Source organism: Sus scrofa, chromosome 8, assembly GCF_000003025.6.
Source record: "Sus scrofa isolate TJ Tabasco breed Duroc chromosome 8, Sscrofa11.1, whole genome shotgun sequence".
Taxonomy (NCBI): Eukaryota; Metazoa; Chordata; class Mammalia; order Artiodactyla; family Suidae; genus Sus; species Sus scrofa.
In genome coordinates, this window is record NC_010450.4 from 27,987,526 (window position 1) to 28,131,704 (window position 144,179).

Consider the following 144,179-nt stretch of genomic DNA (forward strand, 5'->3'; position numbering starts at 1 on the left):
TCCAAGTGATTTTTGGCAGACAGTTCAAGGCAGCAAAAGAAAGAGAACAACATGGAAGATGTGCTGAAAGGGAGAGGTAGGTGGGAAACAGGGCCAAAAAGGGGATGCCAGTGATTATTTCATAATCAAAATGCCTGCCTAGGGCCAGCTATGGGTATTCCTCCCACCCACTGCCACTCACTGAGATCCTAGGGTGCCCTGAACCTGGTGATGAGAGCAGCAAGGAGGGAAAGTGAAGCAAAAGGAAAGGTTGGCAATGATTTTCTGATATCAGACCTGGATGGTATCTGAGGAGGACATAAATAACACAGCAGTTGACAGCATAAAATCAAATATTTCAAGATAATCATGGTCTAAGAGGAGAGAAGGTTGTAGTTTTAAGGAACTCAACACTTTCCCTTCATAATGGATTTTATTTCTGAGCAACAAAGACACTTGAGGATTCAATGTGTGCAGTATCTTTTTCCAAGTAATGATGGACACTGGTGGGTGGAGGTCCTGGGGCAGTCTCAGCTCACCCAACTTTAGTTGGAAGAATTCAATTACTTCTGAAAAGTAGCAAATTGAACACCTCTCTGCAACCTTTCCCCAATGTATAAAAGAGTGTCCATCATGCTGAGGGGGCAGTTCATGCTGAAGCATTTGTTTCTTGCAAATTTATCTTTGCAGTGGGAAGGATAAGACTTCTGAGGACAATTCGAATTTATTTTTTTTTCTTTTTTCTTTTTAAGGCCACACTTGTGGCATATGGAAATTCCCAGGCTAGGGGTTGAATCAGAGGCTATAGCTGCCGGCCTTTACCACAGCCACAGCCACAGCCACGCAGAATCAGAGCTGCATCTGTGACCTACACCAGAGCTTGTGGCAAGGCTGGATCCTTAACCCACTGAGCAAGGCCAGAGATGGAACCTGCATCCTCACAGATACCATGTCAGGTCATTAACCCCCTAAGCCACAATGGGAACTCCTCAACTTTAAAGATCTGAGTTCCTGCATGATGTGTCTAGGAATAAGGTCTCTAAGAGATGTCAAAGTATGGATAGAAGGGCCTTCTGTGGAGATGAGATCAAGAATACTACAGTTCATTTCCCTTGGTGGGTTTCCCTATGACTGTCCAGAGGAGAGGAGGGAAATGAGGTGAGCTTAAAGGTATATGTAGTGTCCAAATATATCAAACCCTCTGTTTCTCCTTTTTTTTAAAAAAAAATATTTTCCTTCTTTTAGTTTTTTTTTTCTTTCTGTTTGCCAGAAATACATGTCATATTTCTAATCACACCCTGATAGAAGTCAAACCATGAGGAAGTTATAGAAACACATCCTGATTGCTGGGACTCCATTCTGTGCACAGTAGCAATGCATCTGGCTCATCCTCATTTGAAAAACTGTCTCTGAAAATTTTGGCAGAGAAGAAGACTACCTAGTTTTCATTTCACATGAAAATTACTTCATTGGTTTCATGTCCTAGGCCCATGACTACATAAAGAGTCATAGTTTTCATAAACATAACAATTACTCAATAGGGAAGGGATGAAAACTGTAATCCAAATACTGATAGTAATTTCAGAGGCTGTTAATGTTGTTAAAAAAAGGGCTTTTGCCAACCAAAATAACTGAATAACACAATTCCAGACACCCTGAGCAAATCGTTTTTGTTATATAGTGACTGTAAAATCTTGCCAATAGAAATTTCAATCTTCCAGGTGTGACAAAACATATCAAAAACTATAATTACTTGATAAAGATTTAGGAATCTACTTTTAAAAAAGGAATGAAACCATCTCTGCAAATATGTATGCTATAGTTTTCAAATCTGGTGACTTAGTTTGCATCAACTCCTTTACCCCTGCTCTCATTAACACATAAAAATGACACAAATGAAAAATGTCTCAAATCTACAATTAATCCTTCACCATTTTTTTCCATCACCATTTTCATTGGCATATTATTCAAATGAGTTTTTCAGGTGTTTTGATTTGTATAAAAGTCATTAACAAGACATTTGTTGCCTAAGTGGAACTTATTTGTAGCATTTTTTTTTTTTTTTTTTTTTTTTTGGTCTTCTTTTGGAGCTGCACCTATGTCATGTCGAGATTCCCAGGACAGGTGTTGAATTGGAGCTGTAGCCACTGATCTACACCACAGCCACAGCCACAGCAACGCCTGATCCAAACTGCATCTGTGACCTACACCACGGTTCACACCCATGCCAGATCCTTAACTCTCTGACGAGGGAGGGATCGAACCCGCATCTTCATGGATACTAGTCAGATTTGTTTCCACTGAGCCACGATGGGAACTCCTGGAGCCCAATTTTTAAAACTTGTATAAAAAATAAGAATGTATTTATAACTTTTATTAGACAACTAGAAATTTGAATCCTGAGTTCCTGTCATGGCTCAGTGGTTAACGAATCTGACTAGGAACCATGAGGTTGCAGGTTCGATCCCTGGCCTCACTCAGTGGATTGAGGATCTTGCATTGCTGTGGGCTGCGGTGTGGGTCACAGATGTGGCTTGTATCCCAGGCTGCTGTGGCTGTGGCGTAGGCCGGTGGCTACAGATCCAATTAGACCCCTAGCCTGGGAACGTCCATATGCCGAGGGTGCAGCCCTAGAAAAAGACCAAAAAAAAAAAAAAAAAGAAAAAAGAAAAAGACATTTGAATCCTAATCAAGTATTTGATGACAGTAAGAAGGGTTTAACTTATTTTTTAAGGTGAATATTATGATGATGATTTAAGATGAATATTATGATTATTTTAAAAGAACATGTGGATTGTTTATTGCAATTCATCATCTTAGTTGTCAAACATTTGCTGACCTTCTGCTGTATCTGGAATACTGTGCTCTAGATGAAGTATTTGTTATTAGACCACTACCGGGTGGTAATTATTCCATCTTTATTTGAAAATCATGCCCAACTCATTTGACTGCTTCTAACTTAAGTTCCTCTTTGAACACTTGCCACTGAATTCCTGGCACTTCCAGCGATAAATTACTCATTATAAAGTCAATAGAATATGTGTTAGCAGTTCTGAATTAACTCATTTGATACAAATATGTTATGTCAACTTTAATATCATTGCCAAAAGATATGCAGTGAGTTTAACACTGGGCTTTAGGTCTTTTTTAACATGTGAATTTAGTTTATCTCAATGTAACAAATATGCATGTTTTAAACAGTATGAAAACACTTTGAGGTGATACAGCAGATGCCTTGCTCTCCTAACTGAAGTGCCCAAGGGTCTGTCTATGCCCTCCAGCCAAAGGCCACTAGGAACACACCTATAATGGATCAGGTAGGGATTATTACTCATTTCAGTGAGGGAGAACTCACACCGTGGGGAGCCATGGAGTGTCTCAGTTAAGGGCTGTTAAAGGGACTTATAGGATTCAGTTGTGGAATTTGGGGAATTTGGTTTTGGGATTTGGGGGCGATGCTATGATTGGGTATCTCAATAAATCTTATCTATAGGGTGGGAAGACTAGAAAGATGCTCAAGTTTCAGTTGGGAAGAAGCTGATCTCCCTCATATTAGCCTGATATGGGGGATGTTAAGTATTTTGTGGCTTGCATAATGGCTCATGTCTTATCTGGGTTTAACCTGTAAACAGAATGATCTTTGCTTTTAAGGGTCATGCCTGCAGCATATGGAAGTTCCCAGGCTAGGGGTCGAAATGGAGCTGCAGCTGCAGGCTACACCACAGCCGTAGCAGCACTGGATCCCTAATCCAGTGAGTGAGGGCAGGGATCGAACCTGAGTCCTCATGGACACCAGTAGGTTCTATTACCACTGAGCCACAATGGGAACTCCAGAATGGTCTTTATTTTGCTTTGACCCATCATAGTCACAGAGGCCCTTGCCTGGTACTGAGGTTCTATGAAATTCTTTATGTTCAGCAGGAGATCGCCAAGGCCTAGCTGTGAGTGTCACGCCAGCCCAGAGCAACATCAAGGCCAAGTTGGTGGTACTGACCTAGCTGGTCAGGAGTTGCTTTCCTCTTTTCCACAGATTTCCCTAGACATAATCACATTCAATTATTGTAGCAGTTTCCTGTAGAACTTACCTCCAAATTCCTAAATATTAATATCCTTTTATTTGGAAATATTTATTTTTAAATACTGACTTCCTCCTGAAGAAATAAGCCTTGTGCTCTCACATCCACCCCAGTATATTCATTCTCCTCATACATGCTGTCTGTGCCTGTCCTGACAATGTATTTACATCACCAGTTTTAAATTATAGATATTTTCTTTATTATGGCTAAGTAAATATTATTCATAGTAAACAGTTCACTCTGGCTATAAAATATTTCTTTTAGAATTTAGTTTTATCAATTGTCTCGTTTTTGTTATTTGGTCATGTATCAATAACTCCTTTTCCAAATTCACTAAGAATTGCAAAGCTTCTCTTAAATGGTTAAAACATCAGATAGTTCTTCAGTTCCACTCTCCCCCTTGCAGGTGGCCTCCTGGACTGCTCAGATGATGGGTATCATCTGATGTGGGAGCACTTGAGGCCCACAGCCCTGCTGTCACCCTGGGACTTCATTTTAGGCATCGATTTACTTCTCTCCTTGGCTGGCTTTTCTATTTTCTGAACTTTTTCTTGTGTGACTCCGTTATTTTTGGCAAAGCTACACCCCTTAGTAGCTTCCCAAGAAAAGGTACATAGGAGGCAGAGTTTGTAATATCTGTACACCTGAAAGTGCCCTTTCTCACCTGCACAGTTTAAAAAAATAAAGTCTTACTTTTGAAATATAGTTGACTTATAACATTGTGTAAACTAAGGTGTACGATGTGTTGATTTGACGTACTTCAATATTGTGATATGATTAACATTATTGTCTTAAATAACACCTCTATCTCATCACATACACATCATTTCTTTCTGTTCATATGCACGTCAATGAGGCTTTGGGGAAAACAGAATTCTGAATTATAAAGAGGGGGAACCAGAATGTTGAAGTCACAACTTTGATATTTTCTAGGCCTTAGTGTTGTTGTTGAGAAGTCCAGTACCTTCTGATTTACATGTGACCCTTCTTCCCTCTTTGGAGGCTATTAGGATTTTTGTCCTTGATGTTTTTAATATTCATGTTAACATGACCAGTTATGATTTCTTCTTTCTTTTTAATCTATAGTTCTGATCCCCATCTGGAATATCAAGTCCTTCATTTGGGAAATGGTCTTTTAGCATTTCTTTGATAATTTCCTTCTCTTTTCTTTCTCTAGCATTCGTATCAAGTGAACCATCTAGACTGAAACATTAATTTTCTTAACCTCCTTTTTTCTTCCTTATTATCTGTTTTGTTTTGTTTTGTTTTGTTTGACCTTCCAGAATATTTCTTCAACTGCTTCTTTCTACCCATATACAAATTTTAAAAAGTTTCTGTTGTGTTTTAATTTCTATGAGGTCTTTTTTTTCATTGTCTGAATGCTTCACCCCATCCCACCCCCGCCCCTTAAAAGAAAATATTTTTCTTGTTGGAGTTCCCGTTGTGGCGCAGCGGTAACGAATCCAACTAGGAACCATGAGGTTGCAGGTTCGATCCCTGGCCTCGCTCAGTGGGCTGAGATCCTGCATTTCCATGAGCTGTGGTGTAGGTTGCAGATGTGGCTTGGATCCGGCGTTGCTGTGGCTCTGGCGTAGGCCAGCAGCAACAGCTCGGGATTAGACCCCTGGCCTGGGAACCTCCATATGCTGCAGGTGCACCCTAAAGAGGCAAAAAGCCAAAAAATAAAATGAAAATATTTTCTTGTTTTATGGGTGCATTATCTTCTCTTATTCCGGATTTTGAAAGTGTTAATTACAGACCTATTTGATATTTTTTTCTTTCCTTCATTGGATCTCTCTCTCTCTCTCTCTCTCTTTTTTTTTTTTTTTCAATTCCTTATTTGTGTTTGCTTTAGTCTTCAGTGTTACTTAAAGGCATATTTCAAATGCTGGAACCCCTTGACTGTTATTCCATACTCAAGTGTGAAGCATTAGGGGCGTTGTTTGGAAACTTTACATATTGTCCTTCACTGTTGATGATCTGACAGGGCAGGGCCATCTACTGAGGGTGGGGATTAAGGGGACAGATGATGAAAAGAAAGGTTCACTATGAATTAAGTTTTTTTTTTTTTTCTTGGGGTATTAGTTTTTTTTCTTGTACTCTAGAGAACAAACTTTGAATGTACCTGAGATGTTATACTTGCTGGCCACTGTTCTGAGAGCTACGCGGAAAAATAGAGGGGGACCGCCTTTTTTAAAATTTAGAATTTCACTTAACCCTTACTGTCAGAATGGCACTTCCTTCCGGTTTTCTGCTCAGTGCAGGCTTCCTGCCTTTCTGCTGCACTTTTTTTTTTTTTTTCTTCTTCAGAGAGAAGCCTAGTTTTTGATGGGCGGAAGAGAGACTTTTGCCTGGCTATTTGGGGCAGAGGAGAGGGATCTAGGAATCTCCCTGCTCTCCAAATCGAATTTGCACAAAACTTGTTTACAGCCTCAACTTCACCCTTTGAGTTACTAGTTGTTTCTAATTCCTCAGTCCTCCTGAGCATCTATGTTAAGAACCAGCCTATTTTCTACCATGTAGGTACTCTCATTGCTTGACTAGGCCATTTACAACTTGTCCATCTGCTTTTGATCTTCTAAAAATTTGTTGATATCTTTTCTCTGTCATATTATCACCTATTTTCTTTGTTCTTTGCTTTATCTTCCTCAGTGATGTTTAAGAGGGAAGCACAGCTAGAATATGCATTTAATCTACATTGTTTAACCAGAAATCTTAGCTTTGATTTTTACCACCTGCTTTTTCAAAACAATTTTAAATTGATATGCACATTGAGAATTCTGATATTTAATTTGTATTTTCCCAGTGCAATAAGTTATTGGGGAAAACAAAAATGCCACAACTATTTCTGCTTCTCTTCCCACTTGCCCAGGTGTGTGAGCTTGCTCTAAGCAGATCAAAGATGAACAGACCTTCAAAAAGCATTTTTGGATGTGGCAAAATTAATCTGGGTGGACTGCACCAAAGCCTGATGTCAGCAAATACACAGAACTCAAAGAAAACAACAAAATCAGATAACAGAACTAATAATATTGCCTCATCATATCTCAAGCTTATGTAACTGTTTTGGTAACATTTGACCTACCCATTAGTACCCACCATAAACTTCATGGAAAGTAGCCCAGTTCCTTACACTCCAAAAATGTACTCTTCTGGAGTTCCCACTGTGGCTCAGTGGAAAGGAACCCATCTAGTATCAATGAAGATGAGGGTTCAATCCCTGTCCTCAGTGGGTTAATGATCTGGCATTGCCATGCGCTGCGGTGTAGTCACAGGCATGGCTTAGATCTGGCATTGCTGTGCTATGGTGTAGGCTAGCAGCCGCAGCTGTGATTTGAACCCTAGCCTGGGAACTTCCATATGCTGCATCTGTGGCCCTAAAAAGAGAAAAAAAAAGAAAAAAAGAAAAAGAAAAAAGGTATTGCTCTCCCCTTCTGTTGAGCATCAATAAGTAAGCTGTCCAATCTGTCGCAAATTTTGCTTCTTCAGATAACAAATGAGTGACTATCCTACTTACTGGAATTTTCTCCCTATTTACTTTGATACATTTAACATGGAGAATGTTGCCTTTTCAACCATGCAGTGTTTTATATGAATCAAGACTGCATATTAATTCCATTAACGTTCTCCGTAAAGAGGTACTAGTAGTCGAAATAATGAGTAGCCACAACGAAGATGCTAATCCAAAGTTAAACCCACCAAGACGAATTTTTGCTGTTAACTGCTGTGGGTGTCACAAACCTTGACTGCAAATGTCAGTTCCTTCCATGGTTAGTGACATCGATTAACTGAAAACAAGGTGCAGGAACGTGCAGATACTTGTTTTAATGAGTAAATGTGGCGTGGCCTGTGGTAGGTCTTACTTTACAAATATTACATGTTCTTAGGAAGCCAGACAGAGAACAAGTTTAGACTTGAGGGTAGCAAATGTCAAAGAGGCTGAGGAGGAATGTTTGGGTTTTTTTTTTCCCCCTGATCCGAGAAAGAATTTTCCCACATCTCTAGAAGGGAATAAATGTACATTGGTCCAGTGATTCAGTATGTTGTTATCAGGTTTATTTAGTACTTAAAATGTACATGGTGAAAATTCCCCATTGATCTCTTTTCCTTCCAGGGATTCATTCACTACCTATTGACTGATGACATTCTCTATGCCAATATTTTCTGACTTCTTTCCTAAATTTCTGACACATTCCAAAGAATTGTCTCAACTGCAGCAAGTCCAAATTAATCAAATAATCTACCTATCAAGACTAATGTTTTCTCTAAATTCCTAAACTCAACTGTTTTACTATCTATTCAGTCACCTAAACCAAAATTTTTAGTCATATTCCATTACCAAGCACAGTAAATAAATATTTACCAGCAGCCAATAAATATTCTCAAATAAATAGCGTATTTTTTTTTCTTTTTTTTTTTTTAAGGGCTGTACCTAGAGCATATGGAAGTTCCCAGGCTAGGGGTTGAATCAGAACCACAGCTGCTGGCCTATGCCACAGCCACAGCAATACCAGATCTCAGCCTCAGCCACAGAAACACCAGATCTAAGCCACATCTGCGACCTATGCCTCAGCTTGCAGAAACACCAATTGCCGCTAGGGATCAAACTGGCATCCTTATGGATACTAGTTGGGTTCTTAACCCACTGAGCCACAACAGGAACTCAGATGGATTTTCATTGTTTTCCACTCCAATTTGACTAACTGAAGATTTAGCAATTTCCAGTTACACTACTTCGAACCCCCTCTCAAACATCCCCTTCTCTTGCCTGCACTGTTGTTGCTCTAATTTAAGCCTTCAAGCCTATTAATTCTTGTATCTCAGCCCTCTAAACCATCTGCATCCCTACAGCACAGCTTTGGTTATTTTTTCATTTGGTTGAAAAAAATACCTAATTTCTCTCTTTCGTTTACAAAACAAAATTCTAACTTCTCCTCTTGACTATCCATAATTATTAGATTCTTCTCTTTCCACTTCCCTTGACTCATAAACCCTCCACTAAAGCCATACTTTCCCATTTTGAACACAGTGTCATTTCATGCCTCCCTGCCTGTGACCATATCATTTCCTATGTTGGAATGTGCCTTCTTTCTATGGTCAAGACTGCTCAAATCCTGCTCAGCTTTTAGCTCCTAATTTAAACATCTTTCAAGCCTCTAATCAGAATGAAATTTTTACTCCTCAAAGCTTTGGTGATAATTTTAATTCATACTTCTGCTCTAGCTCTCAACACACCCTAAGCTGTTTTATAAATAACCCGTTCATGGGTCTGCCTCGCTTTGAGGTCCTAAAATGCCCCATTCCTAACACAGGATAGTACCCGGCCCACAGAAAATGCTATAGAAAGCTTTCAGAACTGGTATTAAATTAAAGCCATATATACATTATTATGAAATCACACCTATATTTCAGGAGTTAAAGGAAAAGAGGTCCCTGAAAAACAAGATTTCTAGTAGATAATGAGCCTGCCCCCGCCCCCACCCTCACCCTCACCACCGCTCCCTCCTCATGCTGCTCGTTTCCTTTTCCTTCAGCCTCTTCAGACCACAAGCAGGTTCAGCAGCGTTTAGGCCTGTGATGCATTTGTTCTCTAGTCCCTATTCACTGGGCTTATGTTTCCCCATCTTGTCTTCCAGCTGTCCTGAGTGTGGCTCTAAGAACCCTGGTGCTTAAGATAAGATAACGAGATGCCTGTGGGAGAGAAGCATTCGGGCTTTCCTTTGGAAAGCTTCCATTTCATTCCAGTACTTCTGAGAGAACAGGAGCCCGTCTGAAGGCACTGCCCCCTCCCTCTGGCGCCGCGTTTCCCCATGTGAGAGGAGGGAGCAGGCTGTTCTGGGTTTCTCCGCATAGCCCCAGGCCCTCCCCCCTCCGCCCCCAGTATCAAGTCCAGTGTTGCCATGGCCTCATATACAATGTACCCACGGAGGGCCCAGCAGCACTGAGAACTTGCTGTCACTGAAGTTTACTTATGTATGGTGAAGATTCCCTGTTAGTTCATAGCCACTCTCTAGGTTTGCTTTCTTTTAGTGAAGAAGCAGTTTATTCAATTAGAGAAAAATGGTCAGAGAATAAAGAGGCCAAGGTCCTATTTCAGTCTGCAGACTTGACATAAAAGAATGTGCTAATTAAAATTTACCTAACCAGTGGCAATAAACTCTATTCCAGCAGAGGAATTTTTTAAACTCTCTATTATAGAAAAATAATAAATATATGCTGATTGAAGAGAATGGTGGAGACTCCACGTGAAACCATACCCAGCTTTAAGAGTAATTAACTTAACAGCCAATCACTTCATCTCTACACCATTCTCACACTCTCAAGTTATTTAGAAACAATTCAAACACCAGATTAGTTCCTTCATAAGTATCTTTTAGCATTCACATAGAAATCTTATTAGCAATAATATTGAAAGTATTTACCTTTGTTTAATATACTTCTCATCCTATTACAGAATTCATATTTTGTTGCCATAAATCTTGAAAAGTATACTTTAGAGATTAAGCCCTTGTCGGTTACATCATTTGAAACTATTTTCTCCCATTCTGTAAGTTGACCATGATGTACAGTAGAAAAAAATTGTACTGGGGAAATAATAATAAAAAAGGTTAAAAAAAAAAACTTGAAAAGTATATGAGACTTCCATAGTATATTGAAAATGTGAAACTTCCACGGGAAAAGGAATTGTGTGAGCTAACTCCGTCCCTGTGGTTAATCTGTTCTGTACACAGTGGCACCCATTGTGCAGGAACGCCCCTCCTTTGGTCACCTAGTAACTTTTCACTAGTCAACAAGAAGCTGAATAAACTATTATGTTGCATGAAAGTGCTGGCTAGCTGACTTGGATCATCTCCTGGACTTTTAGAAGCAAAAAACCATACCAAGTTTGAATTTGCTAAACCTTTAGGCTTTGCTGTCAGAAACATTCCACTCTTGGAGCATAAGATGGATACAGAAGACATAGGCTCAGGGAAACTAGGCCAAATATTGAAGCAGATTTGGAGACAAAACGTGATGCTAAAGCAGGCGCTCCTGGGAGAAGACCATTGTGAAGGGGCTGGTGGGGCCACTTGGATAGCCACAGTGGTCTTTCTGGGTCAAGGGCTCAGTAGGGCCCTTCACCAACTCTTGGAGCACATTGCAGGGACTCTGCGCTCCACCTGCCAGCAGCTGTGTGTTCTGCTTGACAAAGAGAATCACTGTACCTGGACACAAGGCAAGTGTTTCCTTTACTTGTACTTTTTCTAAGAAATATTGATTGGGTAGCCACTCTGAGAGGGCTGAGGAGCATGCAAACCCTCTATCCATAAGGGACTAATAATTTAACATGAGAAACAAGTTAAGACAAATGCACTGAGGCCAGTTCCACTGGAGACATACAAATGAAGTGTGCTAAGTCTTCCGCAACAGGCAGGATTCCATTTTTAGGGTGGGGAATTGGGAATTTCACTAGCACAAATGCAGTATCTAACCTGGAGTTTAAGGAATAGATTGGATTTATGCAGCCAGAAATTGGGCACCTTGAGAGAGCATTCTGGGCAGAGGTCTTGTTAGCAGGATCCAAGACTTAGAGATAGGAAAACATAGGCTTAGTTTGAGGCATAACAAGAAGTTTTCCCATATTGGAATATGATTTTCTATTTTTAGACTTGTTTGAACTTGAACTTAGTCATTTCAAAAAATCACTGGGAAGACGGGGGTGGGATGGATATGGAATTCGAGCCCCCCGCCCCCCACCACATACACACACACTAAGGGGATGAAGTTTCTTGGGAAGAGGCCCGGTTCTGGATGCTAAGTATGGTGTGGCAGGACGAACATGGTATGCAATGTCTAGGATCTCAGACGATCTACAGTTATTCTAGTTAAGAAGATGGTGGCATCTTGATATCCAATTCTAAATAATATAGAGTCAAGGCAGGTGGTCAGTTTTCAACAATCAAGAATCCAGGGCACATCATGTTAAGAAATTCAGTCTAGAGGGCAGATCGTGAACATCAGGGAAATGTCCGAAGGCAGCATGACCCAGAGACCATCAGCTGGAGCTGATACCAGGAATCAAATCTCTGGATAGAATTGCACGTGGTCCTAGGAAACATATGAAGACAAAGGATTATTCATGGAAAATAATAAAGACTCAGTTACTAGAACAGGAATTTAAAATAAAGACAGGGTCTCAGATACAAGACAAAAAACAACAAAAACAAAAAAACAAGTCATAACTGTAGCCTGAAGAAAACGGCTAGACTAGTAAAAAAAGACGATTTACTGATGATTCTGAAAACACTGAGCTCTGGGGCCTTAAATGATATATTCCTGAGTTCAGAATTAAATTCTAAAGATTGGAGATCTGCTAATCCTGCAAAAAGCCATTAGTTGATCCCACCTGTAAGGAGAGGAGGGATGAACAAACAGGAAAATAATAATTAGCAACGGGGATGGAGTGAGAGATTATATCAGATCAGATCGTGGTGAAAGTTCCTATCCGAGTGAGGAGGCTCCACTTGGCTTATTAGTCCTTGAGTGTTCAGGTTCTAATCATAGAATAGGTATAATTAGAGCTATTCTTTGAAAGATTCATTTGAAAATTGCCAATGATCACAACCCCAGCAGGAGGAATAGTGTCAACACAATAGCCATCATAACAAACACAGTAGCCAATAAAAAAACCTGCTACCCAAGTCTCATCTGGGGAAATTTGCTACAATTTAGGCAAATAATTATAGGTGGATTACTGTTAAACTATATAGTACATTCAAAGAGGAAAAACAATTCTCAAAATCACACCAAATGAGGAACCATTGAGGGAGATGTTGACATCAGCTGAACAGCATTTTATGGAAGGGGGTCACAATATCTGCTTTCAGGTGGCATTTTCACCCCGAAGAGGAATTAGATTTACTCTTTGCTTTTATGTTGAAAAAACAAGTTGTCCCCAATTCTTAGATGTGATAAAGAGTTACAGTTGTAGAGTTGTACAAATGACTTCTTCAGGATGGAGACAGGCTTACATGCCTAGTAAAGGGGTTTGTAGATTTCTAGGGTGATCTCTCTATACTTCATTACATGTCAGTGGAAAGACATAATTTGGTTCAATTTGTATTTATTCTTTTTATGTGTCTGTCTCTGTGTGTGTAGAAATCGTGACTTTCAGAGAGTGCCTCATGAAAATAAATGAATATTTGGGGGGCACGGCTGCATTTCTAAAGAAAGAAGAAAAGGAGATGTGTAATTTATGCGGCATGCATGATGAATGTGCTCCACAGCAGACAATGTCCGCCATTCAAGATATCAAAGCCACAGACATTGCTGCAAGAGAGGAACAAAATGTCATAGAAACAGCTACTGTGTCTCCCACAAGTAGAGAGGAAAGTCATTACCCAAACCAGGTCCAGTTAAAAAAAAATAAAACATATAGGAGTTCAGAATTAGTGGAAAAAGAAAACAATACATCATTGAATGGAGATGTAACAGGGCAAGAAGAGTCACAGAACAAAATGTTCCCAGATAATACAGAAAATGAAAACGATAAACAAACAGAACACATGACTGTTGAGAACATAAATGGCAACAGGCGAGAGACACATGACATAATCCAGACAACAGAAAGAGAAATTCAAGAGACCTCAGAAAGCCAAAGAGAAGAGATGATCATATCCTCAATAACATGTGATATCACCAATAAATATGTGACTAGTCTTCTTCCCAGTGATCCAGAGAGTTTAAAGCAAAAGGAAAACATAATGGAAAAGGAGTAAGTAAATACAATGTGAGAGGTGCTTTCACATGTGTGTTTCTACTTATATATAAAATAGTATTTATCATGAATAAAATGTTATATTTACATTTCAGATCTCCAAAAGATATTATAAATCAATAATTCAGTTCAAATTATTCCCATAAAATGTATATGGCTGCTATTTCCAACATTATTTGTTTCTTATAGATTCAGAAAAAAAAATTACATGTTTCTTTAAAGGAAGAAGGAATTGACTATATAAGAAAGTAGTTAAAAATGAGCTTTGCCCAGAACATGAACACTTTCCTAAAGCACTACTCTTTAAATTATCATTAAAAAAAAACCTAGGGGGGGTGCAAATTTCAAATACTAGAAGAGAATTTCCCAGCCTCAGATTTATTTTATTTATATTCTCAAGTAAATTCTCAGATTTATTTTATTTATAAATCATCATGAATTCTTAATCTGTGTCTGTAGAACTCTGGGAGGGCTTTTGGATAAGTTTTGGGAGGTTCTTAAAATCAAATGTATATTTTCACACCTATTTTATGTCTTTGGAGATGGTCCAGAGCTTTCACCGATTCCCAAAGAGCCCCTGAGTTTAAAAAAAATATGTTGAAATTGACTGATCTATTTTATGAATTATATCCCCTATATATAGGGCATAATAATCCATATTTGCCCACATAAAATAAAATATTCATGTCATATTTTCCTAGTAAAAAATAAGACCCTTAGAAGGCAATGGGGAATAATAATAATAATAAATCATTGGTTTGAGAGTCAGACTTAAATTTATCTCCTGTTTTATTGCATACTAGTTCTGTGACCCTGGGAAACTTGTTTCACTTCTTAGCCCCATTTTCTTATTTGTAGAAATTATATATACTTTCTGGGATTATTTAATAAGGTCAAATGAAAATATCATGTAAATAGCCTAGGACCTTATTGCTTGGCAGATGTTTACTCTTAAATAAATATTCACAGGTTGATTTATTTCACCCTCAAGAAGGTTCACTTTCTCCACCTCCCACACACCACCGAACTTCACTTATTCTCTCTCTGGTCTTTCAGATGTACAATACCATTTCTAAGACAACACCACAAATGAGTCTATGATCTCAGGCAAGTTATTCTGTTCACTTTGACCTTAGGTATCTCATCTGTAAAATGAAGAGGTTGGTCTAAGTTTCTTTCCATGTCTGAAAACTGATGAATCCCACAGATGTCACAGGAGTACACTCAATGTATGAAAGACCCCCCCCCACCCCCGCCAGGTTTGAAAGACTCACTGCCCCTGCAAAACAACTATTAAAGTAGACAATATATAGTTGCCCATTTCACTTGAGCAAAACATTAACACTTCATATCCTCACATTCAGAAATGACTCAAAGCATCAACTAATGAGTCATTGCTGAACCACTCCCTCTATCATCTCCTTTAGGTAGGTGTTCCCTAGTTAGTGATTTCCTCTTTGTGGCATGCAAACCAATTTTGCTTGGCTTGCATGTTTCAGAGAATGACTACTCATGGCAATTCCCCAGGCTAGGAAGCCATCATGCTACAAGAAAGATGAGTATCATAAACAAAACCTAGCTCAGAATCTGTTGTGATTCCTTCCTGGAGAGCTTTTTTGGGGAGAAAAAAAAAAAGCCCTATGTGTTTCAGGGTAGTTGTCCTAGTGTGTACAAACTCAAAGGGAAACAACACTAGACTAAACCAATGTGATTATTTTAGTGGATGGAACAGATCGATTTGATTAGGTCTAGGGGAAATGGCAGGATTTATAGGTCTCCTCGCCCTATTTCACCTGTCAGTTTTGTAGAAGAAGAGTGTATTGAGTTGATTTTCCATGGCATTAAAGAGAGTCACTTTTGAAATTATTGAAGGCTGGATTATTGTATCCTCTAGTAAACAATGTATCTCATTTTCTGGAGTACCATTATCACCAGATCAGAGAATACTCAAATAGATCCATGTACTGTGTAATTTTGCATTCCTTTTAACTTTATGAGTTCAAAGTTGCAAATATACATAAATAGTCCTTTCTGTAATTTCAACATTTTTTATATTTCTAAAATGCACTGTAATATTCAATTTATTAATTGAAAAATAGTTAAAAACCTGATTATTCTAGAACTGAGTATTAATGCCACATTTTACAAAGATCCTCTTTTTTCTCTTTGAGATTGCTTATATTTCAATCGTTTCACTCATATGAAATGAGAAATAGCAAGAAGAGGAGAAACCTAAGTTGATAATTTTAAGGCAGAGATATAATATTTATTTAGCACTCCCTTTATGTTAATCCATTATTTAAAAAGTTGAAATTTTTTATATCATTCAGTTTTCACACTGTTGTGGATTTGGTATTCATTTCAATTTGTCTGGATAAAGAAACCAGTCTTTTGGAATGATTTGAGGAAAAATGATATTAGAAAGTTAGGGCTTTTGTGTTAATGATAGATGGATTCAGTTATTGACTATATAGCTTACCATCTGTATGATCTTTAGCAAGTTAAATTTTCTAAACTTCAGTTTCTTTATCTCTAAAATGGTAGTGACAGGAGTACCTGCCTGACCATAGTGTGAGGAGTAAATGAAGTAATCTTTAACCTTAAACCTTGTTCAGAGAAAGAGCTAAAATGTTACATATTTTGATAATAATTATCGATGTTAAAGGCCAAACAAGTAGTAAGTGACTGATCTCAAAGTTGAATTCCAATCTATAAGATTCTAAAACCGGAGTTCCTGCCATGGCTCAGTGGTTAACGAATCCGACTAGGAACCATGAGGTTGCGGCTTCGATCCCTGCCCTTGCTCAGTGGGTTAAGGATCCGGCGTTGCCATGAGCTGTGGTGTAGGTTCCAGACGCGGCTCGGTCCCGTGTTGCTATGGCTCTGGTGTAGGCCTGTGGCTACAGCTCCAGTTAGACCCTTAGCCTGGGAACCTCCATATGCCGCAGAAGTGGCCTTAGAAATGGCAAAAAGACAAAAAAAAAAAAAAAAAAAAAAAAAGACTCTAAAACCTTTGGCAAAGGTGATGGTACAAAAACCAAGAGTAAATCCAATTGTCAAAGTAAACATTTGGATTGATACTCTGAAGATTGTAGATATTATAAGTATGTTGATCAATCATATATTCACAGTATTTTTGCAACTTTCTCAATTTTTCTTAAATAATATAATAAATATCATCATTTAATTTAAGGTGTTTAGACATTTCTAATATATATACATACGTATATTCCCTTTCCTCAAAATATAGAAAACTATTAAGGTATTAGTACCTGGTTTATCAAGAAGATTTAGCAATCTTCAGATTCATACTGAAGTGAAGAAAAGTGAGGAATGAATCGACTGCTTAAGTAATAATAGTTATAACAATAGTAACAGTAGCTAACACAGATAGTACTTACTATGTGCCAGGCACAGCTTTTTAATTACCATACCATAGTTCCTTTAATTCTCACAGCCTTCCTGTGAGATAGGTATTATTTTATCTCTATTTTACAGTTGAGGAAACTGAGGCACAGAGAGGTCAAGTATCTTGCCCAAGGTCACAGAGTAAATGAGAGAGCTGGAATTCACATTGCAACAATGTGGCTCTAGAGCTTGTACTCTTAGGCAGTTCTCTATGTGGTCCATATATCATAATTGAAAAAATGATGTCCTTTTTGTCTCTGCAGGTATCTTGATGTGCTGAATGATAATACTCTCCCCCAAGTGTCTTGTTACATTACAGCACCATCCTCTGTTCTACAGCATCTAGAATGCCGGATAATTAATAGTATGAGTTCTTTAGTAGTGAGTGACAATGAGGAGTTGGTCAGCAATGTCATCACTGTTGAGTGCTCAGAAATGGAAAAGAGAATTCCATTTCCAATATGCATTGCAATTCCATTTACTGCACGTTACAGAGGAAATTACAGAGACATCATGGTGAAAGTGTCTGATATAAACTTTCAGTCAAGTTACTTGACTCCAAATTCACTGGAAGGAATGAGAGGAAGTTACAAGGTTGGTAAATTTTTGGCTACATCTACATTTGCTATTTGACTTCTGTTACTGAGACTACCAGATTGCAACATAGATACAGTTGTTCCATTGGTAACAAATGGAAGGGTTGATAAGATTTATGCTAGTCAATTTATGTTTTGTTTTGTTTTGTTTTGTTTTGCCATCCATAAAATATCAAAAAGCAGAGCTTAGTGGTTAAATTTAGGATTGAAGAACTTGAGTCTAGGACCCAGCAAGTGTTATATTTTTGCCTGAGAAGCAAAACCAACATCACAGTTTAATTAGGTTCATGCCTTAGACTGCCTTTAGACTAACATTTCTAATGTGAAAGACCTCTTTCCAAATTTAAGAAGTTTAGAATCTCCAGATGATAGTAGCTTTATTTTTATCATTCATGGGTTGGGAAAATATGTAAAAACTAAACACTGTGCATGTATGTGCACGTGTGTGTACACCTTGAGATAGTTATTAAGTTTATAAATCATGTTTAGTCTGTACATGGAAAAGAGCATATAAAGTACTTAGTACTTAGTTGTGGAGGAAGACTGGCTAAGTCTGAAGTTTGACTCCTACACTTCCTTGCTATGTGAACTTGAGAAAATTATGTAACCTTGCTATGGCTCAATTTCTTCATCTAAAAAATGAACAGAGTATTAGTGTCTAACCGATGAGGTCATAAGGATTAAATGAGAAAATACAATCAAGAAGATAAAAAAAGCTCTTAAATACATGTTAGTGTTTACTGAATTATCATTTTTCATAGTAAACTTTTTTTATAACTCTGAATCCCCTTATAGTGACAGATTCCTATGTTATGATGAAAGAATATATACACAATTATTTTAAATATAACGTAAAGTTGAAGGGAACTCAAGTTTAAAGTTCTTTTGTGGACCACTGAACTTATTTTTTAAAATTATGGTTGATTTACAATGTTGTGCCAGTTTCTGTTGTACAACAAAGTGACAGTTTTATGTACATATCATTCATACACACACATTCTTTTTTATATCCTTTTCCATTATGATTTATACCAAGAGATTGGATATAGTTCCCTGTACCGTATAGTAGGGTCTTGTTGTTTATCCATTCTAAATGTAATAGTTTATGCCTACTAACCCCAAACTCCCAGTCAATCCCACTTCCTCCCCCCTCTATCTTGGCAACCACAAGAATGTTCTCTACATCTGTGAGTATGTATCTGTTTTGTAGATAAGTTCATTTGTGCCATATTTTAGATTACACATTTAAGTAATATTATGTGGTATTTGTCTTTCTCTTTCTGACTTATTTCACTTAGTATGATAATCTCTAGTGGTATCCATGTTACTGTGTGAACTTATCATTAAATAATTAAAATATTTCTATTTCTTATCTTTATATAAGTGATCATTATTTGAAGAGAAGGGCAGGGAATAATGTGAAAAAAAAAAAGCCATGAATACAAAGTTATTTTTAGTTCATCTCTTCCTTTTCTGATTTGGGTCATTTCTGAGTTAAAAAGTTATACCCTTGAATATTAAGGCTAAGCCTGTTCTAATTATTTACTCCAGTCTATATGACTAAGACATTTTGTATTTAGTCTAGGAAGCCTGTAAGTATAATACAGGCTACTGTAAGTATAATACTTACTACTAATGTAGTAAGTATTGCCCTTGTGTGTGGCTTTTTCATCTTGACCAGTCTGTGTGACTGCCATAATAAAAACAAAAACCGACACAGCCATGTGCTTTTCAACAAATGGTGGCAAGAGGTTTAGTAAATAGATACTGCAAAAGAACAAAAAATAAGAGAACCATTGTCTACTGAAAAAAAAAAAGCATTTTTTTTATAGTTTTCTAACAGTAGTTATTCCTATTTTTAGCTCAAGAAAATTTAAACTCTGGATTCCTTCCAATTTTTTTATGTGGTTCACATAAGACATTTAAGAATTCTAATTCTGGAGTCAGATAAACCATCATCAGAGTTCTGTTCATGACATTCCCCAGCTTAAAACCCTTCCGTTTCCCTAGACTCTGCCAAAAGTACTCTAACTGCATGGCAACCCCCACGAGGTCCCCAAAAAACCTTTCTTTCTTACTTCTCACCATTTTCCCTCCAGCCAATTAAAGAACATTCATCATGCCCTGAATTTTCCCAGCGATGGATTGAGGCAGTGATATTGTGAAATCTCTTTCTTAGTCAGTTTTCAAATGATAGATTATTTTCCACTGTGACTGTCCCTGAGATGTTTGTGTGTGTGTCTGCCTGATTATCCACTCATGCCTGGGTGGAGTCCTGCTGGTGTTTGGGGAAGCCTGAATAGACCAGATTACTTCTAAACCTTCCTCTTCATTTTAAGCTTTGGTGATTATGTAAGTAGATAATTTTGTTTTCATTTATGTACTCAGTTCCTTTTTGTGTGATAAAAAAGCTTGAATATGTCCCTGCGTATATGCCTCCCAAATGTAAACGGCACTATATAAAGGAGAAACACAAATGGGTCTCTTAGTGATCATCTGCTCCCACTGCGTGGAGGAGAGAAACAGAGAAAACGACTTTCTCAAGAGATTGTGACTTGCCAGAAGGAAGATTCTGCTGATGGTACAGGTGCTATGGTACTTGTGTAAACTACCCAAACGGTGAAATTTCAGGCCTCAGAATTCCTAAACCGGTGTTAAATCATCTGGATAAAGGTCCATATTTAAAGTCCATTCTGGTAAAGGAAGATAGGATTCTAAATATAATCAATACTTGTGAAAACACTACATGTGATTGCCCGTCATCCATTTACCTTTTGGAGGGAATACAAATACATTTATTTCTCTCTTTTTTTAAAATGAAAAGAAACTCCTAATATCTACTTTTATATAGTTCAGATTTGGGACACTTCTAATATATACTTTTACTTCATCTCATAAAAGGACCATCTATTTGGGATGAAATGATTCTCCGTAGTGGGGGATTACAGGGGCAGCAGAGAATTTTGTTTTGTGTTTTTCCACAGCTATAGCCTGTGTACAGCATGTAGTCCCCAATGATGTGGTATTAATGTCCCTTAATGTCATTGTCTCGATGTCCTTCGATCCATACAGGGAACCTATGCTGAAGTGAAAGTTTATAAGCTGGGTATCTTTTCTGTTGTGTCCTGTTTAAAGAAAGAGTCCTTTACAGTAACAAAGAAAGGCCTTACTCTTAAACCAAGCATGGATTCCCGGATATCCTTAAATTACCCTCCAGGAGTTTTCAGCTCACCAGTGCTTATACAATTAAAGGTAAATATAAAAAACTGGTGAGTTTCTTCTCCTAGATTTTGTGGGTAATCAAACATGGCCTTGAGAGAATGATGAAGATACAAATATGTAATGTAACAATAAACAAATTTCTTTCTCATGCTTCTAATGACCTAACTTAGAGTCTCATCAGTGATATAGTGATTTGAAGCATATTGAATATCATTTCAAAATGAATCCCTGCCTTATCTGAAAGGCTTTCTAGCTATTTTTTGTTTCTTTGTTTGGCTTGGTTTATGTTATTTGTTGACAAGGATAAATGTTGAATATCTATGATAGAATTAGTACCAGACATTGGGACTTCTGTATGATTCAAGATTTCTACCTAAGAGGATGGCTAAAAAAGAGGCTAATCAATTAAAATACATATGGTTATATTTAATTGTAAAATCTTTTTGGGAAGAGGATTTAATACATACAAACATTATTTACAAGTTGTAAGTGATGAACCAATGTACATATTAGAAGTCATACTTCCTCAATATTTCCTGTTCTTCTGGCCTCGTCTCCCTCGTGCTTTTCTAATTTCTCCCAGTTGTTATTATAAGTGGTAAGCAAAAAAGAAGAGTTAGGAAGAAAACATATTATAAATAATTTATTCATAAATATTTCCATAAACTTTGACATTTTTGAATTATACTAGCTATTTTTATTAGCCATTCTTATGTGAGAGGAAACAAATAAATATAGTCTTGTTTTTCTAGTTTCTGAAGAGCCCTTGTTCTAACAATAGTTCTAATTAGAAATTATATAAAATGTCTATTTTGTTTTCTAGGTCATGTTGTTGCCTACCATTAAGAATGTTTCTCAGTTATTTATAACATAGGACAGGGAACTAAGATTTCAGAAAGGCTTTGTGAAAAGAGGACCAAATGCTGTAATCTTTTATAAATTCTGTCCTGTTGATTCCAACCAACAATATATAGAAATATGTATAAAACTATGTTCTATTAAGTTTTCAGAAAATTAATTTAGAAATGTGCTGATAACTTTGCATCTTTTTGTGTATATATGTATGTGTGTGTTTTCTTTGTTTAGGTCCAGCCAATTGACCCATCTTTGGTGGCATATTTAAAAACTCAGCAAGATATTTCCTATTCAGTACTATCCACAAGTCCTGTGATTCACATTCAACACCCATCAACGCATCCTTTCCAGAAACCAGTCACTGTATTCCTACCTTGTTCGCCACATCCTGATAAAAAAAATCTTGGGTCTGAGGTAGATCATAAAGGAAGAGCTAGTACCACAGCAAACAGAATCATACCTTTATACCTCAACTGGTGAGTTAAGACCCTAATGTCTCTAACTGATCCTGATGGTAAACAAGGAGATTTAAATGATTAAAAATGTAATCAGAGGTATGTAAATATAAGTATTGAAATACTATGAAATATTTTAACATAGAAATAAAATATTGTGGGTTGAGAAGGGTAATGATTTTAGCTGTTAAGGGGTACAAAAGTATGCTGTGTTAAAATCTGACACAAAAGAGATAAAATTAGGAGTTCCCATTGTGGTGCAGCGGCAACAAATCCGACTAGGAACCATGAGGTTGTGGGTTCAATCCCTGGCCTCGCCCAGTGGGTTAAGGATCAGGCATTGCCGTGGAGCTGCGGTGTAGGTCCCAGATACGGCTCGGACCCTGCGTTGCTGTGGCTGTGGTGTAGGTCAACAACTGTAGCTCTGATTCAACCCCTAGCCTGGCAGTCTCCATATGACATGGGTGTAGCCCTTAAAAAAAAAAAGGTAAAATTAATACCTGCTTTCAAAAAACTTATGATATGTTTAATTACAAAGACATGATATAATGATTTTATTTTCCATATTTGAGTGTTCTGTTAATGTGGGAAAAAGATTAACCTGTTCTTTTCATAAACAAATTAACATTGAGTCTATATTTGTCATATAGGCAGTTTGCTTTATCTCATTTTTATAATTAAAGAAAATCCTCACCAGTAAGACTAAAATACATATTGAGCTACCAGCCAAAAATGAAATTGAAAATGAAATGCTAACCACAAATAGCTTACACTGCACAATAGTAATCCTGACTTTAATTCCTACCCTTTCATTTAATTTTTCCTCTTTTTTTTTTCTAATAAGAGACGTAGAAGAGAATCTATTCTTTTATTTTGAAGGGAATTTTTTTTTCTTTGAAAAACCATTGGAGGGAAAAACAATTTCAGACAGAAATAATAAGTACTATTCATTGAGAAACTACTATTTGCCAAGTTTCTTGTGTACATGACCTTATCCAGTCTCCTTCCCACCTTAGCATCATTTGATCAGTAAGAAGACTGAACCTCAAGGAGATGAAGAACTTGCACAACTGGCCGCAGGTTCCACATCTGAATCTTCAGATGTGGGTTGAAAGATTATTGTGGGTTGAAAATATTTTTTAAAAAATTCCAAAAAGTTCCCCAAAGCAGAACTTGAATTTGCCGAGCCCTGCAACTATTTACATAGCATTTACATTGTATTAAGTATTATAAATAATCTTGAGATTGATTAGAAGTATACGGGAAGATATGCATGGGTTATATGCAAAAACCACTCCATTCAACATAAGGGACTTGAGCATCCACAGATTTTGGTATCTGCAGGCGTCCTGGAATGAATCTCTCACATCCAGATACTTAGGGAGCACTTTAACTAAGAAGTGCACGAGCGTGGTCTGGACTCACATATCTCTATTTCTAATCATGACTCTTAAGTAGCCAGTATCTATTTAGTTTGAAATTGCAAGACTAAAAAATCGAGAAGTGGATTATTTGGTCTTTCCCACTGTGTTTCTAATTTAGGAAGTTGGCAACAGTAGAACATTAGGTTGTGGCTAAGTATTAGGTAAGTGAGAGAGAACATAGACATAGACGCAATCCATTTGTATGTGCTTTTGCTACTTGGAATATATATATATGTGTGTGTATATATATATATTGTGTATATATATATGTGTGTGTGTGTGTGTATGTATATACACACACACACATATATATATATATCAATTGGCATTGCATTAGGTCATGTTCCTGTATGTCATGGTAAAATAAAATTTAAAATAAGAAATGTTCTGGAGCTTCTTATTTATTTATTTTTTGTCTTTTTGTCTTTTCTAGGGCCACATCTGTGGCATATGGAGGTTCCCAGACCAGGCGTCTAATCGGAGCTGTAGCCACCAGCCTACGCCAGAGCCACAGCAACATGGGATCCAAACCGCGTCTGCAACCTACAGCACAGCTCACGGCAACGCCAGATCCTTAACCCACTGAGCGAGGCCAGGGATCGAAAACGCAACCTCATGGTTCCTAGTCGGATTTGTTAACACTGAGCCAAGACGGGAACTCCCTGGAGCTTCTTATTTAAATGTATTAGTCTAACAGATTAGGACATTCTCTTTCAAATATTCCCTAAAATACATAAACATATGTATTTTATACACACATATATTTGTATATATAAAGATGAGAGCTTAACTAAAAATTGATTCTGACTGTTAGATCATTACTAGAATCTAGTAAGTATTTCTACTGTCTATAGGATTGCAAAGGATTAATAAAAATGATTTGTGCCTGACCTATACTTTATATTATGAAACAAAGCAGCTCCACTTGACAGGAAGATGATAGAAAAACAATTTGCCTGTCCCTGATTATTGATCCCATAGTCTACATACACCAATGAGAATAAAAATGTATCCTTGCAATACACAAATATCATTTGTGGAAGCGACTCCATCATTGTTGCCCCTCTTTTACTATATTTCCACATCCCTCAGAAACAACGAGGCAGAATGTGGACATAAGTTGGAGGCAGCATATTGTACCGTCAAAAATGAAATTGCCAAAAGCGTAGGGATAAAGGTAGAGGTAATAACAGCTCTAATAGACATGCACGCTGACGGTGGTACCTTTTCATACACTTGGTCAAGGCAAAGCATTGGAAGTCCAGTCAGCACAGACAGAAGTTTACGCCTTTGTCCAGAGAAATTACACTGAGTGAAAAATGACTAGATACTGACAATCAGTTTAGAAATTATGCACATGGATCTGTCCTCTAGATCTGAGAAAGAGATTCAAATGGCTACCGAATTGAAAATGGGTGGACAAATATTCATTCAAGGATAAGAAAAAACCCAAGTCCTCCATGATGTCTTATTGAAAATAAAATCAATACCAATCACTACTAATACTTCAAAAGAAGAACAAAACTAACCAAAAAAAAAAAAAAAACCCAAAATATAGAAATAAAGAGAATATCATCCTGACATTTCACAGTAATTGAATAATGAGAACTCTAGTTATTGGCGAATATTAGAGAAATCTGTTTTGTAAGTTTAGTAGTATCCAGTAAGGAAAATTTCTAAGAAACAGAGAGTCATCATGGTAGAATAGGAAAAGAAAAAAGGACAGAAGTGAGATACAAAGATAACAAGCTGAGGTGAAATGTCACCCAGGTGTGATAAGGACTCATCTGAAGTGATGTAACCTAATAATTATAACCCGTTGAAAAGAGACTTAAACTACCACGAATGAAGCAATAATCAAAGGCATAGTCAGACATAATTTTCTGATGCTGATTAAAACCTTGAGTTAGAAAGTATGGATTTCAAAATTTATGAAAAAAACCCCCGCATACTCAGACATAACATGGCAAATTGAAATGTACATTTAAATAAAACTCTGTAAGCATCCATTCGGCAGAAACAGATTAAGTAAAAAGGAATAAAATCGGTTTAGCCCCAGGCTCATTCTTTTTTTGTTGTTGTTGTTAAATTATGGTTGATTTACAATGTTTCTTCAATTTCTTTTGTACAGCAGAGTGAGTGAACCAATCACAAACAATTTCCTGTGCTGTAAAGTACGAGTCCATTGCCCATCTATTCCAAATGTTACAGTTTGTACAAGGCTCATTCTTTGTGGCACTAAATATCAAGGAAAAAGGGACTCAAACCTTCAAATATTTGATGAGGAGATGTAGAATTAGTGTCTTCACCTAACAAAAGAATTTTTCTTTTAATACAAGGGCTTATAGAATGTACTACTCACTCGTTCTTAACAAAATAAATAAATAGATAAAATTAATGAGATCAATAATAGGAGAGCCATTCTTATTTTCAAAATCTGGAATTGATCATAATATAAAAGCAAAAGGAGAGTTCCCTGATGGGCTAGCGGTTAGAATTTGGTGTTTTCACTGCTGTGGCTTGGGGTGATACCTGGCACAAGAACTTCCACATGCCATGAGTGTGGCAAAAAACAAATAAATAAGCAAAAGGAAAAAAAAACAGTGAAAGTTCATATGGCAAAGTGATAACAGAAAGAAAACAGATAAATAGCATGGTGATTTTAAAGAGAAAAATATATATAATTAAAATCGAGTTAAATAAATATAAATGGATTAAACATAATTTGCCCTGTTGCCCCTCTTAATCTTAAATATTTTAAAATACTTTAAATGCTTTCCTTGTGAAAATTTCCTTAAATTTATTATTAATTAATTAATTAATTAGCTATGTATTTGGCTGTGCCTGAGAAATGTGGAAATTCCCTTGCCAGGAATCAAACCAGAGCCACAACAGGGACTTGAGCCGTAAAAAGTGACAATGCCAGGTCCTTAACTGCTAGCCCACCAGGGAACTCATTCCTTAGATTTATTATGTATTTTACCAATTTTATTGTCAGTTTTTCAAATTTTTCTTTTTAATAATTCTAATTCTCCTTTCTAAAAAGATATTGCTATTTTAAAAAAATCTTTTCCAAGGTACTCTAGTTTTTCAGTATGCTCCCTATTTCTTCTTTTATGCCTTTAATCATTGTAAACACTTTTATTTCCAGTCTCACTAAGATTATTCTATCACCTATTAGCATGCTATTAATAATAATGTCTATCATACTAATTCATTCTATGAGTCTCAGACTTAGAAATTCATTTCCAAGTATGTATTATAATTTCTGATCAGATCAACTTTTTAGCCCATTCCCTTCCACCCAGAGCAGCTTTTGTGTGTTTCTTATTTGCTTGAGCCAATGTTCAAAGGGATTTTGGTTGTTTCTGTTGTTTCTCATTTCAAGGCCAGTGCTTCCCTTTTGGGATTCCAGTTTTATGACTAAGTCAGTTCCAGTTAACAGCTGGAGGCTGTATTTAATGAGCTGAGTACATGTGAAACTCCAGCCCCCCACACATCTGGTGTATGTGTATGGCTGGTGGGGTGGGAACAGGCTGATGAGGATGGGGGTACGCAAGGCTGAGGCCCTCATGTTCCCTAGGGAGGAAAGAGAATTCTAGCTTTTGGAGATGATTTTTCCCAAATCTAGGGGATTTCCTTTCCAGCTTTTGAGTTTCCCTAAGTGTGTGTAAGTGTGTGTGACATTTCATCCAGCATTCTAAGATTGTCATTCATCATCAGTTCAATTGGCCAGTTTAATTTTTCTTTTCCATTTCTTTGCCTTAGTACGTGATGTCTCTGCTTTTTATACCACGTTTAGCTGAAGAACTTTTGTTTATTCTATAAATTGAAGCTCAGGTTTTCCTTCTCTGTCAAGACAGTCTATGATCTCCAGGAGGGACGGACCGTTCCTCTCTATACCAGCCCTTTCCTTGTGTACATCTTATATCACTCCATAGGGCTATTAAATCCCCTTGTCCATTTATCATCACTCAGCATCCTTACCACACAGTAGGTGCTATGTTGAATTAGATGAAATAAATAAATTAAGTGTGTAGAAATGTAAATTGTGTTATTAATTTTCTATATTTTCTGACGATACTAAATTGATGTGTTATAGCATACTCTGCTGCTATTAGTGCTAGACATAGGAGGTGCATTTTTCCCATCCAATGGAGCACAAAATAATGAAATGAGAACTTATATGAACTATTGACTTAACATTCTTTCATCAAAGGGTGAAGGCCAGTTGAACATTTTCTGTGGAAATAGAAACAGAATGAAGCAATCCATGCCTCATAAAATAAAAAAAGATAAAAAAAAGATGGGAAGCCAAAACATAATCTGAGTATAAAGAATAAAAGGTCTCTATTGCAGTACATTCCTTCATGTGTGAATGATTTTGTGTAAAAAAGATGAGAGCCATTTAATTATGAGCCAGGAAATATTTCTTGATAGTAATGAAAAGAGAAATTAGTTTATTAACTAGAAACTTACCCCATATTCTTCAAGACATATTTTGGAGAGTTAATGGGAAATTGGTTTATTTTGCATAAAATATGCCATTTCTATGTAATGCTATTGGTTTTAAAATCATCTTATTCCAATGTAACTTGTGAGTCATACACAAAAACACTTGTATGATATATGTGTCATATCACAAAAAAATAATAAAATGAACAAGCCAGTAAAGCTACCACATAACTTAAGAAATCAGATATTATTAAAAGGATTACATCTCCTTATTAATCTCTCCCCATCCCATCCCCTATCTTCCTATCATAACTGAGCTTTACCTTCACCAAAGTTCACCACTATGTGGAAATTTTGAATCAGTCCTTTGCTTTTATTTATTTTTTAGTTTTATCACATGAATTTTTATTCATCCCTATACAATGTCTCATTTGGTTTTGTCTGTGCTGGCTATTTGTAAAAACAGTACCCTACTATGTATAGTCTTAAGGTCTCGCTTTTCCATTTATATTTGTGTTAAGTTCATTTTCACTTCTATATAATATTCTATTGAATAGCTTCATATTTTATTTATCAATGATTTTATTGATGGACACGGGTAGTTTCAATTTTTTGTTAATACTAACAGTACTATTATGATTATTTCTCAAAGTATATTTGTGCAAGTACTTCTTTAGAGTATACAGCTAAACATCTTATTGTTGAGTCACAGGGTATGCACATGTACAATTTTACAAGTCTTACAAACTGGTAGAATTAAATTTCAACCTCCCACTATTCCTTATCTTTTCTAGCCTTGCATTGTGTCGGACTGTAATTTTGAATATGTAATAGGTACAAAGTGGATCTCATGTGGTTTAATCTGCAATTCTCTGTTTACCATGAAGGTAACATCTTTCATAATGTCTTCTGATAGTCCTTTTCTTATGTGTGAGATGTCTGTTAATTTCTTTCCTCATTTTTGAATTTTTTATATTTATTTGTAGGATTACTTATACTCTCAGTGCTAATCCTTTGCCAGTTTGTGACCTTTATCTTTATATTTATGTGCCAAATTTATCGTATTTTTCTTTTATGATCCATGTCTTTTGCCCAGGTCTAAAATACTTCTATCTCCTGAAATTATGAAAATGTTCTTCTTTATTATCTTATAATTTTAAAGGTTTGAATTTTATGTAAGTTTTCCATCCGTCTGAAATAGATTTTTATGTACAGTGTGAGGTAGGAATTCATTTTTTTCCATGTGGATAACATTTTACCAGCATGATTTATTGACTAGTTCTTTCTTTCCTTAACAGTCTGCTATGCCTCCTCTGTCATATAACAAATTTCCTTCTTCTGAGCTTGTCCATTGGTCAGTCTTTTTACATAGTTTTGAACTAATCTAACACCATTGTAATTATTAAGGCTTTATAATAAGTTGCTAACTGGTAGGTAAGTCATATCATACTTTTCTATGCAGGATAATTTTTTTTTCTTGAAACTTTCCCATTCATGTAAAATAGGATAAGTTTGTTAAGGTCCACAAGAACATAATGTATTGGGATTTTTCCAGTAATTTCCTTCAACACATGGGTTGATTCAGAGAAAAATGACATCTTTAGCATATTCGGTCTTCAAATATATTCTCTATAATATAGGCTTCAATTTGTGTAGTTTTCTAATGTCTTTCAATGAAGTATTGTAAAAGTCTCCACACATGTACTGCACATGCTTTGCTAGGCTTATTCCTATATACTTTATAGAATTAGCTGCTATCATAAAAGTATATAAATGTTTTGTTCTCTCTTTATTGGGGAAATATATATATATATATATAGTGTATTTTTCTACAATGGTATTGAAGCCAACCTTTCTAAACCTTCTCATTATTTCTAATATTTTTTGAGAGCTCCTTCAAGTTTTCCATATAAACTTTTGCATCATCTCTAAGCAATGAAAGTTTTTCCTTCTGGTCATCATGCTTATGTATTTAATCCATTTTGAGTTAATTTTTGTATATCGTGTGAGATGAGTTCAGTTTCATTCTTTGGCATTTAGATATCCAGTTTTCCCAAAACCATTTATTGAATAGGACAGCCCTTCCCCATTGTGTGCTCTTGGCATCCTTGTTGAAGATTAGTTGACTTATTTCTAGGCTCTCTATTCTATTCCATTGGTCTATATGTCAGTTTTTATGCTAGTACCATACTGTCTTAGTTACTGTAGCTTGTGATATATTTTGAAATTGGGACATATGATACTTCCAGCTCTGTTCTTTCTCAAGATTGCTTGCTCAAGGCCTTTTTTGGTTCAATATGAATTTTTTAAAATGTGTTTTTTAATAAAGACTGCCATTGGGATTTTGATAGAGTTGTATTGAATTGGTATATTACCTTGGGTAGTATGGAATATTAATTCTTCTAATACATGAGCACTTTTGTCTGTGTATCATTTTTCTTGAAATAGAATTTTGCTGGATCTTTCAGTTACCCATTTCTTCATGTCAAACTACTCCAAATAACAATCATTTTACTAGTTATTATGTTCTGTGGGTTGTTTGGGGTCTCAGATGGATGGTACTGTCATTCATCTTATTTAGAGTCTGTTATGCATTGCAGTAAGGTGGTGTATGAGGCTAGGAAGTACAAGATGGCTTTATTCACATGTCTGGAGTCTTGGGAGTGGTAGTGGGAAGCCTGGGCTCTGCTGGTATGCAGAAATGGTTGGGCCTCATTTGCACTCCAGGTAACCCCAAGGCCTCTTTCTTTCCATCTGACTTCTCCATATGGCCTCTTCCTGTCATTTACTTTTTCTAGAAGAGTAGCTGGATTACTGACATGAAGGATCAATGCTCTCAAAAGTCCAAAGGCAGATGCTGCCAGGCTTTCTTAAGTCTTGAGCCTGGAATGATCCGATCATCACTTCCATAATATCCTACTGACTGAAGTGACTCTAGTTTATTGTGGGAGAGTGCAGCACAAGGATGGGAACACTGAGAGGCATGGGTAACGTCTCTGGAGACCAGCCACCAATCTGGCATATGAGTCTAGATTTATGTTGATTTTTTTCTCATTTCTTTGGGGATATTATGCCACTGTTTATGGATTTTGTTACTAATGCTGTAAAGACCTCAGTGAATTTGATTCTCATAACTTTACGGGTGTCTTATCTTGCTGGATGATTTTCTTTGTACCTGGTATTTTGCATTTTTCTATGCTATATCTAGGTGCAAATTTAAAAAAACTTTTTTCTGAATTCAACACATCGTGCCTTCTAAATAAGTGGATTCTGTCCTTTTTTAGTTGTAAAAATATTTTTTATTACTTTTAGGCTTCTTGCAAATACTTAATCATTTGCATTTTTAGGATTTTATTTAAGTAAATAAAATATTTTTAAATTTCTGTAGTGCTTTACAATTTCCAAAAGTTTCACACACATGCATTCATATAATCCCATATTAACCAAATTTTTAATCCCCTCCCTCTACATTGTACCTCCCCTCTTCCGTCTCCCCACTAGTAACCACAAGTTTATTCTCAGTGTCTGTTAGTCTACTTCCTTTTTGTTTTATTCACCAGTTTGTTATATTCTTTAGTTCCTATGTATGTGACATAGTATTTTCACATTTCTGAAAAAATCCTATGTTTTCTAATCAAATATTGCCTCACATCCATTTTATGTGCTCTATTCTTCCGGATTTCCAGTGAGATGTATGTTAGACCACGTCTTTCTTTCATCTTTCTTTTCTTCTCTTTTACTTTGTCCATCTTCCTGTCTCTCTGTGCTATATTCTGTTGTTTTTTTTTTCACATTTCAGTTCAAATGACACAAATATTGTATACTTTAAAATATACTTTTAATCTATCACTGAGTTTTTGCTTTCGGCAATTATTTTTTTTATATCTTAAGATTCTATTTAGCTCATATTTAGCTTTCCCTCATCATCCTTCATAGTCTCTTGCTGACTGTTTATATTTTATGCTTATTAAACTTTTACCCTTTATCTTTTTAATCTTTTCATATATAGTTGTAGCATTCTGCAACAACTAATTCTGATACCTGCAGGGTTTTTTTTTTTTTTTTTTTTTTTTTGCCTTTTGTCTTTTTAGGGCCACACCCGCGGCATATGGAGGTTCCCAGGCTAGGGGTCTAATCGGAGCTGTTGCTGCCGGCCTATGCCAGAGCCACAGCAAAGCCAGAGCCACAGCAATGCAGGATCCGAGCCGCATCTGCGGCCTACACCACAGCTCATGACAACGCCAAGATTCTTAACTCACTGAGCGAGGCCAGAGATCGAACCCGCAACCTCATGGTCCCTAGTCAGATTCATTCCCACTGTGCCACAATGGGATCTCCTCATACCTGCAGTTTTTGATGGTGTTGCCTGTGCCTTCTGCTGACTATCATTCATGGTAGTTACCTCTTTATTTGGGGTGAACTTCTGTTTGTAATCATGTATACGTGAGATATCTAAAGGGTAATTGAGTTGCTTTCCTTCAGATGGCATTTATTTCTGTCTCTGCTGAGAACTGGGGGCTATTTACCCAGGACTACTTCAGCGTCTTTGAGAATCTTGGTCAAGGTCTCTAGCTCACATTTTATGATGAGGATCTCAAGAGTCACAGTTCCTTATTCTGCTCACTTGATTATCACTTACAGTTTTATTCTTCTGTATTTAAGTTATTGGAAAGTAATTTGTCCTTAGAGTAATCCCATAATTCCTAGCTGTTTGCCCCCTGATGTTCAATCCTGGTCTCACAGATGTTTTGATGGAGAGCTTGAGACATTCTCTTAAGATTCCTCCTGCTTATTGTAAACCAAAAAAAAACCCCAAAAAAACAAAAAACCAACATGAAAAAGTATATTTATCAAGATTTAGTTGTTCAGCCTTAGAAAGGGGGAGGACTTAAATGACTTATTCTTGCTTTGTTATTATAATTTTGTGTTTTGTATATTCAATTTATAATATTTAAAGGATTTCACCTAAAATGTCATTTTATTTATTTACTTTTTAGTTTTACAAAGCTAGAATTAACAAATAAATTTGTAAAATAAAGCATACATCATTGTGATTTTGTAGACAGATACACTGTGAAAAGATTCCTCCCATCTAGCTAATTGACACATCCATCACCTCACACACTAATCTTTTCTTTTACATTTTTGGCGACAACACTTAAATTCTACTCTCTTAGCAAATTTCGACTCTATAACAGTGTTATCAACTATATTCACCATGTTTTGGATTAAGAAGTGGTAATTTTATAAAAAGTAAAACTACCCATGTCATATTTTTCTTTGTACTGAATGAAATCATTTCAACAAGTTTTTGAAGCAAATGCTTACTGGGAAAATACAACTTTTTAGACTTTTAAACATTCTGGAAACACCAAAACTATGAAAACAGTAAAAAGATCAGTGGTTATTAGAGTTTGGTGTTGAGGAGGGATGAGCAGGCAGAGTACAGAGAACTTTTAGGGTGGTGAAAATACTCTGTAAGATACTATGGTGATAATATATGTTATTGAGTATTTTCCAAACCCATAGAATGTACAACAAAAAAAGTGGACTCTAATGAAACTATGGTCTTTGGGGGATTATGATGTGCCAATGACAGTTCATCAGTTGTAGCACATGCATCACTCTGGTGGGGAGAGTTAATAATGGAGGAGGCTATTCATGTCTGGGGCAGGAGATAAATGGGAAATTTCTGTACCTTCATCAGATTTGCTATGAACCTAAAACCTCACTAAAAATATGGTCTAAAATAATAAAAAGAAACTATCCTTAAAAAGTTCCCCGTAATGTCTATTTCTGCATAGGGACAAAATAGTGAGGTACCTGGGAACCGATCATTTTTATCTTGGGAACAATCTTAATTGTGTGGCATTAAGGCATGCTCTAGGAAAGATGCGTCAGCATGCTCTTAGATTTGAAAAAGGCAGCCTGGGGTAGATACCTGCTGGTTTGTATATCCTGCCACTTTATTTTGGGGTAATTGTACCAGAAATTCTGGATATTGCCTTTTCTATCTATGTGGATCTAATGGGAGCTTCTGTATTCTTCAGTGTCTCTGTTCATTATAATTTAATATTTGACCCCAACGGGCCAATCATAATTTCCTTAACACCTGGAATTTTCGACATGGAAAGAGTCTTGAACTCAAGAAATAGCATGGTCAGTTATTCCTAAATAAACAAATAAATTCAATAAAGTTTATGTTTCGTGGAACTATTAGTAAATCAAAATGCCTGCCATCTTTTGTGGAGTGCTAGTCATTGCTAGGAAATACTTAGCGGTCAAAGTTTGCTGATATCGTATATATAAAAAAAGAGGTTAGTTGCAGAGCTGCAAAAAATAGCTGGAATAAATAAAGATGCCATCAAGTTATTTAATTTCAATATGATTTGTATCTATTACATTAAAACCTGAACTTTAGGTGACAGATATTAACAAACCTTATTGTGTTAATATTTTACTATATATATATATATATATATACATATATATATATATGTATGTATCAAATCATCAAACTGTATGTACTAAACTTGCACAGTTACATGTCAATTATAACTCAACTGGAAAAAAATGAAGCCTAAATTTGACCTTACTATCATTAAAGACTGTTTTGATTTTAAGTGACAGAAAAGCAAACCCAAAGTGTTAAGAAAAAATGAATTCTTTGGTCCATTTAAATTATAAATCCGGGGATATATTTATCTTAATATTTATCTTTAGCCAACAAAAAACCCAGTCTCTTTTCTTTTCTTTCTGCCTTTTTCTGTGCAGTTCCCATTCTCTGACACACTTATTCCTCATACTGGAAATATTGCTACATCTTCAAAACTCCCAGTTCAGTAGAAAAGAGGAAGCTTCTTTTAGCCAAGAGTATACATAATAGCCCTAAGTCTTATTCCTACTCAAAATCAGATCACTGAGACCAATCGGAAGATGTACTACACAGGGTAGGCTAGTCTAGTTTATGGCATGATAACAAAAACCTGCCTCATTCATCAAAGACAGGCTGCCTCTTTGTCATCCTTACTCCTAGAATTAAGCTGAAGGGCAACCAGTTTGGTTGCGGTCATTGTGGCAGAAGAAAGAATTTTGGACAGACCTGCACTAGGAATTCAATACTTAGCCTGAAAAATGACAAAATGACATTGTTCACTATTAACCAGAACTAGTCCCATGGCCCCAGTCAACCACAGGGGCCAAGGAAGTATAATCCTATCTCAGAAACGGGGTACCTTGGATATTTTGGCAAGCAGCACTAATGAGCGCCGAATGCACTATTTGGCTCAGGTCATACATCCACCTAGATCCAGGAGTAGGTCAGCCCCACCAGAGTTGAGAACATTTAGGTCTTCACAGAAAACTTAGGCTATTAGCAGGAAAAAATTGAGAGTTGTCATCAGAGAAAAAATTAATATTACATATAATTAAGTCAATTTCTAGTAAATGACAAAGTTCTGGATTCAGTATGAGTATATCTTCCTGGGTTAATAGATAATTAACTTTCAAGTGTTAAAATTTTTAACATGCCTGTGGTTATAAACCAAAAGCCAAAAACTGTTATGTTTTCCCCTGTACTCTTGATTTTAGTCTGGTTGATCAATGCAGTCTAAAATTTTGAGAATAGGCATTTTAAATTTAGTTCAGTTCCTAATTTACGGTTCACAGGACAGCTCAACCTGTGAAACAAAAGTGGTTTTAAACCTATAACTAATTCAGTTCACAAATAAAGATGTGGGACTCACACTGACACCTTTATTCTTAGTACCTAGCTAGAATGGGTCTGTCCCCTTGTGAGTTGTATCATCATTAGAACAGGATTTTTCTTTTTCCAGCAAGATGATCAGTATCAAGGATTTTTCTTATTGTCGTTGAGACAGATAGAAATCTAAGCGAATTTAAGACAAGAGTTTATTATAAAGTTGCAATAGGTAATCTCTATTTTCTCCATCTCTAAGACTACACTGATTCTTTCATATTTTTTTTTCCTTTTCTCTCTTAGTATCTGATCTATTTCTCCCTTCTTAATAATCTCTCTGACAATTCATTTTCATAGCCCAGGGCACTATAGCCAAAGGACAACAAGTTATAATCTCTGGGCCTCTTTCTTGGTCAAATTCCAAAGAAAGGAATCAAATTGGCTAGGTGTTGGAAACTGGTCTCCTGTTAGTGAAATCAGCTGTAGTTCCTGGAAAGTATCACAGGGTATGTACAACTGCCTCTTTCAAGGCTTTGGAATAGGGTGCATTAAGCAAGAAGGATAATAGTTTGTGAAAGCTCAATTAGCTAAGTCCTCCAGCCATCTCTGCTGGAGGAATTAGGGTGAGAATATCAATACCATTTATGCTTAGTACAATTTTAAGTGCTTTACAAATATTAACTCATTCCATCCTATAAAGTAGATACTATTATTACTCTCATATTACAGATAAGAAGATTGAGATACAGGGAGGTCTCATAACTTGCTCATGGTCATACTCTTCATAAGAACCAGGGCTGCCCAGAATTTGAAAGTAGGAAGTGTTGCTCCAGAGTCTATGGTTGCCATACCACAAGTCATGGCTATGCTAAAGCATCTGGGTTCATATCAGTGAGTTTATTGTTTTGGGATAGTCCCTTAATTTTTTTTTTTTACCAGTAAAATGCTTCTCATTCTCTAAACTTCATCTCAAATATTAGCATTTTCCCTTTGCAAGCTTTCCTGAGCACCTTCCTTTTGCTGTTGAACTATCCTGTACATCCCTTCACTACTCCACAGACCACCTTGTCCTGTGACTGTTTAACACTGTAATATTATGAACTTCTGTAGAACAAGGGCAATATATTTCTTATCTTGGTATTACTGGGTACATAGCATAATTACTGCCACATAGTATATATTTAATGAATTGTTACTGGATTATTCACTTAATGAAAGAATGAATGCATTAAATATGATGTATGCTATACAAATTTTGCCAATTTTTTTACTATTATCATAATATAGGACAAAACGAACTTCCATAAGAAAACCTGGAAACACCTGTGAATCTTTGAAATTATTGGGATTCAGAAGCCGAGACAGTGGTTGGTTTGTGCTTGATGGTGTTATGGTGAGAACCACACAGAGTGGCTTGATATCATTTGAATTGTGTGAACATTTAGAGAGGTAATGCAACAGTAAACAATAAAAGTTGATGATATTATATCCTGATGGTTGGTAATTGATGTTTACAGAGGTAGAATCATAGGATTAGGTTTTTTTATTCCTCAAATTGAAATATGAATAGTCCTTTAGGGTGTGTTTAAAATGCAAACTAGATCCAACATGAATACACTATCTGTAATTTCATTCATGATAGTTTAATAGGTGTTGTTGGAAACCACTCTTAACTTAGATTTATTTTTACAGTTTTCTTCTAACTCTAAAATAGCTTTAAAATAGCACTTTCATTTCTGAAATTCCATGAAGATAGTAATTAACTCTTCATATCATGTTCATCTCCTAAGTATGTATATATAAACTGAATTTACTTCTGTATCCTCATTTTGCTCTCTCATTTCCATGTGTTCTAGACGGCTCATTATGAGAAGAGGCTTAGACATTTTAAGCTTCATGAGAAGTAGACATTCATAAAGAGAGGTCAATTGCATGTCCAAAGATAGCCTTTATCTCATTAAGAAGAACTTACATCTATAATTGTCTTGGGTCAGTTTCCCTAGAAAAAGCATCTAAGATGAGAAGGCAGGTGACACATAGAGAAAGCTCTCAGGTGACTCCTGTAGGGGAATAAAAGAAGAAAGTTATGGAAGGGAAGAAATGGGAAAGATTATAGCTTGAGCTGAAGTTTTACCTCAGCCTGATACGCCAAGGGAGCTTCTAAGTGTGAGTACCAAGGAGGCTGGCTTTATACCCCTGTGTCAGTTAGTCTTTGTCTGAGGATGTGGAGCTCTTGTGAGGGAGATGGCTCTTGTGGAGCAATTTTCTGGAGGACAACTGGGTGATGGCTGGTCCAGCCCAGGGAGAAGGATTTGCATTCATTTGCTAGACTGCCATGATAAAGTATCCCATACTGGGTGGCTTAAACAACAGAAATGTATTGTCTTACAATTCTGGATGCTAGAAGTCCAAAATGAATGTGCTAGCAAGGTTTATTCCTGCTGAGGACTCTAAGGACGTGTCCTGGGCCTCTCTCCTGGGCTTGTAGATGCCCCTTATCATGTTCACACGGCATTCTCTCCTTTTTATTGCACCAGACATACTAGATGAGGGTGTTCTCTAATGATCTCACATTAATGTTATCAATTCTATAAAGACCATAACGCCAAGTGAGGTCCCATTCTGAGGTATTGGGGATTAGACCTCCAACATACGAATATGGGTGCAGGGCACACAATTCAACCTGTAACAGGATCTGCCATAACAACCCTTTTCACATAGTGACAGAGACGAATATTTCAATCCCCACTTCATTACGACATCTCTCCCATGTCCTATTGATGGTAAATGGATGATCTTGATCATCTTTCTCCTTTTGAAGTAATACCTTTTGGTAACGTGAGTTAAAATGGAACCTAAAATATACTGCCATATTTAGAGCTAAGCCAAGACTGAATCATTTCTTTGTTTATGAGTATCTATTTGAGAACTTGGTTTGATTTAAGCTGGTTTCCTGACTGTTGAGAGTTTCATTAAAGGCGTTCATGATTTTAATAAACTGGCCATTAGATGCTTGGTTTTAAAGGAGGTTGGGATAATAATGTCTTTGGGGGGGGTGTTTTTAGTTATCTCTGATGTTTTAGAGACTGGCTGTTTCCCTCAGGTCACCCCTTTTCTCTTCTGTGCAGGTTTATTGTGCTTCGTCTGTCTTCCATTATGGAAAATAGCCATTTGCTTTCTTTTGTGAAGTCTTTGGAGGAAGCCATGTTCAGCACCACTGCCTGCATTGTACTTTACCACCAGAAAGACAACCCACATAGAGTTGTTATTTTGGTGGTGCCTTCTAAAGATTTAAACCAGGAGCTCAGGCACTTGCGCTTGGGAGGACTCAGTGGTCCTCCAGAGCCATCTCGCCATTTCCAAGTGAAAGAAGGAGAACAACTTCTTTTAAGGTTTACTGGAAACATATTTGCTTCAAGTAAGTATAAAGAAATATTTTAGCATAGTCTATGAGCTATCCGCCACAAACTTTGGGAGGAGATCATGAAACACCAAGGAAATCTTCGAAGGACGGAGAGGAGCTTTGGAAAAGTAGAAAGAGAAAAAAAGGATTTCTTTCTCCCTTTCTTTTCAGTCTCTTTCTTCTCTTTTTAGGGCATGTGTGCTCCTTTATGAGCAAACCCTAAGCTGTACTCTTTTAGAAATAGTCATCTCCATAATTATGATAGCTGACTCCATGCTAGGATCATCTCTTTCCTACACCAGTGCCTCTTAAGCATTCCTTTGCTTTCACTATGACCCACACGAGATGTATTTCCACACAGTAACAACAGTAATAATTTAAGAATATAAATCAGGAGTTCCTGTTGTGGCTCAGCAGGTTAAGAACCTAACTAGTATCCATGACAATGCAGGTTTGATCCCTGGCCTCACTCAGTGAGTTAAGGACATGGCATTGTTGCAAGCTGCAGCACAGGTTGCAGATGTGGCTCGGACCCAGTGCTGCTGTGCCTTTGGCATAGGCCTGAAGCTGCAGCTCTGATTTGAGCCCAGGAACATTCGTATGCCACAGGTGCAGCCATAGAAAGAAAAATAAAAATTCTATAAATCATACTTTATTACTCCTCTGATTAAGACTTTATAATCATCTCCTATTCTACTGAAAGTAACATCTGAACTCTTTATGTTGTCCTACAAAGACTCTAACCTGGGGCCTGTAGAGTCCCAAGGAATATGTAGATAGAACTGTATTCCAGTATAATCATCTTATTTATAATTCCACTTATTGTATTTTATATGTGGTAAGAGACTATGGTGAGAAGGAATCAGTAAGTTTCACCAAACTCCAAAAGGGTCTGTGGCACAAAAGAGATTAAGAACCTTGGATCCTGATGAGACAGTCCTGTTTACCTCTTATCTTTATATTTATCTAGTGATTTTTAATTTCCACTATAAATCTTACAAATCAAAATTATTTTACTTATTTGTTTACTTACTTTTCATTCCTATACTCATGTTCTTCACTGGAATATAGATTCCATGAGGGCAATGACTTTGTCTTTCTTTCTGTGTATCCTTGAGCCTAGGATCATGCCTGACATTGAGGGCCTTTAATAAATATGTAGTGCATGCATGAATTTATGACCATGATGAGAAAAACGAACAGTGTGAATGAAGATGAGAGATGGCAGGAGACATGGGAGAAGTGGGGGAATGGATGAGATAGAAGAGATAAAAGGAGAGAGAAAGAAAAGGAAGCAAAAGGAGAACACAGAGAGGAAACAGCTGTGTGAAAAAAGGGAGAGAAAGAATTTTGGGGGAACATCACAGAAATTTATTTTTTATTAATTGATCCCCTTCCCCTTTATAACTCCTTTCCTTGAGGTGGAATAAGATCTAATGGGTGTTCATGTAAAGGTGAGATGTGAGGGGAATTCAGAAAGAGGTTTTGTGGGGATTTCTGGCCCAAGAGTCTTGTGATAGACTTGACTTGAAATAATACTCTCTTATACTTATAAATTAATATAGATCCCCTTGATTTTTAAATGGTACCTATTTTCTCCTAATTCTGAAAATTACTTCAAGGTCCACTGGCTCTTTGGTTTTTATTTCTTGAAAAATGATGTGGCTTAAAGCTGAGGCTCCCCTCCCCCCCCTTTTTTTGATTTCTTAGGAATAAATAAGATTCCAAGTGTCTCAATTTGAAGAATCTCTTCCACTTTCACATGTAGAGTTTCAGCCATCTGCTCCAGCTAAGTGGACCTAGTGAGTGAGTGACTGAAAGTCAGAAAAAGGGGGAAGAGACAGCAGAGGAGAGGAGGAAGGAAGGGTGGGAGGTACCCCTTCCTTCTTGGCTTCCAGAGCAGAAACCACCCTAGGAGAATCCCTCTAAGAAGAGATAGTCAAAACCTGGAAGGGTCCCACCCAAACTAATGATGCAAATGATTTCCTGTAATCCTTGGGATAGCAGCTGTGTTTACCTCCTGCCCTAAACAGGAAAAAGTCAGGCTGCTTCTCATAGGCAACAGTTGAGTGTACTATTGCCTGTAATGAGGAGTGGGGAATGTGTACAAAAGAAGAGTGCCTGGGGATAGCCAAGTGTGTGCAGTTCTTCCATAGAAGAAAGGAGAAGAACTCGTCGTTGCTCAGGAAAATGAGTCAGGTGGGATGCCAGGATCCTTCCTGCCTTGCCTTTTCTAGAGATCTATGCTTGGATCCAGGGTCTCACTGCATTTTCTCCATCTAAGAGGAGCAAGACCCTTACTAGAGAATTGATGCCTCATCTTTCCATCAGGGCCTGCGGTAGCCTCTGGGAATCTCAGAGGCAAATAGCCAGAGGTTGTCTGTCTGGAGAGTCCTCTCCACCCATCCTCATCCCCTCCTCCAGTTATGTCCAAATGCATTTTTATATCTCACTTTTCATGATCATAACTGGAGAAGCCTTTCCTATCTTTCCTGATGATGTCAATTCTTATTTTACTTTTTCAGATCTTTATGTAATTCTCTTAGTGGACATGGCCATAGAGGTAATCTTTTATTTATTTAATTGTTTAATCAATGTCAGTTTCTCTGACTGTAGTTCCATGAACGGAGGGCTGGTCCTGTTGGTAGGAAAAATCCCCAGCACCTAGGACAGTGCCCAAAAAGCTAGAAGAATTTGTTTGAAGAATAAAGACAAAAGCTTGGGAACAAACGTGACATTATAGTATTATTTGATTAAAAGTATATAAAACTCAGATGACTGGCCCTCTGAGAAATATCAAAATCTCCATATGCATTATATAGAATACAGATGATTCTTTTGATTGAGGATCTTGAGACACGGACATTATTTCTACTTCTAAGAAAAAATAAGATAGGCGCTCCTCTTGTTTTTATATTGGGCTTTGGCATTCTTCTGCACACAGCTAGAATCTTATTTCTTTCTCTACATTAGAGCTGTTGACTCAGCCCTTAAGCTTTCCACTGGATCACATTTAAGACCCCCCCCCCCCGCCCCCGCCGTGCTTCTAACATTCTTAAAGTGCTGGGAAACAGGCAGACAAAATTTTACATAATGATACCTTAGCACCACTCATAACATCATGTAATGCCCTAAAGAGACCTACATGTATCAAATTTGCCCTAAATGCCCTTCGGCCCAGAGAAGTGGTTTTCCCAGACACATATGTAAAATGCCAGAATGACCATCTTTTTATTCATTTAAAGATTAAAGATTCTGTTATTTCACTGGAGAGAGAGAAGTAAATAAGTAAATAAAATGTACGGGTTAATGAGGTTGAAAGTTCCTTACAGTAGAATAAGCAGGGAAAGGAAACAATCTCAGAGAGAGTGGCAGATCTACAACTTTAAATAGACTCATCAGGGAAGGTTTTTTCAAAAGATGCCCTTTCAGCAGAGATGTGAAGATGAGAGAGCAAGCTGTATTCCAGGAGCGTCTATCCCAGGCAGAGGGACTACAAATGAAAATGAATTGAGGCAGAAATGTGCCTGATGTGTTTGAAGAAGCGTTAACAGCAAGGAGGCTGGGGTGTCTGGATGAGAGGGAGTGCAAGGCGAGTTGAAGGAGATGAGAGGAGTACTAGCCATACCTTAAAGACTATTTTGAGAACTCTGTCTTTTACTGTAAGTGAAATGAAGAGCTATGAAGGGTTTTTAAACAGAGGTGTCACATGATCTGGGTCAGATTATATCTATGTTGAGATGAGATGGTGTAAGTCCAGGGAAGAAACAAGGAGATCAATGAGCCACTGCAATGGATCAAGCAAGGGATGATGGAGGCTTAGATGCAAAGGTGCCTTAAGCATCTTTGTCATAGACATCTTTGCTGCAAACATTCTCACTGCATAACTAACTGGCCATGAGGCAATTTTGCCGCAAAAGATATAATAACCTAAAATAAAAGAGGGACATTTAAAGCACATAATGAAACCTGAGAAATGAATAACAAAACTATAAACACTTCATTGCAAGATATAAAGTATTTAAATACAATTAAAATATGTGGAGATTCATGGCAATCCTGCACAGATATTGATTTTATTTGGTGGGTTGTACCTATGCACGTGTCTTCCGAGTTTTTTGCTCATAGTATTTTATACATTTTTTAAAAACTTGTTCATTCATCTTATTGTTCAGCATGACACTGTTTCTTACTCACTAAAACTTCATTCTTCATAAGAGAGGTACCGGTTTTCACTGTGCTGGGATGCATGTTTGTAATTGAGCTTTGTGTGGCATTACAAAAACCTCCTACACTGTTTGTTCTTGGCCTATTGTCACATGTCTATTGATAGATGTTCCAAAGTTCTGTGGGAAAATTGGGCTCAACTTCTGGCCTCTATGGCCCTGAGTCTCTGCCTCTTTCTCCTCCAGTGTGGTGTGTTTCAAAATAAGAAACCACCTTGAGGCCAATCATTGTCATTTGTCATGATTTTTTGAATAATCTATGTTAAACTGTTGACCAGTTAGTTTATTTGCTCACAGCAAAATTGCCTTTTATGGAAAACATGTTTGTGGCAAAGATGTCTACAGCAAAGATGCATATGGTGAACTGGCGGAGATGAGTTAGACCACAGATATGTCCCACACCAGTGGTTCTCATGCGAGTCTTCTGGGTCTCTGTGTTGGCAACCTGTTACTTCCTCATCTGACTTTTCTAAGCAAAAACCCATGTATTTCTACATTTGCACTTCCTATGTCTTCAACGAAAGTTATTCCAATACTCATTACTGAGAAGAAAATGTATTGCTATAAGAAATATCTAGTAACTCACAAAATAGAAATAAATTTTGTAGTTCTTTATATGACAAATATTTATTACAGAGCTACTACCCTACCTTCTCTGCTAGTAACTATATCCATAATATGTTGAGGAGAAAGAGGTTCTCAAAAGGTCAACAAAAGTTGCTTCCATAATTTTGGTATGTAATGAATGGCTTTAATTTTAAATATGCTGAAGTGGGAGAAAAAATAAAATAGTGTAATTTCTTTGTGCTACTTGTACTTTCTTGGGTTCTAATTGTTTGTTTGTTTTCTCTAACAAGAGGTCTTCAAAATATAGTGTTATGTCTTCCAACAATGAAATTCCAACTTTAAAATAATCTACATAATGCTTCCTATTTATAACACTAAGATCATGTAATTTATTACTGGTAAATCATCAATAAATTCATCCTTATTTCATATAAAAATGAGATTCTCAGAGATTTTCATTGGAGAGCTTTATTTTTTAAAATTAACTGCTAATAAGAGGTAGATAAGTTTTAGATCTAATTTGAACAAATTTGGCTATGCCCATCCTCAATCTTGATATACTGTATATAAATTATTCCTTGTAATTGAGTACCTGGCAGGGAATATCTTTCAAGAGATGGAAGGAGAAATTTACTAAATTATATTCTATTGGGACCAAAGTAGTAACATTTTTCTTGATAGTACTCTAGTGGTTTGGAAGTAGAAGTATGCCAAATATTAGCCCAGTGATCCAGAAATTCTAATTTACTATTTACTAGATGACATTTCAGTGACTCCAAATTATTTATCTTTTCTTTTCTTTTTACCAGAGTGAAACTTTGAAGAAGGCAGACCCCAGCTAGTCATGTAGTCACATCTGTGTCCTAGGAATCTGTTTTGTTCAAGGTGCCAGGTTGCCTCTAAAATATAGACTTGTGCAAAAGGACATACTCCTATACCTTCTGTAACCTGGAGTTATTCAAATTGTAGATAACAGTTCTTTAGACATTTACCAACATGACTTCTAGCAGTTGCAACAGAATATTTCTTTCACTGGGCAGGATGGGATGACTAGAGAGAGAGAGAGAGAGAGAGGTCTGGGCAGTAAACTCTCAGTCCTCACAGAGCAGCAGGAAGTTGCACTTTAGACATAAAAGCTTCATATAGACATTTAAAAAAAAATTAAGTGGGTTTGTTTTTGTCATACAAATTCAGAATGATGTAAGAATCCTGCTTCTTTCTTCTTATTTGTGCTCATTGCTATTATTTAATGAGTTTTTATTATAAGGCAGGCCTTGTGCCACCTTTCATATTATCTAATTTCATTCCCAGAACAGTGCTAAGAGGTAAGTTTTATTTCTCTTGTTTTAAAGGTAAGGAAGTTAAGGCTCCAAGCAATTCAGAGATGTGAAAGAACTGGATAAATATCACGGTGTTGATAAATACTAATGGCTGAACTTGGGTCTAGATCTGTATATCAAAAACATATAACCATTACATTGTAGCTTACTTTTAACTTTTCGTAAGGGTAACATACACCTGCCTTAGGCAATATGGCAGTGTCTTTTTTACCATTGCAATGAGAAGGTGAAATATCCTGATTGTCATGGTAAAACCCCCATGAGTGAAATGTTACATTTATTAAACCTCCATTATTTTCAGCGGACAGTTGAGAAGATGTTTCCATATCTTTGTTTTGGGAGAATTCACCAGGTTTTAGTAGAAATTTCAGTAAGTATCATTAAATCTAGTAATTATTCCATTTGAAAGTTCTAGGAGTTTCCATCATGGCTCAGTGGTAATGAACCCAACTACTATCCTTGAGGACGTGGGTTTGATCCCTGGCCTTGCTCAATGGGTTAAGGATCTGGCATTGCTGTAAGCTGTGGTGTAGGCCACAGCTGCAGCTTTGATTCAACCCCTAGCCTGGGAGTTTCCATATGCTGCAGGTACAGCCCTAAAAGACAAAAATACATTTAAAAAAATAATAAAAGAAAGTTTTAGAACTGCAGTGTATTTCTGCAATTGTGAAAATGTTTGATATCTGTACTGTCCAATAAGGTAGCTAGTAAACAAATGTTGAACATTTGAAATGTGGCTAGACTGCCTAAGAAATTTTATTTTCAAGCTTTATTAATTCTGACTTTAATTTAAAAAGCCTCAGGTTGCTGGTGGCTACCATATAGGAGAGTGCAGATCTAGAATGTCTATTGTGAGGTCTTGATAGTGTGCAACATGAGAGGAAGAGTTAAGGGAAAGGAAAAATATTCTTAAAAAGTAAACATTTTCTGTGTAAAGAAAGAACTGAATATTTCCAATAATTTCTTGTTGTAGTAAAATGGAATAGAAAAAGAAAATCAAAGATTATTTTATCTAGAAACAACCAGAGAGTACCTGGTCCAACTATAGATGAGAATCATTTTACTAATTTATACAGTTTCAGCCTGTGATTTACACAGTACTGCTTTGTCAGGTTGTTGTGACTAGACATAATGACACCAAAAAGACACATTTTTAAAAAATGAGTTAATTTGAATTTTTAAGAATTAAGTCTCTTAATAGTAACACATGCATCTTACTTCTATTTAGGCAATGGGAAGGATTATGGAAAAGACTACAAGCTTATTTTTCATTTACAAAGGAAACCTAGATTGGAACTCCAAATCAAAGAGGTGGATGAATTTGGAAATTACAGCTGCCCTCATTACAAGGGTACCATTATAGTTTATAAAGTACCTAAAGAAAAGATAGTTCACAACTCGGATCAGTGTCTTATACTTAATGAAAACAATTATCAGTTGCCAATTTGCAAATTACCACTGAGATTGCCAAAGGTAAGTAATTTTACTTCCCCAATTACTATATTTTATTCTTTTTAATTCTCTACCAAAGTCAATATTGGCAGACATATGGATACTTATAGTTAAAAGGAAAGATAGGAATAATGTTGATAAAGAAAGAGTAGCTACAATTTTAAAGTTAGAGAATGTTTTCTACTTTTTTCCATATCAACTTTCTAATAGAAGCAATTCAAGTTGGTCTTGTCCTAACAGTATATTGTTAATGACTATTGAAAAAATATCATTCATTTTTTTGTAATTGCATTTGAGTAACTAGAAAAATCATGTATAAGAGTACTGAATAGGAAGTTTCCTTGTGATAGTGGTTTAAGGATCTAGCATTGTCGCAACTATAGCACAGGTTGCTGCTGTGGTGTAGGTTTGATTCTTGGCCTGAGAACTTTCACATACCACAGGTACAGCCCAAAACAAAACAAAACAAACCCTGAATTATATTTCAGAATACGCTTTAAGAAAAATCATGTGGTAACAAAGACAGTGACATCAAAATATTTTCAGTGAGACTTATCAAATCCTGAACATTTGTTTTGAGTTAATTACTCTTTTAGTTTTGATTTTGTTTGAGTTCTTTTTTCTTGGTTAGTCTAGTTAAATTTTTGTCAATCGTGTTTATCTTTCCAAAGAATGAGCTCTTAGTTTCATTGATCTTTTCTACTGTCTATTCAGACTCTATTTCTTTTATTTTCTCTATCTAACATTTATTATTTCCTTCCATTTTTAACTTTGAACTTTTTTGTTCTTTATTTCTAGTTTCTTTATGTGTAGAGTTATATTGTTTATTTACTATTTTTCTTTTTTCTTGAGGTAAGTTTGTATCATCATAAACTTTCCTCTTAGGACTGCTTTAGCTTTATCCCACAGATTTTGGTATGTCATGTTTCTGTTTTCATTTGTCTATGTATTTTTTATTTTGTCTCTGGATTCCTAATAACACATTGGTTGTTCAGTAGCATGTTGTTTAATCTGCACATTTTTGAAATTTCCTCAGCTTCTTCTTGTCGTTGATTACTAGTTTCATGCCATTGTTGTTGCTGAAGATGCCTGATAGTATATAAGTCTCCTTGAATTTCCTGAGACTTGTTTTGTGACCTAACATATGATCTTAGAATGGTCCATATGCACTTGAGAAAAGTATATATTTCAGGTGGAATGTTTTAAATATTTTAGATGGAACATTTTATATATACATGTTATATATATGTGGTTCATTTGGTTTAATGTGTTGTTTAAAGTTGATGTCTGCTTATTTTCTGTATGGACAATATATCCATTGATGTAAGTGGGATATTAAAGTCCTTTATTCGTTTTTTATTGCTATAAATTTCTCCCTTTAGGCCAGTTATATTTGCTTTATTTATTTTGGTGCTCCTATAGTGGGTGCATATATATTTAAAAGTATTACATCTAGAGGAGAAGCTACAACTGATACCACAAAAATAAAAAAGATCACAAGAAATTACTACAAACAATTATACACCAAAAAAAGCAGGCAACCTAGAAAAAATGGATAAATTCCTAAAAACAATCTTCTAAGACCTAATAATAAATAAATAGAAAATATGAATAGACTGATTTCTAGCAAAAGGATTGAAATAGTAATCAAAAACTTCCCAACAAAGAAAATTCCAGGACAACATGTTTCATGGGTGAATTTTACAAAACATTCAAATAATATTTAATGTATATCTTTCTCTAAACCTTCCAAAATACTATAAAGGAGGGAATGCTCCCAAACTCATTTTATGAAGTCAGCATTACTCTGGTACCAAAACCAGACAAGGATACCACAAAAAGAAAAAATATATATGGTTAATATCCTTGATGAACATAGGTGAAAAAATACTCAACAAAATATTAGTAAATTGAATCCAATAATACATTAAAATAATCATGCACCATGATCAAGTGGGATTTATTCCAGGGACACAAGGACAGTTTTGCACCTGCAAATGAATCAGTGTGATACACAACATGATACACTGACAAAATGAAGGATTAGAATCATGTGATCATCTCAATAGAATCAGAAAGAATCTGACAAAATTCAACATCCATTTATGATAAAACTGTCAACAAAATGGGTAGAGAGAAAAGGTACCTCAACGTATTAAAGACCATACTTGACAAACCCACAGCAAACATTTTGTTCAATGGGGAAAAGCTGAAAGTATTTACCCTAAGATCAGGAACAAGACAAGGATGCCCACTCTTGCCACTTTTCTTCAGCTTAGTACTGGAAGTCCTAACCACAGCAGCTTGACAAGGAAAAGAAATAAAAAGGCATCCAAATCAAAAAAGAAAAAGTAAAACTGTCACTCTTTGGAGATGGTATAATCCTACTGATAGAAAATCCTAAAGACTCCACCAAAAAATTGTGAGAATGTATCAATTCAGTAAGGCTGTAAGACACAAAATCAGTATACAGAAATCTAAGACATTTCCATACACTAATAATGAACTATTGGAAAGAGAACTTTTTTAAAAAAAAATCCCATTTATAATTGTATAAAGCCCCTGTAGTAATAAATTTAAATAAGAACATGAAAGGCATATACACTAAAAATTGAAAGAAGAAATTGGAGAGGACACAAATAAATGGAAAGACATCCTATGCTCATGAATTAGAAGAATATTTTCAAAATGACCATAATAACTAAAGTAATTTATAGGTTCAGTGCAATCCCTATTAAAATACCATTTAAAAATAATTTTAAAATTTGTGTGGAAACACAAAATACTCTGAATATCCAAAGCAATCTTGAGAATGAAAAACAAAACTAGAGGGCTCACGCTCCCCGATTTCAAACCATACTATAAGGCTTAGTGTTCACAACAATATGGTATTGGAATAAAAACAGACACACAGATCAATAGAACAGAACAGAGAACCCAGAAATAAATCCACATATATGTGGACAATTAATTTATGACATTGAAGCCAAGAACATACCACAGAGAAAGGATAGTCTCTTCCACAAATGGTGTGTGTGTGTCTGTGGGGGGAACAGGACAGCCACATGCAAAAGAATAAAATTGGCCAGTATCTTATGCTATACATAAAAATTAACTCAAATGGATTATAGGCTTGAATGTAAGACCATGAAAACCCAAGAGGAAAACATAGGCATAACTTCCTTGATATCAGTTTTAACAATGTTTTTGTGGATCTGACTTCAAAGACAAAGGAAACAAAAAAGAAAATAAATACAAAACTACATCAAACTAAAAATCTTCTGCATAGTGAAGGAAATCATAAAAATAAAAGCGGAACCTAATGAAAGAGAAAAGATATTTATAGATCATATATCTGACAAGAGATTAATAGCCAAAATATATAATGAATGCATACAACACAACAACAACAACAACTCAATTATAAAATGGGCAGAGGACCTGCATAGACACTTTTCCAAATAAGATACACAAATGGCCAACAGGCAAAAGAAGATGTTCAACATTACTAGTTATTAGGGAAATGAGAATCAACAGTGCAATGAGATACCATCTCAAACCCCTCAAATAGAGAGGCTTTTATCAAAAAGACAAGAAAAAACAAGTATTGGAGAGGTTATGGAGAAAGGGGAACCTTTGTATACTTTGGTGTTTGTGGAAATTGTTTTTCTGGAATCCAACTAAAATCAATAGAAGTTTCATAGTAGTTGCGGTATTTTATCTGAGCTTCATAAGTTGGTAGAAAATCATGTTAGGCTGAAGAAATGGAATGAATTTGACTGGGAATGGTAGGCATTAGCTTAGCAGGAATTCTTAATTCATATAATGCTATTATAATAATTTCTAATGTGCCAAAAGTCTTCCAATTCTTCCCATGCGTTGTACCATTAAATCCTCACAAAAATCCTATGAGGCTTTATCACTGCCCTCATTTTATAGGAAACTGAGGCATAGAAATTTTAGGTAACTTGCCCATGGACCCATAACTTAGTGTCAGAAATGGGATTCAGACCCAGAAAATCTGCTTCACACATGAGCAACATTGTGCACTATTGCCTCTTTAGCACTTAACATTATGATTCTTAGTCATGGGTACAGGATGGATTTCAGGACATTCAGGTTCTCTCTGGAAATTGTTTGAAAATTTCATGTATACTATGTTTTAGTGTAGAGATATTAAAATTATTTAACAAATGATAGGACATGGGTTCTAGTCATTTGCACTGAAAGCAGCCATTTAAGCAGAAGTACAATTTCCCAGAGACATTAATTATTTACTTGCTGGTTTGGGGGAGATTTGGGGGTTCATGGGAGACATGGATAAGGTAGTAGAGTCTAGCAAACCACTAGATACGGAAAATTATAGTTTAAGAATGATATAACTAGATAGGTGTATACCCACTATCAATTTTCCTTCTGGACATTTTTGTTTCCATTCTAGGGCCTTTGCTGCTCCCTATGTTTGGGGAGTGGTCCTCTTCCCTCAGATGATCACATAGCTGGTTCTTCATCACGCAGGTTTCACCTCAAATATCACCTCCTTATTCGTATTCCTCCATCTCTTTATCTAAAGTTGCTCTTTAATCTCTGATCCTTTTATATTTATATTTTATTTATTTATTTATTGGTTTTTTAGGGCCACACCTGTGGCATATAGAAGTTCGCAGGCTAGGTAGGGGTCAAATTAAAGTTGTAGCTGCTGGCCTACACCACAGGCATAGCAACTCGGGATCCAAGCTGCATCTGCAACCTACACCACAGCTCACGGCAATGCCAGATCCTTAACCCACTGATTGAGGCGAGAGATCAAACCCTTATCCACATGGATATTATGTTCATTACCACTGAGCCACGACAGGAACTCCAACCCCTGATCTTTTTAAAACTTACTTCATAACACCATTAACTGAAATTTTTAGATTTACTTATTTGTTTGTTTAACTTCTGCTTGCTTTTTCTCCTTGAGGAAAAGCAAGTTCCATGAGTAAAGGGCCTTGTCTACCCTGTTCTCGCTCTGTTGTCAGTGATTAGAACAGTGCCTGGCACATTATAAGCACTCTAAATATTTGTGACTGGATGAATGCAGAGGGGTCTATAGTGTTCATTAGATGCTAAAAGTTTAGGAACTGTTGACTTAAAGGAATACTTGAGTTCTCTCAGATCAGTGGTTTAGAGCCTGGCTGCACAAACACTTAGCTGGCAGGCCAAGGAGTTGATTTGGATCAACATGAAGATTTGAAAACAGACAAAGGATACATCAGAGGCTCTTTAGGTAGCTTGACTTAGCAGTTTACTTCTTAAGATTGCAGTATTGTTCCAATGCTATGGGAAAATCATGGGCTTGAAGAATAGATTTGTGGTTGCCAAGGGGGAAGGGGAGGGAACAGGATGGATTGGGAGCTTGGGGTTAACAGATGCAAACTATTGCCTTTGTAATGTATTAGCAATGAGATCCTTCTGTGTAGCACTGGAAACTATGTCTAGTCACTTATGATGGAGCGTGATAATGTAAGAAAATAGAATGTGTACATGTATGTGTAACTGGGTCACCGTGCTATACAGTAGAATAAAAAATTTGTATTGGGGAATTAATGATTAAAAAAAAATACCTATGCTATACCAATGCAGAGGGAGACAAGTAAGGGGGTGGTGGGAACTGTTGGAATTTTCTGGCAGGAGGTGTTGAGAGCCTCACTCACTGTGATGAGGCTGATGGAGGACAATGAAAAGAAAGGCCCTGGGAGTTCCCATCATGGTTCAGTGAAAGGGAATCCAACTAGGAACCATGAGGTTGTGAGTTTGATCCCTGGCCTCGCTCAGTGGGTTAAGGATCTGGCGTTGCTGTGAGCTGTGTTATAGGTCACAGACATGGCTCAGATCCTGTGTTGCTGTGGCTGTGGTGTAGGCTGGCAGCTACAGCTCCGATTAGACCCTCAGCCTGGGAACCTCCATATGCTGGGAGTGCAGCCCTAAAAAGATTAAAGACAAAAAATGTAAAAAAAGAAAGAAAGAAAGGCATTTATGGGAGAAAGAGCAGACCTGAGGTACAAAATGTGACAAAAAATTCAGCTTCTAATTGCAGTGTCTTCTCTGTGGCTTGATTTGATGAATTAATTAGCCAAATTAGCCAAACTAGATAATTAAGGGGTTTAGATATATTTTCCACAATGAAAGTCTGTTCGATAATTGTCTAGATATTTTCATGAACTCTTCCTCTGCTTTGATTCTAAAACAGCGCTCTCCACCTGCTTGCCTGAACAATTCCTACTGGTCATCCATTATAGCTCTGCTGAAGGGTGACTTCTCCCAGGAAACCTTCTGTGATCTCCCTTTCAAAACAAGTTAGGTCTTTCTAGGGTGTATTTTACAACATTCTACACTTTCCCTTTCACTGGAATCATCAAATTTTATAATAATCCCCTGTTCTCCAACAGACAAGTATTTCTCAATCTCGTTGTCTGTTTTTGCCTTCCTAAGGGGTCCTCAGAATGTATGTCCATTTATGTATTGTATGTATATTTTATACATTAAAAGTTCAAGCCTTTTATCTTGCCCAAGAGCAAATTTTCTCTCATTGAGAGTAATGTTACTTTGGTTGAGGATAAGTGCAATGAACTGTGCAGACACATCCACTGTCCTGCTCAAGTTGTACTGTCAGTATCAGGCACTTAGTACATGTTTGATAATTATTTGTGAATGATTAGATAAGTGAGACAATTTTTCAAAGCTTAAAATTGTCAAACCTTGAAATTGATCCTCTTGAAACTATATCGGCATTTTAAAAAAATTACATTTTAAACGTCTGCTGCATTTTACATATGAATCTACTGCCAGTATGCCATCTGTTTTTTTTTTTTTTTTTTTTCTCCTAGATAGCTTTGTATAAGGCTTTCCAGACATACTCTTTTGGCCCTTTCTCATGATTAAACTAAATCTTTACAAGTAAGTTTGCTGGCATTGAGAAGGAATCTATAGCTGGAGAAAATTTTAAACTAACATACCTAAATGGAAATTGAAACCATGACCTCTATTTTTATGAGAACAGACTTCTTCCATAAAATTCAGAATTTTAAAAAAAATTCATCTCAGCTAGGCAGTATTAGAATGTGCTATTTTTCAGGAAATGGAAGTAGCCATATTATATGGAGCTTGGCATTAATAAACACTACATTATGCATACATTTATAGATATAGCATAAATTAGGTGAAGGCATCTGTCAAAATTAAAAGTGTTTTCCACAGAGAAGACAAGCAGTAAATATTCATATTTGGTATGTATATAGATATAGACACACACATACATTCACACACAAATACTTATAAGATGTGACCTTAATATATTATGTCTGTTTCCCAAAGATATGAACATATCACCTATTACTTCATGCTTGGGAGGATCCCTGTTAATCTTATTCTTCAACTTCCATATTCCATTTACTCATATGTTAATTCATTCAACAGACACTTCTTGTCTCCATGGGTATTCCTATGTATACTGTCTCATTTTCCCCTTGCTTCTTTATAGACTATTCTCAACTCAGAGGGCAGAGTGAGCCTTTAAACCATCAGTCAGATCACCTTCTGCCTCTGCTCCAAACCGTGCAACAACATTCAGTGTCACTCAGAGTAAAAGACTCTATGTGAACTTGCCCCCTAGAATCTAAGGCCTTCTTTCCTATAGTCTCTTCACTTATTCAACTACAGTTGCAATGCCCCCTGGCTGTTCTTGGAGCTTGTCACCCACAGGTCTGATTTAGGTCTTTGTGTTAGTGGTTCCTCCTTCCTGGAATGCTCTTCCAACCATCAGACACCTGCAAGGCTAACAGCTTCACCTCCTTCACTTTGCTCAGATTTCACCTTCTCTCTGAGGCCTACCTTTATTCCATTTCTTATTGCAGTCTTCTCCTACCCATGCAACCTGACACTTCTGATTGCTCTTTTTTTTTTTTCCTTCTTTTCTTTAAAGCATTGCTACCTTCAACCAACCTCTTTTTTTTTTTTCCTTCTAAGGCTGTGACTGTGGTATACAGATGTTTCCAGGCTAGGGGCTGAATTGGAGAAGCAGCTGAGGCCACAGCAATAGCAGGATCTGAATTGTATCTGCAACCTACACCACAGCTCACAGCAATGCCAGGTCCTTATCCAGCTGAGGGAGGGTAGGGATTAAACCCTCATCCTCATGTGTATCAGTTGAGTTCTTAATCTGTTAACCCACAACAGGAACTCTACTGAATGTCTATTTCCTCATTTATTGTTTTTATCGCAGGAGTGCCTCCACCCCACAGCGAGGACCTAGGCTCCTTGAGGGCAAGGATTTTTATTTATTTTGTTCACTGATGAATCGTAGGGACTTAGAATAGTGTCTGGTGTATGTTAGGTGGTCAGTGAATGTTTGTTGGATGGGTGAATTCATAAACAGAGCTTGCATTTCAAATACCAAGTGTAAAGAGGAAAATAAGAAGCATCAAGAAGCAAAGCAAATCAGCATCAGAAGGTTGACAGAATTTCCAGTGTACACTTATAGAGGGGATGGCTGGAAAGGGCTGCTCTGTCTGCAGAAGTGTCTTCTGGGCTGAGGAGTCACAGTGACAGGAAGCCTGTGTGCCTGTGTGGCCAGGGGAGCATCCAGGGAGGCAAACGGCAAGTACCAAGACTATGATGGGCACGAGCTTCTCTTCAAGGACTCCAAGGAAGGCCATCATGAGGAACAGAGAAACTGCATGAAGCTAGAAAGATTAAGAGGGTCCTGGTGATAGTTCACATTTCAATACAATTTTCTGAAAATGGTCACATAATTAGTATATGTAAAAATATATGGCTGAAAAGAAGGGTGATTTATCTCTAAATTTTTCTTAAGTTGTGTTTCAAACTTCCTCCTTTTACAAAATATTCAAGTCAGTTCAGTTCACATTTTGCCTCTTTGTGCTTTGGTAGATACGAGGCAAGTTTCAAAGAACCATCAAAGATTTTTGTAGGTGGCAGGAAGTGGTGTGCTTGTGTTTCTGAAATCACGTCACATAGGTGACTGCCTGTGCTCTTCCGTTATTTGTGCCAGCTTGAGTTGTGGCTGCCTTTGAGCGAGGACTCTTCCTGTCTGCTTGCAGGCTTTGCTTTGAAGGGGAGAAGGGCTCCAGGTGGCTGTTTCTGTGGGACTCTGTTCCAGGCTGCAGCGCCCCAGTTGCACCTAACCTACACATTTACGTAAGCTGTCCGTTGACCCACGTTTTGCTCAGCCTGAACTTCCTCTTTTCTTTTCTTTTTTTTAAACTGAACTCCTGACATGTGATTTCTAGTAAATAATGATACTGGTTCAACACTTACTTTCTCACCACATTAAATAAACTTGCTGTGTCAAACGGGGGAAGCCTGCAGAGGTGCAACAGTCAGTTTTTCAGAATCACCATTTTCTTACCACTTTGGATTTTCATTGCCATCTTCCTGCCTTATCAGGGTTGACTTTCTTTTCTCTATGATTTTCTCCGCTAAACATATGAACTACTAAAGAAGAATCTTGATGAAATAAATGAGAAGATTCCAAGCTATTGAAAAATTTTACATTCACAGGCACTTCAATGCTACCTTGGCTTTTGTAGATGTAAGTTTACAAAGTTATAACAAGGTTGAAGAATGAAATGGAACTTTTATAACCCTATAGGTAACTATTAAGAAAGCATAGTAGAAAAAATATAGACCTTAAAAAACAAAATACTCTTTAAGAGAACTCTCATCTGTTTGTGATATGTGTGTGTGAATAGTGAATTTAAAATAGTAAGAGTGAATTTAATTTTTTAATGATTTTTATTTTTTCCATTATAGTTTTACAGTGTTAGCAAGAGTGAATTTAAACTAGCAATTTAAACATTTTCTGTAACTTAGTTTCATGCTTTCTGCACTAAAGTCCAATACTGTGTATGTTGCTTCATACTCCACCCTCGACTAATTATAGAAGAAAATAGCTAGAATCTTGGTAAGTAGAGATATCATGTCAATTTCTTTAACCTGTGAAAATTTTAAAAGTCTCCTCATTCTTCCCAGTGTTTCAATTCTGGTGCACTTTGGCTTTACCTAGACATGCCTTCCCTGCCTCTGGTGTAATCTTCCTCAAAGCGACATCAGAACAATCCTCAAAGGGCAGTCTGAGTCTGAAAAATTGACTTTGTAGTGTATATGAGACGAAAAAGGGAGAAAATGAGCAGAACTGGTTTAGTCAGCAATAGGGTCCTGTACTCTTTTTTGGAAAGTGTTTTGCCACCAATTTAATCAGAAGAGAATCTTCTCTTTTCCATCTTCTTCCTCTTCTGCATCCCACTCCCTATCCTTGTCACTCTCCCCTCATCTATTGCCCTCTTGATTCTTTTTCTTCCTTCTCTATCCCTTCTCCTCCTCCTTCCTCCTTCCCCATCCATCTGTCCATAAAAGGTAAGGTTTTATATGCTCAGTGGGCAGTATAGCTAAACCAGGAATTGTGCATTATATTGATGTGTTTGTACTTATTCTGTTAAAATTAGAACATTTAATAAGTGAAAATGGTGTTCATTAATTCTAATAACTTTTTAGTTCATGAACTCCCACTTTTTCCCTGTATATATATATCAGTCAACATGTCAATTAGTAAATACTAATTAAGCGCCTACTATATATAAGACATTACATAGGGCCTAAAAAGGAAGTAATGTAGGTCAAAGCCCTAGCTTCCAAGGAAATTACAGTTCAGTTCAGGAAATAAAGGATAAACACTTTAAAAGTTATAAAACAATGCAAGAGATAAATATAATTGAATATAGCAATAAAGTAATATCACAAGACAGGAACTGATGATAAAATGCAAGTAAATGACCGAGATGTTAAGTGCTATGAAATTTCAGAGGAGGAAGTGATTTTGGTGGCTGGGGTGACTTGAGGACACTTCAGAGAGTAAGATAGTTGTAGAGAATGATTAGCTCTGGATAGGAAGAGAGAAAGAGGCAGTGGGTCCCACTTAAGAGGAATGCCATGAGCTGAAACTTAGAAGTAGCAAAGCTGAAGGTGTGTTTCAAGACAGGACAGTGAATAGATCTGACTGAAAGATTTGGTAAAATTATATTGCAAATAAGTTGGGGAAAGATTATGGAGGGCTTTGGATGTCTCATTTAGATTATCCAGATGTCTCTGTGAAATTGTCATGAGGGATCATTTTGTTAAAATTTGTCAAAAGAACATGATTGATTTCATGACAGAGAGAGTGTGTGCAAAGTAGAGGTTCAAACCAGAGATCCTCAGCATGAGTAAAAAACAAAGTCTCAGCCGTTGGTATTTTTGGAATGAGTCTGGCCATAACTGAGGATGGAGAAGCACGTATGTAGTTGATTCTCACTGAGTTCATCTTCTGTCCTATTAGTAGTGACAAGCCATTGTAAAAGGTTAACCAGGATAGTGACATGATCAAATCTTGTTAGCATATCATTATGACAGCCTATAAAGATAACTTAGAAATAGATGAGTTTAGCAACAGTATAATAAAGGGCTAGTGAGGTAGTCCATGGAAGAGATAGTGATGGTCTGATGTTAAGACCCGACAGTAAGGATGGCAAGTAGAGATTAGGGCTGGAGTGGGATTTAGGTTGGATTTGGGATCAACTGGATATATTAGGGTTGGGAGATAGAGGATACTGGGAAATGGAGGAAGTCATGGAGTGGGCAATTCCTAGGGTGACTCTCAGGACATTGCTTTGAGCTACTATTACACAAATAAGTGTTTCACTGACTTTAGTTTGGGTGTGTGTTCAAACTTGCATTTCATCTCTATTCCCCCTAACTGTCCTATACACTAGATGATTGCACCTTTCTCCTTGAAGGCCTATCACCAGTCCCCTTTTCTACTCTAGGCTATATGGTAGTTTTTCTCAAAAACAAATATGATTTTCACTGTTCTCCTAAAAGTTCTCAATTGGCACTTTATATCTATTGATTAAAGTCCAAGCCATTTACCCTAGCAGATGAGACCCTTTACAAACCTCCACAACTTAACCATCACAAACCCTTCATATTACATTCGCCCTGCTAACAGCTTTTGCTCCTATTCCACTTAAGGTCTCATTTCCGTTATACATTATGGTCTTAACTGTCTTAGAGGCTCTTTGCAAAGCTGGCCTTGTGTTAGCACTGACTCCACACTTAGCTCTATTATCATTTCTTTGTTTTTGGCTTTTTAGGGCCATAACCATGGCATGTGGAAAGTCCCAGGCTAGGGGTCGAATCAGAGCTACAGCTGCCAACCTATGCCACAGACACAGCAATGCAGGATCCAAGCTGCATCTGTGACCTACATCACAGCTCACAGCAATGCTGGATCCTTGACCCACTGAATAAGGCCAGGGATCGAACCCTCATCCTCATGGATACTAGTCGGGTTCATTTCTGCTGAGCACAAAACGAACTCCTATTATCTTCTCCTTAGAAGAAACTTTTAAATTTCCTAGACAGAAGTAGACACTACACTTTATCCATTACCAGAGCACTTTGAATACATATTAACTTATAGTTTGTTAAAATTTTAATTTATATAATAAAGATTATTCATAATGATAACTAATATTTTTTATTATTCCTTGCTAGTAATTTGATAAAGCATTTATACATATTAAGTCATTTATTGGAAAAGGTCAGTGCTTGAAGAAACTAAGGTAAAGAGAAGTTTGCTCAAGCTTGTGTGATTCCAGTGGTGGCACTCCCAACCACTCTACCCAGTATCTCTTTTTGTGATAGAGTTCCTCAAGGCTGGGAGCATAGCTCATTCAATTTTGTAATCTCATCTGTAGTACACATTAAATAATGCTTTGTAGAACTATTAAAGAATACATGAAGGCATGCTAGGGAAACTGATTAAACAATTAAAGGTGGAGTCTTAATAGCTGACAAAAGCTTTACCTGTTTCCTCTCCCAGCTAAGAGTAACATTTAGCAGAAGCCTTTCGTGCCTACAAAGGAATGACTAATGTGGGGATTTTACACACTGTAGCCAGATATGGGAAGAAGATGTTTGTAGCTATCGAGGCCTTTCCCAGCACATTCTCATCATCCCTTCTGTCAAAAAGGCTATTCCTATCTATAAGCCAAAAATAAAAAAGACAAAAAAAAATCTGTTAGATATTCTAGAAAGAATTTTGGTCAGAGTTGAATAGGAAACTTGACAGGTCTTTATGACTGCCAAAAACTTGTTGGATCCATAATTTAAAAGTTGAACAATAAAGAGAGAAAGTGGAAGCTTATGCAAGTGCTGTGTATCCTTGATGTGTTGAGTTGCTTTAAAATCAATGTGGTCTCCCATATAGCTACATTTATGGACCAAAAACATATGCTTTTGCCAGGATTCCTTGGAATAGTGAGCAAAGTTAACACTGACAGAGTGCTTGATAAGTGCTAGGAGTATTCTATATTTAATATGCTATTTAATCTTTACTGCAACCCCATGTGGTATGTCTATGGCTTTACTCTTTGGTAGATAAAAAAATGAAACTAGAGACATTAATTTAGAAATTAGGTATATCTATTCCAGACTGCTCTTGACATCTTTAATAATTCCATGTGTATTCCATTTTCTGAATTATCTACCACCCTGATCACATTATACATACAGCCATCCCTGATGTTACCTTCCTTCTCTCTCTCCAGATCCTTAAATTAGTTGGGATTTCTTAAATTGGTTTATCTAGCTTCCAGGATCCTAAAGCTTTCTTCTTTTGTGACTGACTCCTTCAAAGGCTGAGAGATATTTAATCCTTTCCTCTTGACAAAGTCATGATCAAATTTAAGCCTTAAAAAAGAGTTCTTTTCTAAGAAGCAGTTGAAAAAATAATGCATGATACAAAATGTAAGTTTGGTTAAAATCAAAGGTGCATAGATTTAAAACTAAGGAAGATCTAAGGTAAGCCAAGATATGGATGCATATTTCTTCTGGGATTGGTAAAAGCCTGATTTCATTTCTGAAAATCTTAATTCCTAGATTTATCTCCAAGTGAGACCACTCTGAGTCAGTTATTCTTGCTCTAAACTCAGTTTTTACTTTTTTTTTTCACAGTAATCATACTTCTCTGTTTGTGGGTCTTCAGACCTTTCTATGTAGAAGCCCTTCCCTTTATTGTGCGGACCAAGACTTCAGGAAGTTCTGCACTGAGTGTGCAGTTAAAATAATATCTGTGATGAAAACAACAACAGGATATGGATTGACTAGTGCTGGTGTCTTTAATCTGTATATATTTATTTCAAAAAGTGTATGTGGAAGTTTTCAAAGGCACATGAAAACAGAAACTATACAGTGCACCTATGTGGATCCATCACTCATCATTTTTCTGCCATTCTTATTTCATTTAATAGGGTATTTTATTTGGGTATTTTAAAACAAATCATAGCTGTTCTATCACTTTACTTATAAATAATTCTGTGTCTCTCTAAGAGGTGAGAAGGACTTTGAAAACAACCACAAAGCCATTACAAACCCCAATATAATTAGTAGTTCTTAGTAATAGCATCTGTCACCCCGCTTGTGTTCTGTATTCACCTACTGACTCCCTTTCTTCTTTTTATAGTTAATTTGTTCAAAAACAAGATATTTAAAAGTGTTCACACAGTGCATTTGGTTTGTGGGTCTTCTCCAACATTTGTTGAATTTTCAGTGTAGATGACATGCTTTTCAGACATCATGTTATTCTAACCTCGTAGTATACTTCAAAGGTAAGAACCATCATCTCCATTTTAACCAGTCTGAGATGTTGTCAGGAGTATTTAGATGGCTTCTCTCAACCTGCATGACTTCACAGGGGCAGAGGCCATGCGAAGACCCAGAATTCAAAGTCATTTCTCTTTCATTCCCTTCCACTTCCTCCATTCCTTACACAAGCCAAGTCTTTTGTCTCCTCATGTCTGTCATGTCTATCCTAATGTCATATTGCCTCTCACATCTTTTGTCCCCTTCAGGGTGTTTGACAAATCTAGATCTTCCAGAGAGTCAGAATGGTTGTACCTTTTGTTGAAACTCATAAGCAATCATAGCCTCAGATGGTGGTTTCCTTTGTTGCCCGGAATTTTTTAGCTCTTGAGGCCGAAGAAGACTTTCTCTGTCACCTTGTTTTTTAAATGCATAGTCCCTTCTGAACAGCCCAATAAGTTCCTCCATTTTAATCCACATGGTAACATCAGATCATAAACCCATGATTACAGAGCAGAGAAAGATACCATCCCTTTAACATGATGAAGGCCCCAGCTTTCTCTGGGTTAGGTTATGAGTTCAAGTTCTTTGCTTTTTGTTGATGATTTATTACTCAAATGCCCTCAAAATCTTCTTTGTGGCTTCAAAGGAACAAATATACTTTCTTTGCATGTTTACAGTAAAAGATATGATTCCTGGCAAATAAAAGGTGATGTTTAGTTATATTTTTCCCAAATTTTGAATTTCAAGTGCTTTTTTTTTTAAGAACAATGATATATCAGCTTTGAATAAAATGGATTCACATAATGAAGCAGTTATTTTTTTTTTAAATCTTTTTTAATCCCTGATCCTCTAAGTAGATCTTAGGTTGGTGTTTGCATGGGTTTACACCTATCTAACATTTGCTAAACATCCCTGTTACAACAAGCAGAGAGCAACTCTCAGACTCAGAGATCTTGGTGGGCAACAGGATTGAATAATATTGTTTTGTTTTAATTGTATTTATTGTTAAGATTTCCAAGTGTTTATACAACTTAAATGGTATTTTCCTTTATGATTAAAATATGAGTTTCTTTTAAAATGTATTTTTGTAGGTAAAAAATGATTTTAAAGAAAAATTTTAGGTAATAACAGCTCTTGTTTTGAACACTTATTACATATAATGCCCTCCTCTCAGCTCATGATTGACTGAATGTTTTCTTTAATAGCACTATATAGCAGATGCTATTATCATGCCCATTTTATAAATGAGGCAAGTGAGGCACTAGCCTGTAAGATCACAAGGTTAGTAGGTAATATGATAAGGAGTTTAACTCTTTCCCTCCATCTACTATGGCTTCCAAGTACAGAACAGTGATGTGAATATATTTGAATGGTGAGCATAATGCAAGAGGTTATAGAACAGCAAAGTGAAAGCCTTTTCTCCAGCCTTCACTTTATAGCTAAGTTTTAACTTACAGGTCATAAATAAAGGCTCTGTAGGCTTACAAATGCTAGTTTAAATGTTATATCTGTCACTTAGTGTGTATGTTTTGGTCAAATTATTTTACTTCTCTAACCTTCACTGTTCTCATTTGTAAAGCAAGTATAACAACCACCTTGCAAGTTCACAGATATACTAGACTCTGCCAAGGTTATATAATACATTTTCAGTTGGTAGTTACTGGTACATGGTAAATAACCAAAATAGTAGCTGATATTGTTATCTGGAGGCAATATTACTTATTGCTTAGTTAAGGCTTTAGATAAACCTAGATTTCAAGATTAGTTCTATGCTACCTTGCAGAAGTTATATCTGTATAATGGGAATGATAATTCTTCAAACTGCTGTTAAGAGTTTGAAATGAAATAGTATAGGTTACACATTTAGCCCAAATGTTGGCATCTATTCTGCCTGGTATCCTCTGAACTTCCTGGATCTGTGATTTGGTGTGTCTGACATTAATTTGTGGGATCTCATCATTTCAAATATTTCTGTTTCTTTCATTTTTCTTCTTCTTCTTCTGGATTCCAACTACACATATATTTTTATTGTTGTTTCATAGTTTTTAGATATTGCTTTTCTCTTTTTTTCCTTTGATTTTCAGTTTTGAGATTTCTATTGAGTTTCCTTTGGGGGGGGCTCACCTGTGGTATATGGAAGTTTCCAGGCTAGAGGTTGAATCTGAGCTGCAACTGTCAGCCTACACCCCATCCACAACAATGCCAGATCCTAGCTGTGTCTGTGACCTACACTATAGCTCATGGTAATGCCAGATCCTTAACCCACTGTGTGTGGCCAGGGATCGAACCCGCACCCTTACGGATACTAGTCTGGATTGTTAATTGCTAAGCCATAAAGGCACCTCCTTCTATGGAGATATTCTTAAGCTCAAAGTCTTTCCTCAGCCATGTCTACCTACTAATTAATAATCCTTTTAAAGATAGTTTTCATTTCTGTTTACAGTGTTTATGGCCACTAGGATTTCTTTTTTGTTCTTTTTAAGAATTTCCATATCTCTGCTTACATTGTACCTCTGTTCTTGTATTCTGTCTACTTTTCCATTAGAGTCCCTAGCATATCACTCATAGTTAAAAAAATTTTCTGGTTTGATGATTCTAACATCCTTGCCACATCTGAGTCCAGTTCTGCAGCTTGCTCGGTCTCTTCAAACTGTGTTTTTGGCCATTTGGTATGTCTTGTAATTGTTTTTATTGTTAGCCAGAAATGATGTACCTGGTAAAAGGAACTGCTGTAAACAGACCTTCAGACATGTGGTGGTAAGTGCTGGGGAGGGGAAGTGTTCTATGGGTTAATGCCTAGGTCTCCGTTTTCCGTGAGCCTGTACTTCTGACTATGCACTCCTCCCCACCCCCACATTTGGTGGGACAGGATGGCTAGAGGGGCCAGTTGGGTATTTCCCTCCCCCCATGTCAGTTAGGCTCTGATAAAGCCCCAGCCTATTAGCTTTGGGTTAAATAGTTTCTTTTGAGGGCAGGCCTTGGTCAGAAAACAGAGGGCTCTGATGTAATTCGCAATGCTTGCTTTCCTTTCTCCCTGCAAAAAGTAGAAGGGGATTTTTCTCAGATGTTCACTATGAGAACCAGGTTGAGCTCCTGGAGGTCAAATTCACAGAAACGTGGAAACTCCCCCCATGACTGGGTGCCCTGGAGTTTATAACTCTTGGACCTGTCCACACAGAGCTTCCAGCAATTTGTTGATTACAGTTCAGGTTTCCTTACTTCGGCCCTAGTTCCCCTGGTGGTTTGTGTTTGTAGGTTTCTGGTCTGGTAATTTGTGATTCTCTGTATGTGCCTGTCAGTCTCATCAAATTTGGCACAGAGTTTTTCCCTGTGACCTTATTTCTCTGATGGCTTTAGAAGAGTTGATGATTTTTCAGTTTGCTCGGCTGTTGACTTAGGACAGAGTGGCAACTTCTAGCCTCTCACATGACTGACTAGAAACTGAAACTCTAGCCCAGTTATTCCTGTCAGTGGGTCCTCATTCAACACTGATGTAAACTCTTATTTGATTCGTATTATTTGGGGCCCATAACTGAAGCACAAAGCTTTTCTGCTAGCATCAATCTTTTGTATCAGATTATTTCTTTGATCAATATTCTAACTAATTTACAATGTAAGACAACTAAGAATTTGATAGGAGTTGTACATTATAAAGATGGGGACTCTACACTTTATTATGATGTGATAAATGAACTCTGATAAACTAAATGGCAACTATTACTTAGTTGAAGAGGCCTCTATATGAAATAAATGCAGAGCAGAATAAGCAGTGAAAACTAGTGCTTGGATATGGTATCTTAAATTCTTCTGGTAAAATCTGTTAAAGATACATAGAAATATACTAACCATATATACTTCCTTGATGTATTATTCATACTACTTTCAGTTCTACATCTTTTAACTACAAAATAAATTAACCTATTTATCAGAAAAAGCTACAATAAGTGTGTGGGGGATGGGAGGATTATGGAGGTTAAGGCTGGATGGAGGTGTTGTTGCCATAAGATATCATAATAATTGCATGGGAAAATCTCTCCATCCATGAGTACCTTAGTGTAAGTGATGAAAATGATAATTCCAGCATCACCTTTCTTGTTGTGGGATGCATTACACTGACATTTAGACACAATGCTCTGTGGCACCCATGTTAGATGATGCTTCAAGTATCAGAAAATTCTTAGCATGTTACTTTACACAAAACTGGTTCTTCAGTGGAGACCCCCAAAACTAATAGACAGGTAGAAATTAAAGAAGAAAACTATCCCTTATTACTTGTATATCTTCCAAATAGCAATAGTATTAGTGTAGGTGCCCCGGAAATGACTGACCACCTGCCTTACAATTTCAAATAGGATATTGGTCTGGGAGTCAAGGATACCGTTTGAGGTTATTGTTTCCATTGAGCTTTTCAAAATATGTGTGAAATCATAGGAAGGATTTATGATTTTTCCAACTTCTTTTTTTACTTTCGTATTAGGTTTTATGGGTTATTGTGGTGAGCCTGCAGGAATCCCAGCCCTTAATCTTTGCTGAACTCCCTAATTCCATCCATTTTTGTGCTTTTAAGCTGGGGTGGGGGTGTGTGCAATGATAACAGGATGCCACCAACAAATCTTCCCTAAAGCCAGCTCATAGTGACAGTGTTTTCACAGCATTGTTCTTCATTCTATTTTCATGTACATGTTCCTAGAGGAAGGTTAACATCCTTAAGTGCAGCACCATCCTAAGCTTCCCAAAAGCACCATATAATGAGGGTGAGTCCTGGCCAAGACTGAAACTCTGAGCTTGTCTCTGTCAGAGCATCACTGGTCAGCAGCTGCTAAGCCCAGGTGGGCTATGAGACCACAGGGAAAGGGACAGTCTCCAGTGCCATTATGTCACGGTAAGACTTGGATCATGTCATGCGGTGCAGAAGGCTACACTTATGGGATTAGCCTTAGCTACAGATGGATCTTTGGATAGTCATCTATATACTGGAATTTGATTGGTGTCAAAAGCCTCTCTGCCCCCAAAATAGACTTTCATTCTACCAAGACTTACTTGTGTGACAAAAACAACTAAGTGACTTACTGAGAACCCACTCTGTGCAAGGAACTGAACTAAGCTATCCCATTTTATTTCATCCAAAGTGCATTACCCATTTTATTTCATGTAAAGCTCGCTATACACCTAGGAAGGAGATAAGGTAACAATAATGATTTTAAAGTTTAGGACACCAAGGTATGAATTTACTCAGGAGTCAACAATTGACAGAATGGTTTTAAGCTAAGTCTTAACCGAGAGCCTAGGTGCTCAAGCAGCCTTTATTAAGGAAAGATCTCTTTTGGACTTAATCAGGTTAAGGTTGAGCACTCTGCTCCCTCCTTTGCTCTGAGGTCTAAACACTCTTAAGTCTTGATATTCTTACTCATCTGAGAGGAAAAGAGTAAGAACTCCCTCATCTTCCTCACAGTATTTTAGAGAAAGACAGATGAGATAATCAAGAAGAAAACATTTTGTAAATAACTGAAGAAGGCTCAATTCTGAGACTTTCAGACAAGCCTCAGAAATGAGTGCTGAGGGTTTGCCAGCCCAGAAGATTATTTGCATAGAAGCTGAGGTACTTCCTGGGGCAAAAAATTAATCTGTATTCGCTAAGTTTAAAATAACAGTATGAGATATGACTTGACACAGTTCTATTTGCAGGGGCTTCAGGGTGTGTTTGCCTAAACATACACATATTTAATATGTTAAAACTGAGTAATTTTGTATTAAATACCTATAAATATGCATCAAACATTCTATATTAAATATATTACATATTTATATATTTAAATCATAGAGGCCATCAGATGTCTAGAACAGAGCACTAGAGTTAATAGTTAAATCTGTTTCTCAGTTCAGCCCCTTGTTCTAGGGAGAAAGATTTTAATAAGAAAAAAGACAAGACATTTCACTGAGCTCTGTGACACATCAAGGTAAAGTTCCTATTACTCTAATATTGTGTAACCCAAGAGGTAGGAAGCCACTTATTCCTTGTATCACATGTTACTACAATTGCTTTGCTTGGGAGACAAGTAAGAGAGACCATGAGCTCCATATAGAGCAGGTCAGAATGGTAACACTGTTGGGAGGGCAGCTGATTGGTGGCAGGGCAGCAGCAGAACAAATTTGTGGTAAGCCCTGATGCGGAATGACTGTGCTTCTGTGGTACCTTGGGAGCAAAAGTGCAGTGTGGGTAGAAACATTATGGCACATATGTGGTGGTGCACAGGATAGACTCCATGACAGACGCAGGAAGGGAAACTGTCATGCCCACAAGAAAAGTGGGCTGGCTGTGGTGCCTGGCTGAGAGCTCTGGTGTTCCTGGTGGAACATGAGGATGCTGAGAGATGCCTATGGGACTGCAGGGGATACCTGGAGAGGACTTTGTCAGAGCTGGAGTTTCTGCATGAGGAGGAATGGATCAGACCTGGGTCATCTGGGTGACACCTATAAGGCAATTTGTGAATCAGAAATTATTATCACTGTATCTCTATAGCATTAGGTATATAAGAAGGAATCAGAATTTCACTTTGGTCCTGACATAATATTGGAAATCTTCATCATTTCTTGCATAAAGATATTTCTTTCATTCTTCTATGCATTTGCTGGGCTACATTTGGAACGCAAATTGATAATTGGTGTAAATCCTACTTGACAGTGCTTTTCTGTGTAGCCACCATATTTCAGGATCAGAATCACCCTGGTTATAAATGTGGCCTTATCTGAGATGAGTTGAATCAAAGTGTTAGCTTAACTTTTTTTTGCCATTTTCTCAAGATTTGTTTTCATGACCAGTAAGGTTTGAAAATACTGCCTTATTTTCTCAGTGAGTTGAAGATAAACCCCCCTGCTGGGAGTGGTGGGTAGGGGTGAGGTAGAGATCTTGCAAGAGGGGTAAAAATCTGCTATATCTTCAGTGGGGAATGGTGGGAGAAATCTCCAGGGCTACATAAAAATATTGCTGAGCAGCCCTGGAACCCAGCTGAAGCTATAGGCTTTAAATCTGTGGTGATAACAATCTTCATAAGTGTCCACAGAGAGTCCCTGGAACTATCAAGAGTTGATTGAGGGTACAGTGTGGTAACTGTGTGGTAAATATAAGTACTAATATAAAAGAAAATACAGAAAATGATACAGTAGGTTCTACCAATGGTGTGGCTGTAAAGAGATGTTAAAATGATTAAAGAAGATAACTTAGGTGAGACAAGTAAACTTTACTTAAGACTTCATGAAGTGGACAGTTTTCTTTTGAAGAGCTACAAAATGGGACAGAAGGCAAGAAGCTTTTATAAGAGAAAGAAAAAAAGAATAAGGATGAGACAAATAGAAAATATCTGATTAGCTGGGGCCATGTAGTCAACCCTGTTTGGGGTGAGAAGGTGCAGAATTGGCTTTGCTATTGGGGACTGGCCAACTGGACACAATGAGCTTCTGGTCAAGCAGAGCATTTACAGGGACAAGAAGCTATCTAAGTTTCAACATTGCTGACCTGGCAGTTGGAAAGGAGCAAATCCATTTGGGGCCTGGAGATTTATTTCAACACAGGCACTGTCTTGTAGTGAAAGGGGGCACAACACTCACAACACTTGACCTTTGGGTCTTCATTGTGTTCACTGCTTCTGTGCTCATGTCCATACTGTAGTTCTGAAGTGGCAGGAAAAATGCACCTTCCATACATCATGGAGCAGGTGGACCCAGAGAAAGTGGAAGTTCTGGAGCCTGAGGAATATTTTGAGCAGTTCCTGTTTCCAGTCATCAGCGAGGTGCAGCAGGATATTGAGTCTTGCACAGGAGTGAGTCCACAGGAGAGCTTATGAATGGAAGAGGAGCAAGTTGCAGGAAATGGACTATGTCCTCCTCCAAATAAAAACCCAGGTGTAGGTCTCGGAGGAAGGCACTCTGAATCATCTTTAGAAACCAACTGATAGAGTCGATGGCAGAGTGACCAAAGGTATGAGAAGGCAGAGGAGAAGGCCAAAGAGGTTTCAAAGGTGACAGAGATAGATGTTGGCTAACCTAGTCCAGCAGATAAAGAAAAACAATTGTCTTGAAAGAGGTCTGGCTGTTTATAGCTAATGGATACTGGTCAAGCCATGGAGACTGGCTGACATCTTAATAGAAACTGAAACCAGAAAGTGCTTTTTTTTTTTTCCTTTTTTTATTACTCTTTTTCTGTCTACACATTGTCCTCACTTACACTAGGCTTCTGCTATGGTCTGTGGTTAATGACCTCAATATTGGTTGTAACTGTTAAATATCTTAGTTTGGGGAAGTAACTTATTTGGAAAATGCCTTCACATATGAGCATTATTGCTGAATGCTTCTATAGCAGTAAGAGACGCTGCAAGCTTCTTGTAAGTGACCTTGCAGTAGTCACATTTGTTCTGGAGCTTTTGAATTATTTCTAAATGTTGCGGTGCTTTGCTCTTTCTTGTGTGACTAGATAGCTCCCTGGGAAGCTGGCTCTCTGAGTGTGACACTTGACACTCAGAGCTGGAGTCCTCTAGCTCTGGAGATGCCAAAGGAGCTGCATTGCTTTTGGAAGATGATTCCATGCAGCAATGGCTGAAGATACTGAATAGACTTCCATTGGGGGTGTGAATGGAACAGACTTGGCTAATGCTGATAAATAAGGAGATGGGGGTGGAGGATGGTATAGTCCATAGTTGGGGATTTTAATTTCTGTGTGAGGCCAAAGGAGGAGAGATGTGTTTTTGTTGAAGATTTAAATTTTGTGTGGCACACTATCCGATGTAATCTGTCTGGGCAGTTTGTTTGGATAGCCTAACTCAGCTTTTTGACATGGAAACTAGTACGAGAGACATGATCTTGATATTCTGAACAAGTTGATGTTATACCCTGATGCATTTCAGGGGATTTTGGCCATAAAATGAAAGAAATATTTGCAGTGGCAACAGACAGACTGGGAAAGGAAAGTGAGGACTAACTGTAATGGATCTAACCTGGATGAGGAATGGGTATTTTCAAGGTTCCATAAATTTTCCAGATATGAGTCCATTTGCATAGGAGACCTGACAAGTATTTGAGATTGAAATTTTACTATGAGGAAAAAAATAATTTAATAAAAGTATCTGTTGGCTAGAAAAATAAGGATACAAAAATTACTGCAAGTCTAATTGGAGAGGGAAAACAAATATAAATGAATAAGCATGTGTGAAGGGCATTGGCAATACAAGACAACATTAAGTTAGATAAACATAGTGCATAAATTCTCAAATAATAAACCAGGGACTAGAGTAGTTGATAAATGTGTTAGAATTTGATCAGTGGCCTTGAAAATATGCTAAGATTTGAAGAAGATCATTCAGGTCAAGAGAAGGTATCACATAAATTAAACAGTTTTTACTACCCTGTATGTACATGTCAATACCATGTCAAGCATGGTGAGGAACTGATATAGGAATAAGATACCTCACTGGTCCTCGAAGAGATGACAGTCAAACAAGTATAGAGTCAAGACTGACCATGGCTAGTTCTTCAAGAGAAGAAAAATCACAATGAAACTTTTGGAAGTGCCATGGAAAATAATGTGTGATAAAATAAAGGATTTGCCCAAGTCCAATTTGGGGATTGTACACAAAAGACCCAAGCTGGTATACATATGAACTCAATGAAAAATGTTTTGCCTAGTATTAAGAATTCAATAACAGAGTTGTATTAAGGCATCATGGAAATAATGGTCAGTAATTAAAGGAGTCTTAAAATCTATGACCTGTAAATCTCAAGCCCCACTACACCCTTTTACAAGGCAGATATGTATGACAGAGAGCTTGAGAGCCAGGTTTACATTTGTCTGACAAACTTCCTGGGCCATGACATGTTGAAAGTGACATTTCGGAAATTGTGTTCAGCAAAAATAAAAGACAGAATATTAACATAAAAGCAGGTTATCTAAAGGAATAACAAAACTTCTTCCAGAAAATAGCAGAACCTGAGAAGATGCAATAGAATAGGGCTTTTTTTTTTTTTTTTTTTTTTTTAACAGATTACCTACTTGAATAGGGCTTTTTGATTGGAGAAGGGAAGAGAGGAAAGTAGAGAAACATTAGAGCCAGTCCTGCCAATAAAAGCTTCTCTGCTTGGCTTGGAGATGACCTTGAGCACCAGTGAGGTCTAGAAGGTGGTATGGAAGGCAAAAATAGTGCACAGAATTTTTTTTTTCTTTTTAGGGCCACACTTGTAGTATATGGATATTTCCAAGCTAGGGGTTGAATTAGAGCTGCAGCTGCTGACCTACACCACAGGCACAGCAATGAAGAATCTGAGCTAAGTCTGCAGCCTACACCACAGCTCACAGCAATGCCTGATCCCTGACTCAACTGAGCGAGTTCAGGGATGGATTGAACCAGCATCCTAATGCATACTAGTCAGATTCGTTTCTGCTGCACCACAATGGGAACACCAGTGCACAGAATATTTAAATACTAGAATCACACTCAGTCCATCAGGGTGCTATGAGACATCTGTGATGAAAGAATGACTGAGGGAAGGGTAAATTATTTATTTATACAAAGAAAAAATGCAATGTGTACCTCTTGTCCCAGGTTCAGTCTAGGTCATAGGCCCATGGATGGGAATGACAGAATCTGCTGCGCTGTTTAAATTGGTATTTCTTAATTTCTTGAGAGGTTTAACTACACAGTTAAAGTCTCAAAAATTCCATGCACATATTTTGCAGTGTTATAGTATCAATATACTTGAATTTAATTGTTCTTATTTTGATTCTCTTTTTTTTGGGGGGGGGGCACACCCATGGCATATGGAGGTTCCTGGGTCAGGGACTGATCTGAGTCACAGATAAGGAAACACCAGACCCTTTAACCCACTGTGGAGGGCTGGCAATTGAATCCACACCACAATGATCTGAGATGCTGCAGTCAGATTCTTAACCCACAGTGCCATGACGGGAACTCCTTTATGCTTATTCTTAATTTCCTCTCATTAATTTTTTTTAATGGAAAGGATATTATATAAATTTCAGGAGTTCAGCATTAGAATTCAACATATTTATACACTACACAGTTGATCACCACTACAAATCTAGTTACCATTTATCACCATACACTTCACCCCCTTTACCCCTTTCACTAACTTCCACAACCTCCTTCTCTGGTAACCACAATTCTGATATCTGTATGAGTTAATTTTTTGTTTCATTTTTTCCTTTTTTATATTAGACATAAATTAAATCATATGGTATTTGTCTTTCTCCATCTGACTTATTTCACTTAGCATAATACCTTAAAAGTCCATCCATATTGTCACAAATGGCAGGATTTTGTTTCTTTTTATGGCTGAATAGTATTTCATTGTGTGTATATACACATACATACACACACATAACATCTTCTTCATCTATTAGACACGTAGGCTGTTTCCATGTTTTGCTATGTAATATGCTACAAAAAACTAGGGGTACATCTATCTTTTCAATTTATTGTTCTTGTGTTCTTTGCATAAACACCAAAAAGTGGAAATACGGTAGAAAATTCTTACTTTTCTGAGGAACCTCCATACTGTTTTCCATATGGCTGCACCAATTTACAGTGACAGTTTTCTTTTCTCCATATCCTCTCCAATATTTGCTATTTCTTTTCAAGAATAGCCATCCAATTTGAAATGATATCTCTTTGTCGTCTTGATTTGCACTCCTCTAATAATGGGTGATGTTGAATATTTTTTCACGGGCCTGTTGGCCATCTCTTCTTTGTAAAAGTATCTCTTCAGAGTCTCTGTCCATTTTTTAATTGTTTTGGGTTTTTTGTTACCAAGTTGTGTGAGTGTTTTAAAATGTATTTTAGATGTTAACCCCTTATCAGATGTATGATTTGCAAATATCTTCCCCCATTCGGCACGTGGCCTTTGCATTTTAATGATGATTTCCTTCACTGTGCAGACATTTTTTTAGTTTGGCATTGTTCCAGTTTTTTATTTTTGCATTTGTTTCCTTTGTTTTCAGAGTTAGATAATAGCTAATAACAAATAGCTAATAACAATGTCAGTGAGGTTACTGCCTATGTCTTTCTCTAGGATTTTTATGGTTTCAGATCTTCAAGTCTTTATTTTTAGTTCAGTTTTGTGTAAGGTGTAAGATAGTAGTCTAGTTTCATTTTTTCCAGGTTTTTCAACATCACTTATTGAAGAAACTATCCATTCCCGTTGTATGCTCTTTGCTCCTTTATCAGTTTTTAGTATCGTTTATTCTAGTTCTGCTAAATATGACATGGGAATTTTGATGATATTGCACTGAATCTGTATAATGCTTTTAATAGTATGGACATTTAAACAATATTCATTGTTTCAATTCATGAACATGGAATGTATTTACATTTATTTGTGTCTTTAATTTCATTCATCAGTGTCTAATCATTTTCAATGTGCAGGTCTTTCACCTCCTTGGTCAAATTTATCCCTACATATTTTTATTCTTTTTGATGTAACTTAAAATAGGATTGTTTTTTTAAATTCTCTTTCTGATAGTTTGTTATCAGTGTATAGAAAACCCGCAATTTTTTTTTTTGTCTTTTGTCTTTTTAGGGCCACACCCATGGCATATGGAGATTCCCAGGCTAGGGGTCTCATCAGAGCTACAGCTGCTAGCCTATGCCACAGCCACAGCAATGTCAGATCTGAGCTGCGTCTGTGACCTATACCACAGCTCACAGCAACGCTGGATCCTTAACCCACTGAGTAAGGCCAGGGATTGAACCTGCAACCTCATGGTTCCTAGTTGGATTCATTTCCACTGGGCCTCAGTGGGAACTCCAAAACCTGCAAATTTCTGTACATTGATTTTGTACCTTGCAACTTCCATGAATTTTATTTATTACTTCTCATTGTTTTTTGGTGAAATCTTTAGGGTTTTCTATATATAGCATCATATCATTTGCAAATATGATTTGGATGTTTTTATTTCTTTTTCTTGCCCAATGCTGTGGCTAGAAATACAGCACTCTGTTGAATAAAAGTGGTAATAGTGAGCATACTTGTTGCATTCCTATTCTTAGAGGAAAAGCTTTCAGCTTTTTACCATTGAGTATGATGTTAGCTGTTAAGTTTGTCATACATGGCTCTTATTATGTTGTGCTCCCTGTCTACTCTTTTTATTGAGAGTGTTTTCTTATTATTATAAATGGATGTTGAATTTAATCAAATGCTTTTTCTGAATCTATTGAGATGATCATATAATTTCTATCCTTCATTTTGTTAATGTGGTGCTTCATATTAATTTGTGGATACTGAATCATCCCTGTGTTCCTGGAATAAATCCACTTGATCATGGTGTATGATACTTTTAATGCATTTTCTATTCAGTTTGCTTACATTTTGTTTAGGATTTTTGCATCTATGTTCATCAAGAAAATTGGCTTGGAATGTGTGTGTGTGTGTGTGTGAGATGTCCTTGTCTGGTTTTGGCATCAGGGTAGTACTAGCTTTGGTAGATGTTAATCTTTACATTTTTGTGGGTTTTCCAGTTTCTTCCTTGTGGTCAATTTCTAGTTTCATGCCACTGTGGTCAGAGAAGATGCTTGATAGTATTTCAGTATTCTTGAATTTCTCACGACTTGTTTTGTGCCCTAGCATAAGATCTATCATGGAGGCTGTTCTAAGTGCACTTGAAAAAGATGTGTATTCTGCTGATTTTGGATAAAATGTTCTGTGTATATCTATCAAGTTCATCTGGCCTAAGGAGTCATTTAAGTACAACACTTCCTTATTGAATTTATGACTGGATGATATATCCATTGCTATATGTAGGGTATTAAGTTACCCTACTATTATTATATTGCTTCAGTTTCTCAATTTTAAGTCCATTAATTTTTGCTTTATATACTTTGGTGCTTCTCTGTAGGGTGTATAACATTTATAAATGTTATATCTTCTTACTGGATTGATCCTGTTATCATTATGAATGCCTTTCTTTATCTTTTATTACTGTGTTTGTTTTAAAGTCTATTTTGTCTGATATGGCTATAGCTACTCCACTTGCTTTTCATTTCCATTTGCATGGGAATATCTTTCTCCACTCCTTGACTTTCAGTCTGTATTTTATCTTCTGAGATGAGTCTTTTGTAGGCAGCATATCAATGGGTTTTTAAAAAAAATTATCCATTCAGCCACTCTATATCTTTTGATTTAGTCTATTTACATTTAAAGTAAATATTGATACATATGTACTTATTGCAATTTTGTTCATTGTTTTCTGGCTATTTTTGTAGTTCTTTTTTGTTCTTTTCTTTTTCTCTTTCTTTCTTTCCTTGTGTTTTAATGTTTTTTAAAGTGTTATGTTTAAATGTCTTTCTCATTTTCTTCTGTGTATTCATTTTTTCTCCTGCGGTTATTGTGAGGCTCACATATAACATACAAAATAAGTAGAAGCCTGTTTTAAGTTGGTTGCAACTTAAATTTGAACACATTCCAAAGATTTACATTTTTACTTCTCCACCATTTTATACTTATTACATCTTTTTTATTATATGAACTCCTTAATTCTTGTAATTTTAGTTAATTTTATACTTTTGTTTTTACCCTTCATACTTGCTTTATAAGTAATTGATCACTATATTATATATTTAACTTTTCCACAGAGATTTTTCTATGTAACAAGTTGTTTTTCTCTTGCTGTTTTAGGATTCTCTCTTTATCCTTAACTTTTATGATTCTTTTTTTATGCTTAACTTAAACTTATCATTTTAGTTATAATGTGTCTTGGTGTGTGTCTCTTCGGGTTCATCTTATTTGTAATTCTCTGGACTTCCTGGACCTGGATATCTCTTTTCTTCCTCAGACCCAGCCACTGTCTCTTAAATAATTTTTCTGGCTCTTTCTCCCTCTTCTCTCTCTGGGACTCTCTATAATGTGAAAGTTATTCCATTTGATGTTTTCCCAAAGGTGTATTCACTTTTAAAATTCTTTTTTTTTCATTTTTCTGCTCTCTCTGTGTATTTTCAATTATTTTGTGTTCCAGATCACTGATTTGTTCTGCCTTATTCAGTCTGCTATCGAATACCTCTAGTATATTTTTTAATTCACTTATAACTTATGTTTGGGACATATATATATATATATATAGTCTCTATTGAAGTCCTTACTGTGTTCATCCATTTGTTTCTCAAGTTTGGGGAGCATTTTTATGGCCAGTATGCTGAAGTCTTTATCAGATAGTTTATTTCCATTTCATTCAATAATTTTTCTGATATTTTTTCTTGTGTTTTTCATTGGAACATATTCCTCTCTCTCCTCATTTTTCCTAAATCTATGGGTTTATTTCTATGTACAACTAGTTAAATTAGTTATCCCTCCCAGTCTTGAAGGTGTGGTCATTTTTAGGAGATGTCCTGTGGGACTCAGAAGCATGATCCCACCTGGCCACCAGATACAGCTGTCAAGGGATGTTCCTTCCTGTTGTGGCAGAGCCAAGCTGCTGCTACTGCTGCAGGGCCCTGGTTGGTAGAACTGGCCTCCCACAAGCTTCAAGGCCCGCCTGCTATTGCTGTGCATGCTGGTGGTAAGAGCTATCTGTCAGCTGGCTGTGAGGGCCAAAGAGCAAGCATGGATGGGGTTCTTAGTGGGATGCACCCACTGGCAGTAACATTTAGAGGGAAAATTCCAAAATGACATTTGCCAGTGTCAGCATTAGCCAAGTAGCCTGAGCTCACAAAAATGGCTCCTACCAGTGTCTCAGTCCCCCGGGAACATCACAACTGGTTGCTACCTCTCTGGAAGGTCCTTTAAGATTAGTAAGTCAGCCCTCTTTACCTATGGTCCATGTGCTTTTTAATCTGGTATTTTTGCACTGATTTTGCGTTGAGCAAGTCTTTGTGCAAACCCTTTAAGAGCTTTGCTGTTGTTGTTGTTCCTTGTGGTTCTAGTGTTTTCCTGGATGTATTCCCTGATGGTCTTATTTTGGGGGCTCATCTCTCCTGTGCAGAATCTAGAGTTTGACGTGCTGGATGTGGAGCTCAATTCCTTTACTCCTCAGGGAAAAGATCCATACTTTGTGATCCCTCCTGATTGTGGGTTGCTGTGGCTGGGTTTTGGTGAGGCCTTTACCAACCACTGTCTCTTCTACATGTCTCAATGCTGTCCCTTTAGCCTTTGTAGGGAAGCATTGCTCATTCAGTTTTAGGTGTCTTCCTGAGGAAATTATTCCATATGAGGCTGTAGATTTGTTGGGTCCATGGGAGGAGATGAGTTTAGGATCTTTCTTGCTCCTATGCCTTAATAAAGATTTTATATACTTTTTATATAATGTCTATGTCTACAAAATATTATATTCAGATTTAATAAACCTGTATCGAATGCCTTTTATGAACCACTGTTCTGTGCATTAACAGAGCATTTAAGTAATACTTGTATCATTGCTATGAATGGCTTTGAAAAAGTTTGTTTTCTTTTGAAATGATTATAGGTTTACAGGAAGTTGCTAAATATAGTACAGAGAGGTGCTATATTCTCACCCAGTTTTCCTCAGTGGTTACATCTTATGTAACTATAGCAAAATATCAAAGCCAGGAAGTTGACATTGATACAGTAACGGTATAGTATTATACCATTTTATCAGATGTGTAGATTTGTGTAACCGCTACGTTCAAGATACACAACTATTCTAGCATCACAAAGACCTCCTTTGTGCTACCTTTTTATGTCTTCCACCACCATCTTAACCCTTAGAAATCTCTTATCTGTTCTATTATATCTTCATATTTCTATAATTTCAACAATGTTATATAAATGGAATCATGGAATACATGACCTTTTGAGACTGGACTTTTTCACTCAGGACAATACTCTTAGTCCATGCAAGTTGTTACATGTATCAATGATTTATCATCTTTATTACTGTACAGAAATACAGGGATGTATTACTGTATACACCCCATCTTGTGGCTGTACCAGAGTTTGTTTAGCCATTTACATATTGCAGAAAGTTTCAGTTATTTCCTGTTTGGGGCTATCACAAATAAAATTGCTACGAACATTTGTGTACAGGTTTTTGTGATGTGTAATAAATCACATTTCAGGGCTGAGACTGAGGGGGTAAATAAGCTGTCCAGAGCACTCAGCAGGTTTATAAACCTAGATATTTTTACTTTTACCTCCTGTGCTGTTTTCATGTTCCCATATTAACTAAGAACAAACTGTTCTGCAGACAGTGTAGAAAAGTAATGATTTTATATTTGATTTCTTCTTGACAAAATTTTGGTTTCAGAATAATATCTGCTTAAAGGCCTGATTGTTTTTAGCATCATGTCTGCATATTGATTCACTCATTTACTCATAAAAACACATGTTGGAATACCCATTAGGTTCCAGCCTGGTGCTGAAGCAAAATGCCTAGCTCAAGAAGGCTTTTACTAAATACTATTTTTGTAGCATAGAAGTAGCTTGCTTTATGTTAGCTAGTATTAAATTTTTGAATTTTAGTTTTGAAAATATTTGTTCAGTGTTAATGTGACTACTATAATAATAAATGTGAATTCCTAAATTTAAATTTTCTGAAAGATTTGAGTTAATATACATTGCCTTATCTTAGAAAAGCAATGCTGAACATGTATGTATAAATACACAATCTAATTTTGTAATGCAGGAGATTCAGGACTTTTTTCATATAGAGGTGAGGTTTGGATGAATTTTTATGTGTAGTTTGTTCGCAGATTAATGATTTCTTCTGCTTATTCTGTGTCCCTTTCTCCCAAAAGCATGAAAATTTAATCAACCGTCCACAGAGTACCAAAAGAATTTCTACAGATCCTCTAGGTAAGGAATAATTTCTGTGTCCTCATTATGGTGGTGCTCTTTTCCTCTTATATTTTATATTTTATGTGACTCTTTTGATTAAAAAGAATAGAGAAATTTGCAAGTAAATAATTATTTTTTAATTATCTATTATCATAAGCCTAATAAATGAGTTTTCCTTCAGAAGTCATGGAGATATAAGCAAAAAACTGTTGAATGTAGATGCAATTAAAATTTTGTTAAAATTCTATGAGAAGTATGAACTCTATTAAGTATTATTTAACTGAGATAACTAATAATTCCTTTGTTTTCTAAATAGACTACTGTGGTTTGTTCTGAAATGTTGACAATTAGGTTTTAAATCTTAAAATAAATTTTAAATAGAGGTATATATTAGAGGTATGAAACCACAAAGGAAACATATTTGATTGTGGTTATGGGTAACCTAATTGCATAACAATGATACATATTTCAGGGTAAAATTTGACACTTTTATTCTATTTTAGCCTTTGAAACAATTCATTTTTGTGCTATTGATAGGTACTACTATAATAATTTTTTGGTTTTCAAAATACGTCAGTGAATGTGTTTTAACTACTGTGTCAGTCTCACCCCTGATGCCCTAATGGTATAATATTCCATTCAGGGGTTATCTTTATGGACTTGTACAGAGAATGTACAAACTTTACTGAATTAAGTTAGAAGTGAGTAGGATGGGAATAAACCTTTGCATTATATCCTCTCTCAGAGGCGATAAAGTTATTTTTCAAAGAGAGAGCAGGTGATAGAGAAAAAACAAAAGAAAAAATACCAAAGTCCCCCCCCAAAAAAAGAAAAAGAATCCACTAAAACAACAGGAGCAGTAGATGAAACCCCAGCAAGTTTAATAATGTTGTTAACTTTTGAAGAACTTGATGGTCAAATAAAAGTCATCCTGTTACCACTGTCAACAACCACCAGAGAGGACAAGGTGATGGTAGCCGACATGAGAGCAGCATAGAACTATGACCAGTTTTAAATGACAAGATAAGAAGTCAAGACAATGAAGGAGCCTAAAAGAGGTTTATTAATAAGGAATGAATAAGATCAGGTTAGACCCTGACAACTTCTATTAGTTGTGCATGAGATTAAAGTCCGTCTACACTGATAGCAGGGATGTGAGTTAGAACTCTGGTTCCTGTAGTACTCCAGAAAATAAAAAGGTAGGGTATGATTAAAACAGAGTCAGGCTGGAAAGTGGGGGAGATATCTGAGATATTTTTAGAGTTAGGACAAATAAAACTTGGTGGAGGTGATAAGAGATAAGAAATAGACTCTGAGGAGTTCCCACTGTGGCACAACAGGATTGGTGGCATCTCTGCAGTGCCAGGAAGCAAGTCAATCCCCCGCTTGACACAGTGGGTTAAAGGATCCTGCGTTGCTGTAGTGTAGGTCACAAACACTGTGGGACAGCCAAAATGAAAAAATACATATGCTTTGAGAAATTGGAATAATATTACCTGCGTTGGCATTCTCAGCTGAGAGGTCACATTCACTAAGAAAGTGGGGGAGAAAGGAAAAGACCAAAGTTGATTTTTTTTTTTTTTTTTTTTTTTTTTTGGCATTTCTTGGGCCGCTCCCGCGGCATATGGAGGTTCCCAGGCTAGGGGTCTAATCGGAGCTGTAGCCACCAGCCTACGCCAGAGACACAGCAACACAGGATCCGAGCTGCGTCTGCAACCTACACCACAGCTCACAGCAACGCCGGATCGTTAACCCACTGAGCAAGGGCAGGGACCGAACCCTCAACCTCATGGTTCCTAGTCGGATTCGTTAACCACTGCGCCACGACGGGAACTCCCCAAAAGTTGATTTTGATTTTAGAAATATGGGATTTGAACTGGTTGTGGTATAAACTGGTAAATATAATTAGGAGATAAATATTGCAAATGTTACATAGGCATAACTCGAAGATATTGAAAGTCTGGTTCCAACTCACCACAATAAAGTGAGTATCATTCAAAGTAGATCATATGAATTTTTGGGTTTTCAAGCTCACATAAAAGTTAGGTTTACACTATACTGTAGTCTGTTAAGTGCACAACAGTCTTAAATCTAAAATAACAATGTTCATGCCTTAATTAAAAAATCCTTTGTTGCTAAAAAATGCTAATCATCATCTGAACCTTCAGCAAGTCCTAATCTTTTTACAATAGTAACATCAACAATCACTGATCACGGATTACTCTAACAGAAATTAATGGAAGAGTTTGAATACCAGGAGAATTACCCAAATGTGACATAGAAACACAAAGTAAGCAAATGCTGTTGGAAAAATGGCGCCTGTAGACTTGCTATACACAGGGTTGCCAAAAGCTTGAATTCAATTTGTAAAAAATGAAGTATCTGAAAGACAGTAAAGCAAAGCATGAGAAAATTGGTTATGCCTGTACTAGGATGCAGGGAAACAGAACCAAAGATGAAGATATGGTAGATCTGGGATATTCCATATACAGGAGATGGCTAAGGCAATTGCTAAGGGGGAAGGGACAGAAGTAGAAGGGGCCTGAGAGGAGAAGCAGTCACTCAGCACTATCAGGAGGAAGAGAGTCAGCAAAGGGTAAAGATAGGGAGACGGAACACCAGGGCAGGCCGTGGAACCCCAGGGAAGGATTAAATGCTCCATGGAAGTCAGAGAAGATGCAGAATGAGAATGAGTTGTTGAAAGCAGTATTTAGGAGAACTCTAGAAAGATCAGAAAGTAAGGCTTTAATAGAGCTTTAAAAGAGGATATATAACTCATAAGGTAAGGGCTTAAGGAGTGAGGTGATGGTGATGGACTTAAGGCAACAAGTTTACATTAGGCGTGAAAAGACTTTTTGGTAGAAAGAAGGGAAGAGAGAGCCTGAGAGCTTGAAACAGCATCAGAAATGGGAGGCCTAAGAGGGCTTGTGGGAACCATGGAAAGAACCTGATGGAGGAGGTGGTTAAGGAACAGGTGTGAAGGGAAATTTTTTGATGAAAAAACATGTGGGAGATGGCACCTGGCAAATGTGGAGGAGTGTGATTTTGTAAAGACAGTGATTTTGAAGTGAAAACAAGGTTAGAAGAATTCAGGTCAAGTGGCTTTAGGTAATGTTAGGAGAAACAGGCATTGGTTGGGTGAGAATAAGAGTGAGACTGGGGTTTAAGGATGGCAGAAAAGTTTTGTGTCATTGCTGTGGAAAATTTGAAACCAAATTCAGGAATCGGATGTTTTAATGGATTTGTAAGCTACTAAAGGCTTAAATTGTGTACAAAGCATAGAGTTTGTTGACCACACTCAGTATAGTTTCATAACCCTGGGCATCCCAGTGGCTGACTGCAGTGTGAGTAAGGCAGGATTGGTGACTGACGAATTGAGAACACTGAAAGCTAAAGAGGACAGCAGGCTTTAAGGTGGATGCAAGACCATTATTGAATCACAAAGCTGATCTTTAGGGGAAGTATGGGTACAGAGACAGATGATGGAATGACTGGGAGCCTTAAAGAAGGACTTGCAGTACTGGTGATGAGGCAAGAAGCATATGAAGCAGGAGCAAAGGAATAGAAGCTGTGGAATTTTAGGAGGTACTGGTTAGCAGTAATATTGATAAGTTGAAGCCATGGAGATAGAATAGCGGTAGCTGATCATGAAACATAAGGATTGGTCATGAAAGTTGGTTTCTCATATGGGGTTACCACACAGGTCATTGATGTGGACAGGATTAGGAAAGCATGTGGTCAGCGGTGTGACTGATTGTCAGCAGGGTTGCTGATGCTTCTGCCTGGCAACGGCAAGAGAGAAATGATGTGGAAGGGGAGAGGAAGGCTTATGCGGGCAGCAGGGACATTAAAATGAATATATGGCAAGATGGAAGCAGAATGTTGGTTTGAAAGTGAAAACAGGAAAGATGACTCCATTTCCTGGGTAGCTTTCATAGAAAAGTGGCATGATGTAAATGCAGGTGCAGTTTATGTGAGGAGATAGTTGGAAAGAATGGGTAAAAGAAGGTGGACATAGAATTCTTTCCTCATACCAAACCAGGGAAACTGCTGCAGGGGTTTGCATGACAGAGAGAGAAAGTGACTCTGAAGCAGCTTAGTGTTGACATATGGAAGGAGGGAGATAGTAGGACTTGGGGGACCTCTTGAGAGTGATGGATCTGAGCTAGAGAATGAAATAAAATGACAAGCAAACAGCAGAAGATTGGAATCATGAGTTTGGTGGTAGACAGGAGTCATGGAGTAAGGGAAGGGGTATGCTGAACATACAGGGTATATTCAGAGATGGTAGAGTTTCTCAATAGTCCAGAACCAGGCAATACAGGTTCTCTGTAAAGGACCTTCCAGAGAACTGCTCTTTGGGAAGTGGATCTTGGTGCGTTTGTGTGCATATGTAGTTGGGGAGGTTGGGGTGTGAAGATGGAGCAGCTGCTAGTATAATTTATACATTATGTTAGTACGAATTAAGAGAAGTATTTTTTGAGCCTAAAAAAAAAAAACTCTTTTAACATAGTGCTACTCAAAGTCAGGCCTCAGTATCAGCATCATCTGGGAGCTTGTTAAAAATGCCAATTTTTGGGCCCCATTCTAGTCTTACTTAAGTAGACTCTCTGGGGCGGAGGTCTAAAGCCCATTTTTAACAAGCCTGCCCGGATCTCAGGAAAGTTAAAATTTGAGAAGCACTTCTAACCTTCTGCAATGGGTGGGTCCCTCAGAAGACCCCGGAAAGCCCAGGGACTCAGAGTCTCTCAACTGTCCATCTGGGTGGTCCCCAATTATTCTGCTGCTCAGAGGACATACCAGAGATTGAGTAGATTTCCCATGACCAGGTGGAGGGCTAGATGAGCACACACCCCTTCCCCCCGACCCCTGCCCCCACTCCCGCCCCCGCGAAAGGGTCCTGACAATGAGTGTTCCCCGTGTGCCGGCAGAAGCCCTGTGGAACAGCTTGCTCTACTGGCTGTCGGAGGAGCTCTCAGAAGAAAACGCGCTGTGTCTCTCTGCATCCCTCCCGCTGCGCCGCAGCACCGTTCAGCTCATCAAACTGAAGGCCCCCAATGACCTTGCAGAACAGACCTACGAACTTCTCTGCTTCTGGAAAAGATCACTCCCAAATTCCACCGACAAACTTCGCCTTCTAGCTCGCCATCTCCGCAAGATAGGCAGGAGTGACCTTTCAGGAGAGCTCAAATTCAAGTGGGAAAATAAAGTGTTCACTGAACCACCACGGTGGTCTGATGGGGCAGAGGAAAGCCCTGTGGCTCCTTCTGCCCTAGAAGAAGGGCTGTAGCTGGCTTGAGGATGGCTTCTGTCAACGTGTTACTAGCAGTGTCCAAGTAATGTCTGAAGTGAATCTATGTGATAGATGTGTTATTGAGACAAGTGAAGAGGCGGTAATCAGACAAAACCATTTGTGGGTTGGCTTCCTCTTTCACGGTTCAGTGATATACGTTCTGCAGGTGTGACCGTCCAGAGTTCAGCCAAACTTATTATCAGTTGTAACAGAGCTTGCCCTGTTTATATTTTAATAGATAGGTTGCTTTTTATTTTTTTTAATTAAAAAAAAATTTTTTTTAAGGGTCGTAGATGCAACATTTGGAAGTTCCCAGGCTAGGGGTCAAATCTGACCTACAGCTGTCAGCCTATGCCAGGTCCTAGTGGTGTCTGCCACCTACACCACAGCTCATGGCAATGCCATATCCTTAACCCACTGAGGGAGGCCAGGGATTGAATCCGCATCCTTATGGATACTAGTCTGGTTTGTTTCTGCTGAGACACAACAGGAAGTCCTAGGTTGCTTTTTAAATATAAAGGAAAGGTGTAATCTACAGAATTCCTTTTTTTTTATTCTTATCTAAATAAAAATGAACATGTCATCCAGTACTCCAAGAAACTAATTCATGTAATGTGCAAACCATGGAACCCACAAGTAACAATACAAATAAAGTGAGCTGCAGAAACCTGATGTGAATGAGAGCAAATCAGTTTAACAGCCAAGGTTGAAATCAATTAAAACTAGAATGACCCTTCATCCATGTATTGTCACAAACCTTTCTTGTAAAATATAGCCTAAAATAGGGCAAACCTCATTTTTTTTTATTATTATTGGTCAGATGAGACAGCAGAGAGACAAGGATGCATCAGTGAAAGAACTCAGGGCCTTTTGTACTGAGGAAAACAACCTGCTACCAAATCAGTTTGACAGAAACCTTATTACATAAGCCCTTATGGGTCATTATTTTTTTTTAAAACCTGCCTGTAAAAAACACAAAGCTACAAGGAAAAAAATACTAATTACATAAGACTCTCTATCACTGATAATCCTCGTTAATGTTAAGTGTTTATGTATTGAGACTTGGGAAAACCTAGAGCACTTTAGTTCCCCAACACAGCATGACACGAATGGGCCATTGCATTAGCACCACCAGTTCACTCGTGGGGGACCGACAGGCCTTGGCTTGCAAATATTAGCAATGATGAGTCTCGGTTATTGAAATACCTGAAGGGTAATGAAATTACATGAAACAATAAACACTTTATATGGTTCTCAAATTTAAAGAAAGGATTTCCTCCTATAAATTAACCAGAGACTTAGATATCTATGGTTATGTTAACAAAGAGAATTCCAATTTTCAAACACATTCCTATGAAAAAGACTCTGAGGAGCCTTTCTGTGTTTCCAGAAAGGTATCATATTTTTAACGTGTTTTGGGAATGAAGAAAATAGACTGAGGAGTTCCCGTCGTGGCTCAGTGGTTAACGAATCCGACTAGGAACCATGAGGTTGCGGGTTCGGTCCCTGCCCTTGCTCAGTGGGTTAACGATCCGGCGTTGCCGTGAGCTGTGGTGTAGGTTGCAGACGCGGCTCGGATCCCGCGTTGCTGTGGCACTGGCGTAGGCAGGTGGCTACGGCTCCGATTCGACCCCTAGCCTGGGAACCTCCATATGCCGCGGGAGCGGCCCAAAGAAATAGCAAAAAGACAAAAAAAAAAAAAAGAAAATAGACTGAAATGTTCATTTTTTTTCTGATTGCAAAATAACCAAAAAAAAAGTCAAGAAAATAAATTTGCCTCTTATTCCATGACTAGAGATTACTATTAGGAAAATATTTTCCTCCAGTTTTTATTTTTTCTTTTTTCTGCAAGGAACTGTTTCTACTTCTGGGTATTTAGATGCATGTAAACACACTCACCTATGTGTGCACACATGCACACACACACACACGCACACTAACACACATTATCTCTTCACATATATTGCCTAACTTACCTCCCCTCTTCTTGCTCATTCACACACAACTCCTCACACCTCTTCTCCCTGTCCTCATACCTCCACACTCAAACTCACTCATACCAACACACACTTCCCCTCCCACACACCTCTCACAAACAAAACTGCACCTTACCTGAGCAAACACAGACTCTTATCCACCTGTACATCCTCATATGTGTTCATACGCTGTCATACACATATCCCCATGGCACCCCCGCATCCAAACACACTGCTTCACATACAACTCCCTCCACCTAGAGCTCCCCCCCCATACAGTCTCAGAAATACTTGTACATTCTCACACATGCTTTCACAAACACATACACACCTTCCTCCCGCAGCTCAGGCATACTCTCATTAACATGCATACCCCACAGACACACACACAAACACACACACACACACACACACACACACACACACACCATCTCACATTACCTGTATACCTTCACATATACATACGCAGCCACAAACCTGTGCTTGCTTTCTCTTTCACACACATACACATACACAACTCATTCACATTCAGAATGTGTTCTGGTGGTATGGCCATAGACCTCATTCACATTCATACCTTCATGGGCACACACTCCTTGGCACACACTCTGACATAAGTTTTATTCCCCAGAATTAAAAAATGCATATATTATTGCAACAGTAAAACATAAAGCAAAAAAGGGGGTCATCTCTGCAGCACCTCATCTCCTTAGGCAATCAAAGGAATCCTGGGTCTCATATGTGGTGCACCTGCCACATCTGCGTCCCACCCTTGTACATCCTGCTCTTTGACTGGTGGGCTGGCCAGTCGGGGTTACGTCAGTTATGCTCTGGCTTCTTTGTGGGCTTGTGTGATGGGGAGCCCCAGCAGGCACTGAGAGGAGGAGGAGAGTGAGTTAGATGTTCCCCTTTCATCCTCCCTTGAATTCTCAGTGACTCAACCCTGTGCCTCCCCCAGGGGCCACCTCCCCTCTCCTCTCTGGGCAGTTCTCTCCTGGGTGTAGAAACCACTCCTGCCTGTGTCATGTCCGTTCTGGGGTAGTGACAGCTCTACTGCTGCACTGTCCCTTGTGATCCCCCACACCTGCCCACTCTTTTAAGGCAAAGCCTCCTCTAACTATCCTAATTTGACTACATCACGTGCTTCCCACTGAGACCCTGAAAGATACTTCTCATAGCAACTTAAATATTTTTTTCGAGAATGGGGGTCCTATATACACAGTTTTTAATATCATTGACTATTATTCAATTATAAGCATTTTCCAACATTTAATTTTTTAATGGTTGTATAATATTCCATTTCATAACTGTAGCATAATTAATTTTAGTATTACCTACCTTTTACCTAAAGAGAGGTCATCTTTAGTATTACCTATCTTTAGTATTACCAGGTTCTTATGCTTAGCCCTTTACATGTATGCACTTCTTTAATTTTTCTGATGTCCTATGAGGTAGATACACTGCCCTGTTTTACAGGAGAGGAAACTGGAGATTAGAAAGGTTGTTTAAGGCCTTGTTTAAGGTCACAATGAGTGATCCAAAATTCAAAGGTAGGTTGATGGCTTAGGTTCCACCGTATCATGTTGCCACCGAGCAAAGGAGAAGAAGGTGGGGGGTGGATTGACACATCTATTTTCTCCTAAACTTTCTCTATTCCTATTTCTCATTTTGCAAAACAATATTTGTAATTCATATCAGTGGTACAAATAGATGTCAGTTTTGAAGATTGGGGGGTAGGGGCTGGGGAAGGGGTTGGGAGGGGACTGTGATCACTGATGATTTTCCCAGCTCAATCCATTACATGCCTTCCTAGACTTGTTTAAGAGGTGGACAGATTAGGATAACATTGTGAATTGACTGAACACAAACTGGTGATGCATAAATATTGGGGTATTTGCAGTATATGTCAGTAATTACCAATAATTAGAGCTACATTACCGCAACTCGGCTGCTCAGGCACATCGGATCCCTTCAAAATAGTGGCTGCAAAACAGGACCATTTATCATGTAAGCCATGGACATCATTACTGAGGTGCCTGTTTTATACCACAGAGGGGTAAGAACGCTTCTACCATTTAGAGCTGATTTACCTATTTCAATTAACATAAATTTCATCAATGACAACCCATTACAACCATCATTTTGCTAATGGTTAAGAACCAAATTCTACAAATTAAAAAATTTTAATACTTATTATTGTAATTAACAAAACCTACGATGTTATAGCACAGTTATCTTGATCAAATGCTTACCATATCTGGGGTATCAATTCATGACTAGAGAAATTGATTAGTCCTTAAAAATGTAGCTTAAATGAATATTACATTGTATATTCTGATATATTTTAAAGTGAAATAGAAACATCTTGGTAAATGTTAGGTAGGCTTTGAGGACATCATAATACATTTTTTCAAAATAACTAAATTTTCTGAGCAAAGTTCTATTTTCTTAACCCAGTGTTTCTCAATAGGGATGTTACTGGCATTCTGAATGGAATTATTTTTTTTAAGTGACCTGAACTTGCTCATGCATAATAAGCCATTCAGCATCCCTGAGCTCTGGCCACCAAATACACAGAGCTCCCCCTCCCCCTGGAAAGTGTGAGCAACAAACTTCATTCCACGTAATTCCAGGCCTGGGCGAGGGAGGTTGGGTGAGTAGAAGTACTCAGGGTGAGTAGAAGTAAGAACAGGGTGCCACAGACCTTGAGGGAGGGTGTTGAGAACTACTGTCTTAATCAACATTAATCTTGAAGCAGGTCATAAAAACAAAGGGGCAGAATAAGTTAAGAGAACTTAAGAAATGTATAAGCAAAAGTGGGCCCACCTTAACCTCTCCAACTGATATCAGTATTTGCAAGCAATGTCAATGGCTCTCTGATGACGTGCCCAGAAATAACCCCAATGAGTGTTCCCTCTGAGTTATAATCCAGAGCTGTGCTACAGAATGAGAAGTCTGCCTAAGGCACATGGTCAGGCTGCCTGAATTTAGAAGAGCAGTAGTTCAGAAGAAGGGAAATGTGGAGTGAGGTCAAAATGCTGGCTGACGCAGGTCTCGGGTTTCCCCTGTAACTTAGCCAAGCATGGCTTCTGGGACCTAACCTCATCAGAATGCCCCCATGCTATGTTGAGGCATTTTGACAGATGTCACATCCTTTTTCTTTAGCTCACCCTGTCTCTCTAATGTCCTGCACTGGTGCCTTCAATTTTCTCCACTATGCATTTATTACTTAACATACTAACTTATATTTCAATTAACTATTATTTATTTTTGTAAACTCCCCCATACTGCATGTTATGCAAGGGTCAGGGAGCTTGTCTCTTTTGTTCCTTGATGTCATCCTATTATTTAGAACTCTGTCTGGCACTCATTGAATGCTTCTCTGCATTGTTATCCTTACTTGACAATGAGAAAACTGCAGCTCAGAGTCTCAGAGCCCAGCCAGTGGCAGAGGCTGGATCAGAGCCCAGATGATTCTGTCTTCAAAGTCCTTTTTCTTCTGCTTTCAACATTCTGCCCCTGGCTCCCCTGCCCCTCTCCCCTCCATCATCCTCTCTCTCCTATAAATTCAGGTAATGTTCTTCCAGTTCCCTGAATAACCAAGACTGGGTTAATTGTTCTTGTAGTCCTTTTCCTAAGTCTAGTGATAACATTTCTGTACCTTGTTGCAATTGCCTATTTATCCATGTTTTTCTCCAATCAGTCTAAGTTTCTTGAGGGTAGAGACTGAGTTTTGTTCATCACTGAATTTTAAGTACTCTGTACTGGTTCCAGCACATAATAGATGTTCAATAAGTCTTTGTTGATTAATGCATGAGTAACATCTACCCACTGATATGCTAGGACTCTCTTTTCTTGGTCCATCTTCTTTCTGGAAGCAACACTGTGGGGGCCGATATTGTATATGGAAAGGTAAATAGTTTTGACTATAAACATCTGCTCTGTCATTCATGAGGCTGGAATAACAGACATATATGAAATGGCTGAAAAGTTAATAGGATTTGATATTTCCCCCCCAAACTCACTACAACTGTAAAGTGTACCCTTCTTTGAGTGACTGATGCTTTCTTACACAGTAAGAAGTTTTGTTCCCCCAAATCACAGACTATCAGAAACTTTGCTGTTTGAATTTGCAACAGTACGAATGAAATGACCTTCTCTTGCCTGGAGTATATAAGTCACTTTGACACAGAAAAACATTCTCAATTGATAACCTGGGTATAGAGTGAAAGACAAAGGGTTTCTGAATAAAGCACTGCACATATGTCTGAACATTAGTGTTTCCAAGGAAACAGGCCTCTTGGTTGTTTGCAGTGCAGATGTGACGTTAATCCCTTCACACAGCTCTGCTTTGCCTTGAGCCCATCAAAACATTCAGTTCCAGCCTACACTTAGGACCTAAAATAACTGCCTTTGCCTTTATGTAGGGAGACTCCACTGTTTCTTTGGCATGCAATCTCCCTCATTGCAATGAATCAACCAACCCAATTTTATTGAACTTTAAGTGTGTGCCTGGTGATCCTAGGCTGTTTGGGCCCTGACAGCCATACTTCTGTGTTCTAACCCAATAGTTCTCAAATTGGCAGTATGTTAGAATCAGCAGTGCTGCCTAGACCCATCCTGAGAAATTATGATTGAGTAATCTTGGCTCAGTCCTGGGAATCAGAAATTTAAAGCCCTCCAGGTGATTTTGCAGCCAAGGCTAAGAATCATCCTTTTGGCTAAATGGACCTAGAAAATTCTGGAAGGGTGTTAAAATTCAGTTTTACAGGAGCATAGCTCAGCCCTCTAAGTAGAAATCTTGGCTACAGACCTGAGGACTCTGTATTCTTAGAGAATATATCAAGTGATGCTTATATACATGGAAGTTGAAGCACATTGCTTTTTATATTTACTTCCTTCCTAAAGCACTCTCTCAATTATGATTTTTATTTTTCACAGTTAGCACGGACCCAAGAGTAACACAGGAGGGAAAGCGAAGGAAATAGAACAGGCTCTGTGCTGTGCTAAATATTAAAGTTTTTTGTTTTTCTTTTAAATATTAGTTTACAGCCTTCTTTTGAGGCAATTTATTTGCGCACAAGGCCAGGCAGGGTGGGATCAAGAACCGAGGTGGGTAGCTAACTAGGATAGCTGTGAAGGAGGAACATGGCCCAGAGGAACCCAAATACGGAGTTTTCATAATGTACCTTGGTGAGAATAGTCATGCCCAAATCACAGAGAGGTGAGAATAGTCATGCCCAAATCACAGAGAGGTGAGAATAGTCATGCCCAAATCACAGAGACAAACTGACTTCCCTGGAAGCTGGTTACTATACACTTTTAAATTTGGTCCCATTAATGACTACACACCTGATCATAGATTGTGAATTCATATTTTTTATTTTCTCTCTAATTTTAAAGAGAAAAATTATATTTCATTGTATTGTGTGCTAAAAATTTTAAAACATACTTATTTTATTATTTTTAGACTTCATTTTTGTCATTTTTATATATTCTGGGGGATTCAAAAATTCAAAATGTTTCAGGCCTTGCTTCGCCTAAAAGATCGTGTCTGCCCAGACAAGTTGAAACTTAAAAAACAGTTACTGCAAATGCCTAGATACCACCACAAGAGGGCCTCTGTGCCTTAGATAAAATTAAGGAAACCTTCAAGACTTAAGAGAGAAATCCCTGTATGTTGTCGAAGAATTATTTTGCTTGATACTTAAAAAAAAAAGTTTTATGTTATTTTAGGGAAGAGGGCATAACCTCACTTGCGTTCAATATATTGTTAATGTAATAATACATCATTTTTGTGGCTAAATTCTGCTCAAATATTCTGATATGTCCAATTTTCATTTGTTATAAAGAAACAAAGTGTATGGAAACTCCTGCATTTATAAAGGCCTTTATGTTACATTGTATCTTTTGTTTCTTCAGTCAAAGCAATATAAATAACAGCGTAGTCTATTACTTATTACAGGAAATGATGTGTGTAACTTCTTTGAAATTATCTGGAAATACAGATTAAAAATATAAACTATTGAAGGTACTATGGAATAAATGTAGTTTTGACTCCTTTACTTTCCAAGAAATGCTACTAACTTATTTGATTTCTAAATACCTTCCAGCTTTTGAAACTTTCTGGAGTGCTGCTATGCCTTATCAGTTAAAAAAATATAATTTATCTATATTCAAAATGGATTTCTGAATTAAGATTATTATTTAAATAATAAAGTGATGTTTTTCAGAACATTTTTAGTTGTGATTTTAAAATAATGTATTTATGAGATTAAATTCTAAGAAAAAATGAATATTACCCTTTCCATGAAGCATCACAAAACACACAAGCCAACGACAGTATGGTGGCAATAGAACAGCTCTTGAACACAAAGCAGAAATAAGCAAAACTGAAAATAGCCACTATAAATATGACAAGTAAAATGTGATTGATTATATTAAAATATTTGCCACTTCTCTTTGTGGGAAGACAATACATTCCTGCCCTGTTGATTTAGAGTGCCCAATGAAATATGAGTATCACATTTGAGCAGAAGCTACATGAGGGACCATGGAAGAGATTCACAACTTACTTGTGATACACAGCATAAAAAGTACATGTGAAAAATGGATTTCATGGCAACTCCCTATTATCCTGATTGATGTAATTAATTTACAAGCATAAGGAAGATGACACAATGATTGGTTATCAGTGCTATCAGACTTCACTAAATGGACTTTCTAAACAAGGTAAAGAGAAGAAAATGATGAGAAGAGCAGCAAAATGCAAAGATTGGAATCACTGGTGTTAGCAGCAGACTGCTACAGGAAATGGGGGAAAGTCAAAGTCAGTTGTTTTAGGAATGATAAGCCCAAGTGCTATGCCACTGAATAAAGATTAGTAATAGATACCAATTTACTGAATGCTGACTATGTGCCAAGAATTTTTATGTATAATTTTACTTTATTCTCATAAGTATCCTTCAGTTAGATGTTTTATTTTTCCTTCCTAGATGATGAAACAGGTTTTGAAATATTAATTCATTTACACAGGCCATTCTGCATTTGTTCACTTTTTCACGCATTCACCATTCAATCAATAAGTATTTGTTAAGAACCAGGTGGTGACGTTATTAGGTTTTTAAATCCCTCCCTATCTAATTTCTAAGTCTATGCTCTCTCATTCCATAAAACTCTGTGGTCAGCAGAATTCTAAGATCACCCTCAAGATTTCCCACTGTGTTGGCATACACACTCTGAATAATTCCCTGGATTACGTCTATTATGGATTTAACACCAGGATTAGGTTATGCTACCTGGCACAGTGGACTTTAAAATAAGCCAGTCATTTGATTGGCCCTGACCTAATCACATGAGCTGGTCTCAGGAGTCAGAGAAAATTGAAGCTTGAAATTGAAGTTAAAGAAGCTTCCCAATTCTTGACATAAAGGGACCCACATGGCAAAGATCAAAGTGTAGCTTCTAGGAGAAAGAAGCAGTGCCTGAGGATAGCTAGCAAGACAATGGCGGTATCAGTCCTACAACCCAAACAAGTTCTATCAACAACCTGCTGGAGTATATTGTTTCTTAGTCAGACTTCCAGCTGGCCAACATCTTGAATTCAACCTTCTGAGACTGAGCTTGAGTGAAAGACAAGCCAGACTCCTAACCCGTGGAAATCATAAGCATGTAAATATGTATTTTTCAAGTCATTAAGTATCTGATAATTCGCTACACAGCAAGAGAAAACTATTGCACTCTCCATTAGGCTGGTACCTTTGAATCATTAATAAAAGCAGAATTATTTGCTTGAGAAAATAGCAAAGTATGATGATAGAGTCTAGGAATATGGGCAATAAAAACCAAAGCCCCCCCCCCAAAAAAAAAGACAAGAAAAGAAAAAGCAACAAAAATGATTACAATAGGCGATTTCTAACCTTCCTCCTCAGTCCAGAGTTTATGATTTAATTTTCTGTGATTTCATGACCTCTCAAGTCCCTTCTCTTCAAATTCTATGAATTTCATTAATTTTGCTAGATACACTGAGTTATTTTTTGATTCTAGGTGAAGTTTTACAACAGTAGAGGTCCACTGGTAATATATAGCTTTGAACGTGAAATATTTTTCAGGGCTGTGAGTCATTTAATTTAGACATTTCTATCTTTAAAACTTTGTTATTACTACACAAGTCTCTGCAGCAATTGGACTAGAATTCTTCATTATTTCCTTTATGTGATACTTAGGAGTCTATGCAAAAGCTTTTCCTCTGAGCATAGTATGAACAAATATAACAGCACTTTCATTACCATAGGCTTTCACTTCAATGTATATAATTTCTATGATAACCTTGACCTCTCCTCACTTATGTTTTTCATATCTTCTTATTTATGTAGCATAGGTTAATAGTCTTTAACTATTTGAGATATTTTTGTACAAATCTCTGGAATTTTTACGTGAGATTCTATTTATTTATTTATTTATTTATTTATTTATTTATTACTTTTTAGGGCTGCACTTGTGGCATATGGAGGTTCCCAGGCTAGGGATCTAATCAGAGCTACAGCTGCCAGCCTACCTCACAGCTATAGCAGTGCAGGATCTGAGCCACGTCTGCAACCCATACCACAGCTCATAGCAACATGGGATCCTTAACCCACTTAGCGAGGCCAGGGATCGAACCCTCATCCTCATGGTTCCTAGTCAGGTTCGTTAACCACTGAGCCACAAAGGGAACTCCAAGATCCTTTTCTATTTAACCTTACCATTCTTCTGTAGCTAAAGCTTTATGAATAGTTTTAATTTTCCCTTTTCATAATATGGAATGAAATATCATCTAACTAAAATACATGGAAAATAAATGATCTTTATTTTAAGAGAATTCCTTCCCTATTTCAAGATAGTTGTGAAATATTACTCAAAATACAAAAACAAGGCACAAAAGCAGCAAACTGGTCCTCCAGTCTACAGCTTTATAAAAGGAAGTCCTCCATGAGTAAGTATTCTAAGATTCCTGAGTTAATGGATCTTCTTTGTATCTTCCTTGAAATGTCCCTCCTTATTCATTAGTATTTACTATCAGGTTGCCTTTCATCCAGGTTCAATTTCCTTTTCTTTCATTTTTAACTCATTACATTGAATTATATGTTTTCGTTCAGGAAAACAACTCCCCTCTTCTTTGTTCTTCTTCTGTATTTGGAAATGTAATTACCATTGGATTCAGTAACATTGTTTCAATTAATGTCTCAAATTGTCTTCCTAGAAGAGAATTGTTCATGTCTGTTTGGGGCCAGAAGTTTTGAATAACATGAAAAGAAACTTAACTGCCACTTCTACTCATTGAATAGAATACTGTAGTCAGCTCTAAAGGAGCTATTTACCCCATTTATAAAATCTTGAAGAGGAACAACTCTGCCTTTTGGAGAAGAGTCTGGGTTAGAGTTTATGAAAATTGTATACTGTGGGCTGTGAAGCTATTGCCTTATGACATATGTGAAAGCACCCGTATTAGATTATAGGTCAGATGTCCTGAATCTCTAGGTCAGGTTCTGAAACTAACTCACTGTTGACTTTTGGCAAGTCCTTTAATATCTTTGTCTCAATTTTTTTCCAGTTGAAGTTGAAAAGGATTGGATGTATTTGAGACAGCACATATACTGCTTGAGGATTGTTATTTTCCCATCCCGTGTATCCATAACACAGAGTTGATCATGACACCATTCATTCATTCAGGCAAATTCAACCAAAATCCTCATTTTTTTTCTTTTTCTTTTTTTTCTTTTTAGGGCCACACCTGCAGCATATGGAAATTCCCAGGCGAGGGGTTGAACTGGAGCTACAGCTGCTGGCCTATACCACAACCATAGCAAGGCCAGATCCAAGCCGCATCTGTGACCTATACCACAGCTCATGGCAATGACGGATCCTTAACCCACTGAGAGAGGCTAGGGATTGAACCTACATTCTCATGGATACTAGTTGGGTTCGTTACCACTGAGCCACAATGGGAATGCCTCCAAATCCTCAAGTTTTCAACAGACTTACTAACATTGAGTTATCATTGAATGTGAAACAATATACCACTCCTGGAATAGATGGTCCCCAAATTCTCTTCTATTTTTCTAGTGTTCTGTTTCTTGTTACACCTTCCAGTACAAAGAATTTTACATGACCTCAAAGAGGGCTCCATTTTGCTTCAGTTCTTGACTCCAGGCCTTGTTTGCTCACCCTTTCCTTAAAGCAGGGGCACACGTTGTTCCCGAGTAGAATGGACTGCTAGGACAGTGGTCCTCAAGCATTAGTGTGTTAGCATCATTTCAAACTCAGATTGTTGGGCCCCACTGCCAGTTAATAATCCAGTACCTCTGGCGTAGGACCTATGAATCTGCATTGCTAACAAGTGTCCAGGTAATTGTGATGCTGTCGGTCTGAGGATCACATTTTGAGAAACACTGCTCTCTAGAATTACATTTCTTAACCTAGAGTTCATAGATCTTAAAGGTATCTATGGTTAGGACTCAAAGAGTTAATGAAAAAAAAAAAAGATGGGTTAAAATTACATTTGGGGGAGTTCCCGTTGTGGCTCAGTGGAAACGAATCTGGCCAGGTTTGATCCCTGGCCTCACTCAGTGGGCTAAGTATCTGGTGTAGGTTGCAGACACGGCTTGGATCTGGCATTACTGTGGCTGTGACATATGCTGGCAGCTACAGCTCCAATTCAACCCCTAGACTGGGAACCTCCATATGCCGCGGGGGCAGCCCTAAAAAGACAAAAAAAAAAATTATTTGTATTTTTGCTCACCAACACTGAACACAGGAAATAAACCACAGAAATAGTAGTACCGACTTTGTCACAATAACAATCAGAGATGTTTTCTTCACCTTACAATTATTTCAGATTGTTTCAGATTTTGGCTTCTTTAAATATGGTTTATATACATCACTATCTTGAAAAACATTTTGATGCTTGTATTTCTCCTTTTTTTTTTTTTTTTTTTTTTTGTCTTTTTGCCTTTTCTAGAGCCACTCCCATGGCGAATGGAGGTTCCCAGGTTAGGGATTTAATTGGAGCTGTAGCCACCGGCCTACGCCAGAGCCACAGCAATGTGGGATCCAAGCCGCATCTGTGACCTACACCACAGCTCACGGCAACGCCGGATCCTTAACCCACTGAGTGAGGCCAGGGATCAAACCCACAACCTCGTGGTTCCTAGATGGATTCCTTAACCACTGAGCCACGACGAGAACTCCTAATTTCTCCTTTTTAATTTTACATAGTTTATTTTAAATTTAGAAAACATCAGTTTGAATGTGTGACTAGAAGACATAGCCTTCCTCTCTCTGCCTGAGGGTTCATGGCAAGACACATGAACTCTCTACCTAAAGGGTGGGTATAAATAAAGACTTTAAATCAAGTCATATTTCACCTACAGGATCATTCTGGTGGTACCAACACTGTTCAAGGATCTGGTCAGAACAGAAGATACTGGGCGACATCCATCTCTAATCATCTTGGCCACTGAGGAGGTCAACGTCAGGCTACGTGGCTGGATAAATGAAACTATACACTACATTTTACCTTTCCCACACTATTTTCACTATTGTAGATGCACTACAGTAGTGAGAGGGCACTGTTTCTCTCAGCTTAACTATCACTTGAGGCAACAGTACTCAAAATGCAGTGGTAGTGGTGGGGGTCCCTGAAACTCTTCGAGGAGATATGAGAAGAGGAGGTAAACATTTTTAGCCAAATTTATTTTCCCTTCTAATTCTTATTGTTTTATCAATATGCAGTGGACTTTTCCAGAGGCTACATAATTTCAAAAATTTAAAAACTGCCACTCCTCTCCATTGTTTGTTTTGGAAAATACAGTTATTTTTAGTGAAAATATGTAACGTGTTAATGTACAGTAGGTTTATAATTGTTACTTTAAAATGAATTCATCAGTAAACATTTCAGAAATCTCATCTTAATTTATAATATGGTAAATATAGCAAGATAATCAACACTTAAAAAAAACCATTTTGAGTTCTTCCATTTTTAAAAGTGGAAAGGGGTCTTGAACCAAAAGTCTTTTCTTAAAGAATTTATATCCCAAAGAATATGATTATTAAAATAGCAAAATGTTTGTCAGTGGCTATGTAGTTTTACCAGGTCTTAAACCAAGCACATAAGGCTTTTCCTTAGGAATATAAGGAAAGGCTATCAAAGGATATCAAAGGATATCTACTTTGATAGGATCTGTGAAAGAGAGAATAGATCACATAAGGAACATGAGTCATTTAAAGACATTTTAAAAAAAGGTTCAATAGCTTTAGGGAATGACAAGGTTAAATAGAAGCAGGGTTGGAACAAAGAGAATGAGTTTGTGGCCACACCTGTGGCATGTAATAGCATGCCAGGATGCTTTCTTTCCCTTCACGTCTCCTTTACCCGCTTGCCATTTTTCTTACCAAGAGAAATAGACAAAGTATAAATATTCCAGAGAGGAAATACATTGAGTTACGATTCTCACTAAAATATGAACAACTGGTATTAGATCTTTGAGGTTGTGGAAATCCACACCTGAGTCGGGGAATGTAGATGTGCGAAGCCCCCCTGGTGGCAATGAATACAGGATTGTGAGCTAGACTGGACTTTGTTCAGATGCTAACCAGGCAAAAGAGGCCCTGGCTACGCTCTTCACACATTTATATTGCATTAAGTATTATAAGTAATCTAGAGATGATTTGAGGTCTATGGGAGGATGTGTGTAAGTTATATGCAAATACTACACTACTTCATATAAAGGCATTAGTGAACTTTGGTATCCGTGGGGTCCTGGAAGCAATCATCCCTCAGGAATATTGAGATGACTATATGCTACAACGTGTGTGAAGCCAGCCTGTGTACAAGGACAACTCACTGACAACAGTGAGTTTGAGAGAATCATTGAAAATTAGTATAAAAGCTCTAAAGCCCTCCCTTTATAGGAGAGGATGCTCTAAATATCACCCTCCCTGTAACTTATGTGAGCTCACAATTCGCTCTATTACCTAAACTGCTTTGAATTAAATTTGTGTTTCTTCATTCAAAGACTCTTCCAATCAGCTTTTTATTAAATGCTCACAGAAAGGTTGGGAAGAGGTGAGAACAGAGAGAAAGTTTCATGGTCCAGGTCTGGAGAAGGGACAGGGCCACCACTAGGGGAAAGGCAAAAAGTCCACCCGGATGCTTCTTCACCTGGGAGTGGGGAGAGGGGGAGCCTTGAGCTACTGCGGGATGGGCAGCAAATCCTGCCACAGCCAGGCCACAGGCCAAGAATCCCTGTGGCTTGGAAAAAGGAAAAGGAAAAGACTCTACATCTTAGTAGGGGCAGAAATATCTTGGGCCCAGTCCATAAGAAATCTCTTGCAACAGAGGGAGGGGAAGGATCACTGAGAGACTTAAGATGAAATGCGATAGAGCCTATCTAAGACTGAGCCTGGATCAAGGCGACTGTTGGCCCTCCTTCCCTCTAGTGGACTAGCCACCACTTTGAAACAAGCAGCCATCTTCTGCTGGGAGATGGACTAGTCTTAGAGAGGAAGCCTCTCTCAACCACAGGTGCACAGGGAAGACCTAAAGCTGAGAGTAGAACAGTAAAACTGTAATCCAGCCCTTACCACAGGCACAAGGTAATTCTGCAAGAAACTGAAACTAGCAATGTGCTGAAAGTGCATCACTGTGATAAGCAAATCTCCCCTTTCCCACGCACTAAGAAGAGGAATGCCTACTTCCAGATGTAACTACTGCTAACTTCAGTCTCTTCTGTCTTTACACAGTTAAACTTTTAATAAAAACTACAAAACACACTATGAAATAAGCAAAAAAGCCACATACCATCAATGGACAAAGTAATAAATAGAATCATAGTTACATATAACCCAGATGTTAGAACTGTCAGACAGTAATTTTAAATAACCATGGTTAATATGTTAAAGGCTCTTGTGGAAAAGTAGAACAGTATAGATAAATGGATGCAGAATTTTAACAGAGATGTGAAAATATAGGAAAAAATCAAGTGTAAATGCTAGCAATAAAATTAGAATAATAGATATAAGAATGCTTTCAGTGGGTTCATCAGTGGACCCGACACAGCTGAGGAAAGAATCAGTGAACTTGAATGTAGATAAACAGAAATTGCCTGGATGAAAAGAGTAAAAAATGAATTCAAAAAATACAAACAGCCCACCAAAAATATGAACTGAATCCTACTAAGTCAGATGAGCTTGAAGTAAAAAATAAAATAGTTGATATTAATAGAGATAAGCCATATTGAGAGTATGTAACCTTGATGTGTTGTGATGAGAATGGTCCCTTTACCTCTGTGGCCTTCCTCACTTCTATAACCCCAGTCTTATAAGAGAAACAAACAAATCCAAGCTACCCAAGTTGAGTGACACGCTATAAAATATCTGACCCCTATCCCCATTAAACATCAGTGTTATCAAAACAATGGACATCTAAGAAACTGTCAAAGCTGAAAGGAACCTAGGGGGACTATGATGACTAAATGTCATGTGGTAACCTGCATGTATCTTGAAGCATAAAACAGAAATTAAGTTAAAACTAAGGAATTCCAAATATACTATGGCCTTTAGTTAATACTGATATATCAGTATTAGCTCATTAACTGTAACAAATACATCTTACTAATGTAAGATGTCAAAAATAGACGAAACTGGGTGTGGGGTATATGGGAACTCTTTTTATTATATTCATAATTTTCTTATAAATCTAAAGCTACCCCAAAATAAAATGTTTAAAAACAAACTAATTTTTTAAAAAAATACTTATTTTTATTATTATTATAGTTGATTTATAATGTTTCGTCAAGTTCTGCTGTACAACAAAGTGACCCAGTCATACATATTTCCCTGTGCTGTTTTTGAATGTCATTTAAATAATTATACAAGCAATATTCATAAATAATAAAACAATTGTGAAGGTAGTATGGGAACAGGTTTGGCAAACACTGTATTAAAACAGTTGATTGATTACACTATGCCATGCTATTTGCCAATTTACTTTAAAAATATGAATTTCTAAGTCCTGAGTCTATATTTTTACTCAGTTCCTTAATGGTGTTTTGTGGTTTCATAGCTGAACAGTATAACTTCCTTTCTCATTGGAAGCTTCATTAGGGCTGAACGTATGTCTTTATTCAATATCCTCAAGGTCCTATATGACAATGTTCTAAATGGAAATGAAACATTTATTCATAAGATCAATTTGTATGAAAATGAATGCTTCTTCATGCTTTTCTTTAACTTCACATCACTAATTTTCCCCAAGTGTAGAGAAACCCAGATTAGTCCTATATTTTCCTTTGGAGTGACTCTTAACATTTTAATCATTAATAATCACAAAATGGTCACAGGGTTTTTTTCTGTGATCATTTTCATTTCCTTATATTAAGATAAAGGTAAGTTAATCTCTTGATCTCTGCCAGTTCTCAGTAGATCTGCTTAGAGTAAGGAGAGCAAATAGGTATCATTTTTTTTTGTAGCTCAATTCCAATCCCTTGGTGATGGCTATCAAGAAATCTGTCTTGAGGATTCTAACACCCTGAGTACAGTAACCAATTTAAGGATGAAGGAGAGAGAATGATTTTGCCATGATGGCCATACATCACAACTCTGGCAAATTCAATTTAACTATTTAACACTTATAACTATTATCACTCTCATAAAGGACCTCTGAAAGCCTTAAAAAAACTTAAATATTAATATACACAGATTTAAATGGGCAAATTAAGACATATTGGCAGAAGGCAGGTCATAGAATGTGCTAAAGCCTTCCTAGATGCCAATTCTTGCCACAAAGAAAGTTACTAAATTTTACTAATTGTGAGGCTGCTCTTTTGGGGCAGTTTTTTCATATATTTCCACCAAAATCTTCTAAGAACCATATAAGAAACTCAAATTTTAGACAAAATTTTTAAGTAAAAAAATTGCTATCATTGCCGATGAAAAAAGAAAATAAATTCACATGAACATAGGTAAAAAAGTTCATTAAATAGCATATTTTTTTTCTTTTTTTTTAATTGGAAGAAGAGAGACAAATGGCAAGCTCTCAAATTAAAAAACTTTTCCCCCTTTTTATGGCTGAGTAGTATTCCACTGTGTATATATACCACATCTTCCTAATCCAGTCATCTGTCGATGGACATTTGGGTTGTTTCCATGTCTTGGCTACTGTGAATAGTGCTTCAGTGAACATGCGGGTGCGTGTGTCTTTTTCAAGGAAAGTTTTGTCTGGATATATGCCCAAGAGTGGGATTGAGTGAAGTCAGAAAAAGAAAGACAAATACCATATGATATCACTTATATCTGGAATCTGATATATGGCATAAATGAATCTTCTCACAGAAAAGAAAATCATGGACTTGGAGAATAGACTTGTGATTGCCAGGGTGAAGGAGTGGGATGGATTGGGAACTTGGAGATAATAGATGCAGACTATTGCCTTTGGAATGGATAAGCAATGAGATCCTGCTGTGTAGCACTGGGAACCATGTCTAGTCACTTATGATGGAGAATGATAATGTGAGCCTTGTATGTGTAACTGGGTCACCATGCTGTACAGTAGAAAACTGACAGAACGCTGTAAACTAGCTATAATGAAAAAAATAAAAATCTATATAAAAAATAAAAATAAAAACTGTTTCCCAATTAGTCTGGCAGTGATCCCAGCCCTGGTTTCTGGGAATGAGCTGAATCACCTCTGACTTACCACACATGCCAATTTAAGTATGGTTCATCCCAACTGAGGCCAAAGGCAGTCAGTTACCTCCCTATAGCACCTCACCTGCCACCCTGCTTATTCTTGACTAAGAAAGATGCTGTTGTGATCATGTATGAGTTACAACCTCTCCAAAAGTGCTTTAGTATTTCCATTATAGGAAGTGTCGTCAAAAGGCTAATTAGTGGCAAACTCTCCACTGAATCACTTGGCAGCTACATTGCTAAACTCTTTGAGCAATGGAGAGATCTTTTATTTAGCATTACATCTGTGGCCAACATCTGTTGGGCATGTATATTATCACACATAAAGAGATGAATACATCAATTTTGGTCCTCAAGAAGACCACACTCTAGTGCGGAAGAATTATAATATTAATACCCCTACTTCAGTTTTCTATAGGTAGATCAGAAGGGCAAAGAGTGTCTGCCCATCATTCAGAGAAATTTTTTTTTTAATAATAAAAAATGTAAATGTCAATGCTTTTATAAGAAACATCACTTTTGGGCTGGCTTTTCCTATAAACTGGGAGCCAAATTAGAGGGAACTTATGGCTGTCTATAAAGGGCACTACCAACTGAAGAATGATTTCTATTCAATAGGAAGCAGCTGGATCAACACAGAGGCCAAGTAGGTAAGAATAGGAATGCATCTTACCCAGAGCTCTGGCAGAAGTGTGAGACTGATGGATGTGGTCCTTGCTTTGGAGAAAGACACCCACTCTATTATTTTTTTTTCTTATTAGAAATATCTGTTCCATTCCTTAATCTTGACAATCTAACACTAGAGACATGCCTGAAAACACATCCATCTTTCCTTGGACTTGGTAAAGATACTTTTCTTGGCAGCTGAAAAGTCAGGGAGTGTACCTGTGGTACTGTTGCATCAAGAGCAACAGTAACAGATGCAGAGCCAAACCTGCCAACATTTTACATGGATCAATGAGAAAGAGCTTCTCATTCATCAGTTTGCAGCCTAGGACTTCCATCGTCCTCTGCTTACTAGGCAAACTGGGAATGTACTCATTTGACTGTATTAGGACAACAGAGGCAGTGGATAGTTGACAATTTTTGAATATCTTTCCTATTAAAGAAAAATGTGAGGCTGTATCCATGCCTTTTGAATACGCATGCATTTTTCAATGGAGATCATTTCTTGCATTCATTCATTCATTCACTCAAGATTAGTTTTTTCATCAAATTAGTTACTGAATATCAATCAGATCAGAGTAGCAGACTGTTAGATACTGTGACTTTAACAATTTGAAAAAAATATTTTTTCTCAAGAAGGTTTCATTCACAATATATTATGTGAATATGTGCCATATTCTGTGGATATAATAGCAAACAAAACCAGACATGGCCCGGTAGCTGCCCTCATTATTTTGGAGTTTTTCTTTTAATACCTATTGGATTCTCCGTGGCTTGTGGGTGGGGCTGCAGGCCAAATGATCCCAGCAGGGCAACCTAGTTTTTCAGAACTAAAGAATCAGGGAGAGAAAGACAGAAGAAGCCTGTTTCCTACGTGGAGGAGGAGTCACAGTTAATCCTTGCCTTGGAAATGACGGCTGCTAAATAAACGGATTAGTTTGATACTTATGCATCATATGAGTATATTATGCTTAAACCAATATTAGGTTCAATGTGAAATAAATTTTGGAAAGTACAATGAGACTGATAAAAATGTGGAAAAACAATAAATATGTCCTTTTTATACGGCATATGGAGGTTCTCAGGCTAGGGGTTAAATCAGAGCCGTAGTTGTTGGCCTACACCACAGCCACAGCAGTGCTGGATTGGAGCTGCATCTGCAACAAATACCACAGCTCACGGCAATGCACTGAGAGAGGTCAGGGATCAAACCCACATCCTCATGGATACCAGTCGGTTCATTAACCGCTGAGCCACAACGGGAACTCCGACCAATTTATTTATTCTTTGACATTTGGCATCCCTATATATCTGGGCAGAAAGTTAGAATTTAGGTTTCCTTTATCTTACACTGCTAGTAGAGGATAGACATTTAAAAATAAATAGATAGGTTTTAAGTAGAGGCCGCACCAGAAAAGTGACATGAAGAAGACAAAAGCTATGGCTGGTTTTTATGACTATTTCTGATTTTTTTCAGAAGAAAAGATGGAAGATGTGGTGTGAGATGACCAAAATAAAAGTCTACTATGTGGGGTTGAGAGGGGAAAATTCTCAGTAAGACTAGAGGTTACTCCAAATTTTCTCCTCACTAACACACAAACTCATCACACAGCACCAGCCTGTTACATATGCAAATTTTCTCTACCTGAAATAAACTCTTTCCTTCGGACCTGGAGCCAAATGAAGTATTTCTTAAATCTTTTCTCCTTCATGGTTTTTCCAACTGCAGTGATCTCCTTTGAACTCATTATTCTTGTATTTATCACCTCTGCCTCTATTTAACCATATTCTGCTTTACAATTCTTTTTTTAGACCACTCGTTTGTTATGACTGTTGAAGGATCCAGACTGAGCCCAAGATAGAGTTATTTATGCGAAGCTCAACAACAGCAAACCACAACTTAACTAAAATTTCTTATGCTCAGCTCTTCCAGAAAAGGAAGGCCTAAGCCAACAAATCAGTGTTTGCTGCTCAGCACAACTTTTCTGACCCGGCCACAGGACGGCCCATTCCCATGTAAGGAAAGTAACCCTGCTTTAACCAGTCAGCACATGCCCAGGAAAACTTCCTTGTTATGGAAATCTCCCTTCAGCAGACCTTCTTCTTATTATTATTTTTGGTCTTCTTAGGGCTGTACCCTTTAGTCTGGACACTTCATTCTATAAAGTTCTCTGTACAATGCTTTGTAGCTCCTTTCTATCTTGCACAATTTATGGATGATTGCTTCCCAATTTATGGATGATTGAATAAAGCCCACTGGATCTTTTCAAATTTTATGATTGTTGGACTTCTCCTTTAATATTATTTAGCCCTTCTGGGTGTACATATTTCATGATTTTTCCCTTCTCCATCATAAACTTTTAGGGATCAGGGATGCCTCTTTATATGTATTTATTGATTCTACACACTACATTTGGATCAAGTGGATTTAGGAGCCAGCTAGAGCAGCAACCAAATGTCTTTTGTTTTATTTTAGCTTCTTTTATGAATAATTTCTGGATGATCACAATAAATATTTGTTTACAATTAAATAAATGAATAAGTTGTGTCCCATCTGGCAGTCTTGTTATGGTTCCAAAGATGTGGAATATTTTGGATACCTGAGATGAGAAAAATCTTTGAGGAACATCTACTTGGAAGACTGGAGAGAGAGGGCAATTTCTCTAACCTCTCGACAAACATGAGAAATGTTGTAACTTAGCTTTTGCTCAAGATAATGCCTTGTCAGACTTCTGGAGAACTTAGAAGAGTATTCTTTCCTGTTTGCTTTAGACTCTCCCTCATGTTTTACCCATTCAAGCTACTCTAAATGAATTCCTTTTTTTTCTCTTGTAGAGACAGAGAACAGATTGGTGATTGCCAGAGGCAGGGGCTCGTGGGTAAGTGAAATGGGTGAAGGAAAAAAAAAGTACAAACTTCCACTTATAAAATTAAAAACTAATGGAGATGTAATATACAGCATGGTAACTGTAGTTAATAATATTTTTTAACCGTATTATATATTTGAAAGTTGCTAAAAGAGTAGATCTTAAAAATATTCATCACAAAAAATTTTGTAACTGTTTATGGGGACAGATGTAAACCTCACTTATTGTGGTGATTATTTTGCAATATATACAAATATAGAATCCTTATACTGTACACATGAAGCTAATAATGATATAAGTCAATTATACCTCAATAAAAAGGTAAAAAGGTAAAATATAAAAACAATAGCTAACGGGATTCCCATTGTGGAGCAGTGGAAAAGAATCTGACTAGGATCCACAAGGTTGCATGTTAGATCCCTGGCCTCATTCAATGAGCTGTGGTGTAGGTTGCAGATGCGCTCGGATCTGGCATTGCTGTGGCTGTGGTGTAGGCTGGCAGCTGTAGCTCTGATTTGATGCCTAGCCTGGGAACCTCCATATGCCATGGGTGTGGCCCTAAAAAGCAAAATAATAATAATAATAATAATAATAATAGCTAACATAATCAAGTACATTAATTCTCTAATTCTTTTATATGTATTATCTCTGTTTTTCTTTCAAACACCCAATGAATTCCTACTTTTTACTGCCATTATATAGATAAGGATTGAGATATATAGAGGTAACTTGCTCAAAGCACATAGATGTACAATGCAGAGTCAAAATTCAAATCCGGGCTTTCTGACTCTGCAATTCATGCACTCAATTCTGACAGCAGGAACTGGTTGGTCCTTCTGGCTCACTCACAAGTGCTGACTGCTAAGTTTTCAGGAATTTTCTTGAGCCAGATGATATCACATTGGTAGAGTGAAACTGGCCATGGTGCACACTGAAGGCAGAATAAGGACCTCCCAGTGTTGTCCATAATCTTCTAATCCCTGGAACAGGTGAACAAAATTACTTTTTATGACAAAGGGACTTTTAGATGCTATTAAGGATATTGACCCTGGGGAGATTATTTTGAATTATTCAGGTGGGTCAATTTAGATCACATATATCCTTAAAAGTAAAAAAAAACCTTTCCCATATGTAGTCAGAAAAAGAGATGTAGAAACAGAAGCAGGATCAGAGAGAGGAGTGTGAGTAGGGAACTGGTATGGCAGCAATAGAAAACCAAGGAGCTGAGTGGGAGTATTTATGCCACAGAAATCAGCAAATAGTATAAATTTACTTTTATGTTTTTCTTTTCCCCATGGAGAGACAAGCACTTACCAGCACATCACTGCTTTTAAACTTTAGATTATATTGCATCCTATTATATAGGTGAAGAAATAGAAATATCAAGAGATCAAGTAATTTATCCAACAAATGGAATGGAAATTTGATTGTCTCTATGCAACTATTTGCTATAATATATACAAAAGCATGTTATGAATCTTTGCAATAACTGGGGAGTTTATTTCTTTACTTCTGTTCAGTGTGTTTATGTTAAATGTACTTAAGTAGAATCCTTCTGCATCACATTACATCATTTCAGGGTACCCCGATTTTCCCGAGTACACATTAGTTGGTACATACCACCGTGTCTCCAAGAAGTAGCCAACATATCTCCAAGAAATAGCCAAGGATATGTTGGCTATTTAAAGAAAAAGAATCAGTTAGTGACTATTCACCCATTTATCCACCAATCCATTAATTTATGCATTCAAACAGTAATCCAGTTACTTCTTCAATTTAACAGATACTTATTGATGAACTACATCACACTCAGTTTTAAATATTGTTATTAGTAGGCAAAACAGTCAAAAACAAAAATTACCCTAATCTCATAGAGCTTAAGTTCTAATGGAATAATACACAAACATTACCCCCAGACACAGAACATTATATTCATCTGGATCAGGGGCTTTCACGTCCTTAGATGTAATCATTTTGGGAATATCTGTGGTGAAATAAGAAACCATATGATATCACTTATAACTGGAATCTAATATCCGGCACAAATGAACATCTCCTCAGAAAAGAAAATCATGGACTTGGAGAAAAGACTTGTGACTGCCTGATGGGAGGGGGAGGGAGTGGGAGGGATCGGGAGCTTGGGTTTATCAGACACAACTTAGAATAGATTTACAAGGAGATCCTGCTGAGTAGCATTGAGAACTTTGTCTAGATACTCATGTTGCAACAGAACAAAAGGTGGGGGAAAAAATGTAATTGTAATGTATACATGTAAGGATAACTTGATCCCCTTGCTGTACAGTGGAAAAATTAAAAAAAAAAGAAAGAAAAAAGAAAGCGTGGGGTCCACCGTTGTAGCTTTCTGACCTTTCATTGCCCTTTCTCTCCTTCTGTTTCTTCTCCTTTACATAAAGTGGTCTCCCTTAGAAAGGTATCACAAAAGGTCCTAGTAAATAAGCCTAGTGTTCAAAGAGCCATGATTGAAGCCACTACTTAAAGAGGCATGATCAAAGCATTGGAAATGATAAAGGATGGGGGCACACTAAGAAACTAACAATGGCAAGTTTGGAATCTAGGAGGAAGAGTTCTTGAGAGGAGTTATGCTCATGGAGAGATAGCTCCTGCCCAAAGCACAGCACCCAAGCAGTAAAAGAAGAAGGAAAAACACCATGGTATCTCACTTCTTCTTCCACCTGTCCTCCTGTTGGTGCCTCCCACTGGCTGGCCTAGCAGAGGCCAGCAGCAAGGGAGCCTGGGTGATGCAGCCTTCTGTGGTCCATGACTGGGCTTGCAGAGGTCAGAGATTGGACCCAGAGGAGAGGCACAGGGAGAGTTAGAAATACAAGTATTCAAATTATGTTGCAAATGGATAAAATATCTTACTGCATATTAAAAAGGGATATACCTTACACTAAAGAAATGATCTTCTAATAGTATAATTTAAGGTAATGTTAAGAAACATTTTGGGCAGATGAAGGGTTACATTGGCTCCCAGATAACTACTGATCTCGCATTAAGTGCTATTCCTTCCACACACCTTCTGTGTTACAAGAATTCACTGTTGCTTTCAATCATTCACTAAATTTTTTTTTAATGTCTTTTTGCCTTTTCTAGGGCCACCCCCTCAGCATATGGAGGTTCCCAGGCTAGGGGTCTAATCAGAGCTGTAGCTGCCAGCCTATGCCAGAGCCACAGTAATGGAGGATCCAAGCCGCATCTGCGACTGAGACCCACACCACAGCTCACAGCAATGCTGGATCCTTTAACCCACTGAGCAAGGCCAGGGACCAAACCCGCAACCTCATGGTTCCTAGTCGGATTCATTAACCACTGCGCCACAATGGGAACTCCAATCATTCACTAACTTTTAAGTTAGTTGCAGTTGTTGGTTTGCTAAATTAATGCGTTTCCAGAGGAAATGCCTATAACACTCAAGAAAATAATCAGATACAGGAGATGAGGAGATAAGTATGTCCCCGATTCTTTTATCCTCTAATTCATTAGGGTTTGCTTATGTGAAATGAAATCTTGCTGTTTAAGGAATGGATCTATGGAACACTTTTGGTAAAAGGAAGCCTTCTGGTCCCTTGAGCATTGTCCTTGCATGGGGAGCCTTGAGAAGTTAATTCACTGATATTATTTGGAGAAACACGCGCTTTTGCATCATGTGCGCTCTTGACCAGCAGATGTCATCATTTTCTGCTTGTTGTCAGCAGAACAACAGTGTATGACATCAAATAAAAATTCTCATATGCTTGAACACCAATAATTATCTATACTTTCTTTGAGAATAAATAGCAAGTTTAATGAAAAGAGTTTATAATTTAATATATTTGAAGGGAAGAGAAGCAATCAGACATTTAACATATTTCATGAGAAGATAATAAGGAAAAAAGTAATCAGATAGTTCTAGATTTGTATCAAAAAGAAAAATTATTCTAATTATTCTCCAGTGTCATTCTAGCTCTCATAATCTAGTAATCGTGCTGATTTAAAATTTATAGAGAACATCGTAAATTTAGAGTTCCTTTTTATTGGCATTGATTTTGTTCCTTTGATCGATGATCTGGGGTATTTTTAAAACTGTATAGATTTATAACACTGTGCTCTAAACTGAAAACATGCTATTCTTCCCCACCAAATCTGCTTGTTAAATACACATAGAGTAGCTTCTTCAAGTTACACAGTAAAGGACAATCACACCCTATTCTCAGGCTGCTCATATCTTACTGGAATATTTTTTTCCTTTCCTACTACAATGACTGGGAATTTTTCCCTACTGAACCCCTCTTTGTTCATTCTGTACGAATAAAATCCCCTCAAAGTATTTTACTTCATTTTCACCCTTTATAGATAGCTACATCTTTTATAATGTTTGCATCACTCACATATTTTATAGGTTTGCTATTCTCTTTCTCTCTTCCAGGTCGATGTCTAATGTCTTAAGACATCATTGGGCTAAATGCTGGGTTTGGTGGTACCCAATTAGCCATCTTTTACTTATTTGGAAAACAATACAATTTATCATTATACTCTAATACAGGCAATTTTGTTTTCATTCAGGCTAATGTGAAACATAATTTATACCCAGTGGATCAATAAACTAATTGCAGAAGAACCAATGATCCATGCTAAGCAGGCAGTGAATATTGATGACAAATGCTGAGGATGATAAGTTTTCATGTATTTCTTACATTTAGCCAGAACTTCAGAGTTATAGACCTTATATTAGTCAAATTTCTCCAGAGAATGGGTCAGGCAAATACAGAGGGTGACAAATTCTAGGATCTGCTATACACTACTATATATAAAATAGAGAAGCAGCTAGGACCTACTGTATAGTACAGGGAACTCTATTCAATATCTTGTAATAACCTATAAGGTACAATTCTGATATCTCTCATCTATCTGAATCACTTTGCTGTACATCTGAAACACTGTAAATCAATAATACTTCAATTCAAAAAAAAAGACAAAAACAAGAAACCAATGACACAAACAAAGTAAACCCTTAAACAAGAAAAAAAAAAAAAATCCAAGATCTTCAAGGTGGGAACCCAGGAGAGCCAATGATCTAGATTTTGCTCAAAGACTTTCAGGCTTGAAATGTGGGAAGTGCCCATGTTTCAGTTTCAGTTTGAAGGCAGGAAAAAGCCAAAGGCAGGGAAGAGGAATGCTCTCCTACGGGAAGGGTCAGCCCTTTTATTCTATGCAGGCCTGAAGAGAACAACTGATTTGATGAGGCGCATCCACTTTTTTTTTTTTTTTTTTTTTTTTTTTCCTGTCTCTCTTCCTTTTCTAGGGCCGCACACGCGGCATACGGAGGTTCCCAGAGGTTGAATCGGCGCTGTAGCCGCTGGCCTAAGCCAGAGCCACAGCAATGCGGGATCCGAGCCGAGCAGTGTCTGCCACCTATACCACAGTTTACTGCAACGCCAAATCCTTAATCCACTGAGCAAGGCCAGGGATCAAACCCGCAACCTCATGGTTCCTAGTCGGATTTGTTAACCACTGCGCCACGACGGGAACTCCACATCCACATTTTTGAAGGAAAACTGCTTTACACAGATCACCAATGTCAATATTAAATTCATCCCAAAACACAGAAACACCCAGAATAATATCTGACTCAAATAGTGGGGCATCCCATGGCCCAGGCAATCTGACACAAAAAATGAGCCCTCATAGGGCATAAGACACTGACTTCTCTGCTCTTTGTTCAGTTTCCTCACTAAGGAATGAAGGGTGTGTTCTGGATCAGCGGTTTCCAAATTGAGCTGAACTTCAGAAATGTACCTATGAAAACACAGATTGTTGGTGCTCCCTTGAGATCTACTGAATCAGACTTTCTCTCTATGAATAGAGCTCAGGAATCCAGTCATTCTGATTCTATACTTTGCATGTTGATGGTTGGAACTCTGTAAGTTACCTTTCTCTACTGCCATCTGGTTTCTTACCATTTCTTCCAACAGAGTTCACTAGGAGGAGACTGGAAGGCAGGAAAAGGAAGGAAGGGATTTCTTCATTCCTATTTGCTTTCTGTATCTGTCAGCATCGCTCCGAAAGTGGCATTTTCACCCTGGAAGAAAGTTGATTCTAGTTTTCAATTTTTGTTGGCACTTTCAGGACCAGTCTCATTCTGACCCCAGGGAGTCCCCCATCTCATAGCTCTAGGTCTCAGTTCTCCAGTCCCCTCATTTGATCCTCAGGCATCAGTGCAGATGAACAATGGTCCTTCCTCTGAGATATGAGACCAAACTTATAGGCTCCCCTCTGAACTCCTGAGGTCCTAGCACCAATGATCAGGGTGCCATCCTCAGATACCTGAGCCACAACTCCACAGCCACTGCTCTGAGCTGCTGGCTTCTGAGAGCCCCACACCCTTCCATTTGGTTCTCCAACTTGTAGAGGTGGTAGCTGCTTCCTGCCTTTACTATCGAGTGTCAAGCTTACTATTGCTTTTGGGGGTTCCTGTCGTTCAACACCTGCTTCACCAATTCCATATCAAATCTTCAGGTGAGAGATTTAACGCAGCTTGTGTTTCCTCACTGACCACTGTTGGCTGCAAGATAGTGAGCTACCCACATGAATATCTAGGTGAAAAATTGCCCAGAGAGCAGAAGGAGCAAGTTCAAATCATGTGAAGCAGAAACATGCCTGGAATTTCTGAGAAACAGTAAGGAGTCACTGTCATTAGAGAAAAGTAAATGAGAAGGAAGTGTTAGAGGGGTCAAAAATGGCCAGATCATGCATGGACTTGTAACAATAGAAAATAACTCTGGTTTTTATTTTGAGTGGGAAGGGATACCTTTGATTCTACTGAATCCACTCCTCTTTAAGGAGAGAAATGATATGATGAGAAGTTTGTATAGCACTGTGGCTGCTATATTAAGAACATTTTTAGGGGAACAAAAATTAAAAACATAGATACTGGTTAAGAGAGAAGTGAAAGCATCTACACAAGAGATAATGATTTTTTCCCTAGGGTAGTAGCGGTGGAGGTAAAAATAATATATATAAGTTGATAGTGGATCCAACTAGATTTGACAATTTGATAAAAGAAGAGAAAAAAAAAACATAGAAAAGATTTAGGCTTTTGGCCTGTGCAATTGGAATAGTGAAACCATCATTAATAGAAATGGAGGGGAAAAAAAACAGAGAAAATTTTTCTTTTTGTTGGGGTGGGGAATAGACAGCAGGAGCTATGTTTTAACACGTTAAGTTTCAGATGTATAGTAGACATCCAAGTTGTAAAGTAGACAGTTGTATATATGGGTCTGATGTTCAGAGCAGAGGTTCAAGAAGGAGCTGTAAGTATGCGAGACTTCAGAATAGAGATGATATTGAAAAAGTATAGGAATGGATAAGATAACCTGGGGAATATAGACAGAATAGAGGTGCAGGAGATGACAACATTTAGAAACTAAGGAGATAAGAAGAAACCATCAAAAGTGACTAAGGATCCAAAAAAGTCAGAGGGATGTTAGAAGAATGTAGTGTCCTAAAAGCCAATGATGAAAGGAGGGTGTAGCTTGAACAGTGGCCAAAGTTGCTGATAGGTCACCTGAGAACAAAGTGGCTTTAGCAACAGGAAGGTCATTTGATATCCATGATGCAGAGCAGTTTCGGTGGAGTGGTAGGGTTTCAGGTCTATTCAGGATGGGATAAGAGAGAATGGAAGTCAAAGCATTGCAGTCAGAGAGCAGAGACAATTTTTCAAGTCATTTCTTCCTTCCTTCCTTCTTTCCTCCCTCTCTCTTTCCTTTCTTTCCTTCCTTCCTTCCTTTCTCTCTCTCTCTCTTTCTCCCTTTCTTTTTCTTTCTTTCTTTCTTTCTTTCTTTCTTTCTTTCTTTCTTTCTTTCTTTCTTTCTTTCTTTCTTTCTTTCTTTCTTTCTTTCTTTCTTTCTTTCTTTTCCTCCACCCTTCTTGTCTTCCTTCCTCCTTTCTTTTCTTTTTGTCTTTTGTCTTTTTAGGGCCACACCCATGGCATATGGAAGTTCCCAGGCTAGGGGTCAAATCAGAGCTGCAGCTCCCAGCCTACACCACAGCCACAGCAACACAAGATCCTAACCGCGTCTGTAACCTACACCGCAGCTCATGGCAATGCCAGATCCTTAACCCACTGGGTGAGGCCAGGGACGGAACCCACGTAACCATGGATACTAGTCAGGTTCATTAACCAGTGAGCCATGATGGGAACTCCTTTTCTTCTCTCTCTCTCTCTCTCTCTCTCTCCCTCTCCCTCTCCCTCTCCCTCTCTCTCTCTCTCTCTCTCTCTCAGGTTCCTCCCTTCCTCCCCTCCCTCCTCCCTCCCTTCCTTTTAATGTAAGAGAAAGATAGAGATGAAGATGGTAACTAAAGTGGGAATGGGGATTGATAAAGTTTTTTACAGATGGTAGAAAAAAAACAGTGTATTTGTGTTACTGGGAAAAATCCACTAGAAAGGAAAATCTGATGTCTTTGATCTTGGGCAGCAGTGGTGAGATTTGCTTTAGAAACATGGAAATTCATCTACAGTATTTTTAAGTCATAAAATATATTGTCTTATCCCCTCACTTAAGATCTATGAATGATTTTTTTCTTGTGGTAGAAGAAAATCCATAATCCTTACCCTTCAATCATGACTTGGGTTCTGCCTCTCTTGTGTGTGCCATCTCTCACCGCTCTCCTGCTGCACTAAACTCCAGCTACACTAGCCTCCTTTTTGTGTCTCAAACACATAGAGCTCTTTCTGGCTTCAGGACACTTGCATTTTCTTTCCCCTTCCCCAGTAAACTATTCTCCTAACATTTTAGGCTTTCTCTTTTACATATCTTAAGGTTTAGGCTAATGCTTCTTTTTCAGAAAATCCTTTCCTGATAACCTGATAGAAAGTATGTGCTCAGAAATTACTCTTTCACTATGCCCTGTTTAATAGCATTTATCACTGCTTGTAATCATCTTGTATGTATTTGTATACTTGCTTGTTATCTTTCTCCACAACCAAAATACAAGTTCCAGCTTTATCTCTAACACCTAGTAAAGTGTCAGGCTCACACAGGTGATCAATAAATTATGTCCATGACATAGATAAATCATTACTAAAATAATAATGAAATCTTCAATGTCTCAAAGTCTTCAGAGATCTAGGATGTTTATTATGTTTTATATACATGTAACAATACTGAGCTCCCACACTGCATAATTGCAGGAAGTCTAATTCTCTTTCAAGTATTTCTCAGATCACTCTTTATGTGTCCTGGAAATCCAGATTGTCTTGCTTATCACTTCTTTTTCTCCCTTACAGATTGCCTCCAGCTGTCTCATCAGCACTTCCTCATTCCTGAGAGTACATCATCTCCAAACATTAACACAGGCCCCTAACACAGCTAGAAAAAATACTCCCTTTACTATTTTATTATTGGGGATAATCATAGTGTTGGTAATAATAAAAATAATAGATGCTAGGGCTAGACGCTGTATATATATTCACTTAATTACCCCACAAATTCTATGATAGATGTATTATTATTATCCTCATTGACTAGATAAGGCACCAAAGCATTGGGAAGATATATAAATTTCCCCAAAACATTGAATAAGCAATTAACTCAAGATTCAATTCCAGGCAGTGTGGCTGTAGAATCCACTCTCTATTTTTTTTTTTTTTTTTAGGGCCACACCCATGGCACATGGAGGTTCCCAGGCTAGGGGTCGAATTGGAGCTCTAGCTGCTGGCCTACACCATAGCCACAGCCGTAGCACTGCCAGATCCAAGCCATGCCTGCAACCTATACCACAGGTTACAGCAAAGCCGGATCCTTAACCCACTGAGCAAGGCCAGGGATCAAACCTATGTCCTCATGGATGATAGTCAGATTAGTTTCCACTGAGCCATGACGAGAACTCCAGAATCCACTCTCTTAAATGGAAGGAATTATAATCTAGAGATGGAAAGGTTAAAACTGGCTTTCTGATCACTTTCTTCCTCTGATGTGTTGGCTCATTCTCTTTGATGTAAGTTCTCCCACTAGATACATCTTCTCAGAGCTACTGGTTTATTTCCATATTATTGGGGCTTGATTCTCAATCTTGGGGATAAATTAACTTTTCTTAACTCTTAATTCATACTCCACACTTACTTGTTCTTAGCCAGAGAAGATTAATATATCTTAACAACATAATCTTTGCTAAGACTAACTCAAAATAAAGAGTGTTTTACATAATTAAATATGTAACAACAGCTTGGTTTGAAGCATGAGTGTTTTTATTTCCTCATGGCCTTATATATGTGAGGCTAAAAGGGTCACCAAAGAGGCCTTTATAATAGCAAAGAGGGAATGATGGCATTTACTCCAGAATTTAGACATGGCTGTTGCCTTTAAAATGGTACATTTTGGTCCCCACTTTATATGCCAGACACTACAAGGGTTACATGAAACAACAGTGGCATTTGTTACGCCCAGGAACTAAGAGGAAGAGAGGAGACAGCATGACACACAACTTTAAGTGTTATAAAATAGCCTTCGCGAGCTGGGAAATAATAGCATTCTGTTCCGCAAAGATATGCCTCAATGCCTAAGGCGAGAAGTGAAAATCAAAAGTGACTAACACGAGCCTTTCAGAGAGCATGCATGTGAAGAGTTTGGAGGGTGAGTGCTGTTGAATAGTAAGGATGTTAGAAAAGGCTGATTCTCATGGTCTGAGAATGTAGAGAACCCTGATATACTGGAAACCCGATAACATGCTTGTCTTTCCTAACTATTTTAAGGCCATGTATGCCTTGGTGGGTTGGAGGTTTTGTCATGGTATCTGTGGGAGTTCCTGTTGTGACTCAGCCGGTTAAGAATCCGACTACTAGCCATGAGTATCCAGGTTCGATCGCTGGCCTCACTCAGTGGGTTAAAAGATCTGGCGTTGGTGTCAGCCAGTCTGGGAACTTCCATATGCAGCAGGTGCAGCCCTAAAAGGACAAAAAAAAAAAAAAAAAAAAAAATCATGATACCTGTTTTTATGAATATCATAATTCACATGACCTGACATTAACAACAAATACAAAACAGCAATATGTGTGTGTGTGTGTGTGTGTGTGTGTGTGTGTGTGTGTGTGTGGTAACTAAGCAGTGCCAGGATCTGAGGCTTTAGCAATGAACAAAGCAGATAAAAATCCCTGCTTTCATGGAGGTTATGCTTACTGTGTGCCAGCTAATGTGTGGTGAGTTTTTACAGACATTTATTATTAGTCCTTGCAATAACTTTTGAGGTAGTTTCTCTTTTGACAAGTATTATATAATTATAGAATGAAAAGAGTGAGGCTTAGGACTGATAAGGGTGTGATAACCAGCCAGCAAAGGCGTCAAGTTGTGACACAGAACTGCCTGGCTCTGAGATCCAGGAGCCTGAAGCTTTTAAGCATTGTGTGTTTTCTCCTACATACTCATTTGTGTTTCATGAATTCCTTGACCATCTATCACTAATCTCAGGCTACCAATTTGTCTCTGTTTCTCATATGCTCTATCTGTAGATATTGCCAATCCTTTACAGATTTTTTTTTCCTACAGGTATAACGTATTTCATGCCAATTTCACTCAAACATAAACATAATCATAGCGAATACCACTAGTGCTTCTTATTTTCTTTATTATATTTCTCAGGAGAACATTTATGAAGCAGCGTCACCGAGGAATATCAATTTGTAGGATCGTCACTAAAGTAACATTATCTAGGTCCATTCAGCTGTCTTAAAAAGATTATATTCTGGTAATCAAATGGCTGAAGAAAATGTGTTCTAATAAAGTCCTGCATGTAGGTAGATGAAAGTTTCAAGCACAGACAGATTTCATATTTGACTTTTACAAGGACATTGACTGTCATATATGGTCAACATTCAATGTGGTCAACTTGACTAGTCTGGGAGCTGCATTTCCCTGTATGCTTCCAAATTAGTGTTGGTCAAAAAAACTTGTGTGGGGAGTTCCTATCACGGCTCAGCAGCAACAAACTCAATTAGTATCCATGAGGATGCTGGTTCAATCCCTGGCCTTGCTCAGTGGGTTAAGGATCCTGCATTGCCCATGAGCTGTGGTGTAGGTCGCAGGTGTGGCTCAGATCCTGCGTTGCTGTGGCTGTAGCATAGGCTGGCTGCAGCTCTCACCCCTCGCCTGGGAAATTTCATATGCCATAAGCGTGGCCCCCCCCCAAAAAAAAAGAAAACAAAAAGGATTTGTGGACTTGTATGTACATGGATTGGAGAAATAAGCAAGCTTCCACTATTCTCTGAAGGCCTTTTCCAAACCATATATGGTGACAGACATTCAAAGAAGTGCTTGCTCCATGTCCAGTTATTCCTCCAGACTTCTGGCTGTGCTGACCAACAGTGACCTCAGTCTCTTCCCAGACACTTGGCTGTGTACTCATTGATTCAGTAGCTACTCAGAAGCAATGGTTTTTCATAGGCTTCTTCACAACCTCACCTTTCATGGTTATACATCTATGGTTGTTAGGACATGGCTTCTCTAATTGACTGGTCAGTGACTCATTCTCTGATCCAACAGCCCCTCTGTACCTGTACTTTTCAACAACTCTGTAAGGTCTATTTCCTATAAAAACTCAAAACACTCAGACTCACCCTTCTCCACTGATTGAACCTGGGTTGATTCATTAACAAAAGATGAATGCTAACAATTAGTGGAATGGGAAGCAAGATGGCAATTATTTATTTGTAAATATAGAATTCTCAGAAATATATTTTTAAAAATTTTTTATTATAGTTGATTTACGATGTTCTGTCAATTTTTGCTGTACAAAAATTGTGATCCAGTTATACATATACATTCTTTTTCTCACATTATCCTCCATCATGTTCCATCGCAAGTGATTAGATAGTTTCCTGTGCTATACGGCAGAACCTCATTGCTTATCCACTCCAAATGTAACAGTTTACATCAACTAATTCCAGACTTCCAGTTCATCTCGCTCCCTCCCCTCCCCCTTGGCAACCACAAGTCTCTTCTCCATGTCCATGAGTTTTTTTCTTTTCTATAAATAGGTTCATTTGTGCCATATATTATATTTCATATGTAAATGATAACATATGGTATTTGTCTTTCTCTTTCTAGCTTACTTCACTTAGTACGAGAATCTCTAATTCCATCCATGTTGCTGCAAAAGGCATTATTTTGTTCTTTTTTATGGCTGAATAGTATTTGATTGTGCATATATACCACATCTTAATCTATTCACCTGTTGACGGACATCTAGGTTGTTTTAATATCTTGACTATTGTGAATAGTGCTGCAATGAACACAGGAGTGCAAGTGTCTTTTTGAATGAAAGTTTTGTCCACATATATGTCAAGGAGTGGGACTGTTGGATCATACGGTAGTTCTACATTTAGTTTTCTGAGGTACATCCATGCAGTTTTCCATAGTGGTTGTACCAATTAACATTTCTACAAATAGTGTAGGAGCGTTCCCTTTTCTCCACATCCCCTCCAGCATTTGTTATTTGTGGACTTATTCATGATAGCCATTCTGACCTTTATGAGGTGGTACCTCATCGTAGTTTTGATTTGCCTTTCTCTAATAATTAACGATGTTGAGCATTTTTTCCATGTGCCTGTTGGCCATCCATATATCTTCTTTGGAGAAACGTCTATTTAGGTCTTCTCCCCAATTTTCAACTGGGTTTTTTTTGCTGTTGAGTTGTATGAGTTGTTTGTACATTTTGGAGATCAAGCCATTGTCAGTTGCATCATTTACAACTATTTTCTCCCATTCTGTAGGTTGTCTTTTTTTTTTTTTTTTAATGGTTTCATTAACTCTAAAAGTCTGTAAGTTTGATTAGGTCCCATTGGTTTATTTTTGTTTTTATTTCTATTGCCTTGGGAGACTGACCTAAGGAAACAATTACACAGTTGATGTCAGAGAATGTTTTGTCTATGTTCTTTTCTAGGAGATTTATGGTGTCTTGTCTTATGTTTAAGTCTTTAAGCCATTTTTAGTTTTTTTTTTTTTTTTTGCATGATATAGGTTGTGCTCTAGTTTCATTTGATTCACATGTGGCTGTCCAGTTTTCCCAGCACCACCTGCTGAGGAGACTGTCTTTTTCCCATTTTATATCTTTGCTTCCTTTGTCAAAGATTAATTTTTCACAGGTGTCTGGGTTTATTTCTGGGTTCTCTATTCTGTTCCATTGGTCTGTATGTCTGTTTTGGTACCAGTACCACACTGTCCTGATTACTGTAGCTTTGTAACATTGTCTGAATGGTTTTATGCGTCCTGCTTTTTTTCCCCTCTCAGGTTTGCTTTGGCAATTCTGGGTCTTTAATGCATCCATATAAATTTTTGGATTGTTTGCTCTAGTTCAGTGAAAAATGTCATGGGTAATTTGATAGGGATTGCATTAAATCTGTAGACTGCTTGGGTAGCATGGGCATTTTAACACTATTAATTCTTCTAACCCATGAGCATGAAATATCTAAATATCTTTCAATTTCTTTGAATCCTTGATCAATGTTTCCTAGTTCTCAGCATATAAGTCTTTCACCTCCTTGGTCAGGTTTATTCCTAGGTATTTAATTTTTGTGGGTTTGGTTTTAAAAAGTATTGCATTTTATACCTTTTATTTCCTTTCTTTGATTGCTGTGGCTAAGACTTTCAGTACTATACTGGATAAAAGTGGTGAAAGTGGGCATCCTTGTCTGGCTCCAGATTTTAGTGGGAAGGTTTTCAATTTTTCTCTTTTCAGTATTATATTGGCTGTGGTTTTGTCATAAGTGGTTTTTATTATGTTAAGGTATGTTCCCTCTATACCCACTTTGGTAAGAGTTTTTATCATTACTGTTCATATTCACTCTTAATGCCTATATATTTGCTTGCTTTTAATTCCTTGAGTATTTCACTACCTCCTTTTTGAACTGTTAGACTGCAGAGGTCTGTTTCATTGTTTGTTCCTTCAAGGGAATTCTCCTATTCTTTTAACTGGGAATGGTTCCTGAGCTTCTTCATTTTGCTTATATTTTTCTTATTTTGTGAGTTTATGGGAAATAACTATTGTAGTCTTGGAGGGGTCTTTATATGTGAGAGCATCCCTGGGTGTTTTGTGAGGGCTACTATTTTTTTCTTTTTCTTTTTGGCATGAGTGCTACTTTTGGTCTGGATGCTTGCTGTCTCTTTCCTCAGTGTGTTGCAGGCTTGAAAGGGGGTGCTGGTTTATGGCCTATGCATTCTTCCAGGGAGATGGAGGCAATGGGCAGGACTGGCTGCTGGACACTTGATAGTGGCAAGGACCCATGGGGAGGTAGTGCAGGTTGCTCATGGTTTTAGGGCCCTGGAAAGTAGCAGTGACCCTCATATAGATGTAGGTAGCACCCAGAGTGTTTGGCAGTGGCAGCAGCAGGGCATGTGCTTTCCCACAGGAGTGAGAGCAACAATATAGTGGGTGGTTCTAGGTTGCAGTTCCCTCCTCTGCAGCTTCTCTTGAGGTGACTGGGGCCCACAGGTGGTACTTATTCATGGACCCCTAGTGGTGGCAGGTCACACCAACCCGTGGAGTCTCAGATGGCAACAGTGGTTTGCCCCCGCTGCCTGTGGCCTCTGCAAGAGGTGCCCCACCACCTGCAGCCCATGCAACAAGTGCCCTGCCACCCACAGGCTGTGCAAGTGGTGCCCCACTGCCCAAGAGCCTGCACTGGTGCAAAGATATTCCTACAGTGGTCCTGCCCCTCCTCCTCTCATCTTCCCCAACAATGATGCTTTGCTTCTGCCACAGGCCCAGAACTCCTGGGTTCCTCCGCTGTGATGCTCTGCTCCCCAGTCATGGCGCATTGCTCCCCAGTCCCTCAGGCTGTCTCCAACACCCAACCCTAGTCCTTTCCTGGGAACTGACCTCCAGAGCCTGAGTCTGAGAGCCCCTGCCCGAGCATCTCAGGCTGTGGTGTCTAGGGATGGTGGTACTGATGGTTTGTGTGACTCTCTGTGCTTTGCCCTCCTCAGTCCATCTGCTGTGCTTTTCTCCTAGGCTTTGTGGTCCCTCTGTCTCAGCTGATCTCCCCCTGAGCTGGGTGACTTCCCAGGGTATAGGTTCCTTTCCTGTTTCACAGCTCCCTCTTAGGAGTGCTGGTGCAGTCTAATTCCTTTTTTTCCTCTTCTCTCTCTTTTTTACCCTGTTGTTATGCACAGTTATTTGGAGGTTTTCTTGACCTTTTGGGAAGTTTAAGGTCTTCTGCCAGTGTTTAGTAGGAGTTCTGTGCAAATCATTCTACATGCAGATAGCTTTTTTTGATGTGTTTGTGGAAGAAGGTGAGTGCCACATATTACTTCTCTGCCATCTTGATCCCACCTCCCCAAAATATTTCTAATCTATTCTTAAGAAGAGCTCTCTCTAAAGAATGCCACAAGAAAACTACTAGAGCTCATTAACAAATTCAGTAAGTTTGGAGAATACAAAATTAATATACCAAAATCTGTTGTATTTCTATACACTGATTACAAAATATCAGAAAGAGAAATTAAGGAAACAATCCCATTTATCACTGCATCGAAAAGAATACAATACCTAGGAATAAACCTACCTAAGGAGGTCAAAGACCTGTATTTGGAAAACTATAAGCTGCTGATGAAGGAAATTAAAGATGACACTGTGTTTATAGATTAGAGGAGTAAATATTATTAAAATGACTATACTACAGAAAGCAATCTATAGATTTAATGCAATTGTTATTTAAATACCAAGGGCAGAGTTCCCATTTTGGCACCTTGGAAACAAATCTGACGAGTATGCAGGAGGATGCAGGTTCAAGCCCTGGCCTTGCTCAGTGGGTTAAGGATCTGGTGTTGCCAGGAGCTCTGGTGAAGGTCGCAGACATGGCTCAGATCCCACATTGCTGTGGGTGTGGTGAAGGCTGGTAGCTGCAGCTCCAATTCAACACCTAGGTCCGGGAACCTCCACATACCGCAGGTACAGCCCTAAAAAAGCAAAAATTAAAAAATAAAAAATTAATTAATTAATTAAATACCAAGGGTCTTTTCACAGAACAGGAATAAATAATTTAAAATTTTGTATGGAAACCCAAAAGACCCTAAGTATCCAAAACAATCTTGAGAAAGAATGGAGCTGGAGGAATCGGGCTGTCTTCAGACTATACTACAAAGCTATAGTAATCAAAACAGTATAGTATTGGCACAAAACCAGACACACAGACCAATGGAATAGTATAGAAAGCCTAGAAATAAACCCACACATTTAAGGCCAATTAATCTATGACCATAGGAGGTAAGAATATACAATGGAGAAAATACAGTCTTTTCAATAAGTGATACTGGGAAAACTGGACAGCAACATGTAAAAGAATAAAATGAGAACATTCTCTAACATCACATACAAAAATAAACTCAAAGTGGATTAAAGACCTAAATATAATACCATAAATCATAAACCTCCTAGAAGGATACATGGGCACAAAACTCTGACATAAATTGTAGCATTTTTTTTGATCTGTTCCTAAAGCAAAGAAAATAAAGGTCAAAAAAAAAAAAAAAAAAAAAAGGGACCCAACTAGACTTAAAATCTTTTGCCTATCAAAGAAAACCACTGACAAAGCAAAAAGACAACCTACTGCATGGGAGAAAAATATTTTTAAATGATATGACCAATAAGAGGTTAATATCCAAAATATATAAATACCTTGTACAACTCAACATCAAAAATCAAACAACCCAATTGAAAAATGGGCAGAAGGCCAGAATAGATATTCTTCCAAAGAAGACATACAGATGGCCAATAAGCATATACACAGATGCTCAACATCATTAATCATCAGAGAAATGCAAATTAAAATCATATTGAGATATTACCTCAAACCTATCAGTAGAGCATCAAAAAGACCACAGATAACTAATGTTGGCAAGGATGTGGGCAAAAGGGGATCCTTGTGTACAGTTGGTGTCGATGTAAATTGGTGCAGCCACTATGGAAAACAATATAGTGGTTTCTTTAAAAAACTAAAAGTAGAACTACCATATGACCAGCAATTCCACTCTTGGGTGTATATTCAAAAAGAAAACAACAACAAAAAAAGAAAACACTAATTCAGAAAGATGCATGTACCCCAATGTTCACAGCAGCATTTTATTTACAATATCTAAGATATGGAAGCAACCTAAGTGTCCATCAACAGATGAATGGATAAAGAAGATGTGGTGTGTGTGTATGTGTGGAATAGAATATACACAATGTACTATACACAATGGAATAGTACTCAGCTATAAAAAATAATGAAATTTCTCCATTTGCAAAAACATGAATGGACTTGGAGGGTATTATGCTAAGTGAAATAAGGCAGACAGAGAAAAACAAATACTGTGTGATATCACTTATATGCAGAATCTAAAAAGGTACAACAAACTAGTGAATGTAACAAAATGGAGGCAGACTTAATATACTATTCATGACTCAGTAGTTTAGTGGTTACCAACGGGAAGAGGGAAGGGTGGAGAAGGAACATAAGGATAGAAGATTAAGATGTATGAACTCAGGAGTTCCCATTGAGATGCAGTAAAAAGGAATCCAATTAGAATCCATGAGGATGTGGATTTGATCCCTGGCCTTGCTCAGTGGGCCAGGGATCTGGCATTGCCATGAACTGTGGTGTAGGTCACAGGTACAGCTTGGATCCCATGTTGCTATGGCTGGCTATGGTGGAGGCCGGCAGCTATAACTATGATATAACACCTAGCCTGGGAACTTAGATACACCAGGGGTGCAGCCCTCAAAAAAAAAAAAAAAGGGAAGTAGAACCTACTATGTATAAAATAAATGAGCAACACAGATACATTGTATAACACAGGGGATACAGTTAATATTTTATAAAAACTGGAGTATAACCTTTAGATTTGTGCATCACCGTTTTATACCTATAACTTATGTAGTATTGTACATTACTGTATCTCAATTTTAAAAAAGTAAAAAAGAGAAGTATTGTCTTTTTTTTGTAATGATATCTGCATCCCCATGTTTATCACAGCATCATTCACAATAGACATGGAAAAAAAACCTGTGCCCATCAATAGATGAATGAATAAAGATGATGTGAGATATATATATTCTATATAATAAAATATAATATTATATGAATATATAATATGATATATAACATTATAATAATATTCCATTGTGTGTGTGTATGTATACATATATACATACACAATTAGATATTATTTAGCAGTAAAAAGAAGGAAGTCATGCCATTTGTGACAACATGCATGGACCTTGAGGGCATTATGTCAAGTGAAATGAGTCAAAGGAAAATTCTATGATTTCACTTTTATTTGAAATTTAAAAAAGCCAAACTTATAGAAACAGAGAGTGTAAAACTCATAAAAACAGTGTTGAATGGTGGTTGCCAGAAGTTGGGGGCTGGGGATGAGGAGATGTTGGTCAAAGTGTATAAACCTCCACTTATTAGACAAATTCTGGGGATCTAATATATGGCATAGTTAGTATAATTAACGACACTGTGTTATACACTTGAAAGCTATGCCAAGAGAGTAGTTTTTAAATTATGTCACCACACACACACACACACACACAAAGATAATTATGAAATATAAGTTTGTCCTATGGCCAATGTTAATATACTATTCAGGACTCAGTAGTTTAGTGGTTCAGATGTTTTAAATGGTCTGCCTTCTATTTTAAAAAGCAATAGCCTAAAATTGACAAAGCAAGGAATCACGAAACAAGTCTGCCTTAAATCCCTAAACAATTTAAATTTTCTTTTAAGTCATTATGGTAGCACATTAAAAATTGTTCAACTGAAATTAAATGAACCACAAGTTGTTTATGTAATTGTCTGAGGATAATATGTCAAAAAATATTATGACTCCTGGTAAACAAACAGGGAAAAATGATTAGTCTCAGTTTTAAAAGGAATAAAAAGATGTTGTAGATCATGTTTGAAATGTACATTCTGCCTCACTGAACTGCATAATTTATATTAATAATTTATGATGATACTTATTCTTTTTAATGTGCACATCCAATTTTATAAACATGTTGGGAATTACGGCAAACTGAATTTCACATAAAACATACCTGCATTTCACAGTACTTTGCTTTATGCATTTTAAGTACAATACCAGATGTATAGCTGGTCCATTTTTTTCATTTATTTTTTAAAAATAAACAATTTTTGGGAGTTCCCGTCGTGGCGCAGTTGTTAACGAATCCGACTAGGAACCATGAGGTTGCGGGTTCGGTCCCTGCCCTTGCTCAGTGGGTTAACGATCCGGCGTTGCTGTGAGCTGTGGTGTAGGTCGCAGACTCGGCTCGGATCCCGAGTTGCTGTGGCTCTGGTGTAGGCCGGTGGCTACAGCTCCAATTGGACCCCTAGCCTGGGAACCTCCATATGCCGCGGGAGCGGCCCAAGAAATAGCAAAAAGACAAAAAAATAAAAAAAAATAAACTTAATTTTTGCAGAGTTCCCATCATGGCACAGTGATTAACGACTCCGACTAGGAACCATGAGGTTGCAGGTTCAATCCCTGGCTTCCTCAGTGGGTTAAGGATCTGGTGTTGCCATGAGCTGTAGTGTAGGTTGCAGACGCGGCTCGGATCCCATCTTGCTGTGGCTCTGGCGTGGGCTGGTGGCTATGGCTCCGATTGGACCCCTAGCCTGGGAATCTCCATATGCCGCGGAAGCAGGCCTAGAAGAGGCAAAAAGGCAAAATAAATAAATAAATTAATTAATTAAATAAACTTAATTTTTGAACAGTTTTGGATTAACGTAAAAGTTGGGAATACAGAGAATTCCTATATAACCCAGGTCCAGTTTCCTATTAGTAAGCCTTATATGACACATTTATGATAATTAACCAATATTGACATATTATTAACTAAAGTCCATAATTTATTCACATGGAATTTTACTCCAATGTCCTTTTTCTGTTTTTGGATTTCATCCATATAGCGCATTGCCTTCTGTCACCAGGTCTGCTTAGGTATCTTTAGGCTATGATAGTGCTGTTGCTTTGATTCTGATGACCTTGAGAGTTCTGGGGAGTACTGGCCATGTGTTTTGTAGACTGTCCCTCAGTTGGGATTTGTCTGACATTGTTCTTATGACTAGACAGGGGTTATGGGCTTTTGTGAAGAAGAGCACACAGGTAAAGTGCCCTTTTCATTCTATCCCATTAAGGATAAATACTCTGAGTGTGACTCATCACTGGTCATCACCTCCATCACCTGGCTGAGGTAGTGTTTGTCAGGTTTCTCCACTGTAAAGGTATTCTTTTTTCTCTTTCCATATTCTACTCTTTGAAAGGAAGTCACCTTAGTTTAGTTGGCTGGGGCTGCCTGACAAATATCACTAACTGGCTGGCTTCAATACCAGGCATCTTCAGAGTTCTCTGAATGGTACACACACCACCTGGATCTCTACTTCCATGTTCACCTGGCATCCTCCCTGTGCTTATGACTGTGTCCAGATTTCCCCATTTTAAAAGGACTCTGGTCTATCAGATTAGGTGTCAACCATACCCCAGTCACTTTGATTAATTGCATCCACAGTGGCTCTATTGCCAAACAAGCCAAATTCCAAGGCATTAGGATCTTGACTTCAAAACATGAACTTTGGGAGGATATAATTCAACCCGTATCAGTTGCTATATGCAATGTACACTCAAAGAGTGGGAAGTTATAGTCCACTTCATTTATTTATATTAGGATGTGCTCTTTGGTATTTGCTTAATACTTTAGGTTATAATCCAATAATACTTTATTTTATTGCTCAACTTCAGCATTTGGAGCTCTTTCATTTGGCTCCTATGTCCATTTAACATACTCACATCAACACAGCTTTTATATTTATTTTAAAAACATTTAGCACTTACTTATTTTCTGATACCAAAATGCTCCAGCTTCATCTTATATATTTCCTATCTGTACTAGAGTCAACCTTTTCTGATGTCTTTTATTAAAGAACAGTTACAGCAACCAAGATCAGGGCACTAAGTGTGCTCATTGCTACTAAGTTGTTTCTAGTCCTTCTCACCAACAATGCAAGAAGATGTATGTGTATATACTAGTCTGTGTATATACACTTATCCATATATATTTCCATATGTAATCATTTGAGTCTATATTAAGCTAAATGAGTTTATGCTAATGTTTCCAATTCTAATCCACTACGATGTGGATTATTCTAGCCTCTTCCCCTTGTGCATCTGAAACCTCCCACTGTAATAGTGAGAAACTTGGCACCACCTACCCACCAGCCATTCACTTAATTGTTCAGTTCTAGTATATATTTATAGCAGATTTTCATTTACTTTTAATCTACAGAATTATTAAAGTATAAATATTTATAAACCAATCATAAATATTTAAATATGCAAAATGCCACACAGTAATAGCTTACATTTCCTAGGAATAGCTACAGACTAAATTGAAATGTAATTTCTCCTTTGGAACATTGTTAATGAGGATAGCGCCATTACTGAAGTACAACTGACTTTGCGTTTAATATAATGTGTTAAAATGTGCATTAGACCAATTAGAATGATACAAACATCAACTTCATGTTTTCATCAGAGTAATAAAGTGTATCTAATCTCCCAAAGCCTCCTCTCTCTCTCTCTCTCCCCATATATACGTATATATATGTTACTCGTATTAAGTTATATATATGGACACAAAACACACTCTCCATATCCTTACCCACCTGTAATAAAAACTTCATTATAAACATTTCAGAAATGATGAAATAATTACTGAATTTCAAAGGTGGTAATAAGGTATAAAAGTAAAAGCTGAAAGGCATTTTTAATACATTAAACACCTTTGGGAAAGGAAGTTTCTGATACCAGAGGTTTATATTGCTGAGATTCAAACTATCTCAAATGTAAAAAAAAGTAGGATTTTCTCATTGCTCATCACATGCAGCATTATAGTTTTCCTTCCCTTTAGGTGCTGTTCATAGGATAGTATTTATCAATCATATTTTTCTTTCTTTTCTCCTTTTTCTTTTCAATGTTACAAATTTGGTTATATTGCAAAGTCCTGCTAATACTTCAAGGCAAAGAAAAAAATTGAGTAAGTTTAGGGAAAGGTCCAAAAATTAAAAATTAAATTAAAAATAACCGGAGTTAATGTACAAAATGTGTGGCATAAATTCTCTGCACTCATTGACTGCAAACTTGGCTCTGGGGTTTCCATCCTTCCCCATGTAGCAGACACCTCTTCTGCACGGCTTCAGTGTCTCGCTACATCTCACTTGTCTCTTATCCCAGCTGTCTCTGTGGTGACCAGCTCAGCCTGGAACTCGACTGACTACACACAGCTGCAATACGACATGCCAGGGCCCTGGACCCAAGCCACACACTCACTTTCTACCCTATAGTTTCTCTGTTGATAATGTTTTGGGACCTTCACTCTGAAATCTCATCACTATCATCTATAAAGGAACATAATCATCTTTTCCCTTTCAAAATTTAATTCCTGCGGCCATTTTTCCTTCTACTGATATTTTAGCAAACTCTCATACGCCTGTACGTTTATTATGTTATGGAGAAAACATTAGACTCAAAATGGGAGCCTATCACGTGTGAGCCTCTGGATGTCTCAGGGGAGAATATGATAATTCATTGCAACATTAGTAGAGCTGATGGTAGTATTTTTAAACCTTCTTTATTTGTCTTTGCAGGTTGAATATGAGGCTATGAAGAGGGACCCCCGCACATGGGGAAAAAAGCTATTATCCTTAGTTGGTCAAACAACAAGGGATTTAAATTCTAGTTTAGGCTCACTGAGATCTCTCAGAGGGAAAAATGTTCAGATGGCATTTAAATGCAAATGTAAACCCAGTGTTACCTGCGAAGGTGGCCTTGAGGGAAGGAACTGCCTTTATCAAGGCATTCTCTTTGGATCCCAAGTCACTTGGAACTGATTCACATGGTCAAGTCTGTAACTAACTGATTACTTTTAAAATAAAGCTTATGTTCTACTAGTCCTTCCCCATAATACTCTGAGATTCTTAATGCAAGCTGGAGAACAAAATAAGAAAAAAAAAACCAAACATTAAGACTTCCTCCCAAACCATCCAAAGTGAAATTCAGGCTGTGAAACAATGATGCTTCCCCTACAGTGGGGACTTTATAACCTTTTATTCATAGGAAATTCAATTAAAATGAACATATCTGCTGTTTCCTGAAAAATTTAATTTGTATCTGAAGTTGCTACTGCTGTGCCCAAGATTTTCAAATCAAATATTAAAAATGAACTTGTCAATTCCAGTGGCTTTATGCTGGGAGCTAAACACTTCAAAATTCTCTTTAATTTTCTAGTCTATGAGATACACTTATAAGTGAATACGTAGTGTCCTAAATTGCTAATTGGTAAATTTTACAATGAGTTTTAAATTAGGTTCTCTCCACCTCATTTCCTGTGTATATTTTTATCTTCATGCCCAATTCACAGTCTCAGAATCAAACACAAGCCATTGTGTTGTTGGCAAAATCTCAGAGGTCCTATAGTCCAGTAATCCATGAACTTCCTTTTTCTCTTTAATGTTTCTGAATATTTTAGATCTACCTAAGCAATAATGCAAAAAAAAATATTGAATTTATTAGACATGTCTGCCTTCGAATGGAAAATTATGACCTTATAATTTGTTAATGTTTGAATATTTCTTTTTAAAAAATGCGTATACTAGTTGACTATAGTAGAGTGATATCTTCTGTGTAAGTCAGTGGGAGGGAAAAAAAAAATCTCACTTTCCTAAATTTCCTGGGTGCAGTGGGACAGAGGTGATTTTAGCCATGGCCAGATACTGGGACTCTTTAGATTCTGTATCTCTTGTCATTTCTGCTGTTCCAGTGGTTCACAAAATGGCTACCAAAAGCCATACACTTACATTTTTTCAGGTTACTAACCTCATTGGAAGGGAAATTTTTTTCCAGTAGTCTTTAAAGAAAAGTCTGCAAAGGAGTTCGCATTGTGGCTCAACAGGTTAAGGACCCATCATTGTCTCTGTGAGGATGTGGGTTCAAACCCCAGCCTTGTTTAGTGGGTTAGGGATCCAGCACCACCACAAGCTGCAGTATAGGTGGCAGAGGCAGCTCAGATCCTGCATTGGAAGGAAAATTTTTTCCAATAGTCCTTAAAGAAAAGTCTGCAAAGGAGTGGCATGGAGTATGCCAGCAGCTGCAGCTCTGATTCAACTCCTAGCCTGGGAACCTCCATATGCTGCAGGTGTGACTGTAAAAACTTAAAAAAAAAAAAAAAATTAACAATAAAAAATTACAAAAGAAAAATAAAAGTCCACAAAAAGGCATATTTGTCAGGGATGTAGCACAAGATCATGAACTAATCATGCTGACCAGGGCTTTACAGAGCCCTGTTTGGCTAGACTAGATCGTAAGAAATACCCCTCTGGCCTCACAGAACCACATGAAATGGTCTTTTGTAGTAAAGAAGAATTTTACCACCTGAGAAAAGAGGGGAAAGAAATATTGAAAAGGCAAAAAGAATGGAAGTTACTACATGCTATTTATTATTCTGTTTTAGTGTCTCTTCACACCTCAGTTTAGATTGTCTTCTCCTAGATTATAAAATTTATCAAGTTGCATTGTGATTATTTTTAGATTTCTTGCCCTGATCAAACCCAGAAAATCCTAAACATAAGATACAATTTTTATCAATTTTAAGAAATATTCCAGGAGTTCCTGTCATGTCTAAGAATCTGATTAGCATCCATGAGGATGCAGGTTTGATCCCTGGCTTTGCTCAGTGGGTTAAGGATCCAGCACTGCCGTGAGCTGTGGTGTAGATCGCAGACGCGGCTCGGATCCCTTGTTGCTGTGGCTCTGGTGTAGGCCGGCAGCTGTAGCTCTGATTTGACCCCTAGCCTGGGACCCCCCATATGCCACAGGTATGGCCCTAAAAAGACAAAAGAAAAAAAAAGAAATATTGCAATCTTTTCACTTTTGGAGTCTAACCTGGTATTTGGCACTTAGCTCTTCAACAGATGATTACTAATTATACTAAATAAGTACACATACTAGTATTCTTTTCTCCCTATATCTGGTTTGACATTCTTTTATCTTATTTAGACCTTGTAAATCCTTTAATTTTTTTTTTTTTAATTTTTCATTTCAGCCAATTGTAAAATCACTTTTCTAGGAAGATAAATTTAAAAAAAAATGTAAGCTTAATGGTACATTTAATTTACAAAAGACACTTTAATTTTTCAAAAAAAGGGTGATCTATTGGGTCTATAGAAAAAAACAAATTTAGCTATTTGATACCTGAAACCTCTGATCCCTCAATCCTGCAGAATCATGAGAGTATCTTGATTTCTCACTGACCCTCACCCTGATCCCCAATACCTTTGAGACAGCAATTGCCATTCTTACTTAAAATGAAACTAATTTTGATTGCGTAGTGTTACAAGCATTTTTGTCCCAGACTTTTGAAATGTTTTCTGCTATTGGCTGGTTATGAGTCACATGCATTGTTATTTAATTTATTATAGGTCCAAAGCTAGTCTCTTTCTAATTAAACTCAGTGAGATTTACTTTGTTTTAACGAGTAACATCCAGGTCTTGTCCTAAAGTCTTATGGCTCTAGATTGGTCCCAGGACTCTTGTAAGGCTCGGGTTACTGTGGATTAGGTGCTGATTAACAGACATGTCCCAGAACACCACTAAGAAAAGCACATTAGAAGAGTTTTCTATGCAGCCACTTTTTCATACCAAAACCTCTTTGAACTTAGATGGTTCTTCCTTCAATCCTATATCATGCCAGGTTTAATGGGGTTCTTTTCCATTACTTCTCTCTAGAATGTCTTCCTGGAAAATTTCCCCCATGTTATTTCTACTCATGCTTATGTCTGCCTTCTTCAGAAAAACTTTCCATACACATTAAATAGATAATTGGCTTATGCTATTGTGCATATGGCATCACCTTGCAATTTATTTACCATCTTATCACTGGTGATAATTGGACATTTAAAAATTGTTTGACCCATATACACACGTTCTTCTTCTCACATTATCCTCTATTATTATTATTTTGCATTTTAGGGCCACAAATGTGGCATATGGAAGTTCCCAGGCTAGGGGTCAAATTGGAGCTGCGGCTGCTGGCCTATAGCACAGCCGAAGCAATGCAGGATCTGAGCCATGTCTGTAACCTATACCAAGCTCATGGCAACGCCCAATCCTTAACCCACTGAGTGAGCCTAGGGATAGAACCGGCATCCTCATGGATACTAGTTGGGTTCATTATTGCTGAGCCACAATGGGAACTCTCTTAAGTATTATTTTTAAATTTTTATTTTATTTTATTTATTTTTTTAAATTATAGTTGACTTATAGTGTTGTACCAATTTCTGCTGTACAGCATAGTGACCCAGTCTCATACATATATATTCTTTTTCTCATACTATTTTCCATCATATTCAATCCCAAGAGACTGGATATAGTTCCCTGTGCTGTACAGTAGGATCTCATTAATTATGCATTCTAAATGTAATAGTTTGATTTGGCTATCCCTGGTCCTTTGTGGTTCCATATGAACTTAAAAATTTTTTTTTGTTGTTTCTCTAAAAAAATGCCATTGGGATTTTGATTGGTTGCATTAAATCCATACATTGCTTTGGGTAGTATAGACATTTTAACAATATAAAGGCTTCCAATTCATGAGCATGGTATTTCTTTCCATTTATGTCTTAATTCTAATGAATTTAGGCTGTTCAAACCATCATTTTTGAGTGAAACCTAAATAAGTGATAAAGACCTTATTTCTCTTTTTTGTTGCTGTATCCCCCACAACCTAGAACACTGGCCATATTTTGTGCTCAGTAACTGATTTTTTGAAGAGTAAAGGAACTTTAAATATGCATCAGGTAATAAAAATATCTCACATTAAAGAACAAGTTGCTGAGCCAGTTGCCCTCTGGTGATTAAAAGTCATCACTGCATCACTGTAGCCTTTTCTTTCTTTCTTTCTTTCTTTTTTTTTTTTTTTTTTTTGCTTTTTTTGGGCTGCACCTGAGGCATATGGAGGGTCCCAGGCTAGGGGTCAAATCAGAGCAACAGTTACTGGCCTTCACCACAGCCACAGGAACGCAGGATCTGAGCTGTGTCTGTGACCTACTCCACAGTTTGCAGCAACGCCGGATCCCTGACCCACTGAGGGAGGCCAGGGATCAAACCCGTGTCCTCATGGATACTAGTCAGATTTGTTTCTACTGTACCACAATGGGAACTCCCCGTAGCCTTTTCCTTGAATCAAGTGACTGGCCCTTGGGCTTCTTTTTTTATGTCTTACACTTCACGATATAATGTAACAAAGGTTGTCTCAATGAGATACCAGTAAGAAATCCTACTACAATCTTAGCAGTTTAAGAGTAGTATCATATATATGTGTGTATCACTAAAGTTTTAGGGTATACGTAGGTGTATTAGTCAGGGTTCTCCAGAGAAACAGAACAAACTATAAATATAAATATATATTAGAATGCCATGGGAATAGTCAAAGTAGAAATTTAGTGAAATTTAGTGAGAGTGGGTGATGAAGAAAGAGCTTGCGGAGGTTAGAGATACCGTCAGGACACTTGAGCTTTATTTTTCTGTACATCACCAGGCGATATTTACCTAGCATAACAGATGTTACAAAAGTGACTTCATTAATGAAGTGAGTAACGGTCAAGATTTATGAATTGGTTAGAAACATCATAGAGACACTGGCCCTCACATAAACAGTGAGCCTAGCAATCTGTATGGTTTTGATTGCTCTTGACTTTTATTTTTTCATAAATTTTAATTTTGATATCATTAAAAACTTGGAAAAAGCAAGAATAATACAATGCTCAAATTTTTATTCCCAAGGTGGCTAATATTCAGTCACTGCTTTGAAAAAAATCTGATTATCTGTTGCTTACAAGTAAATAAGCAGACTCCTGTTTCTAGTATATTCTTATATTTTCTTCCAGAGAAGCTTTCATGCTAAACATAGTCAAAATATTTAACCATGGACAGAAAGCTGGAATTTCACTGAGCTGAAGGGGACAGGTTGCATAATGGCCTTAGTTCCTGTTTGCTAATAAACATTTGTATGTGTACAACATTTATTCTAATGATTGCTTTTATTCCTGGAAGTAAGTATCTGGGGGAGAGCTCTTAGCACTCACCTACCTACAAAAGCTTGATGCTATTATATCAAAATAAAGCCCACATCTGTGAGGGCTCATGTTGGTTTAGATCAATTTACAACTTTTAGGTCTTTTTCACTGGTTTCCTTGGAAGTCCCTTCCAATTTGATGAGTTTGGATCTAAGTTCTGCCTTGTGTGTACCACAGTGGAGCTATATACTAATAATAGCATCATAAGACATGGATTGTTTAATGGAGAGGACATTGCAATGAAAATCAAAAGACAGGTTCTAGTTCCAAATCTACTCTTACTTATCATTTATATTAAGAAATGAATTTATCTTTCTTGGCCCCTCTCTACTTTTTTTTGCTTTTTAAATTATTATTATTATCACTATTATTATTATTATTATTATTTTGCTTTCTAGGGCTGCACCTGTGGCATATGGCAGTTCCCAGGCTAGGCGCTGAATTGGAGCTGTGGCCACTGGCCTACACCACAGCCACAGCAACATCAGATCTGAGCAGCATCTGTGACCTATACCACAGCTCATGGCAATGCCAGATCCTTAATCCACTGAGCGAGGCCAGGGATAGAACCCGCAACCTCATGGTTCCAAGTCAGATTAGTTTCCACTATGCCATGATGGGAACTTCAGTCCTCCGTACTTTAAAATGAATTTCCTTCAGATTGTGAAAATCTTTGAGTCTACATGAAGCATATCAACTCTTCTCTCTCTGGAAGAAAGCTGATATGGACTAAATTATGTCCTCCTAAATACCCATGTTAAAATCCTAACCCCCAATGTGACCATATTTGAAAACAGGGCTTATAAAGGTAATAAAGGAGGAGGTCATAGGAGTTCCATGAGATAATATGCATAGAACCTTTATCCTGTAGGACTGGTGTCCTTCAAAGAAGAGGTGAGAGAGTTCTCTTTCTCTCCACGAGTGCACAGAGAAGAAAGGCCATGTGAGGACAATGAGAAGTCAGTTGTCTACAAACCAGGCAGAGGCTACATCAGAAACTAACCCTGCTAGCACCTTGATCTTGGACTTTAAGCCTCCAGAACTGTATAAAAGTAGATTTCTGTTGTTTAAGCCACCCAGTCTCTGCTATTTTTGTTATGACAGCCCCAGAAGACTAATACAGACGCACTGCATAGGCTGTCTTCTCTGAGAGGTAAGTCATTCTAATAGAAAACTCTACATGAGATTCATAGTCAGAAATGGAGCTAAATGCTATGTGAAGTTGGGCAAGGGACTCAATTTTTCAAAGTTTCAAATTATTCTTTTTAAAAACAAAAACAAGGGAGTTCCCATCATGGCGCGGCGGAAATGAATCTGACTAAGAACCATGAGGTTGAGGTTTGGATCCCTGGCCTCACTCAGTGGGTTAAGGATCCAGCATTGCCGTGAGCTGTGGTGTAGGTCACAGACATGGCTCAGAGCTGGCGTTGCTGTGGCTGTGGCATATAGGGCAGTAGCTGTAGTTCCGATTAGACCCCTAGCCTGGGAACCTCCACATGCCGTGAGTGTGGCCCTAAAAAGGCAAAAGACAAACAAACAAACAAAAAACCTCCACAAACAATAGCATCTAATTTGTTGGATCACCGTGAGGATTAAATGATTAAATAAGATAATTTAAGGAACAGTTTTATAAAGTACAAAAATTATATAAATTTCCTGGTTCACCCTGCCCAGCCTGGGAACCTTCTGTTTCAGAGAGACAAAAATAACATCTCCTTACTAATACTAGCTCAGCTCTCTTCAGACCATTCATGGGCAGGAAGCTCCACCCAAGTCTTTCAAACTGAGAAGACAAATACTCCAACTGAATATAAACAATTTCCTTCCATCAGTGCTTTGAGGTCAAGTTGAATCAAAGACTTTCCTTTTAAAACAATAATTATTAGGAAGCAATTCTATGAAGAAAAACTTTCCCATTCAACTTTTTCCTGACTTCACTGATGAATATTTGATATAGTTGTATATATTTAAAGACTACAATGAGATGATTTTATATATATGCATGTACACATGTATGTCCGTGTGTATACACATACGCAGATGGAATAAAATGGAACAGTTACCAAGATCAAGATAATTAACATATCTATTATCTCACATAGCTAACTCCTTGTTTTCTTCTTTTTGTGGTGAGAATTCTTAAGATCCCCTTTCAGCAACTTCTAAGTATACATCACTATACTATTAACTACAGTCACCAGGCTGTACAATCAATCCTCAGAACTTAGTCTCAGTTTTAAATGCAGATGATAAAGGAAAGGGGGCAGGAATAGACGGAAAAGTTAGTTTAAGGATAAAAATCTGTTATTTATTTAATAATTCACAAATAACAAATAAGTGAGTTCTCTGTATTAATTCAAATGCAACATCTTCCTCTTATTTTTAAATTATGCATTCTTTTAAATGTGATTTGTATACTTTTAACAGGTTTCTGTCCATTGTGATTCAATTGAATAGGCCTATCAGTAGATAGGCATTTTTTTCTTTAAAAATATTAATTGAGAAACATATGTTTTCAGAACACAGATACTTTCTCTAGGGTCTTTATTGAAAAGAAGTCACCGAGTTTTGTTGCCAAGGACACCAAATGTTGCCAGTTGACTGGTTAGTCATTTCTGTTCTAATGAAAAGAGACAGCGTGGAGATTTCCTGGAAGATGAATCAATGTGAATGCAGATAGTGGTTTGAAGTCTTACTGCTGAGCTATTTAGAACATGACAGAAACCAAACAAGATTACAGAGCAAAATGAAATTATATAAAATGTGTTAAAAAAAAAAAGACTGCATTATGCCTTTAACATAATTGAATTTACCATGGAAATAAACCCACACCAATGAAGAGCCTGAATACCAAACAGTGTAGAATTGGGTTATCCTTGTGTTGTTACAGAAACTAGGGCAACATGTCTTCTCCTTTCTTTTTTTTAAATTAATGTGTCTTTTGTTTCATTAATCAATAGTCACTGTGCACTTTTTCTTCATCTAAAGTTCAAAATATTATAAAGAATGACTTGTGGCTTTAATGTAATAAAAAATGATGGTGCTTCTGGAACTTAAAAGTAAAATTCTCTCAGGGCATAACCTATTATTTTAGGAAAAGAAAATGATCTTTGAAAGCTGTATTAATTTGGAACCTCCATCCAAGAGCTGTAATATATGCTAACATCACCAGTCTTTGATAGTTGAAACACAAGGAAAATGGGCCAAATATGAAAGAAGGTCAATAAGGGAAGAAAAAGAGATCCAATTATGTTATCTAAGTAAAGTACTTAGTATGTTATGCTAAGTAAAGTACAAGGAAGAGAACAAACTTCAGTCTAAACCCATATATGCTGTCATTTAAATAGAAAAACTTTCAGTTATATAGTTATTATTTTTAATTACAAAAGTAATACAAGCTCCATACTGAAAAACAAAACAAAACAAAACAAACAAACAAACAAGCACTCAATGGTCTTTTTGATGTGTCCACTTGGCTAGGCTACAGTCCCAGTTGTCTCTCAAGCACTAATCGAGGTGTTGCTCTGAAGGTATTTGTGGATGTGATTAAAGTCCATAATCAGTTGACTTTAAGTAAAGGAAATTATTCCAGATAATATGAATTGGTTTGATTCAATCTCCAGAAAGGTCTTAAAAGCAAAGCTGAGGATTCCCTGAGAATGACTGCAACTTCAGCATGTGCCTGAGAATTCCAGGTTGCCCTTCCTGACATCCTGTCCAATAGATTTTGGACCTGCCCTGTCAATCCTGACAATCACATAAATAATTCCTCATAATAAATCTATTGTCATATACATTCTACTGGTTCTGCTTCTTTTTTTGAGCACTGACTAATACAAATTTTGCTGAGGCTAGAGGAACAGAATCCGAAGGGTGAGTTTTCTGAATTGATTCTGGGTTTTCCGGGATTGATTCTCTAGTTGACAGATTGAAGGCACTAGTTGCTCTATCTCCAACAGTAAAAAGAGCACCTAGAGTCCATGTGGCAATAGAGCTCGGGGTTGTATTGCACTGGATACTCCTAATAAAATATCTATAGAAGCCAAGATTCTAGATGAACACACATCTGCTATTTTAGGGCACTTTAGTCAAACTAGATAGTATAATGAGATTGATTGGCTGCCCTGAACTGAGCTGTAAAATGTGAAGAATGAAAAAGATGAGCTCAGAGCTTCAACTTCCAAGCACAATCTTCACATAAATCATTTTAAACTTTCTATGTCTTCCCTAAAGGAAACTTGTCTACTGTAGTCCCAGGGCTAAGTTTTCTGAAAACCAAACCCAGAGTCTTATCTTCTGACTGACTAAATTACTATACTAAATGAATCCTTAATCTCCTAGGAATGCAATCCTAAACATTAGAATAGGGTCATTTAGGTAGCTCCCAATAAAGTTTGGAGTATTGAACCCTTAAATTCTGCCAAGTCTTCTTTGCCAGGAAAAATAGCTTTTTCATCTTTACCTAAAGGAAATATAAGAGCCTCCCAGAAGCAGCTGCCTGTGGAGGCACTACTGACTTTCCTCATGAAAAACCCCCTACCATCCCTTTTTGATGCTAAACTTACCATTAGACTCAATTCACAGTTGGCTCCAAAGACTGAAGTAGAGGTTGTAGCCCAAGAAGAGGTTCACTATACATTAAAAGAATTGTGTGTTTGTTTTTCAGTTCATATAGACAAAAACCTTGGAAATGTGTATGAGAATAGATCTTAAAGGTTTGAGATCATGTTGAAAGAATATACAACTGGATCAGGCTAAATTTATTGATATGAGTCCAATTATGAGAGATTCTGGATTTAAAGTTTTAGCTTGAAGGGTTAGAAAATGCTCTAGCTGTTTGGTTGTTTAACAGAAACATAGACTTAAACATGGCCTACACTAAAGGAAATTGAAATGCCACAGGTGTCTTGGTATACTTTGGGAGAGTATCCAAAAGCTAGTAGATTGGAAAGTTAAAATGCTTTTGTCTTTTAAGGGATTGCTTTCCAAACTATATAAATAGCTCATACAGCTGAATATATTTAAAAACCCCAAAAAATCAATAAAAAATGGGCAGAAGATCTAAATAGACATATCTCCAAATAGGACATAAAATAATAAGACATAAGACATGATAATACAATAAAACATAAGATGGCCAATAGGCACATGAAAAAATGCTCAATGTTGTTAAATATTACAGAAATGTAAATCAAAACTATCAAGTATCACCTCCCTCCGTTCCAAATGGCCATCATCAAAAGGTCTACAAATAGGGAGTTCCCATTGTGACAGAGCAGAAATGAATCCAACGAGTATCCATGAGGATGCAGGTTTGATCCCTGGCCTCGCTCAGTGGGTCAGGGATCCGGCATTGCTGTGAGCTGCAGTGTAGGTTGCAGACATAGCTCAGATCCTGCATTGCTGTGGCTGTGATATAGGTCAGCAGCTGCAGCTTTGATTTGACCCCTAGCCTTGGAACGTCTATATGCCTCAGGTGCAGCCATAAAAAGAAAAAAAAATCTACGAATAGTAAATGCTAGAGAGGATGTGGAGAAAAAGGAACCCTCCTACACTGTTGGTGGGAATGTAAATTGGTATAGTCATTATGGAGCACAGTATGGAGTTTCCTTAAACAACTAAAAATAGAGCTACCATATGATTCTCCAATCCAACTCTAGGGCATATACCCTGAGAAAACTATAATTTGAAAACATATATGCACCCCAATGTTCACTGCAACATTATTTACAATAGCCAAGACATGTAAGCAACCTAAATGTCCATCTACAGAGGAATGTATAAGGATGATGTGGTATATACATGCAACAGACTATTACTCTGCCATTAAGAAGAATGAAATAATGCCATTTGCAGGACCATGGATGGACCTAGAGATTATTATACTAATCTTTGGTATGCCAAAGACAAATATCATATGATATCACTTATATGTGGAATCCTAAAAGTAAAGATACAAATGGACTTGTTTATAAGACAGAAATAATTACAGACATAGAAAACAAATATATGATTACCAAAGGGGAAAGGGGGGAGGTATAAATTAGGAGGTTGGAATTAACATATACACACGACTACATATAAAGTAGATAACCAATAAGGATCTACTGTATAGCACAGGGAACTATACTCAGTATTTTATAATAACCTATAAGGTAAAAGAATCTGAAAAAGAACACACACACATACACACACACACACACACACACACACACACACACACACATGCATGGATCACTTTGCCATACATCTGATGCTAACATGACATAGTAAATCAACTAAACTTCAATTTTATTTTTTTGGTTTTTTAGGGCCGCATGGGTGGCATGTGGAGGTTCCCAGGCTAGGAGTCAAATCAGAGCGGTAGCTGCTGGCCTATGCCATAGCCATAGCAATACCAGATCTGAGCCATGTCTGCGACCTGTACCACAGCTCATGGTAATGCCAGATCCTTAACCCACTGAGCAAGGTCAGGGATGGAACCTGCATCCTCATGGATGCTAGTCAGATTCGTCTCCTCTAAGCCACAATGGGAACTCCTAAACTTCAATTGAAAAAGAAAAAAAGGTTTGCTTACCCAAATTCCTCCTTACCTGAGTGAAACAAATTTTTGAAGGAGCCTCAGCATCCTTGCAGAACCCTGTGGTAGCTTTTCTCTTTAGGTCAGAAATGACAATGGGAACTTCTGCCATCAAACTGGGATGTCTAAGCGTAATGGGGATAATGGGATCCTGTGGTGGCCGGAGCCAAGTGGTAGCACTTAATCACCAAATGCAGTGAGTGGGGTTATCATGATGGGCTACAGACCCAGAGCAGTAATCAGAATAGTCTGACTTATAGAAATCAAGACTGAGTCCCTGATTTGGCACTGTTCCCCAGTGGGCTTTTGTTGTTGTTGTCATTGTTTGCTTTTTCTTTTTTGGCTGCCCCACATATAGCAATAAAGAATTATTCACTAATGACTGTCAAGTAGTGTTCAAATCAGTTACAGGCCTTAGGGAGTAAATTAGAGTCATTCTTTTAAAAGATATGATCTGTTGATATTGATAAGGTTTATAAAAATAAAGCTTATTTTAGAATTTATATGAGTAGGGTATCTCTCTAGATTCACATAATTCATAGCACTATCTGAAGTTTAATAATCAGTTTTATTAAAACTTTGGTTATTGTAAATCGGTTTGGTTCAAAACATATTTTCATTTTCCTAGTTAGAAACACATATATGACACCGGTGTTAGTACACCTGACCAGTAAAGCCAGAATGGGAAGTTTAGAAAGTTCCAATTATTTAGGATTTCTATAAAAAAGTAAGCAATGTCTTGTATAAATTGGAATATTTTCTAGTATTGTTTTACATTTTATTATTTTTATATTCTGATAAAATCAGAGGGAAAGCATATCGATCCAGTGTAATTTTGAATAATTCATCTTGATTAAATATATTGAACGCCCCCTTTTTAGATATATAACAATTATTCAAAATGGCTAATCGACTTAAAAGCAATGAATCCCCCCAAAGCACAAATTCTGGAACCTCATAAAGCCTTTAAACTTACTCAAAAGGCCATTATTATTATAGCATAACTTTCCCCCTTTAAATAATCAGCATATTTAAAGCATTAAAGTTATTTCTCCTTTGGAAATTTTTCAGTTCTCATATCTTAAATTTATATAAGCCCTTTTAAATCTCTACAAACCAATTAGCGCAGTGCACCTATAAATTTTAAAATAGCTGCAAAGCAGATTTTTAAATTTTCCTCTCTTTTATGTTAGATTTAATGGGGCAAGATAGTTCCAGAGTACACACATGACAGATTTTATAACCAAATGAAAAGACTGACTTTTGTAAAATACAACGGTGTATCCCATTTTGTTCTAGAACTCCACACAAATGTAAAACGGTTAAAATCAAAACTTTTTCAACATGACCACTGTGACTTTAAATTAACTTTAGAGAAACACTACCGCTTAAACAGTTAAATACAGGAATTGGGGTTATGATGTAAGCGCAATAAAAAACAGTCTTCTGGGGTGGCTGAGATTTAGATGAGGAGAGACACATAGTGATTGATGAGGGGAACAAAGTACCATGACCAAGGCCC

General features: G+C 37.5%; 1 protein-coding gene and 1 pseudogene across 1 annotated transcript; both read left to right on the forward strand.

Moving 5' to 3' along the window:
- On the forward strand, window positions 9,961–86,354 carry DTHD1 (death domain containing 1). Its single transcript, XM_003128908.5, has 10 exons — window positions 9,961–11,271; window positions 13,194–13,809; window positions 17,484–17,814; window positions 20,889–21,068; window positions 22,125–22,369; window positions 37,214–37,375; window positions 39,055–39,344; window positions 46,691–46,935; window positions 79,347–79,404; window positions 84,318–86,354. Exons 1-10 carry the CDS (start codon window positions 11,001–11,003, stop codon window positions 84,674–84,676), a joined length of 2,757 nt encoding a protein of 918 aa, XP_003128956.5. The 5' UTR covers window positions 9,961–11,000; the 3' UTR covers window positions 84,677–86,354.
- Window positions 63,681–72,416, forward strand: LOC110262074 (annotated as a pseudogene).

Coding starts and splice junctions, on each gene's coding strand:
- DTHD1 (XM_003128908.5), top strand. CDS start 11,001: ATGGATACAGAAGACATAGGCTCAGGGAAACTAGGCCAAATATTGAAG. Junction 22,370..37,213: donor ATACCTTTATACCTCAACTG/GTGAGTTAAGAC, acceptor ATCATAATATAG/GACAAAACGAACTTCCATAA. Junction 46,936..79,346: donor TACCACTGAGATTGCCAAAG/GTAAGTAATTTT, acceptor TTCTCCCAAAAG/CATGAAAATTTAATCAACCG.